The sequence below is a fragment of the Rhinolophus sinicus genome, chromosome 5 (assembly GCF_057876585.1).
Source record: "Rhinolophus sinicus isolate RSI-liver-muscle chromosome 5, RSI-T2T, whole genome shotgun sequence".
NCBI lineage: Eukaryota > Metazoa > Chordata > Mammalia > Chiroptera > Rhinolophidae > Rhinolophus > Rhinolophus sinicus.
The window spans coordinates 70,436,718-70,543,868 of record NC_142505.1 but is presented as its reverse complement, the minus strand read 5'-3'; the positions used below and the strand labels follow the sequence as shown (position 1 = coordinate 70,543,868).

The window sequence follows — 107,151 nt, the reverse complement described above, 5'->3', positions numbered from 1 at the left end:
GCCAGTTTGAATATAGCCCTAAACCAAACAGTCACGGAACCAAAACTTAAAACTGTCCTGATTTCCCCGAAATGCTGACTCTGACCTTAAACAAAACTTAAGATTTCTTCATGTCAGCATGACCTTACAGCATCCTAGGAAGTGCTTCCTTACTATATACAAGTGAGCTTGTGCAGTGCTTCTACCCCAAAAAGAATGTCAGTGCCTAGTAACCAATCACAGTAGACATCAATGTATTTCCTCTTTCATGCTTTGCAAACTGAGCTGAGCTGTGATTGCTGTAACTACTTTCAGTTTGAAGTCACCCTGTTCACAGTTTTTTCTCACTCAATAAAATACTCTCATCATGTAAAGCTGTCTGGATTTCCTTTTGACACCATTCTAGAATGTAAGCACAAAGAGACCAAGGATCCAAGGTTTTTTTGTTTTAATTATTATTTTGAGATAATTTAGATTCACACTCAGTTGTAAGAATACAGAGATCATTTTCCAGTTTCCCTTCAAAAATAACATCTTGCAAAACTATAATGCAATATAGTTGCATTATGAGATGTTGACATTTGTATACAAAAGACTTGTACAGATTTCCCCAGTTTTGTTTGTACGTGTGTGTATTTAGTTCTATGCAATTTTATCACATGTAGGATTATGTAATCAACACCACAGTCAAGATACAAAACAGTCAAGTTTGATTTTGCTCACTGTCACTTCCTCCAAAGCCTAGCACAATGTCTGTCACAAAGACAGTAAATACTTGTGAATGAATGAATGAATGAATGAATGAATGAATGAATTAGTGGTGTACCAGTTCGGATCCTAAGCTGCCATAAACCAGCAGTGTAAATGAGATACATGTAACAGTCCAGAGGCAGGACTGGCAGGACAGCTGTGCCATCTGCCTCTGGGCCAGGTGACCGCCGCAGTCCAGCTGTGTCCCCAGCTGATGGGCAGGAGGGAGGTAGGGCATACCCAATCCTTACCAGGGCAAGGCCTGACATTGTATGTATTGCTTCCCCTCACATCCCACTAGCCAGCACTTAGTTGCAAGGACACACCAAGCCACAAGGGAGGCTGAGGTCCATTGTGTTATTGGCCTGCAATTCTTCCTCCTCTCCCTGCCCTTGGCAAGGTTCACCAAGGTGGAGTGGATTCCCTCACCCCACTGACATTGGCCTTTGGCAAGTGGAATGTGGGCAGGAGTGGCCCATTATGTTTCCGCTTGCCCCACTCACACAGTGCCACCCTCACTGAGAAGAACCTGCCCAGGTAGCCATTGGGCCAGAGGATGACAGACAAGTGCAGTAAGCCAGTTAGTTCATAGCCTGAAGGAGAGCTTCCGCTGCTGGCCTGCAAGGAAAGCAAATGGCTTTTTTGAAGTTGAGTGTTATGCAGCTTTGATGCAGAAGAGGAGTTCTACTAAAGAGAGGAAGAACCAACACTGGTGTACTCGAGTATCTTGTGGGTATGAGAGGGACATCTCTGTGGAAGAAGCAGAGACAACCCTACCTGTAGGGGACCCCTGTAGGAGTCCAGAGCATTGCCAGGCCAGCGTTGTTAGCATGAATACACGTAATGCACCGCCCACTTTGCTGGAACTGTCATGAGTGGAGGCTCTGGCGACGGGCCAACCTGGGGCCAGCCAGCAGGGTGAGACTGGACCATAGCATGTGTCATGCAGGGTGTCATGTGGGGTCTCAGCTCCCGCTTCCCACATAAGAACGCAGGATATGGTGAGGCCAAAAAGGAACACCACCGGAGTCATAGATAGGGGAGTCATACCACTATATTCTCGCTGGAGGCTGGGTTGGAGACACAGGAAGTACGATCCACATGGTCCGCAATCTGCCGTCTGTTTCTCTGTCTGCCAATCTCACTTGCTAGCTGCAATCCAAGCCTCTCTGCAATTGCTATCCATAATCCATGCTTGCTAGCTTAGCCACAGCAGTTTTATTAGTGCCTAATGGCTAACCTGTAACAACTGACGACCAACTAGTCACAGCTGATGGCCATCTACTACCCGAGCCAGAACCTTCCCATATGAGGCCAAGAGCCTCGAAACTACTCTCTGGGACTCTGTCCCCACACTCCATCCCTACAGGGTCTCGCCTCACAATGTACAGGACAAGTGTCTTCCATGAAGGTCCCTGTGCCATATTAGGCTATACGCACTACGGTTGGGAAGAAACAGTAGTCTTAGGAACCAACAATGGCAAATCCTTTCCATCTGGGAGGATACATGCCAGCTTTTTGTCTTGGGAAAGGAGGGTCGCTGCCACTGGCACCTTTCCTGGTTTGTGGTACCAGACCTTTATGGCAGTGCTTGGGGTCCCTTGTGTAGTTTCAACATGTAACAGAAAAGGGGACCCCATAATAGGACATAGCGAGAGCACATAAGTTCCCTGCAAAATCATACGGCATCGGGACCTCCGTATACTACAGTGTCGTGCGGGAGACCCTGCTCACTGCGCCATTTGTCATGCGGGGCGGCCTGCAGGGTCTCTGGTCCTGCTCCCCACAGAAGAACGCAGGATATGGTGAGGCCAAAAAGGAACACCCACGGAGCCATAGGTAGGGGAGTCACACCACTATGGTCTCACTGGAGGCTGGGCCCACCGGACGCGCGACCTGCCGTCAGCCTTTCCACCAACTGACCGACGACTCTCCTCCTCTCTCCTTGACTCTGTTTCTCTACTCTCTTCCGCTCTCCTCAGCTCTCCTTGGCAATCCTCAGCTCTTCTCCGTAGCCGCAGCAGTTATACTAGCGGCCAATTGGCCAACCGGCCACAGCCGACGGCCAACCAGCCTCAGCTGACGGCCATCCACCACCGGAGCCAGCACCCTTCCACGTGAGGCCGAGAGCCTGTAAACTACTCTCTGGGGCTCTGTCCCCACACTCCACCCCTACAGGTCTCGCCTCACAATCTACGCAACAAGCGTCTTCCGCGAGGGTCCCTGTGCCGTATTAGCCTACTGACACCTACGGACGAAAAGAAACGGTAGTCTTAGGAACCAACAATGGCAAATCCCTTCCATCTGGGAGGATACATGCTAGCTTTTTGTCCTGGGAAAAGGAGGGTCACTGCCACTGGCACCTTTCCCGGTTTGTGGTACCAGACCTTTATGGCAGTGCTTGGGGTCCCTTGCATAGTTTCAACATGTAACAGAACAGGGGACCCCATAATAGGCCATAGTGAGAGCACATAGTTTCCTCGCAAAATCATCCCGGTATTGGGATCTCTGTATACTACAGTCACTTGCGGTGGCCACTCAGCCACCACCCCTGGCGTCACTTGCAAATCATGAGTCAAACCGGCCCCCCATGGGCTATCAGGCCCAACCATTGACAGTGGGGGCTTTTGACCTGCCAGGGCCAAGTCCGTTACATAGTGATATGTCCCCAGGCTGACAGTCAGACGATCCATTAAATCATCAATTGAAGGCACTGCAGCATGCAAGGGTGGCGTCACCTTATTTAACTCCCTATAGTCCACAGTCATTCGCCAGGTCCCATCTGGCTTCTTGACAGGCCATACTGGGGAGTTAAAGGGACTGTGCGTTGGCCTCACAATATGTGCCTTCTCCAATTCCAATATTGTACGACCAATCTCCTCCTGTCCTCCTGGCAGGCGGTACTGTCGCACTGTAACCACGCACCAGGGCTGTGGCAACGCTTGAGGAGGGTGGTGAGCATGCCCGCGTGTCACCACTTTCACCACCTGGATCCGGAGACGGAACTCTCCTACTGACGTCTGTAAGCTGAGGCCATGTAGCACGTCCATCCCTAGAATATACTCCGGAACCGGGGAGACATAAACCTTGTAGGTACGAGGAGGAAGCCTTCCTATACCTAGTGGTAAGGAAACGGCTTTCACAGTCACAGTTTTTCCCCCGTAGCCATCAATGCAGATTGCTGGTCCAGGGAACAGTTCTGAGTTCCCATAAACGAGACTGCAGTCGGCGCCAGTGTCAACTAGAGCCAAAACCCTCTGTACATTCGAAGGGGACCAATGTATGGACAGTTCCACGTGGGGCCTCAGGTCCCTGCTCGTCCTCTCTGACCGGATACTTTGGCCCCACCCCTAATCAAGCTGAAAGGAGTCAGCCTCAAGCGGCTGCATGAAGTCCTGGAGGGACACGGGTCGTGCTTTCCCAGACTCCTCCTTTATGCTTCTCCGGAATTGTTGTTCCGGACGCAACTGTTTCCAAAGTTCAAGCAGGAGTGCATTGGGTTGTCAGTCTATTTTCTTCCTATCGACCCCTGCTGCCACGAGATCACGCCACATCTGTGCCCGTGTTACTCTCTGAGGCCCGCGACCTCGCCCCTTTACCTTTGGTTTGGGCTTCCAGGTCTCAACTGTGCGGACCTCCTGTCTTAACTTCCTTTGCCTCCGGCTTTCAACATCCCCTAGGGTGGCCATGGCAGTTGTAACTTCATGGATCCGTCGCCCTACATACGGTGTAAGAATAGCAACCAAGGATCCAAAAGCACTCGCAGGTGCAGTATCCAAAAACAGATCTTTCATGCTGGCAGTAAAAAGCTCATCATCTGGGCCCTGCATGTTGAGGTTAAAAATAGCATGTCTCATACCCATTTCACGGATTATTTGCATAAGTTCTGTATATGACTGCCATTGACTCACAGTGTCTGGCAGCTCGCCAGCCTGTCCCCATACTGTGCGTACCGCAGCAGTGAGCCACTGCATTAGAGAATGGTTGCCCTGCTTGTTGGCCAATCTATGGCAGTTTTGTAACCTTTGTCGCAGGGACGGATGCGCTGTCATGAAGGCTAGCTTTTCCATCTCGCCTGGGGAGCAGAGAATGCTGTCTGCTCCCTCATCCCATAAACGTAATAGCCAAGCCGAGACTGGCTCTCCAGGGCGCTGTCTGTACCACCTCCCCAGCTCCTGCAGCTCAGTGGGAGTGTATGGGGTGTAGGTCATGATCTCAGTCACAGCTGTGTTGCCGGTAGCAACACCCCCGGGGCCCAAAGGTTGCTCACGTTTTACCCTTTGCTTCAAGATTGGCTGGGCTTGGGGGTTGGGAGCTACATTGTCTCCACTTGCTTCCTCCGCCTCTGCCTCAGAGTCTCCACCTTGGGGCCCCTGTTCTAATAGGCGGACCCGGGCTTCCAGCGCTTCCAACCGAGACACCTGGTTCGGCACCTGGGCCATTTCATTAAGCCCATTTTCCGTGTTGAGACTCAAGGCCATGAGGAACATCCAGCCCACGCGGCCGGCTGTAGCCTTCTCCTCCTCCGGCAACCGCTCAGCCAGAGCCTGCAGGGCCCTCTCCACAATGGCCAGAGAGCCATCCATGTCCTCCCACCTTTCCTTGGGGGTCCAACTCCTGAGAACAGTGGCCACCGGACACCATACACTGTGTGGGGGCCATACATCCTCCTGCCCAGAGTCAGACGCCATTCCTACCTGGTCGGAATCTTGCTCACCGTGCCAGGTGTCTGAGAGGGTGGAGACCTCCTTGTAAGATGTCCACCACCCTAGGAGCTTAAGGCCGCAGCAAATCAACAAAAGGAGGACAACACCTTCTATGGCCAAGAAGGTGGTGTGCCAGCTGGAGGCTTGAGTCTCCCAGGAAGACCGCGCCTCCCGTTCCCGGTGTCACTCGCTTCTCATGGGCCTCCTGAAGCTGGGCTCTCACATGCACAAACCGCTCCACCATGCTTCGGTAGGTTTTGGCCGGCACCGTACCCTGCTCGCTGCGCCATTTATCGTGCGGGGCGGCCTGTGGGGTCTCTGGTCCTGCTCCCCACAGAAGAACTCAGGATATGGTGAGGCCAAAAAGGAACACCCACGGAGCCATAGGTAGGGGAGTCATACCACTATGGTCTCACTGGAGGCTGGGCCCACCGGACGCGCGACCTGCCGTCAGCCTTTCCGCCAACCGACCGACGACTCTCCTCCTCTCTCCTTGACTCTGTTTCTCTACTCTCTTCCGCTCTCCTCGGCTCTCCTCGGCAATCCTCGGCTCTCCTCCGTAGCCGCAGCAGTTATACTAGCAGCCAATTAGCCAACCGGCCACAGCCGACGGCCAACCAGCCTCAGCTGACGGCCATCCACAACCGGAGCCAGCACCCTTCCACGTGAGGCCGAGAGCCTGTAAACTACTTTCTGGGGCTCTGTCCCCACATACAGTCACTTGCGGTGGCTACTCGGCCACCACCCCTTGGCATCGCTTGCAAATCATGAGTCAAACCAGCCCCCCATGTGGCTATCGGGCCCAACCACTGACAGTGGGGGTTTTTGACCCACCAGGGCCAAGTCCATTGCTGCCGTTCCCCTGCTTTCAAGCATGTGGGTGCTGGCAGCAAAATGTTTCCATTTCTGCCATAGCCTGGTTTTACCAGAGTCTCACTCGTGGTAACCCGTAACTGAATGGGAGCAGCCGTCTGATGTAGCAGAGCTTCTACTGGTGCGGGCCCTCCCTTCCATGATCTCTCATTCAGGATTCTCAACACGTTCCATAGACGCAAGGCCCAGTCGCGCATCGTGGGAGGGTGTTTTGACACCCGGAGGCCTTGCTTCAAAGACCGTTGTAGCGTTCAATCATGCCAGCTGCTTGTGAATTGTATGGGGTATGAAACAACCATTGTACATCCATCCTGGCAGCCCAGCACTGCACTTCTTGCCCCTTAAAATGGGTACCCCTGTCACTTTCAATGACTTGGGGCGCCCATAGAGGGCGCACAGTCATGTAAGAGCGACCACTATATGCCGCTGATCTGCAGCCAGACACGGCCAAGCAAACATCAACCCCGTAGCAGTGTCCACTGCTGTGAACATATACATCGCATGGCGGGCCTTAGGCAGGGGTCCAATGTAATCCACTTGCCAGCAAGTGAGGGGCACCCGCCCTCGCATAATCTGCTGTGTCTCCCAGGGAAGGCTCCGCCTTTGGGGCTGTCCAGGGCACAGACGGCACAGACATAGCAGGCATCTGCTATCTCCTGCCATTTCAAAGGCAGAACCCAGCATCTGCTCACCTGCCACATGGTTCGGCTTCCAGCTTGCTACAATTTCTTATGCAGCCAATGGGCCACATCAGTGGCAGGAGCCCGTTCTAACTATCGGACCCGTGCTAGGGCATCTGCTTCATCATTACCTGGGGACATTAAGAGGGAGTGATCTGTGACATGCATTAGGGTCACCTCCTTTCTCTGCACTAGGTCCCAGAGGTCTTGCCACAGGGCTTGACCCCACAGTGGATGGTGTCCTACCAACGAGTTCTGGTGTTTCCATGTAGGGAGCCACAACGTTAGGCCCTGAAACACCACCCACCTATCAGTACAAATAACTAGGGGCGCAGGCTCGTGGCTGACTATCATCCACACAGCCTGCAGCTCAGCCCACTGGCTACTCTGGCCCAGCCCAGTATCAAACCAAATGGTGTCTGTTTTGGGCTGCACACCAATAGCCGTCCAAACAGCTGCAGCCCCTCAGCTAGAACCATCAGTAAACCAGGCATCCTCAGGTACTGGGGACTGTCCTTCTTTGTAGGGCGAGGGCTCCAAGTCCTCCCCTCTAGGCAGAGTGCTTGGCTCAGCCTGGGCTACAAGCTCCTTAGGCCTCAGGACCTGCTGTAGCTCTGTGTTCAAAGGGCTTGAGCTAATGGTGCTACATTGCTCCAAGTAGGCACCCCACTTGGCAAGGGTGGTGGTCTGTGCCACCCCCGTTTTGGGTCCCCGGGTCCACGTATGGCCCCACCCCTGGACGTGATAGATTGTTCGAACCAACACCCATGCCATTCCTGTGATGGCTTCTGTTACCACTAGGGCTGCGTACACAGCAGCCAGCTGTTTCTCTATGAGGGAGTAGCAGACTTCTGCTCCTTTCCACAATTTGGACCAAAATCCCATTGGCGACTGGAGATGCTCCTGCCATTGCCAGAGGCCCCAACCGTACGTGAACATCAAGTTCAAACAGGCAACCAGGGTCCACTATTTGCAGAGCCTGTGCCTGCTTCACTGCCTGTTTCGTGGCAACAAAGGTTTGCTCTATAGCCTCTGTCCAATCCCACGAGGCCCCTTTTTTTATCATGTTAAACAAGGGCCTTGCCATTTGTGCTAAATGGGATACAAAGGCCCACCAATACCCCAGCAGACCCAAATACGTCTGCAATTGGGAGACTCTGGTCAGCCGGGGAAAGGCTTGTATTTTGTCAATAATCGCCTTAAGTATGACCTTTGTCTTACCCGACCACACAACACCCAAAAACTTGACGGATAAGCCAGGGCCCTGGAACTTTTCCTTGTTCACTGTCCAGCCACATGACTTCAGGTGGCGGAGAAGAGCGGAAGCTCCTTGCTCTAAATCTGAAAGAGAATCAGATGTTAGTAAAATATCATCAACATAATGAAACAAGGCCAGAGGACGGGTGATCCCACTGTGCCAAATCCTGGGCTATGAGCCCGTGGCAGATAGTGGGGCTGTGCAAGTATCGTTGCGGAAGAACTTGAAAAGTCCACTGACGCCCATCCCACGTAAAAGCAAACTGCTTTTGACACTCGGGTGCAATGTCAATGGAGAAAAAAACATTGGCCAAGTCCACTACATAGTGATATGTTCCCAGGCGGACAGTCAGACGATCCATCAAATCGTGTATTGAAGGTACTACTGTGTACAAAGGTGGTGTCACCTTATTTACCTCCCTATAGTCCACAGTCATTCGCCAGGTCCCATCTGGCTTCTTGACAGGCCATACTGGGGAGTTAAAGGGACTGTGCGTTGGCCTCACAATATGTGCCTTCTCCAATTCCAATATTGTACGACCGATCTCCTCCTGTCCTCCTGGCAGGCGATACTGTCGCACTGTAACCACGCGCCAGGGCTGTGGCAACGCTTGAGGAGGGTGGTGAGCATGCCCGCGTGTCACCGCTTTCACCACCCGGATCCGGAGACGGAACTCTCCTACTGACGTCTGTAAGCTGAGGCCATGTAGCACGTCCACCCCTAGAATATATTCCGGAATGGGGGAGACATACACCTTGTAGGTACGGGGGGAGGGGGAGTAGCCTTCCTATACCCAGTAGTAAGGAAACAGCTTTTACAGTCACAGTCTTTCCCCCATAGCCACCAATGCAGATTGCTGGTCCAGGGAACAGTTCTGGGTTCCCATACACAAGACTGCAGTCTGCGCCAGTGTCAACTAGAGCCAAAACCCTCTGCACATTAGAAGTGGACCAATGTATGGACAGTTCCACATGGGGCCTCTGGTCCCTGCTTGTCCCCTCTGACCGCGTACCTTGGCCCCACCCCAATTCAAGCTGAAAGGAGTCAACCTCAAGCAGCCACATGAAGTCCTGGAGGGACACGGGTCACACTATCCCAGACTCCTCCTTTAGGCTTCACCAGAATTGTTGTTCTGGACACAACTGTTTCCAGAGTTCCAGCAGGAGTGCATTGGGTTGTTGGTCTATTTTTTCCCCCATCAACCCCTGCTGCCATGAGATCACACCACATCTGCATGCGCGTTACTCTCTGAGGCCCGCGACCTCGCCCCCTTACTTTTGACTTGGGCTTCCAGGCCTTAACTTCTCAGACCTCCTATCTTAACTTCCTTTGCCGCTGGCTTTCAACATCCCCTAGGGTGGCCATGGCAATGGTAATTCATGGGTCCATCACCCCACATAGGGCATGAGAATGGCAACCAAGGATCCAAAAGCACTTGCAGGGGCAGTATGCAAAACCAGATCTCTCATGCTGGTTGTAAAACATTCATCATCCGGCCCCCGCATATTAGGGTTGAAGATACCATGTCTCATAACCCATTTCATGGATGATTTGAGTAAGTTCCATATATGACTGCCATTGACTCAGTGTCTGGCAGCTCACCAGCCTGTCCCCATACTGTGCGTACCGCAGCAGTGAGCCACTCCATTAGAGTGTGGTTGCCCTGGTCTTGGGCCAACCTATGGCAGTTCTGTAACCTTTGCCACAGGATGGATGCACTGTCACAAAGGCTAGCTTTTCCATCTCGCCTGGGGAGCAGAGAATGTTCTCTGCTCCCTCATCCCATAAACGTAGTAGCCAAGTCGAGACTGGCTCTCCAGGGCGCTGTCTGTACCACCTCCCTAGCTCCTGCAACTCAGTGGGAGTGTAAGGGGTGTAGATCCTGAACTCAGTCACAGCTGGGTTGCCGGCAGCAACGCCCCCAGGACCCAAAGGTTGCTCATGTGTTACCTTTTGCTTCAAGATGGGCCAGGCTTGGGGTTTGGGAGCTACATTGTCTCCACTCCCATCATTTGCCTCAGAGTCTCCACTGTGGGTCTCATCCCCTAACAGGGGGACCTGAGCTTCCAACGCCTCCCACTGCAACACCTGGTCCCGCACCTGGGCTATTCCAGCAAGTGCTTCCTCCAAGTTATGATGCACCGCAGTGAGACCCTCCTCCAACTGGCGGTCCTGAGCTTCCAGTGCCTCCGCCGGGGGCTGCTGATCTGGCACCTGAGCTATTTCGTTAAGCCCGCCCTCCTTATTACGACGCAAGGCAGTGAGGAACATCCAGCCCACAAGGTCGGTTGTACCCTTCGCCTACTCTGGTAACCGCTCAGCCAGAGCCTGTAGGGCCCTCTCCACGCTGGCCGGAGAGCCGTCCACGTCCTCCCACCCTCCTCAGGGGTCCAACTTCTGAGAACAGTGGCTACCGGGTACCACACACTGTGTGGGGGCCACACGTCCTCCTGCCCAGAGTCAGACTCCATTTCTACCTGGCCGGAATCTGCTCGCCGTGCCAGGTGTCCTGGTGGGTGGAGGCCTCAGTGTAAAATATCCACAACTCTAGGAAGCCCATGGCAGCAGCTGACCACCAAGAGGAAGACGAAGCTTGCTTTGGCCAACAGGGCAGCATGCCATCCAGAGGCTTCAGAGGCCCACCAATTCACCGAGGGGTCACATTTCTCCCAGACAGATTGTGTTTCCTGCTCCCGGCTTCGCTCACGGGCTTTCTGAGACTGAGCGTTCATATGCACAAACTGCTCCACCATCCTTCAGAAAGTTCTGGCCAGCACCATACCCTGCTCGTGAAACTGAGCTTTCATATGTATAAAGTGCTTCATTACCCCTTTGAAAATTCAGGCGGCACCATACCCTGCTTGCTGCACCATTTATCATGCAGGGTGTCATGTGGGGTCTCAGCTCCCGCTCTCCACATAAGAATGCAGGATATGGTGAGGCCAAAATGGAATACCAATGGAGCCATAGATAGGGGAGTCATACCAAAATTGCTTTGAAGAGTGGACTAGGCGTTGGTGTCAGTGCAGCACTATATTCTCGCTGGAGGCTGGGTTGGAGACACAGGAAGTAGGATCCACATGATCCACAATCCGCCGTCTGCTTCTCTGCCTGCCAACCTCATTTGCTAACTGCAATCCGCACCTCTCTGCAATCTGCTATCCGCAATCCATGCTTGCTAGTTTAGCCATGGCAGTTATATCAATGGCTAACGGCTAACCTGTAACAGCTGATGGCCAACTAGTCACAGCTGATGACCACCTACTACCCGAGCCAGCACCTTTCCATGAGGCCAAGAGCCTGGAAACTGCTCTCTGGGACTCTGTCCCCACAGCGTGGCTGCCTGGAGGCACCTTGGGAAGGGAGGGCAGGTCGGGAGTGGGAGGAATGGTGACGATGGAAAACTGTGTCAAAGCCAATAAAACTGTCATGTGAATAAAAAATTGGGAGGAGTTTTCCTGGTGAGTCAGGGATGGTACCGTGTTTCCCCGAAGATAAGACTGGGTTTTATATTAATTTTTGCTCCATTAGGGCTTATTTTCAGGGGATGTCTTATTTTTTTCATGTACAACAATCTACATTTATTCAAATACAATCATGTCATCATCTTCTGGAACATCGTCATAACGTACTAAATGCATCCGTCTGGCTGAGATCTTAACTGGGGCTTATTTTCGGGGTAGGTCTTATTTTTGGGGAAACATGGTATTAGCAGAAGCCTGAAAGAAGGGTGCATTTTACCATATTAAGTAGTTAATCAGTGTCTCCCTGTTGCTAGTACAGCTGTAAAAAATGATGCCATTCCAATCTGGAACCTATACAAGATGAGGAGTACATGGAAAAGACTAATGCCTCCACCAGATCTATCAAAATGGACCTCAAAAGGGTCATTTCCCACAGTGCCTCCCGGGCCTCAGCACCCCGTTTGTGCAATGAATGCAGCTTTGTACAGGGAGCAGCTCTCGGTACTATTTGCTGGTTATTCTGCCAACAAGAATTTGTGTGTGCAGAAATGACATCAAATTTTTTCCACCTGGGAAGTTGCTAGCACCATGCAAGAGGCTTTTGAAAGCATAGCAATTTGGGTGTGACTATCCAGTCTAAGGTGGATGAATTTGTCCCTGGTAAATTATTGGCTACCTACTTGAAACTGGTTGGGGAAAATAAAACATAGTTAAAATACAATATATTCTAAATTTTACCTAGGGTTTTTTTGTAGTTATTGCCTTACTTTTTATTGTGAAAATGTTAAAACACTTAAAAATGTTGAAAGAATAGAACCACAATGTTTTACCATATTTGCTCTCTCTTTTCTCTCTCTTACCCCCTTAGACACATACCAGTTTTCAAAATAAGTTGTCAATATGACATCATGATCCCTAAATACTTAGCATGAACCTCCTAAGGATGACAATCTTCTATATAACCACAATGCCACTATCACACCTATGAAAGTGAAGTCATTCTACAATCACAATTAATATCTAAGACATATTTAAATTTTCCCAGCTGTGCCCTAAAGAGTCCTATACAATTCCTCCCCCTTCCCCTGCAATCTCACCAAGGTTTGTGAGTTCTATCTAGAGGTTAATCTGGAAAATCTCCCCACCTTAATTTCTGCTTGGTTTTGATTTATGACATTGACTAGTGAAGAGTCCAGGCCAGGCAACTTACAATTTCATGTTCTTCATTTTCCTGATTGTTTCCCAATGGTGTCCTTTAACTTTTACTTTTAAACCTGTTTTCCTTAAAGTGGAGGTTAGATCTGGAGGCTTGATTGGGTGTGGGTTAAACATTTTTTTGCAAGAATACTTCAGCAGCACCTCATGAGGAGGTCAATACAAGGTCTGACAATTAAGTTCGCGAACTTGTTGCAATGATGTTGCTAACCTTTTTTGATATCAGAAGGGTTATTCATTATGAATTTGTACTAACTGGACAAACAGTTAACCAAGTTTACTATTTGTAAGTGCTGAAATGGCTGCGTGAAAAAGTTAAGACGACCTGAACTTTCGCCAACAATTCATGGCTCTTGCATCACGACCATGCACCAGCTAACAGGGCACTGTCTGTGAGAGAGTTTTTAGCCAGTAAACAAATAATGTATTGGAACACCCTCCCTACTCACCTGATCTGGCCCCCAATGACTTCTTTCTTTACCCAAAGATAAAGGAAATATTGAAAGGGAGACATTTTGATGATATTCAGGACATCAAGGGTCATACGATGACAGCTCTGATGGCCATTCCAGAAAGAGTTCCAAAATTGCTTTGAAGGGTGGACTAGGTGTTAACGTAAGTGCATAGCTTCCCAAGGGGAGTACTTCGAAGGTGACCATAGTGATATTCAGCAATGAGGTATGTAGCACTTTTTCTAGGATGAGTTTGCGAGCTTAATTATCTGACCTCGTACATTGGGTGTTCCCACTACTAGTGACGCTAAAGGGAGATTGATGATTTGGTTGAGAAAGTGGCTGGCATATCGTCATGAAGAAGAATCTATCTGGAAACAGAGACTGAGTCAAAGTTTACAGGCTAGTTATTTTATGATGAATACAATCCTATGAAAGCAGAAAAGGGGGGGGAAAGAATTCAGAGAGAAAGGGCAGGAAAGTGAATACAAGGGGGGTTCATTGCCAAGCTGTCCGTAGCTTCCTAAGCAGCTTGCTGGGCGCTTGGTCATGGGGGACATCTTCCAAGGCACTGAGTGACACCGTTGCATCCTGGAGGACCCCTTTCCCGGCATGTTAATACCCTTAGGCTTCTGGATTGTGGGTAGGCACTGGGAAAGCCAGGGTCTCCGTGGGTCCTGCTGCATTGGACCTGGGCGTGGGAACTGCCCCAGCTCCTGCCCTGATAGGTGTAAGGACACCCTTGCCAAAGGCAGAAAGTCTGTCATTGTAGAAGGTGAAGTGACACGATGGAAGCTGGAGCTTTCCAACCCAGGAATCAAGGCAAGTGGGTCCTGAGGGACAGGCCAGGCCAAACGCGTCTGCGGGGCTGGGCCTACATAGGGTCCAGTACAAAAAGGAACATCTCTCCCACTGAAAGTAGTAACAGTCTGTGGGAATAACCTGCTGCCCCACTGCCTGGCATATAATGGTGTTAGTACCCATTGCTACTGGGGGTTATTGCTTCTCAGCTCCCTCAGGGACACAACTCAGAGGTCATGTATATACAAAGCAGCAGAGTTCATATTGTTACTGGCATTAACATAACAGTGTTTTTCTTATTCTTTTCATATTTTATCTTTTTCCTTATATTAGAAATTCCTGGTTCCCAATAATACTAATGAATGTCTTGTCAGAGCAGTGTATTCAAGTTACCAAAATAACTTGCTCTTTCATTGTTGGTTCAGTAACCAATTTCACATAGTTGTGTCATTTGTTTCTTTTATGGTTCAATTTTAAGGCTTTTCCTTTATGATTTATTTCTGAGAATGTAAAATATATGGCTCAAAAATCAACATTGTCTAAACTCACACTCATACAGACCCTCTGTACCCTGTTCCAATCTACCCCTTATAGATTACCACTTTCATTAGTTTCTGGTTTATCCTTTCCTGTATTTCTTTTTGCAATAATAAGCAAATACATGTGGACATTTTAATTTCCCTTTCCCTGCTTTCTACACAAAATGTGGCACACTATGTAGTCTGTTCTGTAGCTTGCTTGCTTCTTTTCTCTTAATAATATATATCCATAGAATTGTTCCATACTGGTTCATAGTTATCTTAAATGCTAAGATTCATGAACCATTTACTATATACATATCAAGTATATTACTCAGGGTGGGCCGGGCAATGCAGTAACAAACCCGCAAATCTCAGTAGCTCTATAAATAAAGGGCGATTTCTTGCTCACATAAACCCCTATGTGGGCCGGGCAACCTACCTTTGTGTTGTAGCCACATGACCTGGAATGTGTGTCCTCCAACAGTAAACTGGTCATTGTCTGAAATCGCTCACAAATAGTTTAGAGCAGATTGTCCATGCCTCCTTGCTGTTCAGGCTGTTTCCTTAACTTAACGTTTGGTTAACAAGGATAAATGTCACCTTCTGGTCAAGGCTTCTCCAAGGCCCCCAGCAGCCTGGCCCTCGGGTCCGGGGCCTTGCAGGACCTCCGTCCACAGCCTGGGTTATGTCATGAGGCTGCTGATACGACTGTTTCTCCGTCTGGCTGTGAGCAGCACCAAGCCAGGGGCTCCATGTTTGTGAAATCAGCTGCTGCAGCTGGACAGAAAGGGGCAGTTTACAAAGTACAGGCTATGGTCCTTGCTGTCTCTCCCTTTTACTTTCATCAAACTTTTTCAGGAAACACCTTCCTGCTGACTGCCAAGACATACCAAAGACCTACTGCCCAGGCCACAATTCCTCCTGGGGCCTTCTCTTCCTTTGTTAATACTGATTTATCCAGACCTTTCTCCCAGGGCCATCTGGGTCTTCCAAAGTAGCATTAAAACATTAATCATTGCTAATGTGTAAATGGTTGCTGTTGGGATATATTTGAAACTTTGAGTTTGAAAAAACCCCAGCAGGTATTTATTAAGCTCTGCTATGTGTGGTGAACACTGTTAGGTCATATAAATTAAGACACAAGTTCCTGCATTCAAGAGTCATACTGGAAGACAAGATTTAAATACCTAAAAAGCCATTTAAGAAGGACCTGGAGACTAGCAGATAATAAAATGTGTTTGAAATGACTTGCAAAGGTGATAAATGACAGTTTCATCATCTGCAGAATCACACAGGATTTAATTAAGCTATCCCTAAAGTTTCCTTATTCATTTCAATTAAATTACCAACTAGATCTTTCTAATTGTATATAAAAACACGATATGGTACCCACTAGGCGCCAGGCCCCGTCTTCACAAGAATACCATGAGGTGGCCATTGTTCATGTCCCACTTGGCAGGTGGGGAAACTTAGAGGTTAAGAACTGCCCACAGGCGCAGAGCTTTGCGGAGCAGGGATTTGAACCCATGGCCCAGGATCTCGACGTGTGTAGCACGTGCCACTGCGTCCCTCTGTGCAGGCCTGAGCTCCTGCTTTCCCACACTTAATTTCAGATTGTACTGTCTTACTTTTTCAAATGGGAAAACAGTGTATCGTTCTTGGAATGCCTATTCTATTTTCCATTATCCCACGCAAGCACGTTTCTAACATTTTCTTGGCTGTATCTCTTCTCTAGGGGTATGGTTTACTGGAATCTATCAATTTCACTCAGATTTTAGCCCAAACTCCTGCCTCCATTGTTATCACAGTATTTTATTCGTTTTCTCAAAATTTACCAGGTTAAATCTTCAATATTTTACCTCTTTTCTACCTCTCTTTCCTAAATTTGATTTCACAGCCTGCCTGGGAGGATTTCTACCTAGTGCTTCACTAAAACTGGTTCCCTTCATGGCTGTTCGGTGCTCTGCAGCTGTTCACATTCCACTGGAGTTTCCAAGATCCCGCTGGGATGTGTGGGATTGAGGAATACGGAAAGGAGGAAGGCTAGGGACAGCAAATTCCCACTGTATCAGCAAATTCCAACACAAGGCGAAGAAGAATCAGCGCTGACAGCTACTGAGGTTTCCAGGAGGAAGTGGCATTTGAGCTGGTTATAAAAGACTTTGGAGGACTTTTGGGGTGGGGGAGAGGAAGAGGTGGAGCCCAGACTGAGGGAGGAGGGATGAATCTGGAGTCTCTGTGTTCCTCAGACCACCCATTCTGGAACAAACTGCCTGTGGTGTTCCAGGCATTGACAAAGCCCAGAAAAAAAGTAAATCAAAACTTTTTCTTGGAATATTCTCCTCACTCTGGGTTGCAGCTGAGTAATCTGATCCATTTCATACATCACACCCAGTTATCTGCTGAAATTCCAGTAGTTTTCCCCCCACTCAAGAAGGCATGTCAGAATGCAGGCAAGTAAGCTTGATATTCCTCCAGATATGACGACCTCAAATGGGTCTGATTTATTTAGAAGAGTCAATAATCTGAAAAGATCAGTCCCTTAACAGTTATTAGAAATGAATCAGTGTATGTCACAACACAGGTGATTGCCACAGAGCAGTGAGACAACTAGGAGGTAGCAGGCACAGGAAGGATAATTAACTTCCAAAGTTCAAATTGCCTTGAAGAGTTTCCAGACAATACCTGATGACTGTTCTCTGGGGGTGTTGGATTGCCTTTAACTTCCATTCTTCTGAAGGGGTATAGTGTTGGTTCTGAGAGGGTGGGAGAGGCATATATGGACTACAGCTTTGTTCCAAAATAAAGTGGAAAACTGAAAGTAGCAAAAGATCAGAGATGGCATTTTGAAAAATTAATGTATGTTTCCCTTTTTATGATTAATAAAGATTATTACTGACAACTATTTAAAATGTTTCTAACAATTAGAAATGGTTGTTCTTGCTTAATGCTTAAAACCCATTTCAAAAAAGATAAAGGAATTATGATAAAGTTATAATTGTGGTTTGGGAGTAACAGTTGTAATTGTTTTCCCCAAAGTACTTTTCAATTACTCCTACATGAGGAGCTGCTGTAGAGGATTTGGTTAGGGTATGTGAAAGCTGGTCACTGAAGGACCAGTATCCAAGCACCCGACACCAGACCCAGCAGAGAATACAGAGTACAGACTCCTATTGGAGTTTGGTTCTGCTTGAAGTACAGAACTTAAGCCCCAAACCAGGGGTTGATCTCTGTTTCCCTTCAGACCTTCCTGGTGTAAAAATTGACATAAGTGGAGCCATTTTAAAATAGAGCCAGGGCAGCCATTCCAGAGGAATTCCTTGTGTGTCTTGCTCCTTGAACCTTTGGACTGGGCCAAAGCAATGTTGTCTTACAAACTATTGTTTGTAAAACTCACAGGAAAGCAGACATCCTGACCACAAGAACTGTTGATTATGAACTCTCTTTCTAAAGATAGAATCAGTAACCAGCCATGAATAGCTAAAGAGCAGATCAGCTTGTCAGCACAATAGGAATTCTTCTATTCATGTAATTATTTCCCTTCCTAGTCTCATAAAAACCCCTTGGCTTCACCTCATAATCGGGACACAATTTGGGTTTCTCTGTGAATCTGTGCCCACGGATTGCAATCTGTGATCTCAAATGCTCATTGCCTCTCACTTTGTTTCTTTTTATTTTCAGGTTAACATTGGTGACCCACCTACCCCCAGGAGGTATTCCTAGTTAATTTTATTTCTCTCTAAAACACTTCTTTACACCAGCACTTCTGAATTGTCTTCAGTTTTTTACTTGTAAGTTTCTTTCTTTCTTGGGAATGAGTCTCCTCGTCCTGTCCCGTGACCTGGTATGTCCTGAAGGCAAAGGCACTTCTATTTTGGACTGTGCTCCCTTCACTGCTCCCTTCTCCCACTTTTACACTCTCCACCCCTCTCCCCACCCCCATCACTGGAGGCCCAGTATAGGAAAACCTCAGGCTCCTGGCACCAGGACCCAAGGTTTCAAATACTCACTAGGTAACTGGACAACCCCCACGGACTGGAGCTGGTCTAAGGAAATACTGAGCTGAGCAAATGCTCCTGGGTTAAATGCAAATTCATAGATTTAAAAACCAACCCAGTGAGAGTTACAACTTATAACAACTGTTACAGAAAGGTGCTTTAAAGCAGACTGGCTTTCTCTATGGCATTATCACACTTTGAGAGCTCTGAAAAAGGGAGAAGCCAGGTGAGACAGGAGTGGCTTTCTAAGGGAGGGGATGCTGAGGCCTGTTTGTTCTCAGATGGGGAGGCACTGAGTGACCACCTGAAAGCTCAATGCCACCCAGCACCCTGGATCTTTGATTGCTATCTGTAAACTTCTAAACACCGTATTTACATAGCTTTTTCCAGTTTTAAAAGGGTTCCCACACCTTTGGTTTAATTTGATTCTCAGGAATACCTGGCAGGGCGAAGGACAGCTTTCATTATCCTCACCTTGGCAGAGGAAACCGAATCTCCCAACTCCACGGGAATCAGAGGACGAGGAGCTGAGCCCACAGGTAAATGTTCACTGAATTGAACAAATGTAGAATGAGTGTTTTAAAAAATTAACAGGGTCTCTTCCCTTAGGAAGTTCATAATCTAGTTGGGGAGAAATGCCCCAAATTAAAATGATTAAAATAACAGTACAAAGATTAAATAATGGAAGACCAGACACTAGACCAAGGCATTGTGAAAGGAGGCAAGAAAGTGTTACAATTTTAAGTGTTCTTAAATAACTTCTATTCCATGACTGAACTGAAATTCCCAAGTGTTCACCACCCACCAGGCCACCTTCATTCCAAGTCTCTGCTTAATATTCTGGGTTTTACTCAGATTCCGTATGAAATCTATAAAAACTCTTCAGCTTTACACCTTAGCTGTGGTGATGTCTGGGCTTGTCACATCCTCTTCAGTCCTGTATTTGCAGTGTAACTCTAAGACAAAAAAAAAATTTTTAAGCCACAAGGAATATGAAAAGGGGGTAGGGATATTTGTCTTCAGTGTTCCAAAAGTCCACCCTCACCTCCTGGAATTGCTGGAGCAAGTAGATTTTAGAAAATGGTATGATGACTAAAGAACTGTTACTGAACTTGTGGGTTTTCAGTTCTCCCAAGAGGGAAATCGTGAGAGAAATAACAAAGTGAGAGGTCGTCAGAGAAGAAAGGAAAGATTTTTATTAGAGGAGGATAGCTTGATGCATCACGAGAGCCCCCACCGAGCGCTGGAGAGCATTCCCCTCTGGGTTTTGAGTCTGCCTTTCATAGCGTTTCCAGCCCCGTGCTCTTGCTTGTGCAGCCATAGCTTCTGGTTTCTGCCCCCTAGTTTCGCAAGCCTACTACTCTGCGCAAGTGCAGTTGCCCTATGTAGTCTAACAGAGCTTGATGCTTGCACGTTTCATTAGCATTAAAACTCTCCGCCCAGGGGTGTGTTTTTTCCTATGCTAAGGAACAGAGGTCAGAAAAAGGACGGAATTTAAGCTTACAGTGCCTGCGACTAAGTCAGGACTTCCCCGGCCTGTCAATTATTTTTCTTTGTGGTCTTCCAGGCTTCCTAACAGTTGTTCTTATTGGTTACAGTCTAACCTTGGCTTCCTGCCCTGTGAATAATCTCACGTGTTTTCCCAACATCCGCCCCTTACAGAATCACACATGAAGAGAGACACATAGGAGAAAGGCATTTCAGGAAAGCATACTGACCATGCCAAAGTGAGAGTGAGTGAGAAGATAAGGTGAAAGATCCGGTCCACGGCCGGGACTGTTTCCACCTGATAGAGAAGAAACATGGTATGATAATTATGTATATACTACTAAGGCTAACATATTATTTAACACTGGGATTTCCCAAAATCTTAGATGGCACTGGCCCCTACCCACTGCCTCCAGAAAACACAAATTCCCCTCAAATACCTTCTTCATCCGGGGTCTTGTAGCCTTTTATGTGGAGACTGTGCTCCCATCTCCTCATTCATTCCTTATATCACATCGGCAAAAACAGATGTACAGTGGAAGCAACTCAAGCATCCATCAATTGATGAATGAATAAACAAAATGTGGCCTATCCATACAATGGAATGTTATTCAGCCAAAAAAAGGAATGAGGTGTTGATACATGCTATGACATGGATGAACTTTCAAAACTATGCTAAGTGAAGGAAGCCAGATGCACAATGTATTATTGCATTCATATGAAGTGTCCAGAATAGGCCAATTGATAGAGACAGGAAGCCAGTTAGTGGTTGCCAGGGGACAGGGGAGGGAGGAATGGGGAGTAACTGCTAATGGGTATGCAGCTTCTTTCTGGGGAGATAAGGTTCCGGAATTGGTGGTGATGGTTGTACCACACTGTGAATATACTAAAAAAACAAAACAAAACAAAAAAAACCCCACCAAATTGTACACTTTAGAAGGGTGGAAAAACACACCTGTATAATGTTAGAGCTTTAGTTTAAATTTAAGGAAAACAGTGGGGGAATGGAATTGTTATTAGCTGATATTTCCCTGGAAACATCAGAAACAAGGACATAAAAATGAGGGACATAGAAGATAGTCAAATGAATACCAACATATTGGTATTCCTAAGGAAGAGAATAGAACAAATGAAGCAAAAGCAAAAGTCAAAAGAGTACTACACTGAAACTTTTCTGAATTAATCTTAAGAATAGTCACTGGCCTTTATCGAGCACTTACTGGGCAGTTTTAAGCATCTGACATGCATGATCTCATTTAATGCTCATAATAATTGAATAAGGTTAAATACTATTAGCATCCCTACTGTATGCATGAAAAAAAACTAAGGCACAGAGAGGTTTAGTAAATATCCAAAGGAAATACTGTAATAAGGGGCAGAACTAGAATAAAATAGAACTTGAATCTGCAGATTTAAAGGGTACAACATGTCCAGGAAAAGCTAATACAACTAAGCCATTCTGGTAATGTTTACGGAACTTCATAGATAACAGAAAACCTACGTATGCATCCAGAATGGAAAACCCAAGTTTCTTTCAAAGGAAAACACCAGCTTGGCTTCAGATTTCTCCTTAGCATCAGCTAATATCAAAAGGTCAGAAGGCTGAGCAAGCCCAACATATCTGGAGGAAGTGAGACTCAAGGCTTTTATGGTTGGCTCAGCTCTCCTATAAATAGAAAGGCTGAAACTACTGTCATTGGTGCTTGAGGTTTGCCACCTGAGAGAAACTTTCCCTGAATTCAGCAAATCCTGGGAAGAAGCTGGTTGGCCAGGCTTGGGTCTTATGCCCCCGAATTGCCATGACCTGGACAAGAATGCCATGCCTGGCCAGCTTGGGAAGAGACGGAGAGAAGAGCACAGAGTCACGAAATGACTGGGAGGTGAACTTCGTGGGGTATGTTGACTGACAGGATGTAGGAACTTTGTGGAAGACTTTTGGGTTTCTGGCACGAGCAATTGGTTGGATGATGGAGCCACTTGCCAAGAAGGGGAATGCGGGAGAGGAGCTGGGGGCATATTACGAATTCAACTTTGGACTCTTGAATTGGAGGTTATCTATCTGAGAGGGGAAGAGGAGAGGTCAAGCAGGCAGCTGGGCATATGTGCCTGGAGAACAGAGGAGAGAAGGGGCCTGGGGGGCTTATTGGGTGTCTTTGGCACAGAAATGACAATGGAGGACAGGTGACTTCTAGGGATTGCCTAGAAAGTTGGGTAGAGCAAAAGAGGGAGGAGGGAAAGCTAGATAGGAAGGTTGAGAAGCAGTGGTCAGAAAGGGAGGAGGATACCCAAGAGGTGGTGGCATGGGGTAAGTGGGCAAGAGCGCTGGAAAGAAAAGCGCACAGGCAACTGTGTCAGAAGTTGCTAAGAGGTACAATAAGATAAAGGGAGAAAATGGGTGGGCTGTTTCCTTATGGGTCAGGATTTTCAAACACATCCCAGGATAAAAGAGCACGTGACAAATGGCAAATTTAAAACTGCCTCTCGTACCTCTCAGACTTTGGACTAAAATCAGTACAAAGAATACTTGCCAGAGTAAGGAGAAGCCCAGTAAATTACAAAAGAGAGCCTAGTTTTTAAAACAAATTCAAAATAATTATCATTTGAAAAATATATTATCTGAAAAAATATATTATCTAAAAAATATATTTGTGAAAGTAGCCAAGAACACACTGAAAATCAAGGCAGTGAGGGAAGACTCTTACTACCAGGTGCCAGAACAGATAGCTGCTAAATCAGAAGGGAAAGAAAGCTCCAATTCTTTCTTTGGGGGGGGGGAGGGGGTACTGTTAGTTAGCTCCTTGGTCTCTGGCTACCTTCTTTCTAGTTGGAGAGGTTGGAAATCTACCTCCCATGCAATCAGATTTGGCCCTTAACCGAGGTTTAGAAGGCAGAAGAAAGACCATTTCCCTGTCACTCCTGATAGAAACCTGAGGCTTCCAGGGGAGGAAGGACCTACCTGGTGTAAACAGTCCCCTAGCCACACCCAATCCCAATTGACGGTCCAGGAGACTGCCTGCTAGTCCTCCAAGTGGAGTAACTCACACAAAAAGCTCTACTTATTTGAACTTTAATGGAAGGCAGAGCATGTACAGATCAGACTTCTGGCCTAGTGGCAGGGACTCCTGGAATGTCTAAAGAGCACAGACATAACTAAAAGGCAAGTAAGAAACTGGGAAAATATCTGCAACAGTGGTAACAATATTTTATTTTTTTATATTCTACAAAGAGTTCTTGCAAATAAATGACACAGTCTAAACGAGCATAAGATATGACGAATAGGGCTGGCTCAGTTGTTTAGAGCGCGAGCTCTGGGCAATGGGGCTGCCGGTTCGATTCCCACATGGGCCAGCGAGCTGCACCCTTCACAACTAGCATGAAGTCAATCAGCTCCAGGGTGGCCAGATGGCTCAGTTGGTTGGAGCGCCAGTTCTCAACCACAGGGTTGCCTGTTTGACTCCTCAACTCCCACAAGGGATGGTGGGCTGCGCCCCCTGCAACTAACAACGGCAACTGGACCTGGAGCTGAGCTGCGCCCTTCACAACTAAGATTGAAAGGACAAGTTGACTTGGAAAAAGTCCCGGAAGTACACACTGTTCCCCAATAAAGTCCTGTTCCCCTTCCCCAATAAAATCTTAAAAAAAAAAAAAAAAAAAAAAAAAAAAAAAAAAGATAAGAGTAGGCAACACAAAATGTTGCCTAAGAAGAGGTTAAACTTTACTAGTAATTAATGAAATGCAACTTAAACCAGCAATGCAAACAAAACCACTGTTCTATCGGATTAACAAAGATGACAAAGAATGATTAAGACAGTGCTGGCAGGGTGTGGATAAAAGGACCTTCCTGCTGCAGATGTCAAAGCAGTGCCATCTTTCTGCAGGTCTGCTGATAGCATGCATCAAAAGCCTTCAAAGGGGCAGCCGGATGGCTCAGTTGGTTAGAGTGCAAGCTCTTAACAGTAAAGTTGCTGGTTCAGTACCCGCATGGGATGGTGGGCTGTGCCCTCTGCAACTAAAGATTGAAAAACAGTGACTGGACTTTGGAGCTGAGCTGCGCCCTCCACAACTAGACTGAGGGACAACTTGGAGCTGATGAGTCCTGGAGAAACACACTGTTCCCCAATATTCCCCAATAAAATTAAAATTAAAAAGAAAGCCTTCAATGATGAGTGCACCTTTGAATATCAGTTCCAGAATTTTATTGTGAGGAAATAATTAGGGATGGGCACAGAGAATTAGCTACAAGTGATTCTGCAAAAGTGAAAAGTTGGAAACAACCCAAATATACAAAAACAAGGACAATAATTATGGTACTTTTGCATAATGGGATACCACACAGTCATTAAAAATGCTGTAGAAGTATATTTTGTAACATGGAAAAATGTTTGCAATATATTAAGCAATAAAAGCTAGTTAAAATATGATCCCCAAAATATATACGAACAGAATAAATCTGGAAGCCTTGATTATTTCTAGCTGCTGGGTTTACAGATGGTTTTTATTTTTTCATTTCCCTTATTTATGGTTTAATATTTTCCTATAATGAATGTCCATTTCTTTTATAAGTAATTATGTGAAGGTGAAAGGAAAAAAGAAAGGGCATTGGTAAATTCTGAATTCACTGGAATTAAACTATATATGATAATAAAGAAGCAAATTGTAAGTGCTACAATTTACCTTGAATTAACTTGATTTAGTTTTTGTCATCAGAGGGAATGAGGCCTAAAATAGAAACTGACTTGAGTTATAGAAAATAAAGTTACAATTCAGGCATACCTGTCTTGAGCTGTGAAATTTGTACCTGTAATATATGTATATGTGTGTATATAGAAAATATTTGGAGGGATACGTATCCACTAAATTTAAAAGTATTATAGCTTCCTTCAGCAGGGTGGGATTAGAGGAGGAGAGAAGATAGCTTTTTCTTTACACAATGCTGTATTGTTGGATTTGTTATAACAAGCATGCAAAAACCTAAGTACATTTAAAAAGCAAAAAAGGTTATAACTATGAAAATAATTAGAAACATGGACAGTATCCATAGTATGATGATAAAAATCATACTGCAAAACAAGTACACTATGCTCATAACTATGTTCATGCATCCGCACATGAGGGAGGCCTTGCTGGGAACATTTTATCATCAAAATAGTTGTTCAAGTTCATTCATTCATTCATTTATTCCACAGATGTTTGTTGAACACCTACTATGGGCCACGAACATGGCCCTGTTCTAGGCACTTGGGAGTCAGCAAGGTATCAAACAGCCAAATACACCTCTGCTCGTGGAACTCACACTCCAGCAGGGGGAGATAGATAGTAGGTAGTAAACGTAATAAATGTGTTAGGAGTTGATAAGTGAGTGGAAAAAATGGAGCAGGGTAAGGGAGACAGGCAGTGCTGTGGATGAGGGCAGGGTTAAATAGGTTGCTCCAGGAAAGCCTCACTGAGAAGGTGACATTTGAGAAAAGATGTGAGGGAGTGAGTTATGTAAATATCTGGATGAGCTATATAATGAGAGGGAACAGCCAGTGCAAAAGCCCCAAGGTGGGTTCGAGAAACAGCAGTGGAGGCAGCATGGCTAAGGCAGCGTAAGCAACAGGAGAGCAAGTCAGAGGTAAGCAGGCTAGTTAATCAGTGTTGGGCTCTGTAGACTACTGTAAGAACTTTGGCTTTTTATTCCAAGTGAAGTGGGGAGCTCCTATGGGGTTCTGAGCTCAGAAATGCCAGGATTCCTCTGCTGTGTGGAGACTAGGCTATTCGGTGGGGCAGGCAGAGAGATCTAGTTGTCCAGAAGTGGCTGTGGGCATGATGAGGTGTAGGATCCTAGACATAGTTTGAAAGTAGAGCCAACAGGATTTCCAGGCAGATTAGGTAGAGGATGGGAGAAAGGAGCACGAGGATGGCTCTTGGGGTTTGGGCCTGAGTAAGTGAAGCAGAGTTGCTATTAATTAGGATGAGAAAGACAGCAAGGTGGAGTGGGTTTGGGGTTGGGGAAGGATCAGGAATTTACTTGTGGCCCTGTTATGTTTCAATGTAGTAGCAATAGAAACTTTGTTTGCAGAATGTTTTGAGGAAAGAGTGAAGATAGGGAATACATAAAATGGAATCACTTTAATCAAGCTGCTAAAATTATTAACAGTATGAATTGAAGGTTGAGGCATGAAGAAAGACTCTATTCTTGTTTTAAGTAGCCTGGGAACTTAAAACTTTTTGAGGGCCAGCCCGGTGGCTCAGGCAGTTAGAGCTCCATGCTCCTAACTCTGAAGGCTGCCGGTTCGATTCCCACATGGGCCAGTGGGCTCTCAACCATAAGGTTGCCGGTTCAATTCCTCGAGTTCCGCAAGAGATGGTGGGCTCCGCCCCCTGCAACTATGATTAAACACAGCACCTTGAGCTGAGCTGCCTCCTGGATGGCTCAGTTGGTTGGAGCGCATCCTCTCAACCACAAGGTTGCTGGTTGGACTCCCACAAGGGATGGTGGGCTGTGCCCCCTGCAACTAGCAATGGCAACTGGACCTGGAGCTGAGCTGCGCCCTCCACAACTAAGACTGAAAGGACAACAACTTGAAGCTGAACGGCACCCTCCACAACTAAGATTGAAAGGACAACAACTTGACTTGGAAAAAAGTACTGGAACACACTGTTCCCCAATATAGTCCTGTTCCCCTTCCCCAATAAAATCTTAAAAAAACAAAACAAAAACTTTTTGAACTTTCCAGGCCTGTGTCAATGCCTGGATATACCTCTGGACATACACCAGACTCCCAGATAACCTTCTATTATCCCCAGAAGAACTCACATATCCAGGCCACTTGACACCCATTATCGAGGCCACCAGATGTGACCAGACCTCCTGGCACCCATCCTCTAAATCACCTGACATCCATCATCCAGACAGCCTGACATCTGACTGATAACCCGCCTGGACCAACTTAAAACTTTTTTAAGAACGCAGGGCGGATTATTCTCAGGAATGCATGTTTTACTGTAAGAACTCTTTTCTTTCTTCTTCAGAACACTTCTGGGTTTTGGCCTAGTTGTGTTTTCTGTGTGCAAACTCTAAGACCCTTGAATAAATCTATCATTTATTTTTTAGCCAAAGGCTCCAAACTCTAAGTTTGTTCGACAGTTTCTAACGATGACGTCTTTCTCAATAAAAATATAATTTCAAGACTTCTGACGCAACAACTATTACATTCCCAGTACTGAAAATATGCAAGTTAGTCATTGCTAGTAATCTAGAGAAATCACGGGGATAGAAGATACACCAGAAGATTGGAGCCTAAGCTCCAGTTTCCTAAAGGTGTGTGTGTGTGTGTGTGTGTGTGTGTGTCAGTGGGAAAGAAGCTGCAAATCCATTCACAGTCCTGGCAAAACTCCACGTCATTAAACGGATGACATATGAACTCCAGAAATTAGTAGGAGCTCCTCTTGGATTCAACTTGAAGTCAAGAACAAGTCAGATCAATATATTTACTAGGGAAACCCAGTCTTTCCTCCCTTACTCCTCCTACAGAATACTTCACTTTTGACATCAAATATGTGGGTTTTCCCCCCACCAATCAATTCTCTGTGACACCATCTGGATGTCCTACAATTTAACTCAATTCTGACACCATCTACTTGGAGACAGCGTCAGATCCCACAGGGTAAGAGTTCAGTCCCAAGAGACTACCCCCCTTCAGAAGCCAATCGCAAGATAGTAGATTCCAGGTTACCCATAACCTCTGTCTAACTTGGATACAAATCCGAGGTTCCCATGACCCCTTCCTCCTTGGATTTGCTAGAACAGCTCACAGAACTCAGGGAAACACTTACTTATATCATCAGTTTATCAAAGGATAAAAGATACAGATGAACAGCCAAATGAAGAGGTACATAAGGGCGAGGTCTAGGAGGGTCCTGAGCACAGGAAGATCCTACCCAGTGGAGTTGGGGTGCATCACCCTCCTAGTAAGTGGATGTGTTCACTGACCTGGAAGCTCTCCAAACCCCACACTATCAGGATTTTAACAGAGGCTGCATCACCAGGCATGATTGATTGGACTCCATTTTCTGCCCTTCTCCCTTCTCAAGAGAAAGGGGGGGAGGGCAGGGCTGAAAAATACAAGCTTCTCATCATGGCTTCGTCTTTCTGGTGACCAGCCCTCATCCAGGAGCCATCCAGGAGCCCACTCAATTACCTCATTACAACAAAAGACACTCCTATCACCTAGAAATTATAAGGGTTTCAGGAGCCCTGTGTCAGGAACAACAGTTAAGACCAAATATTAGAACTAAAACTGCTCCTAGGGCTCTTAACACTTAGGAAATTCCAAGGGTAATTTCATGAGCTCTGTGCCAGAAAGTAGAAGGGGGCGGGGGAACGACCAAATATATATTTATTATAAATCACAACATCACAGAAGATATGCCAGAAGAGTGGAGTCTAGGTTCCAGTTTTCAAAAGGGGGGAAAAAACAGTCTGTAAATCCATCCATAGTCCTCGCATGATTCTAGAACATTTCATTAAATAGATGACATCTGAACTCCAAAAATTAGTAGTAATTCCTTTAAGATTCGACGTGAAGTCAAGAGCAAGTCAGCACAATATATTTAGAAAAAAGCAACCAGGGTAATTTTGGAATTTGCAAGTCCAGTGTTTGAGGGACAGCAAACGTTTCTTTGGAGGAGACAAGTCTCAGGTGGCATGCAATGGTGGCACTATTGGCTAGTGTTTCAGACGTAATCACCAACCCCGATTGGGAGGTTCCCGTCCACCCCCTCTCACTTTCTGGCCACTTAACTGCGGGCACACCTCTCTGCTGCTCAAGGGATGGTAACTGTGCTCCCCAACGTGCTTCGCACAGTGCGTGCACAACGAAGGGCTGTCCTGGGGCGAGGGAGGGGCATTCATTTTGAGTATTCTCACCCTCTTTTTACACCCGAGGAAGGTCCTGCCACAGCGAGAAAAAGCGATGAACAGAAGAAAACAACTTTCTCTGGCACTGCCACAGAGCTCTCAACACAAGAAGAGTGAACACAGGCCTTAGTGCTTTTTGAATTGTTTTTCGGTGGGAGAACGCCGTGGGCAAAGGCGAACAGCCACGGCCATTTCCAGAACCCACAGCAAGCGGACGGTTGCTAGGCAACCATAGGAAGGAGGGAAAGGGAACAGGCAGCCCCGCCCATGCTCCGCCCCCATTTCAGCAATCCTCGCCCCACCCTCTCCCCGCCCAAGTCCCGCGGGGCTAGGCAGTCCAAGCATCAACGCCCGCGACAGGCCAAGAAACCGTGACGCATGCGCACTCCTTCCCGCGCGGTTCGACGTGACGCGCGCTCCCGCTCTCGACCACATTCTCTGCCCCTCCCCTTCTTGCCTGGCAGCAAGTGTGGCCCCCAGGTCAGCTTTCACCCAGATCCGGCCCTGCCCACACCTGCTCTTCAGTCCTGTGGACAGTGACTGTAGAACAACGTCAAGTCTGCGGACCCACATCCCGTGCTCCCTTGGTGGCGGTGGTGATGGGCCCCCCGTGTGGGGTAGAATAAGGCGGGATGAGAGGAGGCGGTAGCAGTCGCGCGCTCACTTCCGGAGGACGGGCGGAAGTGGCTGCTGTGGATGGTGGGGGGAAGGAGCGCGAGGGGAGGGCCGGGCCGCCGGGGGTCGAGGGGGTGGGGCCTAAGCCAGCAGTGGGGACCCGGCCTGGGGCCTGGACTCCGGCCGGGGGCGCGCGGCGACTCCCATCCGAGACTGGGCGAGCGGAACCCAGGTAAATACCCGGGCAGATTGGGCGAGGGTTGTCCGGGCGGCGGAGGAGTGGGAGTCAGAGTCTAGGAAGAGTCGCTGTCACCCCCTTCCCCGGTGAACACAGATGACTGCATTTCCGAGAAAGGTGGGAGGAGTTAAATTCTTGGCGGGGGGTGGAAGGGGTGTCATGCGGACGCCACGCCCCTACAGGAAGTGTGTGTGTGTGTGTGTGTGTGTGTGTGTGTGTGTGTGTGTGTGTGTGTGTGTGTGTTGAGTAATAAAGTTAGAAGCGGGGGTGACAGGGCTGGACTCCCGGACTGAGGGACTGGAACACTGTGGGGCTACTGCAGGCAGGACTCGGGCCTCAGACATTCCAGGAGCGTGTTCTCGGGAGTGGCCCCGGGGAAGGAGTTTGACAACGATTAGGAATTACATCTCTGGCACAGTTTTGGAAGCTGAGGGGGAGGTGAAAGGAATGGAGCAAAGAATGCATGTGGAAGGTGCCAACATCTAGGTTTGGAATGGGTTTAGCTCCGTTGGGGAGAGGTAGACGATTATAACATTGCCCACCCTAAGAAGCTTGGGAGACGTAGGGCGATTAGTGTGTGGCACTAACAAGACAAGAGGACCGGAGGAGGATGTTCTTTTCCACATTTCTTAGAAGACAGTCTTCACACACCGTCAGTGCTTTTGGTTACTTTTCTGTTGTGGGAATAGATGCAATCATTCCTTTATCCTGACCCATGTATGTATATACATATTGATGAGGTGGCTGTGTTTTGGGAGGGCAGTATATGAGTGAAACAGGTACTTTGTATAACTTTGTGGAGTTGTTTAAGGAAGGATTTTGCATGATAGAGCATAGTAAAGGGGTCTAATTTAGATAGGGGGTCTTAGGAATCCATTTGAGTATATAATAGAGAGTGCCATAATGTTGAAATATTCCACAGGTTAACACAGAAATCAGCCTCCTGGGCCATGCGGGTTCTCAGGCCTGTTTCTTCTCATGAGCCCCGCAGAAGACAACAGAGCCAGTCCTCACAGTGGATGACTTCCCCTTCCTGAGCAAGAGATGGGATAGTACCTGGGACCCACCCAACACCAGACTCTGGGCTTAATAAGCCAGCTGAATGAAGGGATGTAACAGACCCCTGGGGGGGACACTGAAGCCTGCAGTGGGGGGGGAGGGGCCTGGACATACCCCTTCCCCCCCAGACTCCTCCCCCTCAGAGTCCACTCAACCATGGACTTTGGACCTGGATAAGAGGAAAGAAGCTGCACTTTGTTTGGTGTCTCTGATTTGGGATTCTCAATTTTGGAAATGGTGTACTGGATGGGGGTTTGATGATCTCAGGGGAGCAGCTGAGAGAAGAGAAGAAAGGTAAGGTTCCTGTCTCATTTCCCACTTGGTGTCTTGCTGCTCCTATGCAGAAAGTGTTGAGTGGGGCAAGTGTGGGGATACTGCCGTTCAGGAGTACCCCGATGAGAACCCTTACCCTGGTGGGTACACAGGAAGCTTCATCAATCCTTCACCTTCTCCTTGTGCAGACTTGTTCCTAGCTACTCCTCACCCAGGAAGGGGGACCTGGTAGCGAGCAGTGGCAGTTTGTGAGGTTAGGCCAAGGAGAACATGAAAAGAATTCAGCCCTCTGAAAAGAGGTTGGATTAGATTGCCTTAAGGGCCTTTCTAACAGTGAGGTAATAGGATTCCAAGTCAGTGGAGCTAAACTAAGACACTGGAATGGATAACCCCAGCCAGAGGCAGGCTGTTGTGTTTTGAGGAGCTGAGTAGAACTGCCTTGAGGAGGGTGGTCTAGATAACCTCCTAAGTTGCCTCTCCTCCTAAAAGGAAGCTTAGACCATGAGACCTCATGGGAAGAGCAGAGGAGTAGAAAACAGAATTGGGCATTAGTAGGATTTATGTTCTAACTCTTACTTTCTTAGTATACATTGGTTAATCTCTGCCATGTTCTCTTCTCCTGTAACATGGGGATAACTAGCTTTCCAGGTCCTTCACAGGTTATCACAAAGGGCAAAGGAAATGATAGATTTCGAAAAGTGTCCAGGGTTGTGTATGTATAAAACAGTAACACTGACATTGCTTGATGTGCTCATATAATTGTTACATAGAGAAAAGCTCTGTTTTTTCATTGAATTACTGTGCTGGCAAAACCTTGAATGGCCTTAATTAAAGCCTGCCCTGCATTTGTCTCATCCTGATGCAATTAAACAGTACCTGGGATCAAGTTGTGGAAAGGTATATGGGTCTAAAGAGGACTTAGACTGAGGGATTCTCGCTCTTAGGGCTCTCCAGTCAGCGTGGCAAGAGTCTTCCAGAGTGTGGAGGAAAATAAAAGGCTCAAAGGCTCAAGGGTCGAGTGTCTGGTTAGGAGATGAAGCTCCATTTTTTGGAGTGAGTGCTGGAGCTTTCCTTCCTGTGCTATATCCTAGTCTCCTCTTTTGCTCTTTAAGATGACAGTTTTTTCAGACTACCATCTCTTAGCCCTTTATATTTTCATAGACTCTGTTCCCCCTTAAAGAAGACCTGTTGCTCAGAGTTACCTTCCTACCTCCTGCCCATTCCTTCCTGGAACTCCAGTTTACCTGTGCCCAGATGCCTGCTTTTCTCAGTGACAACACAGGAGAAGGTGTTGGGAGAAAGGAGAGGTGTTGGAAATTTTGATAGACAGTGGGGTATGTGACCTGGGTGAGGAGCAGGACGCTTGGCTTCTGGCATCTCTTTGCCTTTCACTAGCTGGGTAAACATCTGGGCCTCACATTCATTGGGGGCTGGCAGCAATAACTAAGGTCATTTGCAAGCTGAAAATCATGTATTTAGGACTCAGTTTCTCCCCCCCCCCTTTTCTTCTTTGTCATAGGAATCCCTGAGTCCCCCCAGTGGCCTGAAGGTTGGGCAGGCAGGTTTGGGTAGAGTCACAGGTCCTGAGCTGTTCCTTCTCCTTTGGTCTGATGGGTGGGGGCAGTGCCCTTGAGGCCAGGCTTTTACTTTAGAAGTTCCAGATTTCAGGAAGGGCATGTCACCTCTCCCAGCTTCGCCCAGTAATTCCTGGTGCCAGTTGTTGCTTAGGCACCGGGATCACAGCAGTCCTTCAGGTATGTGTGGTCCCAGGATGACACTGCAGCCCTCATCCTACCTGGGAGACCTGTGAGTGCTTCAAAACACTTTTAAGTACCACGGAGTTGTGCTATATTTGTATAGTGCTTATATTATGTGAAGTGTCCAGGCTGTTGTGTTGTCAGTTTTTGTCACCACATTATTCTGAGGAGGAGCGAGAGGGATTATTTCCCCAGTTTGATAGGTGAGGGGAAGCTACAGAAGCCCTTAGCAGGAAGGGCTGGCTTGAGTGTGGACGGTCAGGCCTATGATTGCCTGCTCAGTGCTATGCTGCTTCTATAGCTTCGGACCTGCTGCCGTCTCGATTCTGCTGCAAATCTCCAGGGAGGGGAACTCAGTGCCCTGTCAGACAGCCTCTGGTAAGACATTTCCTACTTGGAGTGAGCCAGAATTCCTCTCCCCTGCCATTTCACCAGAAGCGCTAGTCCTGCCCTCCGCCTGACCCTTCCACAAGACAGTCCTCTCAAGAGAGCCATCAGCCCTGTCACATGGACACCTTCGCACAGGGTCACCAGGATGCTCAGGCGACTTAGCCAGGACAGGCTTGACCAAATGTTGTGTGTGTTTCAACTAAACTTACTTACACCCCTCTCTCTTCCAAAAGGAATTGTAGGTGGCTAACCAAAAGTTCCACTTCACACACATTGCTCAGTAATTATTGTGTTAATCTTTTCTCCTTTCTTTGATCTTGTTGAGCTGAGTTTCTAGGTCTCCATGGGGAATGGGGACGTTGGGAGGAGGGAAGGGGGAAAATAGACACAACATTGATTTAAAATATTGCTTTTACTTCTCATGGTTTCAATCCAAGGTCTGTCTTATGTTCAGAGCATGAACTCTTTCTAAATTGTAAAAAAAATTCAAGTTATCTTGGGCGTGGTATATGGGAGGGCAGTTTCCTGCAACAATTTTCACTTCCTTCTCCTTATCTCTCTGGTCTTCTTCTGGAAGTGATGGGGGGTAGGCAGGATACAGTATTGCCCCTTCTGTTCTCTCTATCCTGTAATCAGATCTTCCTGTTTCTTCCATATTCACACAGTCCAATCTGAGTTGCATCCAGAATCAGGCTCCTTGTTTCTTTGGCCCTTCTTCCCCCATAACCTCTCCCCACGAAACCTCCATCCAGAGATTATAGGGCCTCTTTTTTTCCCAGGTCAATTTGGCACTTATCACCCTGGCTTCTTGCCTCTCAGACCAAATGTTTTCTCTTGCTTCCATCCAAAAATTCAGCCCATCCCAATTCTCTAACCAGACCTTTTCTTCTTGGGATAGTCCTCTTGTAGTTGGTGAATTTGTACTTGTCGGTCTGACTGTGAGCCTTGGAATTTAAACAAAGGACTGTCATAATGAGATATGAGTTATGGTGGACAGACAGTCCTCCATCTTGTTCCACATTGAACTGCCTTAGATGGAGAAGAATTATTGTTAGAGGTGGGAATCTGACACCCTCATGGGCTGGTTGGTCTCCCCACTTTTCAGCATCCCACTGTCCTTTGTCCGGAAAAGTGATTTTAGCTTCTGATATCGTGGATCTACAAATGATTGTTTCCCAACTTTTTACACTTTTAGGAACTTTATCATTTTCCCTCTAGTCTTGACATGGAATGTGAGTATGTAGGCCTTCCACATCCCCTACATGAGGAAAAGCTTAGAGGGCAAAGGTGCAGGCACTGGCCACTGGCTGGCACGTGAGCGTGGGCTCGCATTTCCTGCCAGTCCACGCAATCAGCTAAGCTACAGACCTTGGACAGACAAAGACACAGTCCAGCCTCCCTGATGTGTCAGCTCTTCTCTCACTCTACTTCTTCAGGGCTGAGCTCCATCTGCTTCTACCAAGATTCCCTTGCTGCCCCACTCTGCACCTGTCGTGCTGGACACACAGACATCTCAGAGGGCCCCTGCATTCCAGGGTGCATGAGGGGAGGGGGTTAACACTAGCTTTGGAGGCAAGAGTGCCTGGATCTAAAACCGGGCTGTACTCTCCGCTAGGTCTTGTGACCTTCAGCAGTTGGCACTTACCCTTAGTCTCAAACTCCTCATCTGTAGACCAGGATGACAGTGCATACTCTGCAGACCTGCTAGGAGGGTTAAAGGAGAGGCTGAGGGTGGGGTCTGGCTTGTGGAGGCTCCTGTGCAATTGTTTTAGCACTCACATCCAGGCAGGGGCCTTAGGGCATACCCTACCTTTTGTTTCTTTAGTACCCTGTGTAACTGCTGGTTTCTTATAGAAACAAGTGAGCGAAGTCAGTAACCACACATCACAAAGTTCTGACCTGTGCTGCTCTGCAACACTGGGGAGGGAGGAGCGTGGCCAAGGGTCTGGTGCCAGTAGAGTGTCCTGAGCACATGTAGGGTTGGCCCTGGACTCAGTCCTTCTGTGGAAAGTCATTTGCAGAGCAGCCAGTAGTCCTCAGCTCCCAACCCCCACTTCTCAGGGTTAGATCAGACTTTTCCAGATTCTGTCCCCATCCCCTTTCATAGAGCTGCCACAAAAGCCTGTGATTGAGTTTTTCTCCTGAGGTACAGTGGTTCTACTCTGGGGACAGGTCTTTCACTCAGAGTTAACAGCTCTCGTTCCTCACCCCCAAAGGAAAAAAAGAAGAAACCACAGCTGCCTTTCTGCTGCTTTTGGCAGCAGGTGTTTCCCCCAGCTTCCCTTTTGGCGTCTTGGTTCCTGTTCTCACATCTCTGCACCAGCAGAGAAGTCTGGGCTCAAGGGGTTGAGGGGTGGGTGGGGTCGGGTGTCGACCCGAGCAGTGCAACTGGAAGCAGGAAAGGGCCCAATAGTAACAGCTGCCTCCATAGCATCTCCCAAAGTTGGAGACCCGGGAAAACTTGGGCTGTCGGGACGGCGGGTGATTGTGAAGTCTGGGCGAGGAGGCGGGGCCTGGAGGGAGGGGCCCAGGGCCAGTAGGGGCGGCCGGCCCCGCCCCTGCCGGCCCCGCCCTCCTGGGGAGGGCCACGTTGCCCGCCTGGCGGCCCGGCCTCTGCCAGGCGGAAGGCGCCGGTAGCCGCACGAGCGCCAGGGACTCGCGGAGGCTCCAGGCTCGCTCTTCGCGCCTCGGCGCCTGGCAAGTTCAGAGCCGGGAAGTTGGGAGGATCTGGTGAGTAGAGGCCCGGGGACGCTGGCGTCCGTCACCTAGGGTACTTGTCCCCGGGAGGCGACGGAGGTTGGACTAAGGGAGGCTCTTGCGGGAGTGAAGAGGGCGCTCCAGGGCTCGGGTCCCGTCTTTAGCAGCTGCCCCTTTCCGAGCCCTTCGTGCCCCCACGATAGCCCCAGCCAGAGGGGCCTGGCCCGGGTCCCGGCCGCCGCCCCCTACCGAGCCGGGAAGTCGCGTTCTGCGTTCCGCTTTGGGAATCCCGGGCCTCCAGCCCTTGGAAGAAGGGCGGGCTCCGCGGGGAGGGGAGGCGAGGCAGTTGTGAAACTCGGCCTCAGGGCGTCTGTGGGTGCGGGCCGGAGGAGGTGGGGTCGATGGAGAGGAGAGGGCTGGGGAGCCGGAATGGGAGGTGGCCTTTCCCCAAACCCCACCCCGGCGTCTTTTCCGCGAGTTACTAAGGGTTCTTTCTATTCAGCCGTAAGGAAGAATTGATTCAATGTAGAAATATGTAAATCAGCAAGAAAACTTTTCTACCTGTTTGCTGACATATGTATTGTAGGGAGCCCTGAGACTTGCAAGGGCCCCATCTTGTAAACCCTGGAGCAGAGGGACAGTGGCGGGCTGGTTTGTCTCCAAGGCACAGTGAGCCCCGGGGTGAGGCTCCACCTCGGTTAACCCTTGCCCCTTGGGCGTGTTTAATTAGTCTTTGCTTCAGAACATCGCTGCCAGAGGTGTTATCCAACATTGTTTTTTGTCGTTTATAATGCTTTTCAGAACATGTAGCCTTTTCTCTTAGATACTCATCACATCCTCCGGGATCTGCCTCCCACCGAGAATTACCCCATTACTGGAGAGAGCATGGAGCTCTCCTGGATCCCGGCTTCTGTGTTGGGTCAGACAGCATTGTAGTGTATCTCATCTCAGTGACGTATGTGACAGGTTAAATTTGTTTCCTGTTTGGGACAATGGAGACATTATCACTATCCTTTTCATCATCAGAGATGAAGATGATCCAAATGAGCCCTCTCCCTGTTCAAATGAGGGAACTAAGGCTTAAGCGGGTCAGGTGACTTGCCCCAAGGTTACCTGGTTTGCTGGTGCTGGATTGCCTGAATCCCAGGCTTTCATGCTTTTGCTGCGCTAGCATCATACTTGCCTTTTCTTTTCCAGGATGAATAACCTGCACCCCTTCCCTCCTAGGTCTTATTCTCTAAGCACTTCAATTATTTAGTGTATCTTCTCTGACACCCTTTCAGTTCTTCCATCCTCCTGAAATTATGGAGCCCGGTACATGATACAAGAGTCTAGCCGAGGTCTAACTAATGAATGAGAAAGTAATTCAGTTAAGTCTCCATTATCTGTGTCGTGTTCTATACTTTGTGGGTATGTTAGGCAATGCTTTTTAACATACTAAGCAAGGCAGATATATAGAAGGGAAAGTCTGTCAATATTCCTTTAATTCCCATACTTTTTAAAAAGCTAAATATGAATTATCCATTATTGCTCACCATAGGAAGTTGACTGTCTGGTGTTCTGTTGTTGTTTAGGAAACATTTTTTCCAGAGAGAGGGGACTGGCTGGAGAATACCATGGAATCAGAGTGTTAGAAAGGATCTCACAGCTCCTGGGCTTCAGATGAAGAAACAGACCCATTGGGGTTGGTGGGACCTGACCAGAGCCTCCTGGGTTTTGGCTGAGGGTTACATATACTAAAAAGGCTCCCACCACGGGGCAGGTGTCTTTGTACTTGATGTTGTAGACCAGCTGTGTGTCACTTCCCTAAAGAAGTCGTGAAAACTCTAGCAAATCAAAACCAGTTTTGAGTCTGTGCCTTGCAGACAAATGTCATTAATAACGGAACATCAGGACTCAGGTCAGGGTTGGGGACTATTGATCTGTATTAGGAAAGGAAGGTGTGGCAGGTTGTGTTTTCCCAAAACGGGCATGCCCATAAATACCCATTCCACATGTTTTTACAAGTGGACATTGTCCTCCTCCCACCCGTGGCTAGGTTTGTGATTTTCTCCCCTTGAAGGTGGGCAGGGACTTGGGATACCCCTGACCTGTGAGTAAGGCAGAAGAGATCCAAGACTGGATCATCAAAAGGATACAGCTTCACCTGGCTTGCTCTCTTTCTTGGGACACGCACCTTTGGAACCCAGCCATCATGTTCAGAGGAAGCCCAGGTCACATGGAGAGGTCATGTGGAAGGTGTTCCAGCCAGCACTCCAGGTAACGTCTCAGCCAGCACCAACGTCAGCCTTCAGACGGTGAGAGAATGAGCCTTTAGGGGAGTCCATCCCCCAGCTTTCGAGTCTTCCAGCTGAGGTCTCAGATGTGGAGCAGAGGCAGTTCTTCTCTCTGTGCTCCACTGTCCAAATTCCTGACCCATGGAACTGAGAAGGATACATGATTGCTATTGTCTTAAGCCGTTGAGTGTTTCATTATTCAGCAATAGATACCTCATAAGGACTAGGACGTGAGTAGACACTGGCCCTCAGAGTTTGGACGTGGGGCCTGAGCACAGAGGGCAGGACGAACTCTGGCCTGCTTGTCAAGCCTGCTTACATTCGTTTTACTCATTGTTTAGGATACTTATTGCTGCATAACAAATCACCCCAAAACTTAGTGGCTTAAAACAACAGAACCATTTCATTCCTACCTCAGCTATGTGGTTCTTGCTCCTTCCTGGTCTTTTGTGTGGTTGCAGTCAGATGTAGCGGGTTGGGATCATCTAGAAGGTGGCCTCTATGTGTAATGGTTGATGCTGGCTATCAGCTGGGACTGTGGCTGGCCTTGTCAGCTGGAATACCTGTAGGTGTCCTGCCTGGGTGACCTGGGCTTCCTCTTACCTTGGTGGCTGGGTTCCAAGAGCAACTGTCCCTGGAGCACCAGATGGAAACTGTATTGCCTTTCATGCAGGAGAGGGAACACAGATCCCACCTCCCCCACTTCTGGAGGGAGGACTGCCATTGTCACTTTGTAAGATGAGCATGGGGACGCTATATGTAGAGGGCGTCTTTGGAAGAGGTCTTGTGTCACCCTGATTTAGTCAATAATGCAAGCAGTCCTCCCTTGACCACTTGAATCTCATACATGTACCAAGCACTGTGGTGGGCTTCACGGTCATAGATCCTTTTTCCTGAGGAGTAAGGTGAGAGGCAGGTAAGGCACAGCCACAGAGTCTGTTACAGCACGGAGAGGAAAGATGACGTATGGAGAGAGCGTAGTCATGGGAAGGCCTGGCTCTGCCTGTGATGTCACAGGACTAGCCTGAACTGGGCTCTAAAGGATGTGTGAGTGCTTGCACATGGGGCTGTGGATGATATTTCAGGATAAGGGACCAGCCAGAGCAAAGATACAACAGCATACAAGTGTACTTATGAGGGAAATAAGTCAGTAGCCTGCTGAGGCCGGAGTGTGGGGTCCAGGGGGTGGTGGTTGGAGGTGAGGTTGAAAATGGACGTTTGAGTCAGTGTGTTGTGAAGGCAGAGTAATGAGTTTGAGTTTTATTCTGTGGGCAGAGGCTGCCTTGCAGTTTGTAAGGTACGTTATGTTGTGACCAGGCTTGCACTATAAGAAGGGTGCTCTGTTGCTCTTAGAAAGGTTGCTTAGAGGGAAGCAAGATGAGTGACTGGTAGGCAGCGGAGAGGCTCTGTCAACACGTCAGGCTTAAAATAATATTTTCTAATAAGGGAAGAGAGTTCAGGTGGAAGGGTTTCAGGGCTTGAAATGGGACGATGGCTGTGAGTGAGGAACTGTCGCTTTCATTTTCATAATTTTGAAATTCCTAGAGCTGCATGTTTCAGAATTTACAATTTTTTGGATTTTAAAAAGCTGATCTGGTACATTTATGATGTAGTGTAAGGTCTAGAGCAGCACACCATAATCCAACATACTCATTTCTGTAGCAAAATGTGTGAATAGTCGTACTAAGTGGGTTACATAAAGATTATAAATAAGCTCACGTTAGATCGGATTTCACCAAATGAGGTTGTCAGGTTTTACTGCCTAACTAGTGTAGAAAACTTCTGTTGGTCAGCGCTTTTTGGACTTGGGAATTGCAGTTAAGGGCCTGTGGATGTTTAGTACCCACACTGAAGCCAGCTTTTAGGTCACAGGCAAATCTCTTGAATCTTGAGGATTCCAGCACAGCAGCTCGGCTCACTGGGGGAGCTGGTCCCCATCCTCAAGTAACTTGTGTCCGAGAGGAGATCTGACAGATGTTGAGCTGGTGCTGATGGTTGTGAAGGGGAATGGACCTCACTTGGTCGGTCCTAAGACATCAGGGAGCTGTCCTGGTGGACACATGAGTCAGAGCGTACCAGGTAAAGACGACCGGGAAGAGCTGGTCTGGCATACAGGTACATGCAAAGGCCCTGAGGTGGGCTCGGGTGTTTGGGACCTGGAAGGAAGCTAGCAGAGAGGGGACAAACGAGTGACTGGCTAGCATTTATGTTGTCATGTGCGGGCCACTGTTCTAAACACCTGATGTGGATTACCTCACCCAATCCTCACAGCAACCCAACAAGGTATTCTGTTAGGGTTTCCACCTTAGAGGTAAGAAAAATTGAGTCAAATGTGAAGACCCATGCTAAGCATTGCCCCAGGCCGTCCAGCTTGCCTGTTACTCCTGTATCCTCCTGATGGGAGGCCTCAGAGCAGTGCCTCCTGGAGGACTGTGTGGTCTCCGCTGGCCAAAAGGCTGACCTGCTGGGCTTGCTCACCCCTCGGGGCATAGCCAGCTGCTGGAGAGTGTGTGTGCACTCGTGTGTGCATACAACACAACTTCCAGACAGAGTGGGGGAGCTTGCTCTGGAGAATACATGGACCAGCAGTAGGAAACTGGGACTGGGACTCTGGAGGAGTCTAGATGGAGAAGCTGGGGGCCCCCGGGAATAGGCATGGGCATGTTGTGTTCTTTTATGGAAGGAGGAACAAGTTCTGTTTATGAAGTTAAAGAAGAGGGTCATGGGCTGGAGAAGAAGGACGGAGGTGGAGGCCTGGCCGGACTGGGGCAGCTGTTTCCTGTGGGCCATCCGGCTGCTTTCATGTTTGCAGACTTGCTGAAAATCCAGTCTGCTGAGGGGCCTTCAGAAGATTGCTCCGATCTGCATGGCTTAGAAGGGTGGAGGGGAGGTCTTTCCTTTGGTAGTGGGTGTGGGCCACCTAATTTTAATATCTGCAGAAAAGTGAAGGCTCTCACCAGTCATCTGCAAGGATGTGATCCCTTGGGTTTTGCCAGCAGCCTTTGACAGCTTGCTGGTCTAAGGTGGCTCACTGACAAGTCAGGCAGGCCTGCTCCTCCAGCCTTGAGGTCAGCCCTTCCGCTAATGGAGTTTAGGCTCTGGGGTCTTTCCCCCATCCCTTTATCTGAAGACTCTTTCCTGCCCAGTCAGTTAGGAGGCAGGAAGTTGGGGATAGGGAATCCTGGCGAGGAGATTGGAGGGAATGTTCCAATCTTGACCACATGCCAAGGGGGTGTAAGGAAGTAATTGGAAATCTGTGTGTCTACCCCTTCTAAGAAACCCTGATTGGTTTACAATTGCTGATACAATGGGAAGTTAACGGCACAGTAAAACCGAAGCAGACTTGAGGTTTCTGAGAAAACTGGTGCTGTGGAGTTGTGGGGAGATGGCTTCCGGTAGGACAGCCGGTGGTGGTTGTGCTGGCAGGCACTGGGGGAGTCTCCGCAGGAGGTAGACAGAATCCAGGTCCCTGTAGAGGCCCTTCAGAGTCAGCCCCTTTGATACTGTATCTGTCTGCCTGAGAGCCCAGGGGCGCAGAGATGACATCTAGGACCAAGGTTTTGGCTGGGATTAGAGAACTGGGCTGTGTAAGACAGAGGGCAGCTGGCAGAGCAGCTGGCACAGGAGGGCATATACCTGCAGTTTTGGGGTATGAAGGGCTGAGACCAGAGGCAGGAAGGGCAGGGGGAGAGTCATGTGGTCAGGAATGACAGCTGTCTAGGAATTGGAGGGTGTCTGTCGTAGGTCTGGCAGAGTGAGGGGATTGGTGGGACCATGCTTTTTTCTTGTTGGGCATGTGTCTCAAGTCCCTTCTCAGAACCTGGCAGGCAGCAGGTGTATCATGCATGTCATTGAGTAGTTGAAGAATTCAGGACAACAGGATTGTCCCATTGCCCTTAACTGATCTGCCCAGCTGGGGCCATATTGATGGACAAAGCTAGTGGGCCATTCCCTATATTTGATTTTTAAGAAACTTCATTTGGAAATAATTTCACACTTACAAAAAAATTGCAAGAATCAAAATGGTATAAGGACACACATATTCCCTTTATTCACTTATTGTTAATATTTTGCTCCATTCTCTCTTTCTCTCTCTCTCTCTCTCTCTCTCTCTATATATATATATATATATATATATGATATTTTTGTTCTGAACCATTTTGAGGATTTTTGGCCTTTTTCCCCCTTAGTTTTTAGGAAGTGCTTTGTCTACTAAGGTATTGGCTCTTTATTTGTGACGTACACATATGTTGCAAATATTCTCTCCCAGTTTCATTTGTCTTTTTACCTGGCTTATGGTGTTTTTAGCCATGCAAAAGTACTTTATTTATTATTGCATCAGGATTTTGAATTATACTCTGAAAGCCTTTTCTTATATCCAGGTTATAGAGGAATTGACCCATGTTTTCTTCTAGTACTTGTATAGATTTTTATATTTAGATCTCTGATCCACTTGGAAATTATTCTTGGCATACACATCTAAGTTTATTTATTCCAAATAGCTATATAATTGTTAACAATACTATTAGTAAGACCACATTTTGCCCCAGGATTTCTAAATATCACCTTTATCATACCTAAGATTTCTATGTGTAGTTGGGGCTATTTCTGGAGTTTAAACTTTAATCCATTGCGTGATCTGTTTACATATCGGCACCATATAGTTTTAATTATAGAGGCTTTGTAATATATAGAATTTAAAATCTGGTAAAATCTCTTCTCAGCTTTTCATTATTTTCCTAGATGTTTTTGCATGTTTGGTTTCATGTCTGTTGTTTCATGACACTATGTTTTCAACTTTAGTGTCAATTTGTGTAGCTCCATAAAAAAGTATTTTTATTGAGATTTTTGATGATACTGAGATGTCCTAAGCAAGAACAAGGGATTTAAGTCTTTTGTGTCTTTCAGGAATTATAGTTTTGTTTATATAGAGGTTTTGAATATTTCTTCCTGTATAGTTTATTCCTATATAGTTTATCATTTTCATGGCTTCTGAAAATAGGGTTTTTTCATCCATTATTTTTTTAATGAGTTATTATTTGTGGGTATGATGGGTATTTTTGCATGTTAATTTTTATATCTGGTACCTTGCTCAGTTTTTTGATTGGGTTGGTTTTATCATTGATTCTCTTAGTTTTCCTTAGTATTCTCACAGCATCAGCAAATAGAGGTAGTTTGTTTCTTTTCCACTTCTTGTGCCTTTAATTGTGTTCTGTATTCCAATTGCCCGGGCTGATCCTTCAACAGAATGTTAACCGTGTAGCTGGGCGGCTTGGCTTTGCTCCTGACTGTTGTGGGAATGCCTCTGGTGCTTCCTTATTGGGTAAGCTGCTGGCTTTAGCCCTGAGGTACGATATTTGACTTTTTAGATCAGTAATCTTTGGGCAATTTGCTTTGAGGAATGGGAGGCAGATGGTCTCATCCTAAGCTCTAGGTAGAAGATAGGAAATTAAATATGTCAGGTAGGGAGGGGAAGGTGGGGTTCCTTTGCTCTTTCTCTTCCACCAACATCACTCTACTTCCCCTTCAAACACATGAACTCATGAACTCATTTTGGAGTCGGGGAGCATGTCCTATTCTCCCACTCAGATCGACGTTCCGGGGACAGGCAGCTCTTTTCTAAAAGAGCCCTGGAGTTACCTCCTGGCCTTCAGCACTTTTCACCTATTTCTGGAATCCCTCTCCCCACCCCAACTCCTACCCCCACCCCAGGGTGCCCCATTTTTTTGTGATCGCTGCTTTTCTTCTCTCCTCTCTTCAGGTGCATGGCTGCTTCCTAATTCCAAAGCCCAGAGGACAGCTCCCTAGAACTGTGGGGAGTGAACCCAGCTAGTGAGGGCAACTTGGAGCCCCATTGTGCCTCCCCCGTGGGGGCCAGGATGCTGAAGAAGCAGTCTGCAGGGCTTGTGCTGTGGGGCGCCATCCTGTTTGTGGCCTGGAACGTCCTGCTGCTCCTCTTCTTCTGGACGCGCCCTGCGCCCGGCAGGCTGCCCTCAGACAGTGCTCTGGATGATGACCCTGCAGGGCTCACCCGTGAGGTGATCCGCTTGGCCCAGGATGCCGAGGTGGAGCTGGAGCGGCAGCGGGGGCTCTTGGAGCAGATCAAGGAGCATCATGCGAGGTGGAGCCAGGGGCGGAGGACGCCCACTGCGGTTCCGCCGGCGCCGCCACATGGGCCTGCGACGTTGTCGCCGGCTGTGATCCCCATCCTGGTCATCGCCTGTGACCGCAGCACTGTCCGGCGTTGCCTAGACAAGCTGCTGCACTATCGGCCCTCGGCTGAGCGCTTCCCCATCATCGTCAGCCAGGACTGCGGGCACGAGGAGACGGCTCAGGTCATCACCTCCTATGGCAGCGCCGTTACACACATCCGGCAGCCCGACCTGAGCACCATCGCAGTGCCGCCCGACCACCGCAAGTTCCAGGGCTACTACAAGATCGCGCGCCACTACCGCTGGGCGCTGGGCCAGGTCTTCCACAGGTTCAAGTTCCCCGCGGCCGTGGTGGTGGAGGACGACCTGGAGGTGGCCCCGGACTTCTTTGAGTACTTCCAGGCCACGTACCCGCTGCTGAGGGCTGACCCCTCCCTCTGGTGCGTGTCTGCCTGGAATGACAACGGCAAGGAGCAGATGGTGGACTCGAGCAAGCCTGAGCTGCTCTACCGCACCGACTTTTTCCCCGGCCTGGGCTGGCTGCTTTTGGCCGAGCTGTGGGCCGAGCTGGAGCCCAAGTGGCCCAAGGCCTTCTGGGACGACTGGATGCGGCGGCCAGAGCAAAGGCAGGGCCGGGCCTGCCTGCGGCCCGAGATCTCCAGAACGATGACCTTTGGCCGCAAGGGTGTGAGCCACGGGCAGTTCTTTGACCAGCACCTCAAGTTCATCAAGCTGAACCAGCACTTCGTGCCCTTCACCCAGCTGGACCTGTCCTACCTGCGGCGGGAGGCCTACGACAGGGACTTCCTTGCCCGCGTCTACAGCGCCCCCCTGCTGCAGGTGGAGAAAGTGAGGACCAGTGAGCGGAACGATCTGGGGGAGGTGCGGGTGCAGTACACGAGCAGGGACAGCTTCAAAGCCTTCGCCAAGGCCCTGGGAGTCATGGACGACCTCAAGTCGGGAGTCCCCAGGGCTGGCTACAGGGGCATCGTCAGCTTCCTGTTCCGGGGCCGCCGCGTCCACCTGGCGCCCCCGCAGACCTGGGACGGCTATGATCCTAGCTGGAATTAGCAGCACCGGCCTGCCCCTCTTGGGCTCCGTATTTGCCATGTCCGCGGCTGAGACTGACCGCAGGTCCTGGGCTCCATCATCCTTTCTTTCTTGGGTCCATTTATCTTTTTTTGTTGTCTTCCTTTTTTGAGTGGCATTCGAGTGCAAGGTGAAGATTATTCTCCCATTCTCAAGGGAGGGTCAAATCAGGTGAACCTTTCTGGGGTATGTTGGGGACGTGTTAAGCAGGAAACCACTGTGTGGTAAGGGAAGACTTGGGCTTGTTGGAGCCATGAACTTCCATGTGCCAGGTTTTCTCCTAGGGCACTTGCAAAGAGGTTGGCAACTTCGGTTCTCTTGACCAGGCCTCTTTTCCCTGTTCTGGCTCTTCCAGCCAGGGTGTGAGCCCTTCCCTGCTTTCCCCCAGTTGGAAGGAAAGCTGGGCTATGTGAGAAAGGGACGTATTTGTGGCCAAAATGAGACTAACCAAAGGGGTTTTATCTTCAGGGTCTGGGTGGACCTGTTAGGTTGTCAGGGTTTATGCCTCCCGCCCATTTCTCCTCTTTCCCTCTCTCCCTATCCCTTACCTCCTCACAGTTCTTTTCTCCCTGCAGCCTAGCAATTCATGACTCTAAGATGAAAAGTTGAAGGAGAAAAGCAAGACCTCTCCTCAGCTCATCCCTGGCAATGGGGGGAATGATGGGGTGGGGAAGCCTCAGTGTGCTGGGCATCCCCTCCCTCGTCCTGCCTCAAAGAAACAGACTCTGCCCCTGATCCTGTTTTCTAAAAACTGATCCCTTCTCTGTCACTCTTGGAGGGCTCTGTGCTGGCCTGGTGGAAGAGAGATTAACTCCTGTGCTCCTTTTCACCTGGGGTTTGGTGCACAGGCTCCGCCCTGAGGCTGTGGCTTCTGGAGGCCCTCTCAGTGTAAGCTAGAGCAGCCAGGACAGGAGGGCTGGACTGCCTCCGCTCTTCCCCAGATACCCGGTGTCGGCTCAGATTAGGGTGCAGATGGCGGGTTGGAGAGCAGTGTGTGTTTTTGTTTCTTGCCTGACCTCAGTTCATGGAAGAAAGTTGAAACTACAGAATTATTTTCAAAAATAAAAGGCTGAATTGTCTGAAAAATACTGTGTGTATGTATGTGTCCTGGAAGAGAGGAAGGGGGTAGAAAAGGAGGGGGGGGGGCGGAGGAAGAAAGGAACAGAGAGAAAAGGGCCACCGGAAGGGGCTGGATACGCAAGAGGAAGTGGATCAGTTGAAGGAAGGAAAGCAGATGACCAGAAGAGGAAGGGGAGGGGACAGGCACAGGAGAGCTGAGGGGCCTGGGGTCAAGTAAAGGCCAGGCTTGATGGTGGACAGGTCCAAGACGACATTCCACTACTGCCAGTATTTGGAGGTAGGCTGTGGAGCCCCAGTGGGCTTGGGCTTGCAGAGCCCAGAGAGCAGGGTCAGTCCCTCAGAGTGGGTGTGATGTGGGGCGCCCTCTGCTGGCGCAGACAGCATTTGTGGGTCTCCTCCAGGATGTACTCCTGAGCTCTAGGATGCAGAGCTCATACCCCGGTAAGCTCTGGCAGTACGGCTTAGTGTCCTGGCCATGACCCCAGTGAGAATGCCATTTACACTGCCACTCAGAACACACACAAACTGGCAAACGTTTCCTGAAACTATTTACCCATATCATGTATAATGTATTCTATGTTTCTATTTGCCACCATTTTTTTTTTTCAATGCTGCTTGTGACCTACCAACTTGATTTTATTAGTGGGTTTGAAAACCCCAGACTAGGTGACTTTGTTGACAGAAACCATTCCGGAGCTTCACACCAGGTGGGTCAGCTGTCCAGGGGGCTGGGATCACCTGGTCACAGGGAACAGCTCCGGCATCCAGGGCTCAAGAATTCCCAGTGTGCTAAGGCAACCAGCCTCAGGCACTCATTGTAACCTTTTATTTTTCTGTAGAGCTAGTTTTGTCTTACCATGTGCTCCTAGGTGGATTATTTAACCCTATTTTGGGATAGGGAGGTGGTCATTATCCATGATTTTTGGATAGGGAATGAGGCCCAGTGAGGCGCTGGGTGCCGCCTGACACAATCAGGCCAGCAGTACAGCTGCCAAGCTCCATGTTCTTCGCAGGTCTCAGTTTATTTAACAGCTGCTTACCAAGCGCATCGTTCTGGGTGCTCCATGATCAATATTAACTCACTTACTCCTCAAAGCAATTGTGGGTAGTAAGTATTGCTCTTGTTTTACAGGTGAGGACGAGGACATGGACATGGAGGTTCCCTTACCCAAGGTCACACACCTGGTTGGGTTGGAGCAGGGATTTGAATGCAAACAACTACCTTATGCTGGACTGTTCCTTTCTATCCATTACAGCCTCCTTCATACTCTGGTCTCCCCTCCCTCAGGCCTCAGGGTGGTGGGTAGGGCTGAACTTCCAGACCAAGTGGCAGGTGGTCTGCCAGGGGTGGTGGGCTGGGCAGGAGGCAGCCCTCCTAAAGTGATTGCAGAGGGGGGACCACTCTAGAAGATACACCTATTTTCTCAACGTTTCTCCTGAAGGGTGGAGCCCTTTCAGGGGCCTCTGTGTCCTGTTTCCCTTCCTTTTGATGTACATCCCCAGAGAGGCCACGCTCACCATGTCAGAGCATCCTCACGTGTGGTTCATGTGCACATGGCTGCTGCCCCTTAAGAACCATGATCCTCCTGTGGACACAAAGCAAATGGAAAATACCAAGTGGAAAAGCATTGTGATGTTAAATACAGCAGAATTCTGTTAACCTAGAGTTCGGAGATTCAGAGGCAATTCCAAAGAGCTCACCCAGCTCATGCAGCCCCCAGGCTGGATGGGTCCTGACTGAAACACTGCTCACTGACTGTCACGGCCTGTGCAGGTTGAAAGTCCCCATAGGTGGAGGGTCTGTGTGGCGTGTGGGGTCTCAGCTGCTTGCAGGAGGTCTTTCGGAGACTCACTGTGTTTGTGGGCTCAGCAACAGCTCAGGTCAGTCTACCACTCCTTCACCTCACCCTTGGCGCTTCTGCCTTTGCCCAGACCCACCGTCCTTCCTCATCTACTTCCTGCCATTCTCTTGCTCCTGGTTCCTGAAAACTACTGTTCCCATCTTCCATCCACTCCATAAGTCTCTCAGCCTTTGCCCTCCTTTCTTATCACAGTCATTCTGGTGGGATCTCATTTGTGGGGTGAGTCACCCCCTGTGTGGACAAATTTATGGGTAGAGTTTCAGGCCAAGCCCCCTTGAGCCTTCAGTTCCAAGTCTCATATCTTCCTCTACTGAAAATATACATCCTATTTTTCAATACAGTCATTTTGCTTTATCTTTAGTATTTTCTAGTGGTTTTGTAAAAACCATAGATGTTTTACAAATTAATTTTGGTAAGGGAACTTACACAGCAGTTTATATTTTTAAAAGGCCATATTTTTTTTCTCTAGTTTCTGTGGGCAATGTTTTGGGTGTTTACATTTCAAAGACATAAGATTTACAATTTTCAGAGACAGAGACTAAATTATTTTTGCATTTATATTAGTAACATAACTACATAAATAAAATCAAAGGTTTAGCATAATTTATTTGACAGTGCTTCCCATGTAATTTAGCATACCAAATAAGCCTAATTAGTTTAATTTCCCCCTTTTATAGAGAGAAATTTATCTAAAGTGTTTCAGGAATCCTGAAAAACTCCAATGATCTTAAAAATTTCAAAGGTCAAGAAAAAGACTTTAAAGTTCAAATCTTGAAAAGCATGTCAAACATCAAAAGTTTTAAAATAAAAGTCAAATAAAATCAGGTCATTGTGGAACAATACTTAAGTTAATCATTTAATCACGGTGTCAGTGAAAGACTAGGCAAATACAGAAAGTCAAATAGTTGTAAGAAAAATTTAGCTCAATATTAAGACTTGTTTACTTAAACAATTAAAGACCTGATGATAAAGAGCACAGGAAGTTATTTAAATAAAATCTTTGTTTTTCCTTTATAATCTCTTACTAAGAGCATACCAATAGTACAGGAAAATCTGTCCTTTTAACAGAAATAACATTAAATTTTAACTTTACATAAGACATTGATATTAAAGCTTAATTTTAGAAAAACTTAATTAACTTTAGTCAGCTTAAGAGGTACAATTCTCTTTTCCACTCTGAAATAATCAGGGCAAAATTATTTTCTTTTTCCTTAATGAAAACATATCTCCATATCTTATACCATTTTTTATTGAAAACATATCAGTTTCTTCCACAAGATTTAGAATTTTTAACCCTGAGAAAATCTTAATTTTAGTGACAACCAAAAGTAAGTAATCAGCATTCTTTAGATTGGTAAATTTATAAATACATTTTATAACCTCGAGAAATGTAAGTTCTTTGACAAATATATTTTATAATTTTTAAAAACATACATTTTCTTAACATAGCATAAGACATTTTTATTAACAGACCCAAATACCTTTAATTTTTTCTGTATGAAGAAGCCAAAAGTAGGTAAACTTACATTAATTTAGCAATTAATGTTTCAGTATTTCATCTTATTTGGAAATGATTTAGATATTCAATCATTTTTAATATAACTTATTAAAACTCTAAGGTTTCAAGTTACCAAAATACTTTGGGAAACTATTTTTAAGTACCTATACCATAAAACAATTATTGCTGAAAAGTTTTATCAAAAAACCTTTTATTTTACTTACATCTACTTAATTTATTAATTCTCAATAATTTTACTTAGATTATTCATGAAAATTTTATGAGACTTTAGACAGTTAATTATTATCCTAAGCTATTTTCCTGTTGACAAATCCTGTAACAGATAACATGAACTTATTTTTTGTAAACCAAGATAAAATAAAAATATTATATTAAATATTGCTAACTTTAAAGACATATCTGTTTTAATTAAGTATACAAACTTAAATTAGCTTTACTATTAAATAATTTCCTAGATCATGTGATCCTGAAAAGCATTTGGGTTAGTTTATCTTATATTTGTTAATTTTTATAAGCACTTAATTTAAGCCCTTTAAACAGAGCTCTTATAATAATTTCCTCCAGAGGTAAACATATATATATATACACACACACACATACACATATACAGACAGACACAACCAGAGACTTGGTAATTTCATAAAAAAAAAAAAAAAGAATTGTTTTAGCCATGAGATAGTTACAATAAGGTAAAACCTATTAATTTATAACAGTTGGAATAGTTTATCCCTTCAGATGGCTAAGGCTTTAAGATTTTTATTTGTCTTTGATAAATAATTTTTAAGGAGATTGGGGATTGGTTGCTTAGGCAAGGGAGACTTTTCAGCTGCTTGTGCCTTTAAAAAAGCTTTATTTTTCCACTTTTTTCCTTTGGTTTGTTTAGTCGAAGGCAGTTGTGAGCTGTGTTTACATTTCTGGTTACCTGTAAGACCTCGAAGGTTACTGAGAGGACTTAAAATCCTACTAGACTTCTAATTTTGCCAAATTTCAGATCATACAGTTACTAAATCTTTTGAAATAGCTTGTCAGGTTTTAGGCAGAACAAAGTAAGAAATTTTAAAGTACCTACTCAGATGGCCAAAGTTTATTTTAGGATTCATTTAGAAGTTATTTTGTCTTTTAGCAACTTCTACTTATTAACCAAAGAATGTGTTCCATTGTCCCAGAGAGGTTTGGATTCCTCTCCTTTTATGAAATGTTTTTATTATGACAAACAACATAACAGACAAGAAAAAGAAACAAAGGAACACAATTAAATGAGTAATTAACCATTGGGAAATGGCACCCTTTCACTCCTGAGGCATCACACTGCATGCCAGCACTTGGAGCAATCACCCCTCACTCCCCAAGGGGAACAAAACCCTACCTTAAAGGAAAATCCCCTCCTGATCTCAAATAAAGGTATCTGACCTTTACCAAACAAGGAAGGAGGTCCCTAAGAGGGCTTCACAGTCAGGGAGATGGTAGTATATGAGAGCAGTTAGCCGAAAGAGGCTCTGTAGGTACATACCTGGTTCCAGGGGATGCTGGACCATGAAAGAGATGCCACTTTAGCTCTCTTCATAGTTACCAGATATAATCTAAAAATAAAGGCCTTTCAAAGAGAGAGGCAATAAATATATTTAAGATTAATAAGAATAGCTATTCTGGAGGCACTGATTCAGGAAGAAACCCAAATAGTGTTCTGATTAGGAGACAAAGGCAATGGGTATCTATGAGAAAGAGAAGGAGAACAATTCCATCAATAGAAGGAGGGCATTTCTATTGATGCAGGTAACAACATAATGATGTTAATTCTAAATTATGTTTTTAATTTTCAGTCTGGTGTCATCAATCTGGTAGTCATAATAACTGCTTTCTTGTTATCTTTACAAACAGTTTTTTGGAACACAGTGTTGCTTTAGGCTCAATCCAAAGGTTGTTTTCACCTGTTTTAACATTCCAAAGGTTTCAGACATCAGGCAGGCAAGGCAGTTCCTGAGGGATGGCAGGTCCCGCTCCATTTTAAAGTGGCTCCATTTATTTATTTATTTATTTATCTATCTATCTATCTATCTATCATCTATCTATCTATCTATCTATTTATTTATTTATACAAATGAAAGGTATAATTTACTTTTTTTCTTATTACAAAACCAATACATGTTCATTTTAGAAAATCAGAAAGCAGATAATGTAACAATAAAGACATTTACACTTCTACATTCATCTCTGTTCACACCTACCAGGCTTCTTATGTATATAAATAAATAGACAAAACATTTCTTTATTAATAAAACCTACAAAGTTACATAAATATTTATTAAGCATTACTTAAGTTAAACATTTATATATACACTATAGAATATTGTTTTATAACCATATCAAATATTCACCCTTATCATAATTTTAATCATTTATTCTCTTTCTTAAATATCTTGAACACACAGGATTCCAGGCTTCCTGATGGGATTTCCATAGAGGTCAGTGGTTTGCCTCCAGCGGAGCCCTTAAAAATCCATCTCTTCTCCCACCAAGCCTAACCTGGGCAAGTCACAGAGAGTTTATACTTGGAACAGAGGTCAGGGTCCTTGCTGGTGAGGGACACATCTCCTGTCCCGAGTCACAGAGACCAGGACCAGTGGCGAAAGGTCCTATGGTGTGGTGGACCTGAGCTGGACTGCACATCTGACTCTGGACCAGCCATTTGTCTGGTCAGCCTCTTCCTGTGAGACGGGGACAATAATGCCTCCCTCTGGAGAGGTTGTGAAGATGAACCAATATGTGTGAAAGCGGCAGTTCAAGTCTAGAGAAATCTGTCCGGTGCTGTCCTTTTCCTAGTTTCACCTTTGATCCACCTTCTGCTCCTCTCCGCATGTGTCTGGAGGGAGCAAAACATGTGCAGACATAGATGTTGAGAGAAAGGGGCTGGGAAGTCCAAAGGCGATTCCTCTTCCCCACTGCCTCCCTTGGCTTACCTGAAATATGGCTCTTTATAACTAAAGTGATAAGACAATGTGTCGGATTAGAGTCAGGTGTATACAGAAGAAATCCCAAATCACAGTACCTACGCATGAGAGCTAGGTGCTATGGGGCTGGCACGGTGGTTCCTGCTGTCACCAAGGCCTCAGATGCTTTCCTTCTGTCTCAGCCTCCTCAGCATGAGGCTTTCATCCTAGATGTCACTCCTTGGCTGTGGGAGCTCTGGTCATGATGCCCACATTTTAGGCAGGAAGAAAGAAAAAGAAAGCGTAAAAGGTGGATGCTGCTTACCAGAGCTCCTTTCTTGGAAGCCCACAAACTGCCTGATCACAGCTCCTTAGCCAGAATGGGGTCACATGACACACAGATCTTCAGAGAGGTTGGAAAAAGTAATTGTTTAGTGGAATCAAATTAGTAAGGAAGAAAGCAGTGATTGTGTAAGAAACCATGGGCACCTCTGCCGCATACTGGGCCTGAAGGATGACCTGTGATAATGGAAGGGACGATTTGGAGATTTTGGAGGATGATGGGGCGGTTTTGAGGAGCCTGGACCTGGAGAGGAGCAGAGTTTCAGCCTCCTGGGCTCTAACCCTCGTGGATGGTGTGAGATGCACATCCCACTGTGCTGAGAAGAACTAGGCTTTCTCAGAGTTACACATGACAACGGAAACCCTTAAAGGCCGCACAGCCCCAGAAATGCTGATTGACAAAGGAGCAGATTATTTTTCCTTCTTAAATATTTTCAGGAGTATATACCCCACATCTTTCCTGGACCTTTTGCCTAATGGTTCCAGTGTTGTGGGAGACCCTCCAGGACAGGTCAGGGTGCCTCATCCAGAGTTATTATTCCTATTGCTCTTTGTTTCAAAGGGAAAACAAGAGAGTTACTTTCTTTTGACCATTGCTTAAGCCATGTACCCAAGATTATACGTGTCCTTTCCCAGGAGATGCGATTGTTGACCTCAAGAATGAATGTACCTGTTGAGAATGGCTCCTGGTGGCTAACTGAACTCAAATTTAGAAAGAGAGCCTAGCAGCCATTTCTAAACAGGGACCTGTCACACAAGCCATGATTCAGGGAGAAGCCTGCACTGAACTGCCTGCTGCTTTCACTAAACTACCTGCACTGGGCTCCTGCCGACTGAGCCAACCCTTATAAAGGAGTTCCTGGAATCAAATTTTAACCAATAAGACTGAGACTTTCCCAATCCAATCACAGCTGTATCCTCCCTTTAGCATCTTCATTGACCAGTCAGAGTGGCTCCACTCCAGCTAATCAGGACAGTGCACTTTGGACCAATCAAACTGCAAGGATTTGGAGTCCTCATTTGCATGAGGGTAGATCAATCAGGGACAGGGGCAGGGACTTCTCTGAGAGGGCACTTTCCCTTTACCACCAAAGACTGCAGACTGCAGTTCCCCAGCTGGAGCTAAAACATCAGAGATTTCTCAGTGGACCGAGTCTTGGCCAACTGGAGTGGAGCCAAACAAAATGGAGCAGAGCAGGGCTGTGGAAAAGGGCCTCACGCACAGGGTGGCCTCACAGCCATGCTGTATCATAACTGAGCTGTAACAATATTGAGCTGTCTCACAGCCCTGCTGTTTTGCAGCTGTGCTGTACCAATTTCCCTCCTGACTATACCCCTAAATGGGAATTTCTGTTGGTGTTGAATTGGCACCAACAACCATTGGTTTTCATGCTGTACACCACAATATTAAAAACAGAGGACCTTTATCTGATAGGGTATCAGTCTGGCAACTGGAACAGAGAGACCTAACATGATTGTGGCCAAAATAAGATGGTTTATTTCTCATTCACTCAAAAGTCCTAGTGGGTGGTATTTGGGGGCTGCTACAGCACACCCACACCCAACAGGGACTCAGTCTTCTATTTTGTTTTTCTACCATCCTCAACACATGGCTCCCAGCTCACAGTTGAAGATGGTGCCCTGGCTGCAGTAAGGAAGGAGGAGAAGAGAAGGGAAGGGCAAGCCTCTTTCTTTTTAGAATGAAACCAAGAATTTGTGCATATCGCCTTCTCTCACCTCCCGCTTACCAGAACTCGATCTTGTTCTACATGCAGGGCAGACTGGGAAATAGAGTGGCAGCCACACGTTCAGTGAAAACTTACCACCAAGAAGGGGAAAGAAAGAAAGAAGGAAAGCAGGAAAGAAGGAAGGAAAGGAAAGCAGCAAAGGGAGGGAGGGAGGGAGGGAGGGAGGGAGGGAGGGAGGGAGGGAGGGAGGGAGGGAGGGAGGGAGGGAGGGAGGGAGGGAGGGAGGGAGGGAAAAAATTCATCCTAAACCCCACTGCCCAGATAAACTGTCTTGATTTTTGGTCAGGGCACAAGTTTCTCCTCGAAATTTGGTTTTCAGTGGGCAGGGCTGCCCTCTACTGTCAAATGGGTGAATTGTAAGGTAGTGGGATTCTCATTTATACAGTCTCTTGAGGGTTTTGGTTGAATGGAGTCCTCAGACTCCTTATTTATGGGTAAATCAAGAAAGCTGTGTTTCTGAAACCGCAGAACAGAGTCCCATGGCCCCATACCTGGGGATTTATCAAAGTCTTGGGTGAGACCTCACCTGAAACAGTCTGACTTACCTGTCCTTACTATACTGCTCCCTTTAATTGGGGCCCAAAGTGGTGGACTCCCGGCTCCAATCCACGTGCTGGCGGCTCTCCACCCAATTACATGGTACAAACATGTGGTTCCAATACCTTTCTTCCCAAACTGAAGCAATGACCCTGACTTTTCCTAGATTCTTTTTTTTCCCTTCAGTTCATCTTTCCCTTTTTTTCCCATTCACATCTTGTCTGTTTACAGTTTCCACCTTCTAGGGTCACTTGTGTAAATTCACTTCACTTTTGTTCTTTTTTCAATCTACCAACTTATGCCTCATTGCAAATTAATCTATTCAAGTATTTGTGTTCATATAACAAAGCCTCTATAAAATTTATAAATTTCTCTCTTTCTCTCTCTCAGAAGTCACACTCTCCCTACAAACAATATTCTGCTTCTTAGGAGTTCCAAACAGCCCTCGCATTCAGCTCATGTTGAGTCAGCTTATTGTCGGCCTCCATTCCACAGTAGACAGGAACTGAAGTGATTTGAAAGTTAAGATAAATCAATAAAGTGACGTAAAGATTCCAGGGTTTACTGTCATACCCCTTCCATCAGGGAAAATTCCAGGGAAATAGTTTGGCTTCGTTGTAAGAGTGTGGGGAGTGGAGTGAAGGAGAGAGTGAGACATTTGAAGGTTTCATACACTGGCAGCATCAAACTAGAGTGGGCTAAAGTGCAATAAAGAGATAGGACTGGTCACTCTCAGCTTTTTGGCCAACAGTCTTGTCTCATTGCCTCATTTTGCCTATGTCAGACAGCTCCTTCTCAGTGGGCTCCAGATCCTCATGCTGTGGAATGTGAAACAGTCTGAAATTGTCGGCTTGCTTGGCACATGCAGAGAACCACGATGTGACAGCTAGAACGAAGATGTGACTACTAGGACCATGACGTGACAGCTACAGGAGATGCATCTATCACAGTGCTCTCCACTTAAGCTAACCTGGACCTGTTCTCACCTTACCTTCACTAGCAGGTGAGAAGCTTTCTTAAATACCTGACCTCTGCCACCACCATGTCAGACCCAGTTTTCAGTGAGTCCCAGACAACTGCCCTGCCCCAGGCCACACAGAGTTCTTTGGGCTCCAAATGTGTGGAAATAAATAAGCTCTACCCAGAAAGGTCTCAGATCTCTGGTCTTGTTTTACAAAACACTCTCCTTCTATCTGATCTATCTGATGTTTGGCAGCGATATACATAAGGAATTCTGTTGCCTTACAGCTGCAGAACCGTTTGTTCCCGTGCCTTTCCCAGGATTTCACAAGGGAGTGCCTTGGCAAACTGAGACTCCATGGAAAGTTATTGATAAAGCGCCCTTGAGGGGATGTCTCAGTAGACTGAGACCTGATGGAATAATATTGGCCCCTCCCCTTTCATTCCCTGGGGTTATGTGTGTGTGAAGGCACAGTACATGCTGCAGCACAATCTCACAGATCTTGAGATTAACAAGCTTTATCTCCTCAATTGTTAACTAATAAAAGCTCTGGTTGGCGCCATTCCCATTCAGGCCTCGAGGCTTGAGTCCCTTGGCCCCGCTTGCACTCTACTCTTGGCTACTGTCTTTCTTAACCCTGCCGCCCTTCTTGCTTCCCACTGCTCTTGTCATGCAGGACGCAACAGAATTCTATATTTGACACTGACTAAGTGGTCATATCTACCTTGGGATTTGTATCAGCTCAGTAAATCATGATTTTCACTGAGCATCTTCAGGATGTCTGGCTCTGACCGGATGCTGAGGATACATCAGCGAAGCCACCAGCCTAGCCCCCACTTTATGGCAATCACAGTCACCCACTCCATCCAGCCAGGCCCCAGGCACTGTGTCACGCACCTGAGAGGAGCCAGATGAGGTCACCAACCTTCAAAGGGCAGCCTCCTGACCCAGGGTTCTCATCAGTAAAGTGCTCTGGCATCAAAGGAAATGAGGTGACGCGGCCTGAGAAGACTCTGGAAAGCTCTGCACTGAGGAAGTAATGGCACTAACTCCACAGCCTTTCCTGAGCCTCTCCTGAGCGCCAAGCACGCCAACTGCTGCACAGGGCTATCACTCTCCCCCATAACAGCCGTGAGGTGGGCACTGTTATTATTCTGAAAAGACTGGGGGAAGGGCACACAGACTAGGGACTAGACAATATTGAGGAATTGTTGGATGTGATAATGGCACCACAGCCCCATTTTAAAAAAAGACCTTACCTAGTGGAGAGGCGTGCTCATGTGCACATGAAACGATCCGATACCTGGGATTTGGTTCAAGTACTCCAGTGGGAGAACAGGCAGTTGAGGGGCTGGCGAAAACAAAAGCAGCAGGTTGGTCATCACTGAGGCTGGACGAGAGGCTCATAAGGGCTCATTATACTGTTCTTGCCAGGTTCATGGGTATTTGAACATTTTTCATAAGAAGTCATTTTTAAATGATGAAATAACTCCACTCCTCCCCCAAAAGAGGGTAAGTAAAAAGAGAAAAATACTTCCTTTCTGAGTTTTAAGGAGGGAAAATTAAAAATACTGGGTGGTCTGGTTCCCACCTTCTGTTGAAGTCTGTAGTAGTCAAATATCACAAAGAGGCTAAGACCGAGGACCAGAAAAGGCGGTTTATTTTTATCAGGATTAAATGCACAAGGCAACTTGAAAAATATAGCTCCTTTTAAAAAATTATATTAACATTTTGAAAAAAAAAAAAAAGGGACGCAGCTAGCTCCAAATCCTGGTTCCACCTGATCCTAGCCATGTTATGTTGTCATATAGGGAGAGTGTCTTTATCTTGCTAATAGATAAACCACTTCCTTCTCTGCAAAATAAGTTTTTGATTCATAACTTGAGATTTCACTGAGATGGCAGTGATTGCGAGCCCAATGCCTGGCTCAGGCACTGTTAGTTTTTCTTTCACAATGCTGGCAGCCTGGGAATGCAGCCGCCTGGACAGAATGTGAGAAGGGTTGGGGCATCATTTCCTGAGAAGGCCCTTGCCCTTGGAATGACCTTGTTTCTGGAGGATCAGCTAGTACACAAGAAGCCACGGAATAACAAAGGCAATCCACCTGCTGTTTGGATACTGCAGGACCACAAAAGGTAAGTGGCACACACCTGAGACTGATTGCCAGGGTCCTCCCTCCCAACTAGCCATCTGTCTGGGAGGGCAGGAGCCTGGAAAGGCTGGCCTGGGGAACAGAAAGGATTGTGAGCCTCAGGACTGTATCTGGGTTTCCAGACTCCTGGTAGGACGCCTCTAAGTCCTAGCTTGGGGGTGGTGTCATGCAGGGTCTCTGGTCCCACTCCCTGTACAAGAACACAGGATATGGTGAGGCCCAAAAGGAACACCCAAGGAGCCATGGATGGGGGAGTCATACCACTATATTCTCGCTGGCGGCTGGGTTGGAGATACAGGAAGCGGGAGCCACATGATCCGCAATCCGCCATTTGCTTCTCTGCCAACCAACCAACCTGCCAGTGTAGCTACAGCAGTTATATTAGTGGCTAATGGCTAACCACTAACAACTGATGGCCATCTAGTCACAGCGGATGGCCATCTACTATCCGAGCCAGCACCTTTCCACGTGAGGCTGAGAGCTTGGAAACTGCTCTCTGGGACTCTGTCCCCACAGGTGGAGATAGACCTACACCCGAAGGAAAGAGCCCTTTGCAGCTTCTAGGAGAGAACTGGGACTGAGCGTTGGAACACAGCCTTCCCTGAAGGGCTACAGACAGTGGAAGTACCCTCTCTGTGTTTCCAGGACCTCAAGGTTGACTATTAATAATACGAGTTAATACTCACTGAGTACAGGCTGTTCTGTCACCGTGCAAGTTTTGCCTCACTCAGGCATCACAGCCACCCTATTCACCATCTTCATTTTACAGATGAAGAAACCAAAGCACCGTAAGAGTAAATATCTAACTCAAGGTATTTTGGCCAGAAAAATGGTTTAGCCTGGGCTTTGAACTCTGGCTGTGGAAGGCCAGGCACTTAACCAGACAGCCTGGCTGTAAGGGGTGTAATGATACTCAAAGGGTGTCCTCAAGTGAGGCTGGGGGTTTGGATGCAACAAGATTGGCCATAAGTTGGTAAGTGTGGGATCTGGGCAATGGGTTCATGAGGGTACCGTGTACCATTTTCTCTACTTTAGGGAATATTTGAGTTTTTCCCATAATATAAAGTTAAAAATAAAAATCCCAATGCCTGGACACCACCAATGCCTGAGTTAATGAATTAGGTGTCAGCTAACAGCCACCAGGAGCTTTGATAAGAGGCCTGGACCCAGAAGCCTGCAACTTAGCTCTCCAGGCACCACCTGCCACCCTATAGTCCTAACCCTGAGAGCAGCCAGCTAAGAGCCCCTGCCCAAAGGAGAACCAGACAAACCAAACTGGCCACACAGACTTTCAACTGTGGACCCTGAGAAAAAAGATAACCTACCCAAAAGGACTCCTGGTAGCTAACTGGGCTCAATTTTTTTGTTGTTGTTTTGTTTTGTTTTAAAGCAGATCCTCAGCAGCCATTTCTAAACAGGAACCTCTCACGCAAGCCAAGCTTCAGGGAGAAGCTTGCACTGAACTGCCAGCCTGAATTATGTTCCTGTCGCCTGAGCCAGCCATTATAAAGGAGTTCCTGGAACTGCATTTCAACCAATAGGACTAAGGCTTTCCCTGTCCAATTGGAGCCGCGCAGCGGTGTCTCCCATTAGCATCTTTACTGACCAAGCAGAGTGGCTCCATTCTGACCATGAGGACTGTGCTTTATGGATCAATGTGTAAGAATTTGGAGTCCTCACTTGCATGAGGACAGAACAACCAGGAACCAGGGGCAGGGACTTCCCTCTCTCTATAAGTCAGCTCCCCTCTGCCTCAGAGAGCCTTACCCTTTTCACTGAAGATTGCAGTTCTGGAAGACAGCTCCCCCAGGCAGGGTGGAGTGGAGCCAAGGGGATCACAGCAGAGTTGTCTAGCCAGAGAGGGGCCTCGCAGCAGGGCCACCTCACCCCAGGGCCACCTCACAGCTAGTGCTGTTCCACACCTGTGTGGTTCCATAATTGAGTTGTTTCACAGCCATGCTGTTCCTCAGCTGTGCTGTATCACAGTTGAGCTGTTTGCACTGAACAGTTTCCTTCTTCACCACACCCCAGATTGGGGATTTCTATGGGCACTGAATTGGTGCCAATGACCATCAATTGACACAACCAAACCCAAAGACGTTTGAACTAAGCCAAGATCCATGACCGTAAACAAATCCTGGGACATCAGAGCCTGTAGAAAGATAACCTTACCCTGACTACCCAAAACCCAAGTGACAAATGGACCTACTGCACCACCACCATCTATCCCCACCTGGGAATGTTTAGCAGTTTCTTCTAAACCAAACCATGTCCCAGCCTCTAAATCTGGGCATGGAGGATCCATGGCCTAAACAGCACCCATTCTCCACCATCTGGAGATGCTTGCTTGCTTGTCCCAGGCCCAGCCAGCCTCTGCCAAATATACCTCAACTCACTTTCAGGTCAGAGTCGTCGTCCCCCGCCACCACCCACCCCAGGGCTCACCCCTCCCTTCCGGTAAGAATTCAGGGGATCTCGGGGCCAAGGTGTGCCCCCTCCCTACAACCGGGGTATGTTTGCTTCTAAACCTAGACTGTGTCCACCTTGCAGAAAACCTAGGGACTTCCCACTTAAGCCCCACACACCACAAGAAGAGAGAGCTAGAGCCATGCAGCCTCCACCACCACCACCATGGTCCAGAACAGTCCCACACTGCCCCCCAAAAAGGAAAATTGGGGATCACGGTAGTACTGGGGCCCCTGCCCAGGCCTAAGGCGTGTCCCACAACCCCAGAATTCGCTGCCCAGTCACGCCACTCTGTAATTAATCCCTCTAGTTCACTCCATGAGACCCGAGCTGTATCCCCCAATAACAATCGTGATCGCTACCCTAAGCCTTGCCGGCAACCCCCATCCCAGCGTCTCCGACCCTGGGTCGCACTGACCTCACTCACACAGAGTGGCTGAAGGACCCGGTGGGTCCAGCACCGCTGCTGCGGTGTCGGCCACAAGGACCGCAGTCCCCAGATCCTTCCAGCTTTGTCCCTGCAGTCTCCGTGGCCCACCGCGGGCGCCGTGAGAGGGAGAGGCCTTGCAACCTGAGCCACAGTCACTTTGCTCTTTTCTCAAAACGTGGTTAAGGGTAGGCTTCACCAGCCTGACCTCTTCGGACCCCTCCGCCTCAAGAGGACACTCCCCATAGGGCCGTGAGGTCACTTCCGTCTGCTGGGCCCTTCCTGCGTGCGTGTCCAGTTAGCTGCTTCTTGGTTGTAAATTCCCACTGTCTAGTGCTATACTCAGAGTTGAGTCCATTCTCCCTCCCCAACTGCAAGACCCCATTACACTCGTCCCTACGCCTGTTGCCATGGCCCCTCTTGAATAAAGTCTGCCTCACTGTCTTCAACAAATGTCACGAATATTTTTTCTTTAACACCCTTCCACCCACCCTTTCCAACTTAGGACCAACCAGAAAAGGCCAAGTATGCTTCCAAACCAATCACAGAGGATGTCCCACTGCTAGTTATCCCACCTCCAGCTCCCCTATGTCAATAGCCTCTAATCAGGGCACACCTGAAGCCTCCCTGTTTTCCACTCTAAAGCTTTCCCACTCCTTTGCCTGAGTTTGAGTTTCTTTGCTTTTCTCATTTGAGTGTTCTTCATTTATTTCCAATTTACAAAGTTAAACACAGACTTGCCATACAACCCGGCAACCATATTCCTGGGTATTTATTTAAGTGAAATGAAAACACATGTCTACAAAAATCCCTGTACATGAATACTTACCATAATTGCCAAAAAGTGAAAACAACCCATATGTTCATCAATTGGTGAATAAATTGTGAAGGAGGAATAAAGCCTTTCTCAGGTAAACGAGAATTGAGAGAATTTGTCAGCAGTAGACCTGCCTTGCCAGAAATCTTAAAAGAAATTCTTCAGAGAGATGGAAAACAATAGAGGTTGGAAACTTGGATCTACATAAAGGAAGAATGTTAGAGAAAGAATAAATAAAGGTAGAATAAACTCTTTTACTTGTCATATTCTTAGTTGATCTAACAGATGGAGTTTGTTCAAAATAATAAGATCAACAATGTATTTGGTGATTATAGCTTATGGATAAGTGAAATGAATAACAACAATGTGATTAGGGATGGAAAGGAGGAATTGGAAATACTCTGTTATAAGGTATTTGCACTACGCATGAAGCAGTATATTGTTATTCTAAAGCTGACTTTGATTAGTTATAAATGTATACTGCAAACTCAAGGTCAACTACTAAAACCATTTTTTTAAAAAGTCATATGATAGACATGCTAAGAGAAAATGCAATCATATTGAATGCTTAATTAAAATCAGAGAAGGCAGGAAAATAGTGGAAGACAAAAAAAGAAACAAAGAACAAAAGCATCAAATAGAAAACAGTACCAAATATGGTAAATATTAGTCCAATTATATCAATAAGTGTTTTTAAATGTCAGTGGTCTAAATACACCAATTAAAAGAAACTGTCAGAGTGAATAAAAAAAGACCCAACTATATGTTGTCTACAAGAAATCCACTTTAAATATAAAGACACAGATAGATTAAAAGTAAAGATGGAGAAAGATAAGCCATGCTAGCACTAATCAATGAAAGTCAAAATAGCTACATTATTTTCAAACAAAGTCAACTTCAGAGCAAGGAAAATTATCAGGAATAAAGAGGTTCATTATATAATGACAAAGGGGCCAATTATCCAAGAAGACATAAAAACCCTTAATGTATTTGGGCCTAACAAGAGTCTCAAAATACATGAGACAAAAACCAATAGAACCATAAGAAACAGATGAATGCATGTTACAGTTGGAAACTTCAATACCCTCCTATTGAATCCAGCAGGCAGAAAATCAGTAAGGACATAGTTCAACTGAACAGTACCATCAGTCATCTGGATCTAATTGACATCTATAGACTACTGAATCCAGCAACAGCAGAATACACATTCTTCTCAATCTCACATGTGTCATTCAACAAGATAGACCACATTCTGGCCCATAAAACACACCTCAACAAAATTTAAAAAATAAAAGTCACACAAAGTATGCTCTCAGACAACAATGGAATTAAACTAGAAATAAACAACAGAAAAGGAGCTGGAAAATCCCAAAGTATTTGGAGATTAAACAACATACTTCTAAATAACATATGGGTCAAAGAAGTCTCAAGAGAAATTCACAAATATTGAACTAAATGAACATAATTTTGTGAAATGTGTGAGATGCAGTGAAAGCAGTGCTTAGAAGGAAATTTATAGTATTGAATGCATACATCAGAAAAGAAGAAAGATCAAAAATATAAGCCTCCACCTTAGGGAACTAGAAAAAGAAGAGGAAATAAAAGCTAAAGTAAGCAGAAGAAACACTAAAGATTAGAGATTAAATCACTACAATTGAAAACAGGAAATAAATAGAGAAAATCAACAAAACCAAAAACTAAATTGATGTATTGAAAAGAATAATAAACTTGATAAAACTCTAGCCAGGCTAAATAAGAAAAAAAGAGAGAAGACATAAATTGCTGATATCAGAAATGAAACAGGGGCCATCACTACTGAGCCCATGAACATTAAAGGATAATCAAGAAGTATTATGAACTCTATTGCTCACAAATATGATAACCTAGATGAAGTGGCCCAAGTCCTTGAAAGATATAATCTACTTCAATTCATATAGGAAGAAATAGACAATCTGAATAGGTCTGTATCTATTAAATAAATTGAAATAATAACTAATAACTCCCCACGGCCCAAATGTGTTTGCAGATGAAGTCTGCCAAATATTTAAGGGGAAAATAATAATTCTTACAATCTCGTCAAGAAAATAGAAGCAGAAGGAATACTTCCTAACTCAGTCTATGGGGCCATCCATTATTCTAACACCAAAAGCCGACAAAGGCATTACAAGAAAGGAAAACTATAGACCAATATCTTTCATGAATGTAGATGCAAAATTATCCAGCAAAATGTTAACAAATCAAATCCAACACACTGGAGAACATGGCTGCTGTCAGCCACATCTAGAGAAGGGACAGCATCCCTAAGGAAGCCCGGTGTTTGGAGGGGTGAGGGGCAAGGAGCAGGCTGCTGCTGTGATCCAGCCCCCAGGGGCCTGGCCTGGCCCCTGCACAAGAGCTGCCTGACTTGGGTGGCCCCCAGGGGCTCTGGCTCATAACTCTGGGCCACCATCATAGACTGGGGGCCTGCGTGGAGCGGTCGCAGGGGACAGCAGAAGCCCGGGCATTTCTTTTGGCTGTGGGTGGCTCCCCTCCTCCTGGCAATGCAGTAATCAGTTGGGCAGGAATCCATGGAACAAGAATTAATGCTCACCCCTTAGCGAGGCCCCTATAAGGTACCTGCCAGCTGCGCTCTTTTGTTCCTGGGAGGTTAGTCCAGAGAGAAAGCGGAAGGCGGGAAGAGACCTGGGGTGAGCCGGGTCCTCATATACATGCCTGTCTTTAGGGACCAGGACAGGCCCAGACCACAGCCAGAGTCCTGAAAGCGGGCATCCCGTTCCAGATCGGTCTGTCCCACTGAGTAGCACTCCAGCAGGACTTAGGAGGGGCAGCCCTTGTTCCCCAGGCAGCCACAGGCCCCACTAGCCTTGAGTACCATCCCACCAGGGCGTGTCCTGGAATCCCAGCCCCATGTAGCTAGCTCACCCCCAGGGTGTGCTGTCACTAGACAAAACCTTCACCCCAACTCCCCAGCCAGTTCCACCTCAACCCCAGGCCCCAAGCAGAAGACCTCTTGAATGCTTCAAATAAAGGGATCCACGGACTTCTCAGAAAGGTTGTCTGTGGAGCCGGCATTCATGCCCATGCAGCCTGGCTCCAGGTTCCAAGGCCTCCTGCCTCAGCTTCCCCATGCATATATAAAGAGGGTTCTCAGGGCAGCGTCCCCTGACCTGAGCCTGTTGGGCCCATTAGGGACACCAACCAGTGGCACCGTGGAGGTCTCAGGCACACAATAAGAATTGGGTGTCGGTGCCCTGCCCCTCCCTGGTGGCACCTGGAGACACCCCTCTCTCTGTCCTGTGATGGGCCAACAACTTGTCCTGGTCTTATGCCCTCTTTCCAGGGGGGCAACCCACAGGGACCCTCTGAGAGTTATCTTCCCCAGTCTCCTTCTTCTCTGCGGATTTGGATCTTGCGAGGGGTTTCGGGAGAATGAGTGGTGGCATCCTGTCCCTCTGCTTGCCTCCCCTGATCAATGGTCAACTTCCAATGGAGAGAAATTCTAGGTGATAAATCCTGTTTCTGGTAGTGATGCAAGAAATTGGTCTTCTCACACGTCGCAGAAGGAAACAGCTTTTCATCTTTTTTGGAAAACAATTTGGAAACGTCCAAAAGCATTAAAATGTATCTACCTCTAGACCCAATTATCTCATTCCTGGATATCCATTGCGAGGGGACAATCACTAAGAAAAGACTACATACAGGGGTGTTAGTGCCAAAATTTTCCTGGTGCTCCCCAGTAGTGAGGGGCCCAGTACAATGCAGTTTATGTCGACATGGATTAGGGCCTGTGTCAGTGTTAGGGTTTGTGGGATTAGCATGGGGAATAGGGTTCAGGTGAGTACCCCACTGTTAGGGTTGGGGTAAGGCCTCATGGTTAGGGCCTTAGATTTAAGATCTGAGGGTTAGGATTTAGCTTAAGGTGACTGTCAAGATTAGGGTCATAAAAGGAATATGCTAGGTCCCTATTGGCTGATTCACATACATCTCTCAGATATGTTAAGAAAAGTAAGATGCAGAGAAATGCATTATTCTACATATATTCTGTATATATTCTAATAAGTAATTCTATTAAAATTTTGGTAAAACAAATGGTGACCAACTTTTTGTGTGTGCCATTTCTGTGTATGCATATACACTCGTATGAGAATGTCATTGACACTGGATAAAAGGAAGGGAGAGGAGGGGGGGGAAGGTTTTTTTTTCAAATTTGTGTTTTAAAAGTAGGGGCACTCACCTCTTTTGACCCCACTGGCCTCACAGAGGAACAACCACTGGTCCCCAACCTTCCCTCTTCTGACTCCTGTCCACATTCCCGTATCTAGTCACCTGTCCGTGGACACCTTGATTTACAAGGTGAATAGGGTACAATACAAAATGCAACATCTCAGATCATACACCTAAGGCCTCTGGAAGGGTCTCACCTGTAGAAGCCATGGTGTCCTGTTTGTGCAGGAGACCGTTCGGAGGTGGCAGCAGTGGGGGACACTGCCCCAGGTCAGCACTAGCCTCACCCAGAGGCTGCCGCCCCAGGAGCCCAGAGCTGGACACCCCCTTGCAGTTAGGCCTCGTGGAATGTGCCGTGTATCCTGAGTCACCTGTCATATTGTGAGTGCCCAGGTGCTGCCATCCCCTGCTGCTCAGCATCTACTGTAGGGAACAAATACCAGGCCCCAACCCTAAGCAGCAAGGGTCATATTGCTGCTCTGGTCTCTGTCACTCCACAGTGAGTGACTGTAGCCCAAGACAGGCTGCTACGGGCCCTCCTCCTCCTCCAGACCCGTGAAGGAGCACCTGGGGGGTGACTTAGGGTGCAAGTGTTTTTCTGGGGACCTAATGCTAGGTTCTCCTCTCACCAGACCTGTCCCTCCCTCCAACTAGTCTCACAGAGCCCCCTGCTGGTGGCACATCTGGCCTCAGCCTTCCACTCCTCTTTCAGGACTCATCTCTGCTTCAGGTCTCAGACCCGCTGTTCTCTTTTTTCTTTAACTGCTGTAGTTCTGCTCTGGGGTTCTCACTACCATAGAAAAAGAAACTCAATTGGATTTGATAAAGCTGGCAATAGAGTAGATGAGTGACTGGAAGTGGGACAGTGTGATGGGAAGACAGGAGAAATTTGGGGGAACAGAGGCAGGAGAGGAGGAAGAGGGTGTATGCAGTCCTCTTCAGTGGACTGGCATCTATCCTCCACCCGGTCCTATATACCTGACTTGAGCACCTATGTAGAAAGGGAACCCAAGGTTGAAGCTGATGATGCCACTGAAGAGGGTTTTTATGATGCTCTGGACACAAATACAGATGCTTCAGTGGCATGAGGAGGAGAGTGGTTCTCGGAGGAGGATGGGGCGCTTCCCCTAGGCTCTGCGTGGAAACCAGCACCGCTGTGGCGCCATGAAGAAGGAAGGGTTGAGGAGCGTCTGCTCAGCTCATGCGTGAGCATCTCATGATGGCCAAGGGAAGTGGGAGGAGTCTCTAAGAGGCTGTGTGGGCCACTGATGTGGCCGGCAGAGCGGAGAGGAAGTCGTAGTAAGAGATAATGCATACAAACACTTAAGTATAAGTCAGACACTACAGTTAGCACATTAGATGATTATCTTTTTTTAAATATCAAAATGACCCTACATGGAAAGTGACATTGCATTGCAAGGACAGAGTACAGCCTCAGGCTTGAGGGTCAGCTCATATGTGAATGAGTTACGATGTCACTGTCCTCACGTTATTTAATTGCTCTGGGTCTTAGCTCCATCATCTGTAAAAGACAAAAATAATAACAACTATGTAATGAGGAATAAAAGGAGTAATACATGCAAAGAGCGTGACATCATGGAGGACTTATGTCAACACTGTGTAACTCTCACCCATTGTGATCAGCCCCATTTTATCTGTAAGTCAACAGAGGATCAGTAACTTACCCAAGACACATACCAAGATGTACAAGCATCCACGTTTGAATGACTGACCCTGACACTAGGACATAAAATTTTATCCACGAAAGTACCCAAGAGACTCAAAACTTATAGTGTCTTCAGATGACTGCACACTACTATCAAGGTGGTAAGGGGATATATGTATCAACCCCCAAACTTTAAATCTATTAATATTATCTTTAAAAGTTGAGGGCTAAAAAGAGTCACTGAAGATATAAAATGATTAAGACAGCTTACTTCCATACAGTCTCACTAAAAGAGCTATTCAAAAATTATTACAGCAAGAACAAAGATGGACCTAGAGAACATACCAGGAATACATAGAAAATGATCCCAGAAATGTATAATTATATACGGTAATCAATTTCTTTACCCATTTTAAAAACACGGATGTCTAAATAACAATAAGAAATTAACGGGACTAGTTGATGAGTATTTGGACTGTGCTATGACCCTTGAGAGGAGAATACAAATGTGGAATAAATGTAACTTTTGTTAGAAAATTTATAATTAAATTGATTTTAGGATGAGACTTCCAGAATGGCAGAGTGAGGAGGTCAGCAAACCCTCACCTCAAAAAGCCATATTAGAGACACCAGCTCCATAACAAGATCCTGTAGACTGACTTTTATGTGCTTCTCTCTTCTAAGTACCCCGGGAATAATTACACAGACAACAATTAAAGGACTTTGAAGGTTGGAAAGAAGAAAGCAGACTGACTAGGGACCTCAGGACTTGAGGGATGACATGTAGTGAGTTCCTTGTAGGTTTGTTTTTTAATCTCTCATATACCCAAGACTTGGGGTTAAGGAAGTCTGAAACCTGGAACCACCTACAGGCATTTACAAAGAAAAAGAAAAACAACTCAACAACAGTAGAAGCTTGCTGTCTTTGGCCAAAGGACAGGAAAGAAGAAGCCCAACAGAGACCGACTGAGTCACCAGCAAGTAGCCCCAGCTGCCCACAGCAAGGTTCCCTGCCTTCCACCAGCAACATAGGAGACCCAGAAGCAACAGCTTCTGTCCGCCCCCCTGTTCAGCAGAAGGTGGCCCAGGGACACCAGGGAACACTTCCTGTCCCCATAGACAGCACCGCAGGGACTGAGCAGGAGCCCCATGAGCCCCAGAAGAATGAGGCAGACCCGAATAGTATTGCAGGGCTCTGAAAGCTAACCTGTCAAACACAAAAAATAGATCAGAATATATGGGTAAATCTGAACAGCAAAACTGCCTGCTAAATAGAAGATTGAAACAAGATCAAGAGTCTCTTAACATAATAACCAAAACGTTCAGGATGTAACCAAAAATCATTCCTCATGCTAAGAACCAGAGAAACCACAATTCGAATGAGAAAAGACAACTGACCAACACCAATACAAGATGAAAAAGGTGTTGGAATTGTCAAACAAGGATTTTAAAGCAGTTATCATAAATATGCCTCAGTAAACACAATTCTCTTGAAACAGATGAAAAAATTAAAAATTTAAGCAATGAAATAGAAGTTATAAAGAAGGAGCAAATGGAAATCATATAACTGAAAAATACAATTACTAAAATTTTAAAACTTGCTAAACAGACTCCATAGTAAATGAAGATGACAGAGGTTAGAATCAATGAATTTGAAAACAAATCAATAGAATTACCCAATCTGAACAGAGAGCACTAGACAAAAAAACAAAATAAACAAACAAAAAAGACAGACCCTCAGGGACTTGAGGGACTATAACAAAGAATCTAGTATTTATATCATCAGAATCCTAGAAGGAGAGGACAAAGAGTGGCACTCAACAAGTATCAGAAAAAATAATGGCTGAAAACATCCTAAATTTGGCAAAAGATATAAACGTACAGATTCAAGAAGCTGAGCAAATCCCAAGACACATACCAAGGTATATTACTTTTAACTTTTTATTTTGGAATTATACATTCACAAGTAGTTGAAAAAAGAAAAAGTACAGAGAGTTCCCTTGTACCATTTACCCAGTTTCCCTCAATGATAACATCTTGAATAACTATGGTGCAATATAAAAGCAATGAAAATTACATTCGTGAAATCTACAAAGTTTATTTAGATTTCACTATTTTACATGCATTATGTGTGCGTGTACAGTTCTATGCAATCCTATTACATGTAGATTTATGAAACCACCACCACAATCTAGATTTAGAACTAATCCATCACCAAAAGTCTCCCTTGTGAAATCTCTTTATAGCCACTCACATCCATTCCTCCTCCCATCCCTAACCTCTGTCAATCACCAATCTGTTCTCCATTTCTATACTTTTCTCATTTCAGGAATATTACATAAATGGGATCATAAGCTATGTAACCTTTTGGGATTAGCTTTATTCACTCATCATAATTCTCTTGAGGTAGACCTAAAATGTGTGTATTAATAGTTTGTTTCTTTTTATTACTAATAGTAGTATTTCATGGTATGGATATACATGGTTGTTTAACTGTTCATCCATCGAAGAACTTTGGGGTAGTTTACAGTTTGGGGCTATTAGGAATAAAGCTGCTATGAACATTTGTGACCAAGTTTCTTCATGAAAATAAATTTTCATTTCTCTGTGATAAATGTCTAAGAGTACAGTTGTTGAGTCATATGGTAAATCCCCTTTTGGTTTTCAAAGCAACTGCCAAACTGTTTTCTGGAGTGGCTGTATCATTTTGCATTTCAACTAACAACATATGAATTATCTAGTTTCTCTGCATCCTCACCAGAATTCCATATTATCCCTACTTATTTTAGGCATTCGATAGGGTGTAGTGACAGCCCATTGTGGTTTTCATTTTCCTATTAGCTAATGATGTTAAACATCTTTCCATGTGTTTGCCATCTGAATGTCCTGAGGTAGATTTTTGAAAATTTAAGATCCATATTGTAATTCTTAGAGCAACCACTAAGAAAATAACTCAAAAAAATAATAGAAATAAGGAGAGGATTAAAATGATACACTAAAAAAATATATTTAACACAAACAAAGGTAGTAATGGAGATACAGAGAAGCAAAGAACAAAACAAAACAAACAAAAAACAAAAAAAAAATTAGATAAATAGAAAATAAATATCAAAGTGGATAAAGTGAATAGATTAAAACAGTCCAATAAAAAAGGCAGAGACTGGATTTTAAAAAGTAGTACCCATTATATTCTGACTATAAGAGACACACCTTAGATTCAAATATACAAATAGGTTGAAATTAAAAGACTGGAAAAATATATTTTCCCATAAGAGAGCTGGAATAACTGTCACAATATTTTAGAAAGCTGATTTTAAAGCTAAAAATATTACTAGAGAGAAAGAGGGACATTCCATAATGATAAAAGGACCAATAATCAGGAATATATGTAACAATTTAAAATGAACATGCAGCTAGCAACAAAGCCCCAAAATCCACACAGCCATAACTGAAAAAAATTGAAATGTGAAATAGACGATAAGACAATTATAGTTGAGTATTTTAAGATTCTATTCTCAATACCTGATAGAAAAATTAGACAGGAAATTTGTAAGGATAAGAAGACTTGAACACCATCCAACAACTTGACATGACATTTTTAGAACAGTCTGCCCCAACACAGAACACACCTTCTTTTCAATGACATGTGGAACATCTTCCAAAATAGAGCATGTGGTTGGCCATAAAAATGTCCCAATAAATTTAAAAGGATTGAAATAATTAAATGTAGGTTTAAAGCCACAATTGAATAAAGTTACAAATCAAAACCAGAAAGAAATGTGGGAAAATCTTCAAATATTTGGAAATTAAAGAACACATTATTTTAATCTTATGGGTCAAAGAAAAATCACAAGGTAAATTTGAACATATATTGAACTGAATATAATCCAAATATCACATATGTATCAATATTTTTTGGAATGTGAATAAAGCAGTGCTTAGAGTGAAATTTATAGCCTTAAACACCGATATTATAAAAGAAAGCAGTTTCAAATCCATAACCTAATCTTCCATCTTAAGAAACTAGTACAAGAAGGACAAACTAAACCGAAAGGAAGCAGAAAGAATAAAATAATAGACTAGAGCCTAAATTAAGGAAACAGAAAACAGCGAAGCAATAGAGAAAATAAAACCCCCAAAACTCATTCCTTTAAAAAAATGAACACAATTGACAAGCGTTTAGCCACACTGACCAAAAGGAGAGCAAGAGTGAGAATGAGAGAGACAAAGAGAAAAGATATTAAAATCAGTAATTGAAGAGTAATTAATAATCATTGAATTAGTAATCATTGTCTACCTTACAGATACTAGGATTATAATACTATGAATAATTTTATGCCAACAAATTAGACAATTTAGATGCAATAGGAAGATTCTTAGAAAGATGCTATGAACCCCGAGGAGAAATATGTCTGCCCAAATGGACCTCTCGTGGTTTACTGGGCCCAAATTCATAACCTGAGTCTCGTGGCTGTTGCTGAAGAGGCCTCTCACGCACTCTGCATTTCAGGAAAAGCCACAGACTGAGCTTTCAACCTGCTGTACTACTATGTCCCTGCTTGTTTATACCGCCTCCAACCTCCACAAGGAACCTCCACAAGGAACTTCCTGGTTTCATCTTTCCACCAATGGACTGAGACATACCCCATCCAACCAGAAACTCAAAAATTGTATCCTCCCTTGCATATATAACCTCATTTACATCTATATCAACCAATCAGAACTGCACAATTTGGACCAGCAGGATGCATAAAATGGACCAAATTAAAAACTGGGGTGGGAACTTTCTCTAAAAGATAGCCTCCCCCTATTTCTGTGCAGCACACTTTCAGTTTCCACCTGAGGATGCACCTCCCTGTTTTGCAAACTGATCACCTGAAAAAGTTTCACCTTTCTGGGAATTTTTGCTGAAAATGCCAATTACTGAAAGTGACTCAAGAAGAAGTGGAAAACCTTAGTAGACCTACAACAAGTAAAAAGTAATTTAAAATCTTCCCATAAATAGCATACCAGGCCCAGATGGCTTCATTGGTAAATCCTTCCAAACATTTAAAGAAGAAATTACACCAATCCTTCTACAAATTCTTCCAGAAATAGAGGAGGGAACCCTTCCCAAGTCATTCTACACGGGCAGTATTACCCTGATACCAAAACCAGACAAGGGTATCATAAGAAAAGAAAATTTTAGACCAACATCTCTCATGAATACAGATACAAAAAATATTGAACAAAATACAAGCAAACTGTACACTACAAGCAGTGAGTTTTACTATTTACAAATTCAAATCAACCAGGTTGTTGGAGGAACCCCAAGAGGAGGAGGGCAGGCATGTTAAAAGGACTCAGGAGCTAACCTGAAAGAAATCACAATCATTAAGTCTGGAACAATTTCAGCAACAAAATTAATAGTGATAAGATTAGATTATATTCCAAAGAATAAAATAAATATTGATGAGTCCATATAGTTTTAATGATTGACTAAATAGAGAGAACTCTTCCTTAGAGAGAAATTCTAATAAAATATAGAAGAAATAAAGAAAATAGAAAATCATTAGAACACCACAAAAATCGTTGCTGCACACAAGATCCATTGATGATACTAAAATTAGTAGTGAAAATTTAAGGTTAAACAGGATTTTGTGTAACATCAAAGTCTCACCCCCAAATATTTATTACACAGGAAAAAATAGTAACTATGCAGCAGAGAGCCCTGGTGATCAAGGTTAACATTTCCCCTAAGAAGACACATGGAAATTATTAGGTTGGTGCAAAAGTAATTGCTGTTTCGGACCGGGAATTTTAAATCATTACAACTAGGCTCAAACACATCTTTATTAATCAAAATAGAAACTATTACAATCAACACATTTTTGCCAATGAGAAATAAGTTTGGTTATTCCTGTAGCATAAAAATCTGGGGTTCGGGATTTGATGAGCTCTTGGAAAGCATTTTCTGCATCCTGCTGGTTGTGGAAGCGTTTTTCCTGCAAAAAGTTGTCGAGATGCTTGAAGAAGTGGTAGTCGGTTGGCGAGAGGTCAGGTGAATATGGTGGACGAGGCAAAAATTCATAGCCCAAATCATTCAACTTTTGAAGCATTGGTTGTGCAACATGGGGTCGGGCATTATCGTGAAGAAGAGTTGGGCCCTTTCTGTTGTCCAGTGAATGGCAGCTGCAGGCATTGCAGTTTTTGGTGCATCTCATCAATTTGCTGAGCATACTTCTCAGATGTAATGGTTTCACTGGGATTCAGAAAGCTATCTATAGTGGATCAGACCTGCAGCAGACCACCAAACAGTGACTATGACCTTTTTTTTGGTACAAGTTTGGCTTTGGGAAGTGCTTTGGAGCTTCTTGGTCCAACCACTGAGCTGGTCATCGCCTCCACTTTTCATCGCATGCCACAATCCAACCGACAAATGGTTCATTGCTGTTGTGTAGAATAAAAGAAGATTTTTTTTATTTGCAGTCAGCTCATGAGACTCCCACTTATTGAGCTTTTTCACCTTTCCAATTTGCTTCAAATGCCGAACAACTGTAGAATGGTCCATGTTGAGTTCTTCGGCAACTTCTCATGTAGTTTTAAGACAATCAGCTGTGATGATGGCTCTCAATTGGTCGTTGTCAACTTCTGATGGCCACTATGCTCCTCATCTTCAAGGCTCTCCTCTCCTTTGCAAAACTTCTTAAACCACCACTGTACTTGTACGTTCGTTAGCAGTTCCTGGGCCAAATGCGTTGTTGATGTTGCGAATTGTCTCTGTTGCTTTACGACCCATTTTGAACTTGAATAAGAAAATCACTCCAATTTGCTTTTTGTCTAACATAATTTCCATAGTCTAAAATAGACATAAAATAAACATCAAGTAATAAGTCATTAGCAAAAAAATATAAAGCAAGAAATGCGCATTAAAATGATGTATAACATAATCACATTTATTTAAGAATGTGTTCCAATATCAAATGGCAAATTTCAACAATGCACGTTTGCACCAACCTAATACATAGCCCTGAAATGATGTGCTGAGAAGGATATATTGTCTCTGAGGGATTCTTCTTAAAAATCCGTAACTTCAATGTACTTATGAGAAAACAGCAGTCAAATCCAAATTGAGGGAAACTCTACAAAATATCTAACTGGTACTCTTCAGATGTATCAATTTCACACAAGATATTAAGATGGAGAAATGGTCACAGTTTGGAGGAGACTAAGAAGACATGACAACTAATGAAATGTGGGATTCTGGAATGATACTGGGTCAGAGGGAAAACTTTACTGGAAAAACTGGGGAAATCCAATTAAATTCTGAAGTTTAGCTAATAACATTGTATCAGTGTTAATTTCCTGGTTTTGATAATTGTTTTGTAAGGTGTTAACATAAGAAGAAGCTTGGTGAGGACTAGATGGGGATTCTCTGTACTATCTTTGCAACTGTCCTGTAAGTTTCAAATTATATCAAATTCAAAAATTTTTTTAAAGACTAAAGTCACAAGTCATTTCCTAACATATACTAGGCATGATCTAGCCCACAGTGAGGTCAGGTGTGCAAGTGAGAGGAAGAGGGAAAAAGCAAGTACGTACATGGGTTGTCATTCCATCCACTCAAACACAGAAACCAAAAGTCAGCATCTACAGGCATAAAGTGATGCTACTTTCGCATTAGCTGGGCCTCAGAAAACAGGACACAGCTAAGTCTGATCTTAAGTCAATTTTCCCTCTCCAGGGGATTCAAAGAGCAAAGACCCAGGAACATTTGGTAAATTAACAAAAAGTCATATATGAATTGTTATATGTAATATCATACATATTACATAATGTATACATATTATACATGTTATATATCTACATATATTATATGTACATATATGTAACATTCATTGTTATATGTATTACACATGGACCATATGTGTGCAACATATATATTATATGCATATGTTGTATATTAATTATATACTATATATACACATATATCATACATATGCACATAATATACGTGTGAGGCCGAGGGGCACAACAGTCTGAGAGGACCTGTCTTACCCTTCCAAGACCTTGTAGATCCACTGGAGCGCAGCTCTCTTCTCTAAGTCAAGGACGTCAGTAGTGACTCGATAGCCTGGCTGAGGGCCTGGGGGCAGGATCAGTGGGTCATTTCGCCTCCAAGGCAGCAGCAGAGGAATCTTGCGCTTCCGGGGCCTGGAATTGTTGGTTGGGGGTGAATAACTCCTCAAGTTTTGTTTCTGCCCTGAAGAGACATCCTCAACCTTTTCCTGCATGGTCTTCTTTTGTGGTTCCGCTGAGGCTGAGGAGCTAGCTGTACGGCTTTCCTTACTGGCTTTCTTTGCGGGCACGTGAGGACGGGATGAGACTGTGCTGCGCAGCCCAGCTGTACCTGGACGGCTCCTTCGCAGCGGTGGGAACCATCGGGTGGAGCTGTAGGAACTGGTGATGGCGTTTCGTTTTCTGCATGCGCTCAAAAAGTTGGCCGGGCACCTCTTAATCAGGCTGTCTTCGGAGCTCTTGGAACAGGAGATTCTCCGCAGAGGCCCAGGCCTGGGCACGAAGGAAGAGAGGACTCCGTTGACCATAAGGCGCCTAAACGCGGACTGAGCAGCCCCGCTGCCGTCAGAGCCCCTTCTCTGACTGTCCTGCCTCTCAGGGACTAGTTGCCCTTCCTCTTGCCGCACTAGGCCTGTCCCACTGTCCACCAGGGCGGTCTCTTCCTTGACTCTCAGTTGACAGCTCTGCTCCAGGGCGCTCACCCGGGCCTCCTTTCTACCAGGGTTAGGGAGGTGACCCGACAGTGAAGACCACATATAGATGACTGTCTGCTTCAGAGCCAAAAGGAGCATCAGTTTGCCCTTAGCAGATGCTATCTTCAAGATCACTGAGGTGCAGAACATTTTGGAGCTGCAGGCAGACAGCACTGGCTTCCGAGGGCTACTCCTGGGCATTGAGGAAAAGACCCCTAGGAGCCAACACCGGGCCTGCTGGATTGGATATTGCCACCGATGGACTATGACAAACCGCCGATGGTGCCCAAGACGATGGGGCGAAGTCAGGTGCAAGGTCGGGGCCCCTGAGTGAACCCGGCAAGCGGGGGGAACATGACCGGCGGGGGATGCGGGCCTGAGGCGCTCTGGTCTCTCCAGAGGGTCCCCACCCAGCGGAGCGTGGCACGGTGGCCGGGGGTGAGGCCGGCTCAGGTAACTGCCCATGAGGAAGTTCTGCACGGTCGGGTCCTTCTAATGGAGTACGTGGCTTAGAGAGTTTGCCGTTGGCTCCCGAATGGGCCCCAAGCAAAGCGCGCACTGGTGGGTGTGCCGCCTGTGACGCGTGGTCGGAACGCGTGAGCGAAGAAAGGAGCGCGCGAGGCCGCGCGAGGAATGGCGCGCGCACCCTGGGTGCTTCTCGGCCCTGCTTCGTGCCCAGGGGTTGGCCTGAGGGAGGCGGACCAGGCCCCAGCTCCTTACCCGGCCGATGAAGTACCACGGTCGCTGAGTCTGAGAAAGGCTCCGGGCTCAGCAGCGCCCACTGGAGGCAGGAGCTTCGGGGTCAGCCCCGTGCGTCCGCCCGTACTTGCCCTTCCCACCCCCCTTACCCGAGGGAAGTGCTGCTGAGAACCCGAGCGCACTCGCGCCGCTCACATCCTGCGGGGACTCACAGCCACCCTGGCGTCCAGGGGTCCAGAAGACCCCAGGAGGGAACCCGCAAGGCGCAACCCCCGACCTCTTCCCATCCCAGAGAATCTTGGTTCCTTCTCCTCTTTCCTGGGAAGCAAGGATCCCAGACACAGTTTATACTGACCAGAAGTCAGAACTTACCGTAGAAGTAGCAAATTGATATCTTTAGAGGCTGCTCAGACAGCCAGGAACCGTATTATCTGGTACCTACAACTTGAATTCCTGTTTTGAAGGTCATGCTTCCATCACCCTAATCTTTGTTTTCTGCTCCTCAACATATCCTGCAGGCTTTTCAGTGAGTCTACTGAAAAGTGTCGACGGGTGGGAGAGGTGACTTGGCAATTCAAGCTGGAACTCAGAATTTGGCTCCCTATAAACATTCAGATTAAAGTTAAATGGTGACTGTATTAGAATATTCAGAGTATTTAAACAATTTTGCTGTTCTAGTAATTACCTCGACTTCTCTGTTTTAATCTTTTTGCTTTCTTTTATACTGTCATCTCTTAGTGAATGCCTTGTGTCATTTTACTAGGCCAGCTAGTTTTTCAAGGGAGTTATACATATGTAACATATATAGATGCAATATATACATATAGTAAATGTGTATGCTGTTAGAAACTTTCTCTACAGTTCTCTTTTCTTCCTGAACTCTTATAAGAATCATCTTTAATGTCCATGTGTAGTCTCCTCGAGGAAATCCAGGCTTTCCTAACATGCACTCTTCCAGCCTCTACCCATTACCCAGTTCTAAAGCCACTTTCACATTCTTAGATGTTTGTTACAGCAGTATCCTGCTTCCCGGTATCAAAATCTGTTTTGTTAGGGCTTCCAAAACAAAGGGCCACAGACTGAGGGCTTAAACAACAGAAATTTATGTTCACAGAATTCTGGAGGCTGTCAGTCTAAGATCAAGGTGTTAGGATTGATTTCTCTCAAGGCTGCTCTCCTTGGCCTGCAAATGGCTGTCTTCTCCCTGTGTCTTCACATGGTCTTTCTTTTGTCTTCATTACTTTTCACGGCTGAAAAATATTCCATTGCATAGATAGACCACATTTGTTAATCCATTCTCCAGTCAATGGACATGTGAGTTGTTTCCACTTTTTGACTATTTTAAACAATGCTGCTCTGAACATTTATGCACAAGTCTTTGTGGGGACACATTTTTGGGAGAGGATTGTTAGGTGGTACAGGAAACCCATGTTTAACATGTGAAGCAACACGAGCTGTTGTTCCACAGTGGTTACTGCACTTTATATTCCCACGAGCAGTGTATGAGAATTTCTATTTCTCTATGTCCTCACCAGCAGTTGTTATTGTCTGTCTCCATCTGCAGCCACATCAGTAGGTGAGAACTGGTATTTCATTGTGGTTTTAATTTGCATTTCCCTAATAATTAATGACATTAAGCATGTTTTCATGAGATGGCTGGCCATTCAAATTCCTTCTTTGATGACATGTCTATTCAATTATTTTGCCCATTTTTAATTGGATCATTTTCCTAATTACTGAGTTTGAGTTCTCCATGTATTCTGGATACAAGTCCCTTATCAGATAAGTAAGTTGCAAATATTTTCTCCCAATCTGCTTATCTTTTTACTTTAATGATGTGTCTTTTGAAACACAAAAGTTTTTAATTTTGATGGAGTTCAGTTTATCATTTTTTCTATCATTTCTTATATCTAAGCAATCTTTGCCTAACTCAAGGTATGATATTGTGATTTATAATAAGAAATATATGTTTGGTCTTTGTCCCTGTTGCTGACACAGGGCTTTTAAACCCTTGTAAATTCCTAAGTAATAAGAGCACTAGCAGCATCTTTTGTTCCAATAAGGTGACTGGGTGGGTTCTGAATGGCTCCTGGGTAGGTGCTGGTCACCAGAAAGACCAAGCCATGATTAGAAGTTTGGAATTTTCAGCTCCACATCCAAAACCCCCCTCCCCATTCTCCAGAGGTGGGAGAGGAGCTAGAAATTGAGTTAATAATTGATCATGCCTATGTGAAGACACCTCCATAAAATCCCAATAGTATGGGGTTTGGAGAGCTCCCAGGTTGGTGAACATGTACCAGGAGAGTGACACACCCCATCTCCATGGGGATAGAGCTCCTGCACTCAGGATCCTTCCAGACCTCACCTGATACATCTCTTCATCTGAACGTTCATCTGTATTATTTATCATATCCTTTATTATAGAATAATCTGTAAACATAAATGTTTCCCTGAGTTCTGTGAGCTGTTCTAGCAAATAATTAAATCTAAGGGGTAAGAGGGCATGGGAACCTCTGATTTGTAACCAAGTAAAACAGAAGGTGTGGGTAACCTGGAAACCTACTACTGGTGATTGACACCTGAGGTGGGGCAGTCATCTGTCTAGTGTTACTCACTTTCAGACTGAAAAAAAGCTGCTTTAGTATTTCTTGTAATTCAGGTCTGCTAGCAATGAATTTTCTCTATTTTTGTTTATTTGGGAATACCTTTATTTCACCTTTATTTTTGAAACAGTGTTTTGCTATATGAAGGATTCTTAGTTGGGAGTGTTTTTCTTTCATCACAATGAATATACTGTCACACATGTGTGTTCTCCATTGTTTCTGATGAGAAGTCAGCTATTGTTCTTATTGTTGTTATCCTGTACATGATGAGTCAATTTTATGAGTATATCATTGCTTCCAAAACTTTCTCGCTACCTTCAGTTTTCAACAGTTTTACTATGATAGACATAAATGTAGATGGCTTTTAATATACCGAACTTGTAGCTCATTGAGTTTCTTGGATGTATGGATTGTGTTTTTGTTTTTTGTTTTTGTCAATTTGGGGAAATTTTGAGAACATTCCTTCAAATATTTTTTCTGCCCTTCAATCCTGCTCTTTTTCTGGTACTCCCATTATTTTTGTCTCACAAAACTCTGAGGCTCTGTTCATTTTTCTTCATTGTTTTTTCTTTCTGTTTTTCAGATTGGATAATCTTGCTCTATCTTCAAGTTCACAGATTCTTTTCCCTGCTAGTTCAAATCCGATGTTGAGTCTCCCTGGAAAGTTTTCATATCTGTTATTTTATTTTTCATATCTATTATTTTATTTTTCAACTCCAGAATTTCCATTTGGTCTTTTAAAATTTTTTAAAAAAATAAATTCTACCTCCTTATTGATAGTCTCCATTTGGTGAATCATTGTCATCTTAATTATTTAAACATTGTTTTCTTTGGTTGTTTGAACATATTTATACTAGCTGCTTTGAAGGATCTAAGATAGCCAAACAACACTGAAAAAAAAGAACAAAGTTCTTTTTGACCTGTTTGACCTTCTTCACTGCCTTTCCAGAGCTGGAGCAGCTTCCTGGGTGACATGTGTCAAAAGCAATTAAAGGCAAATATATTTGCTGCAGATGCTGGAACAAGGGATAACAGTCTGGGCAAGCAATAGAACAAAACACCTAGGAAGAAGATAGTTGGGAGAATAAAGGCTTTGAAAAGCTCCCACTTATACTGCAGAATCTGGAAGATGATATGCACGCCCAGGACTTGATGTGTGCTCAGGAAAGACCTGAGAAGACCCTAAACTTTAACCACTCACTGACCTTTAGGCTGTGTACAAATAGGAAAGGGGGCGGTTTATGGCAGAATTGTAAATGGCATGGCTAAACATTGAAGGAGTGGGGGAACTCCAATAGCAAATCAATCTGAAAAGAGTGGGAGATTTTTTTTGGCTTAAGCCACTTAAAGAAATTTCTGTCAAATAATGAGCAGACTGTTAGTCTAACAATACAGAGACTTGAATGGCCACATACAACAATGAATACAAACTTTACCAAAATTGTTTAAAAAGTCACTAAACAAACAACAGTCAAAAACAAGTAACAACTGTTTTCCATAGTGGCTGCACCAATCTGCATTCCCACCAACAGTGCACCAGCGTTCCCTTTTCTCCGCATCCACGCCAGCACTTGTTGTTTGTTGATTTATTGATGATAGCCATCCTGACTGGGGTGAGGTGGTATCTCATTGTGGTTTTTATTTGCATTTCTCTAATGGTTAGTGAGGTTGAACATTTCTTCATATGTCTGTTTGCCATCTGTGTGTCCTTTTTAGAAAAATGTCTCTTCATGTCCTCTGCCCATTTTTTAATTGGGTTGTTTGTTTTTTTGGAGTTGAGTTGAGTGAGTTTTTTATAAATTTGTGATATTAACCCCTTATCAGATATATCATTGGCAAATATCTTTTCCCAATCAGTAGGATCCCTTTTTGTTTTATTGATGGTTTCCTTTGCTGTGAAAAAGCTTTTTAGTTTGATGTAATCCCACATGTTTATTTTTTCTCTTACTTCTCTTGCGCGAGGGGATATATCAGTAATAATCTTACTCCGGGTAATGTCTGTGAAGTTTCTTCCTATATTTTCTTCTAGGAATTTTATGGTTTCAGATCTTACATTTAAATCTTTAAGCCATTTTGAATTTATTTTTGTATGTGGTGTAAGGAGGTGATCCAGCTTCATCTTTTTGCATGTGTCTGTCCAAGTTTCCCAGCACCATTTATTGAATAGACTGTCTTTCAAAAATCTGAAAATGGAACTACCTTATGATCCAGCAATCCCACTCCTAGGTATCTATCCGGAGAAATCCAAAACTCCAATTCAAAAATCTTTATGCACTCCTATGTTTATTGCAGCACTATACACAATAGCCAAGACCTGGAAACAACCGAAATGCCCATCAGTAGATGACTGGATTAAGAAACTGTGGTACATTTATACAATGGAGTATTACGCAGCCATAAAGAAGAAAGAAATCTTACCATTTGCAACAACATGGATGGACCTAGAGAACATTATGTTAAGTGAAATAAGTCAGAAAGAGAAAGACAAATACCATATGATCTCACTTATATGCGGAATCTAAAGAAAAGAATAAGTGAATGAACTAATCAGAAACAGTTTTGGAAACATGGAGGAAAAACAGAGGGTTGCTAGAGGGGCGGGGGGGTGGGGATAAGGGGAAGGTGAGAGGTTTTGGGAACGTACAGAGGGATAGTGGATGGGGGGAGGGGGGTTCACACAGTGTGAGGGATATAAATGATAAATGTCTAAGTTTTGCTTTGTCTTGTGCACCTGAAACTAATTAAAAAATAAATAAATAAATAAATAAATAAATAAATAAATAAATAAATAAAAATAAAAAAACAAGTAACAACAAATCCTGGGAAGAAAGGAGAATTTGACTTTCAGAGTTGCCACATTATAATATTCAAAATGTTTAGTTTTCAACAAAAAGAAACATTATGAGCCATGCAAAGACACAAAGTATGTCTGGGGGGCAGGAGACATTTAAGAGAAATCATTCCTGAGAAAGCCCAGTCATTTGACTTATTAGACAAGGACTTCAAATTTACTGTCTTAACTGTACCCAAAGAAATAAAGGAGGCCATGGAGAAAGAAAGAAAGAAAGAAAGAAAGAAAGAAAGAGAGAAAGAGAGAAAGAGAGAAAGAGAGAAAGAGAGAAAGAGAGAAAGAGAGAAAGAGAGAAAGAGAGAAAGAGAGAAAGAGAGAAAGAGAGAAAGAGAGAAAGAGAGAAAGAGAGAAAGAGAGAAAGAGAGAAAGAGAGAAAGAGAGAAAGAGAGAAAGAGAGAAAGAGAGAAAGAGAGGAAAGAGAGGAAAGAGAGGAAAGAGAGGAAAGAGAGGAAAGAGAGGAAGGAAGGAAGGAAGGAAGGAAGGAAGGAAGGAAGGAAGGAAGGAAGGAAAGAAAGGAACAATGTCTGAACAAACAGACAATATCAGTAAAAATAGAGAAATTATAAAAAGGAGCCAAATAAAAATTCTGTTCCTGAAAAGTACAATAACTGCAGTGAAAAATTTACTAGATAGTTTCAACAGCATATTTGAACAATCAGCAAACTTGAAAATAGGTTAACTAATATTATTCAGTCTGAAGAGTAGAAAGAAAAGTGAATGAAGAAAAATAAACAGATCCTTGCAGAACCATGGGACACCATCAGCATACCAACATATATGCACAATGGGAGTCCAAGAATGGGAAAAGAGAAAGAAAAGGAAGAAAGAATATTTGAATAAGTAATGTCCACGAGTTTCCAAGACTTCATGAATCACATGGATCTACACATCCAAGAGCTCCACAAACCCCAAGTGTGATGAAATCAGAGATCCATACAAAGACATATAATCAAATAGTCAAATGCAAAAAGCAACGAGAAAATCCTGGAAGCAGCAAGAGAAGTAACTCAACACACACAAAAGACCCGCAATAAGATTAACTACTAATTTCTCATCAGAAATATGTAGGTCAGAAGTCAGTGGGATAACATAATTAAAATGCTGAAAAAAGTAAAACTGTCAACCAAGAAACCTATATCTGTTATAACTATCCTTCATAAAAGAAGGAGAAATTTAGACATTCTCAGATGAGCAAACCTGAGGGAGTTCATTGCTAGTAGGCCTGCACTGCAAGAAATATGAAAAGGTGTCCTTTAGGCTAAAACTAAAAACTTTAGACATAACTCAAAGCTGTATGAATAAGTAAGATGCTAGTAAATGTAAACCACATAGATAAATATAAAAGTCAGTACCATTAACTTTTTAACAACTCAGGAGTTAGGGATGCTGACCCCCTGTGTAGTTGAAAATCCACATACAACTTCAGTTGGCCCTCCACATGCTGATTCCCAACCGTGGATCAAAACTACAGTTGACCCTTGAACAACACAGGTTTGAATTGCATGAGTCCACTAAAAATCTGCATGTAAGTGGTCCTATGCAGTGCAAGCCTGTGTTGTCCAAGGGTCAACTGTATTATTATATTTCTAGGTTGCAATTCCTCTTTGTTTCCTATATGATTTAACAAACAAATGCATAGAACAATAATTATAAATTTATGTCAATGGCCCACAATATATAAAGATGTAATTCATGACAATAACAACATAAGGGGAAGTGTTATGCTGTGTAGGAAGAGAGGTTTGTATACTACTAAAACTAAGTTCAAGCTAGATTGTTATAAATTTAAGATGTTAATTTAAATTTCCAGTGTAACCACGGAAAAAGGACTAAAACTATACAGAAAAGGAAATGGCAAGGGACTCAAAATGGTAAACTAGAAAAAATGAATTAATTACAAAAGAAGGTAGTAATGGAGTAATTGAGGGGAAAAAAAGATATAGGATACATGGAAAACAAATACCTAAATAACAGAAATAAGCTCTTCTTTATGGATAATTACTTTAAATTATAATAAATGGATTAAATGCTCTAGTTAAAAGCCAGGGATTGGCAGAATGAATATTTTAAAATCTAAATATACACTGTCTAAAAGAAACAAACTTTAAGTCCAAGACACAAATAGATTGAAATTGAAAAGATGAAAAAAGATATTCCATACAAATAAGTATCTAAAAGGAAGCTTGTGCAGCTATACTAATATCAGACAACTTCTAAGTAAAAATATTTTATGAGATAAAAAAGACATTAGATATTGGCAAAAGGTTAAATCCATCACAATTATATAATAATTACAAATGTATGCATCTAACAACAAACTCTAAAATATATGAGGCAAAAATTCACAGAATTGAAGGGAGAAATAGATAGTTTTATAATAATAGTTGTTGATTTTACTACCCCAATGTCAATAATAGATATAACATTCAGATAGAAGATCAATAAGGAATTAGAGGACTTCACCGGCAGGATCTAACAGATATATACAGATCACTCCAACCCAAACAACAGAATACACATTCTTCTCAAGTGCACATAGAGCATTCTCCAAGATACACCATATGTGAGGCCATAAAACAAGTCTCAGTAAATTTAAGAAAATTGAAATGATACAAAGTATTTTCTCTAACCAGAATGGCATGAATTTAGAAATCAATAACTAAAGAAAGACTGGGAAATTCACAAATATGTGTAAATGGAACAAATGAAAATAAAAACCCACATACCCAAACTTATGGAATGACTGAAAGCAATGCCCAGAGGGAAATTTATAGCTGTAAAAACCTACATTAATAAAAAGAAAGATCTCAAATCAGTTACTTAACTTAACATCTTAAAGAACTAGAAAAAAAAGAGCAAATTAAATCCAAAGCCATCAGAAAGGAGAAAAAAAAAGATTAGAGCAGCTATAAATATAAAAGAGAATAGAAAACAATTGAAAGACTCGACAAAATTAAAATTTGGTTCTTTTAAAAGGTCAGCAAAATTGACAAACCTTGGAGTACAATGATGAAGAAAAATGATAACTCAAATTACTGCAATCATAAATGAAAGTGGGAACATTCCAACTAATAAAAAAGAAGGGTTTTTTACAAAAATAAAAAGGATTAAAAGGTAATGATATGAACAATCGTATGCCAACAAATTAAGTGTGTAGATGAAATGGACAAATTTCTAGAAACAGAAAAACTACATAAATTTACTGAAGAAAAATAGAAAATCTGAACAGACCTGTAACAAGAGTTTGAAACAGTAATAAAAAACATTTCAATAAAAAAAGCCCAAGACCAGATGTTTTCAATGGTTAATAATACCAAACATTTAAAGAAAAATTAACACCAGTTATTCTCAAAGTCTTCCAAAAAATAAAAGAATCGGAACACTTCCTAACTCATTCTATGAGGCCAGCATTAACCTGATAACAAAAAAGGATAAAGACGCTACAAGAAAACTACAGAGCAGTATGAATTATAGACACAAAATCCTCTATAAAATATTAGCAAATCATATCCAGAAGCATATTAAAAGATATATTGTGACTAAATGGGATTTATCCCAGGAATTCAAGAGTGGTTCAATATTCAAAAAGCAATATAATGCACCACATGACAAAAACAAATTAGGAATAGAAGGAAACTTTCTTAACATGATAAAGGGCAACCTACAAAACTCCCACAGCTAATATCAAATTTAATGATGAAAAACTGAAAGCTTAGCCCCCTAGGATGAGGAACGTGGTAATGATGCACTCTCGCCACTAGTATGCAACGTGGTGCTGGAGGGTGTAGCCAGAGCAATTAGGCCAGGAAAAAAAAAAGAATTCAAATTGGAAAGGAAGAACTAAAATTATCTCTATTTTCAAGTGACATTATAGAAAATCCTAGGATCCTAGGGAATCCACACAAACACAGAAAAAGGCTATTGGAGCTAGTAAATGAATTCAGCAAAGTTGTAGGCAACAAGATCAAGACACAGAAATCAGTTTCATTTCTATACAGTAGCAATGAACAATCCAAAAAGGAAATTTAGCAAACAATTCAATTTACAATAGCATCAAAAAGAATACATAGTGAAAAGTTTAACTAAGGAGGTGTAAGACTTGTACACTGAAAACCAAAAAGCACGCTAAAGAAATTAAAGACTTGAATAAATAAAAAGACATCTTATGTTTATGAACTGGAAGACTTAATATTGTTAATATGTCAGAACTTTCCAAAGCAATCTACAGAGCCTGTGAAATCACTATCAAAATCCCATGGCAGTTTTAAAAAATTATTTATTTTTAGTTATAACTGACATAAACATAGTGCTTCAACATTTATATACCTTACAAAGTGATCACCACAGTAAGTTTAGTAACCATCTGTCACAGTATGTAGTTATTACAATGTTGTTGGCTCTATGCCCTATGTTATACATTACATCCCCATGATTCATTTTATAAGTAGAAGTTTGTACCCTCCCCTACCTCCCTCCCTTCTAGGGACCATCAATTTATTCTGTTTATCTATGATTTTATTTCTGTTTTGTTTTGTTTGTTTGTTTTGCTTTTTCAGATTCCACATATAAGTGAAATCATATGGTATTTGTCATTCTCTGCCTGACTTATTTCATTTAACATAATACTGTCTAGGGCCTTTCATATTGTTGCAAATGGCAAGATGTCATTCCTTTTTATGGCTGAGTATATATGTACATTCTTTATCCATTCATCTATCAAAGGACATCTAAGTTATTTTCATGTCTTGGTTATTGTAAACTGTTACAATGAACATAGGGGTGCATATATCTTTTCAAATTATTGTTTTTATTTCTTTGGATAAATACCAAGAAATAGAATTACCAGGTTGTATGGTAGTTCTATTTTTAATGTTTTGAGGAATCTCTATATTGTTTTTCACCACAGTTACACTAATTTACAATCCCACTAACAGTGCACAAGGGTTCCCATTTATCATTAATCTTGCCAACACTTGTTATTTGTTATCTTTTTTATAATAGCCATTCAGACAGGTGTGAGGTGATAGCTCACTGTGGTTTTGATTTGCATTTCCCTGATGATTACTGATGTTGAGCATCTTTTCATGTGTTTGTTGGTTGTCTGTATGTGTCTTTGGAGAAATGTCTACTCAGGTCCTTTGTCCATTTTTTAATTCAATTACTTTTTAATGCTGAGTTGTATGAGTTCTTTATATATTTTGGATATTAATCCCTTATCTTATATATCATCTGCAAATATCTTCTCCCATTCAACAGGTTGCCTTTTTATGTAGTTGATTATTTCCTTCACTGTGAAAAATCTTTTTAGTTTGATATAGTCCCATTTGTTTATTTTTGCTTTTGTTGTCATTGCCCAAGGAAACATCCAGAAAGATATTGCTAAGACCAATGTCAAAGTGTTCACTGCCTATGTTTTTTCTAGGAGTTTTATGGTTTCAGGTCGTATATTTAAGTCTTTAGTTCATTTTGAATTTAATTTTTCATATCATGTAAGGAAATGAAGTCTGACTTCATTTTTTTTTTTTTTTGCATGTATCTGTCCAGTTTTCCCGATACAATTTATAAAAAAAACTGTCTTTTTCCCCATTGCATATCCCTGCATCCTTTTTCATAGATTACTTAACCATATAAACATGGGTTTATTTCTGGGCTCTGTATTCTGTTCCATTTATGTGTCTGTTTTTGAGTCTGTTTTTGTGCCAGTACCATAGATTACTATAACTTTGTAGTGTAGTTTGAAACCAGGTAGTGTGATACCAACTTTGTTCTTTCTCAAGATTTCTTTGGTTGTTCAGGGTCTTTTGTGGTTTCGTGTAAAATTTAAGCTTATTTGTTCTTGCTTTGTGAAAAATGACATTGTTTTTTTTTTATATATATATATAGGGATTGCATTGAATCTGTAGATAGCTTTGGGTAGTATAGCCATTTCAACTATATTAATTCTTCCAGTCCATAAGCAGGGTATATCCTTCCATTTATTTGTGTCCTCTTCAATTTCTTTCATCAATGTCATAGTTTTAAGGTCTTTTACCTCTTTAGCTAAATTTATTCCTAAGTATTTTATTCTTTTTGGTGCAATTATAAATGGGATTGTTTTCTTAATTTTTATTTCTGTTATTTTGCTATTTGTATATAGAAACGTAACAGATTTCTGAGTATTAGTTTTGTACCCTGCAACTTTATAGAATTCATTTATTAGTTCTAATCATTTTTTTTGGTGGAATCATTATCATTAGGTTTTCTATATATAGTATCATGTAATCTGCAAATAGTGACAATTTTACTTCTTCCTTTCCAGTTTGGATGCCTTTTTTTTCCTTGTCTGATTGCTGTGGCTAAGACTTCAAATACTGTGTTAAATAAAGGTGGTGAAGTGGGAATCCTTGTCTTGTTCCTGATCTTAGAGAAAAAGCTTTTAGCTTTTCACTACGGAGTAGGAGGTTAGCTGTGGGCTTGTCATATATGGTCTTTATAAGGTTGAGGTAAGTTCCTTCTATACTCACTTTGTTGAGAGTTTTTGTCATAAATGAATGTTGAATTTTGTCAAATGATTTTTAAGCATCTATTGAGATGATCATATAATTTTTATCCTTTATTTTGTTAAAGTGGTGCATCATATTGATTGATTTGTGGAGTTTTGAACCATCTTGCATTCCTGGATTAAATCCCACTTGGTCATGGTGTATGATTTTTTAATGCATTGCTGAATTCAGTTTGCTATGATTTTGTTGAGGATTTGTGCATCTTGCTCATCAGGGATGTTGGCCTGTAATTTTCTTTTTTTGTAGTGTCTTTGGTTTTGGTATCAGAGTAATACTGACCTTGTAGAATGAGTTTGGACCATGGCAATTTTTTAAAGAAATGGAAAAGCCAATTCTAAAGTCATATGGAATTGCGAGGGAACGTAAATGGACAAATAATCTTGAAGCAAAAAAAAAGTTGGAAGAGTCACACTTTCTGATTTCAAAACTTACTACAAAACAGCAGTAATCAAGACAGTGTGGTACTGACAGAAGGATAGATATAGAGATCAGTGAAATAGAATTTAGAGTCCAGAAAGGAACTCATGAACCTACGGTTCATTGATTTTCAACCTGGGTACCCAAGATAATTCAGTGGCAAAAAAAAAAAAAAAATAGTCTCTTCAACAAATGGTATTGAGACAACTAGATATCCAACATGTGAAAGAATTACATTGGATCCCACTGTCACACAATAAATAAAAATGAATTCAAAATGGATCAAAGACCTAAATGTAAGAGCTAAAACTAAAACTCAGAATAAAAGATATTGGTAAACCTTTGTGACTTTGGATTTAACTATGGCTTCTTAGATATGACATCTAAAGTATAAGAAACAAAGAAAAAATAAACTGGACTTAATCAAAATTAAAATTTTTTGTATTTCAAAGTATACTATCAAGAAAGTGAAAAGACAAGCCACAGAATGGGAAAAAATATTTGTAAATTATATATTTGATAAAGTTCTAGTATCCAGAATATATATTATAACTCCTACAAATCAATAACAAAAAGACAAACTACTCAATTAAAAAATGGGCAAGGGACATGAATAGACATTTTTCGAAAGAAGATACACAAATGGCCAACCAGCACATAAAAAGATGTTCAATGCGATTAATCATTTGGGAGATGCAAATCAAAACCACAATGAGAGTGACGTCATAGGAATGGCGGCAACGGGGCGCACTTTTTGAGTTCTCCGTCCGATCTTATCAGAAACGGGAAGCTTATAACCCATCAAAGGACTCTCTGCTCATCACGTAGAACAGCGAAGAGACTCGCGCAGGGATTACTTGCAGGGCCCAGCTTAAGAGGCACAAGATTCAACATACCCAGAGGCCAACTCCAGACCAAACCAGAGTACTACCGGGTTTGACCTACAAGTGACACACCCAGAGGGGATTCTTTACAGGCACATAGAGGCCAAACCACATCTAAGCAGTCAACCCTCACGTAGCAGAACACCCTGTGTGGGCAGAGCCAAGTCTCACAACTAGTCAGCCTAGGAGTTAACCCCACCTACTCACAAGCGAAAAGCAATTAAAGATCTTCTTTAACAGGACAATATACGCAACACAAGAGTCACTTTTGGAGCACACGCAGGGGAGAAGAACGAAGTAGTGCAAGTGAAATATAAAGGACATTTATTACATACTAATCCAGCAAGAACTAAGAACTCCAGGGCATCTACCTAATACATCGAAGCAAACACAGAGAGTCAGCCAGAACGAGGAAACAAAGAAACATATCCCAAATAAAAGAACAGAAGAAACCTCCAGAAATGGAACTAAATGAAGCAGAGGTAACCAAACTATCAGAGACAAAGTTCAGAATACTGATGATAAGAATGTTTAAGGAGCTTAGAGAGGACATCAAGAAGGATGTAGAAATCATAACGAACAACCAGTTAGAATTAAAGAACACAATTACCGAAATAAAGAACTCACTTGAAGGAATTAACAGCAGGTTAGATGAAGCAGAGGATCGAATCAGCGACTTAGAAGACAAGTTAGCAGAGATCACCCAAACAGAACAACAGAAAGAAAAAAGAATAAAAAGCAATGAAGATGGTTTAAGAGACCTATGGGATAACATCAAGCGCAACAACATGCGCATCATAGGAATACCAGAAGGTGAAGAGAAGAAACAAGGGATTGAGAACATATTTGAAGTAATAATGTCTAAAATTTCCCTAACCTGATGAAGGAAACCAACATACAAGCCCAGGAAGTGCAGAGAGTTCCAACCAGGATAAACCCAAACAGGACCACTCCAAGACACATTATAGTTAAAATGGCAAATATTAAAGACAAAGAGAGAATCCTAAAAGCAGCAAGAAAAAGACAGAGGGTTACATAAAAGGGAACTCCCATAAGACTATCAAATGACTTTTCTGCAGAAACATTGAAGGCCAGGAGGGAGTAGCAGGAGATACTCAAAGTGATGGAAAACAAAGGCCTACAATCTAGGTTGCTTTATCCAGTAAGGCTATCATTTAAAATTGACGGAGAGATAAAGAGCTTCCCAGAAAAGAATAAGCTAAAGGAATTCATTACCACCAGGCCAGCATTGCAAGAAATACTAAAAGGACTCCTGTAAATAGAAGAAAGATGAAAACAATCTAATCACAAATTTAAAAATGGCAATAACTATGTACTTATCAATAATCACTTTAAATGTAAATGGTTTAAATGCTCCAATCAAGAGACATAGGGTGGCTGAGTGGATAAGAAAGCAAGACCCTTGTATATGCTGTATACAAGAGACTCACCTCAGATCAAAAGACACACACAGGCTAAAAGTGAAGGGTTGGAGTAAGATATTCCATGCAAATGGAAATGAGAAAAAAGCTGGAGTTGCAATACTTATCTCTGACAAAATAGACTTTAAAATGAAGAAAATATTAAAAGACAAAGATGGACACTATATAATAATAAAGGGATCAATTCGACAAGAGGACATAACCCTAGTAAACATTTATGCACCCAACATAGGAGCACCTAAATATATAAAACAGATATTGACCGACATAAAGACAGAGATCAACAGTAACACTATCATAGTAGGAGACTTCAACACACCTCTGACAACAAGGGACAGGTCTTCCAGACAGAAAATCAATACGGAAACAACAGTCTTAAATGACACATTGGACTACTTGGATTTAATCGATATTTTCAGAGCACTCCACCCCAATGCTGCAGAATACACGTTCTTCTCAAGTGCACATGGAACATTCTCCAAGATAGACCATATGTTAGGCCACAAAGCAAGTCTGGATAAATTTAAGAAAATTGAAATCATACCAATTGTCTTCTCTGACCACAGTGCTATGAAATTAGAAATGAACTACAGGAAAAAAACTGGAAGACACACCAATTCATGGAGGCTGAATAATGTTACTAAATAATGAATGGGTCAAGCAGGAGATCAAGGAAGAAATCAAAAGATATCTCGAGACAAACGAAAATGAAAATACAACGACCCAAAACCTATGGGATGCCGTGAAAGCAGTCCTAAGAGGGAAGTTCATAGCACTGCAGGCCTACCTAAAGAAACAAGAAACATCACTAATCAACAGTTTATCTTCACACTTAAGGGATCTGGAAAAAGATCAACAAAATAAGCCCAAAGGGAGTACAAGGAAGGAGATAATAAAGATCAGAGCGGAAATAAATGAAATAGAAACCAGAAAAACAATACAAAAGATCAATGAATCCAAGAGTTGGTTCTTAGAGAAGATAAACAAAATTGACAAACCTTTAGCCAGACTCATTAAAAAAAAAGAGAGCAAGGACCCAAATTAATAAAATCAGTAATGAAAGAGGAGAAGTGACAACAGACACCGCAGAGATACAAAAAATTTTAAGAAATTACTATGAGCAACTGTATGCCAACAAATTTGACAACCTGGAAGAAATAGACAATTTCCTAGATGCATACAACCTTCCAAGGCTAACTCAAGAAGAGACAGAAAATCTGAATAGACTGATTACCACCAAGGAAATTGAGTCAGTAATCAACAATCTCCCAACAAACAAAAGCCCTGGAGCAGATGGCTTTACAGGTTAATTTTACAGAACGTTCAAAAAAGAATTGTCACCTATTCTCCTCAAACTCTTCCAAAAAATCCAGAAGGAGGGAAGGCTCCCAAACACTTTTTACGAAGCCACTATCACCCTGATCCCAAAATCAGACAAGGACACCACAAAAAAAGAAAACTACAGGCCGATATCGCTAATGAACATAGATGCAAAAATCCTCAACAAAATACTAGCGAACAGAATTCAGCAATACATTAAAAAGATCATACACCATGATCAAGTGGGATTCATCCCTGGTATGCAAGGGTGGTTCAACATCCACAAATCAATTAATGTGATACACCACATTAACAAAATGAAAAATAAAAATCATATGATCATATCAATAGACGCAGAAAAAGCATTTGATAAAATTCAGCAGCCATTCATGATAAAAACACTTAAGAAAGTGGGAATAGAGGGATCATATCTCACCATAATAAAGGCCATATATGATAAACCCACAGCTAACATCATACTCAATGAGGAAAAGCTAAAACCATTCCCCTTAAAATCAGGAACAAGGCAAGGTTGCCCACTTTCTTCACTTCTATTCAACATAGTGCTGGAAGTTCTAGCCACAGCAATCAGACAAGAAAAAGAAATAAAAGGCATCCAAATTGGTAAGGAGGATGTAAAACTGTCATTATATGCAGATGATATGATACTATATTTAGAGAACCCTAAAGACTCCACCAAGAAACTATTAGATCTGATAGATGAATTTAGTAAAGTAGCAGGATACAAAATTAATATTCAGAAATCAGTTGCATTTGTATACACCAATAATAAAACATCAGAAGGAGAAATTAAAAAAGCAATTCCATTTACAATTGCTCCAAAGACTATAAAATACCTGGGAATAAATTTAACCAAAGAAGTAAAAGATCTGTACTCAGAAAATTATAAGACACTGAAGAAAGAAATGAAAGAAGATACAAATAGATGGAAATACATACCATGTTCATGGATAGGAATAATTAATATAGTTAAAATGTCCATACTGCCTAAGGCAATATACATATTCAACGCAATTCCTATCAAACTACCAATGACATTTTTCACAGAAATAGAACATATAATCCTAAAATTTATATGGGACAACAAAAGACCCCGGATATCCTCAGCAATCTTGAGAAATAAGAACAAAGTGGAAGGTATAACAATACCTGACTTCAAATTATACTACAAGGCTACAGTAATCAAAACAGCATGGTACTGGCATAGAAACAGACCCATAGATCAATGGAACAGAATAGAGAGTCCAGAAATAAATCCATGCCTATATGGCCATTTAATCTATGACAATGGAAGCAAGAATGTACGGTGGGGTAAAGACAGTCTATTCAATAAATGGTGCTGGGAAACCTGGACAGACACATGCAAAAAGATGAAGCTGGATCACCTCCTTACACCACATACAAAAATAAATTCAAAATGGCTTAAAGATTTAAATGTAAGATCTGAAACCATAAAATTCCTAGAAGAAAATATAGGAAGAAACTTCACAGACATTACCCGGAGTAAGATTATTACTGATATATCCCCTCGCGCAAGAGAAGTAAGAGAAAAAATAAACATGTGGGATTACATCAAACTAAAAAGCTTTTTCACAGCAAAGGAAACCATCAGTAAAACAAAAAGGGATCCTACTGAATGGGAAAAGATATTTGCCCATGATATATCTGATAAGGGGTTAATATCACAAATTTATAAAAAACTCACTCAACTCAACTCCAAAACAACAAACAACCCAATTAAAAAATGGGCAGAGGACATGAAGAGACATTTTTCTAAAAAGGACATACAGATGGCAAACAGACATATGAAGAAATGTTCAACCTCACTAACCATCAGAGAAATGCAAATAAAAACCACAATGAGATACCACCTCACCCCAGTCAAGATGGCTATCATCAATAAATCAACAAACAACAAGTGCTGGCGTGGATGTGGAGAAAAGGGAACGCTGGTGCACTGTTGGTGGGAATGCAGATTGGTGCAGCCACTATGGAAAACAGTTTGGAGGTATCTCAAAAATCTGAAAATGGAACTACCTTATGATCCAGCAATCCCACTCCTAGGTATCTATCCGGAGAAATCCAAAACTCCAATTCAAAAATCTTTATGCACTCCTATGTTTATTGCAGCACTATACACAATAGCCAAGACCTGGAAACAACCGAAATGCCCATCGGTAGATGACTGGATTAAGAAACTGTGGTACATTTATATAATGGAGTATTACGCAGCCATAAAGAAGAAAGAAATCTTACCATTTGCAACAACATGGATGGACCTAGAGAACATTATGTTAAGTGAAATAAGTCAGAAAGAGAAAGACAAATACCATATGATCTCACTTATATGCGGAATCTAAAGAAAAGAATAAGTGAATGAACTAATCAGAGACAGTTTTGGAAACATGGAGGAAAAACAGGGTTGCTAGAGGGGCGGGGGGGTGGGGATAAGGGGAAGGTGAGAGGTTTAGAAAATAGTCGGTAACCACAAGATGGTTGTGGGGTTTTGAAAATTAATTTGGGGAACGTACAGAGGGATAGTGGATGGGGGGAGGGGGGTTCACACAGTGTGAGGGATATAAATGATAAACGTCTAAGTTTTGCTTTGTCTGGTGCACCTGAAACTAAAAAAAAAAGAAAAAAAAAAAAAGAGAAAAACCACAATGAGATTCCACTTCACATCCACTAGGATGGCCATGGCCATAATCAACAAAACAAAAAATAAAAACTGTTGTCCAAGACATGGGGATTTTGGAGCTCCCGTTCATTGCAGGTAGGAATGTAAAATGGTGCAGTTGCTATGGAAAACAGTTTGGCAGTTCCTCAACAAATTAAGTTAGAATTACCATATGACACAGCAATTCCACTACTAAGTATGTATCATAAAAACTGAAAACAGGTACTAAACACATACCTGTACACACATGTTCATAGAAGCACTATTCACAACAGCCAGAAGGTGGAGACACCATAAACGTCCATCAACCAATGAATGGATAAGAAATATGTGGTCTGTTCACACAATGCAATATTATCCAGTCAAAAAAAGGAGTAGAGTGTTGACACAGGCTACACCATGGATCAACCTCAAAAACATCATGCTAAGTAAAAGAAGCCAGACACAAGAGCACATATTGTATGGTTTTATCTATACAAATGATATAGGTGAATTACAGAGACCAAAAGCAGATCTGTGGTTGCCAGGGGATAAAGAGGGGGGGAATGGGCTTGCCTGCATTATAAGTAAAGCATCTCCTTTTGGGAAGAAGAAAATGTTCTGAAACTAAATAGTGATAATGGTTGCACAACATTATAGAGTCCTAAATCCCACTAAACAGTATACTTTAAAACAGAATAGTAAACTTTGTTATGTGAATTCTACCTCAATAGAAAGGAACTAATTATTGTTACAATAATTTAGATGAATCTCAAAAGCATTGTGCTAAGTAAAAGAAGTCACTCCGAAAGGCAACCCACCTACTGCATGATTATATTTATACGATGTTCTGTAAAGGGCAAATCAGACTAGTTGTTGCCAGGGGTTGGGGCTGGGGGACAGCGTGAAGGAATTTTGGGGAGTGATGGAATTATTGTGTATCTTGATTATGGATTATGGTAGTTGATTCACCCATCTATGCATTTGACGAAAATTATGAAACTGTGAAACAGATTATTTTATTATAAGTAAATTTAAAATACATTTTTAAGTGGATACAGTATTAATCATGTCTTTCATTTTCTGGATTCTGACACTGTGACATCTGGGGCCTCGCTGACTCTGGAGGGACTGCCCTTGCCAGGGTCAGCCAATTCCTGGAGATAATAACCAACTAACCTGAGAGCGTGCCTTTCACGCAAACCACCCAATCCAGAGCCCCACCCCAACCACCTCCTTTACAGACTCTCACACTCCGGGCCTGTGCCCCTAATCACCCAGACACAGGTGCCAGAGGACTAGGGCAGCCCCTTTGCCCCAGAGCCCACTTGTCATGTCCAGCGCAACACGGGCAGTGAGGGTGCGAGAAGGGGCAGCGTTGGGTTAGGTTTTAAGAAAGAAACAGAGATTTAATGCAGTTAAATCTCAGAAGGCCAGGGGATCTCACAGTCATCAGAGACTGGAGCCTCGAATCGGGCCAACTGGTGGCTTTTATTGATAATCATGCAAGGAAGTAGCATTATCTTTTCCACAGTCTGTGAATCTCATATATCATATCACAAAACTGAATCAAACCAATTATCTTTGTCCCCAAGCAGCTGGAGCAGAAAGTCCTATGATGACTTAGGTGAGGTATGCACCTCCCTGGGGGGCAAGTCTCTCATGTTGGAACAGTTCCGTTGAGATAAGCGGAGAGAGCTGATCTTTATCGCTCTCATGACTTGTCTCACAATCGGTGAGAGAGGAAAGCCAGAGTCAGCAATGGCTTTTCCCAGGCAGGGGGAAGGGGAGGCAAGGCCCCTTCCCAGATCTTCCAAGGCAGCTCATTGGGGGTCCCCACTCAGTTCCGCCTGGCTTAGGTTGTATCTCACGTGAGATCGCTTACCCATCTTTGGCTGCAAACCATCTTTTGGGGACCAAACAGAGAGACATAAGGTGTAAAACATTGAGATAAGCAAAGCCCCAAAAAGGCACAGTCTCACAGACTTTTCTTTCCTCAAGGGAAGACATAGGGGGACAGTCGGCTAGGCTGCTGTGTGACAACACCCACTGAAATCATTCTCACCGGCCAGTCCTAAGCCAGCTTACCCAGCCTCACCTGCTTCTTCCTGCAGAAACCACAGTAAAGGCTCTTGCCCACGGTTCCCCCTCTCCGTCTGCCTCTTGCCTGACCCTCATGCTTACCTGTATAACCCCTATAGTGGGGTAGCATTTTCCCTCCTCCTGGAATCTTTTCAATGGTAGTTGTCTCATCACCTGTTGGCCTAGCCATACCTAATAATAATAAAGCCTATAATAAAACAGACACGAAATTTACTTGGAATCACCAAGACATTTCCAAAAGAGAAAAATACAGAGGTGTGATTTGTTATACTAGGTATCAGGATTTATTCTGAAGCTGTAATAATTACGATAGTGTGGTACTGGCACAGAGGTAGATGAATAGACAAATGGAATAGAGCAGAGAACTCAGAAACAAACCTAGTTCAAATGCAACTCTAAAATATGTTGTAGGTGACAGAGCTTGACAGTTTCGAGGATCTGGGGGGCTACTCAATATATATGTTTTAAGTACTTGATACTTTTGGCAAAGAAATACCTTACTTAATTTCATGAGTGGATAAAATATTAATTGAAAATGAAGATACACTTTGTGAGACTCCTCTCTTTTCTTCCAATATAAAGGGAAGCTTGGCTTGTTTCACCAGCTGCTTTACAAGGGCTGAGCTCCCTGTTACCGGCCGAAGCAGAGGCCTCCTGAGGAGGGTGCTGTGCTAGGCTGGAGGGAAAGCTGGATCTCCTCTCAAGGCCCTTCCAGCTTAGTTTCCTCTCGGTAGCCCTAATGGGTTGGGCATATGTGTCTCCATGAGCTCCTTGCTTATACAGGACTCGTGTGTTCCTGCTGAGTGGGTGCATGCAAGGAACATCCTCAGATGATGGACGGATGCAGGTATCTCTAGCACGCCAGGAAGCGCTCCTAAATCTGCGGCCTTTCCTGCCCACATGATGCATCCCCCAAGAGATGGCTTCTACTGGGGACCACGGATGGCAGAGGCATCTCCAAATTATTGACCCAAGTCATACCATGTGGCAAGTTGGTTCACCGCTCCATGACTCAGTTTCCCAATATGAAAAGGGAGGACGGACATGGTACCTACCTCACAGGGTTGTGGTGAGGCCTTTAGATTATATAGGAGCAATAGCGCCTGCTCTTTCACTCTATATCCTGAGTGCCTGCCACGTGGTAGGAGTGCAAGAAATAACTGTTGAATGATTAAGTAAATAATTAAGTAAACGTATGGAGTGCTCAGCACAGAGGCTGGTCACAGTCAGTACCAGGTAAATATAACGACTATTACTATATCTGTCACTCGCTCTAAAGAGAGGTTTTCTTCTCTGGGCACAAGCCCCCCAGCACAAGAGAAAAGAGGAAAGACAGACCCTTTTGACTTACATTGTCTAAACAGCTCTTCCTCACAGTAGTTCAGCTCAAGTCTCTCCTGATATGTGAACTGGAAATTGCGTGCGAAAAATCATTCATAAAACTTCACCTTGTGCACAATTTTTGAAGATAATGTGAATCCCTCTAAATTAAAAAAATTAGGTGGGGCAGCAGATTTTAAAGATGATCGGTAGCACACCATGGCCACACGGTGGCGCCATTTAGGTAGTAACCAAATTGTTGCTGTGGTTGCCGGGTATCTTGTAACGGAGGCTGCACTCATCTCACCTGCAAGTGGTTTCTGTGACTGTGCTCTTTTAAAATTCTTGTCACAATGCAAACTTGTTATCCTTTAGGTGGCAGTATTAGTGCTAGAGCTGAGAAACACAAACAAGTATCCGAGCTTGAAATTACACGTGGTGAAACGTTAGGAAACAGACAAACTTCCAGCACCGTAAGCCATGCTGCAATCCAGGAGTGTCTGTGGGGTGGGAGGGACGACGTGGAGAAGAGGAAAGACACTGTATGTGTGGAAATGCACGACAGTAGCCACAGAGTGATGGGCCAAGAAATACACAGGTCAAAGGGGGAAATTAGTCTTCATAAATGTACGTTTTCAATTATGCACGGTCTTCAGAAGCACATTACTTCAAACAAAATGGAACCACTTGAAAATTTGACTGTGTTCCTAAACCTGTCCCCCAGAGAAAGACAGAAGGAATCAAATCCTGTTCCCACAATAGCCATTACATATTTGAGGACAGGGACTGTCGCCATGTGGGCCAGTCTTGAGGAAATGAAGTCGCAGTCATACCGTGCGCACTGGGAGGGAATGAGGACGAACAGGTCAGGTGGCCTGTGAGGGTGGGGTCAGCGCTGCTGGTGGTGGGCAGAGGCTTTGCCTGAGGGGTCTGGCTTATCCTCCGTTCAGATGGGCCCTGAGGCCTAGAGCAACAGAGCCTGAGTAAGACGCAGGGCCCAGCCGCAGGTCCCTTGACCTATTCCCCCTGTGTGCCTGTGTCCCGTCCTGCATTCCTTTCTTTTCACCTAACAATATCTTATGGGCATCTCTCCACATCAGTGCTTAAAAAGCAATCACTCCTTTTTAAAAACATATTTTAATTTTTCAATTACAGTTGACATTCAACATTATATTGGTTTCAGGTATACAGAGCAGTGGTTAGACATTTATATAATTTATGCAATCAGTGATCCCCCTGATTAGTCTAGTACCCACCTGACACCATACATAGTTTTTATGGTATTATTGACTATATTTCCCAAAGTGTGCTTTACATCCCCATGACTATTTTGTAATTGCCAATTTGTACTTCTTAACCCCTTCACCTTTTCCACCCAATCCCCCAACACCCCTCCCGTCAGTTTGTTCTCTGAATCTATGAGTTTGTTTCTGTTTTGTTTGTTGGTACTTTGTTTTTCAGATTCCACATACAAATGAAATTGTGTGGTATTTGTCTTCCTCTGTCCTACTGATTTCACTTAGCATAATATCTTCTATATAGGTCCATCCATGTTGTCACAAATGGTAAGATTTCATTCTTTTTTATGGCTGAGTAATATTCATTGTATATATGTACCACTTCTTTATCCATCTTTTGATTGGAGCATGTAATCTATTTACATTTAAAATAATTATGGGTAGGTATGTAGTCATTGATTTTTATTAATTGTTTTCTGATTGTTTTTGTAGTTCTTCTCTGTTCCTTTCTTATTCTCTTGCTCTCTTCTCTTGTATGTTGATGGCTTTCCATAGTGCTGTGTTTGGATCCCTTTCTCTTTATTTCTTTGTATATCTCTTATAGATTTTTGGTTTGTGGGTACCATGTGCTTCCTACATACCAAGCTATGGTTATGTCTATTTTACGTTGGTGGTTGCTTAAGTTCCAACACATTCTAAAATCATTACTATTTTTATTCACCCCCTCCACATTTATGTTTTTGTCATTATTTTTTACTTCTTTTGTGTGTATTTGTGTGTATCCCTTAATTTGCTGTAGTAATTACACATAATCGTCCTACTTTTGCTTTTTAGACTTTGTACTAGCTTTAGCATTGATTGATTCATTGCTTTTATTATGTGTTTGCCTTTTTTTCTTTGCAATAGTCTCTTATTCATAATTTTAAATTTTTTCCTCTTCTTGAAGAAGTCCCTCTAAGATTCCTTATAATTCTGCTTTGGCGGTGAACTCCTTTAACTTTTTCTTGTTTAGGAAGCTCTTTATCTGTTCTTTGATTCTAAAGGATAGCTTTGCTGTGTAGAGTAGTCTTTGTTGTAGTTCATTGCTTTTCATTACTTTGAATATTTCCTGTCAATCCCTTCTGGTCTGCAAAGTTTCTATTGAGAAATCAGTTGACAATCTTATGGGAGTTCTCTTGTAGGTAACTAACTGATTTTCTCTTGCTGCTCTTAAGACTCTTTGTCTTTAACCTTTGGCATTTTAATTATGATGTGTCTTGGTATGGCCCTCTTTGGGTTCATCTTGTTTGGGACTCTGCTTTTCCTGGTCTTGAATATCCATTTCCTTCGCCACATTAGGGAAGGAAATGGATATTCATTAGGGAAGTTTTCAGTCATTATTTCTTCAAATAGGCCTTCAGTCCTTTGCTCTCTCTCATCTCCTTCAGGCACCCCAATGATGCAAATATTGTTACACTTGATGTTGTCCTAGAGGCCCCTTAAACTATCCTCATTTTTTAACTTATTTTTTCTTTTTGCTGTTCCAATTGGATGTTTTCCACTACTTGTCTTCCAAACTGCTGATTGGATCCTCTGCTTTATCTAATCTGCTGTTGATTCCCTCTAATATGTTCTTCATTTCATTTATTGTATTCTTCATTTCTGACTGTTTTAATGTTTTCTCTTTCCTTTTTATGTTCTCTCTTTGTTGAAGTTCCCCTGAGATCATTGAGCATCCTTATAACCAGTGTTTTGAATTCTCCATCTGGTAGATTGCTTGTTTCTATTTTGTTTAGGTCTTTTTCTGGAGTTTTGTTCTGTTTTTTTGGGGGACATGTTTCTTTGTCTCCTCATTTCGGCTGCCTCCCTGTGTTTGTTTCTATGTATTAGGTAGATCTGCTATGTCTTCCAGTCTTGGCAGAGTGGACTTATAGTAGGGGTCCTATGGGACCCACTGGCACAGCCTTCCTGGTCACCTGAGCCGGGTACTCCATGTGTGTCCCTTGGTGGGTTGTGCGTACCCTCCTGTTGTAGTTGAGCTTTGATTTCTGTTGGCATATCAGTGGGTAGGATCGGCCCTCAGGATGATTTGTTGTGAGGCTTGACCGTGACTTCAGCAAAAAAGCTTTTGTGTGAGGGCTGATCCCATGGAGCAGGATTCGCTTTAGTGGGGCTATGGAGCCTGCATAGTCTACCCTTTGTATATATAATTTGTGATGCTAATTGGGTGGTGCTCTGGTATAGTCTGAAGCCAGCCACCAGGAGTTAGAGGGGCTCTGATTCAGGCCAAGTTCAGCTGCTGCCTATGCCCCACCTGAGGCCACCTGGTAGGAGATACAAAGTGATCTAAAGTTAGTTGCTGCCTGGGCCAGGAGGCACCTGGGAAAGGCTATGCTGGAACCAGTTGCCACTAGTTCTGGGCCTGGAGCTGCTTGGCAAGAAGTACAGGGCAGGCCAGAGTCTAGCCGCTGCTTGTTTAGGGTGGACCGTTGAGAGTTTTTAGGAAAAGTCTGCAGCCCAGGCCCAGGCCAGCCACTTGTGTGGATTAGCCTCTGAAAGAGGTTTGGCCCAGGCATATGAATTGGGATCTCAGAAAATCACCAGGGTGTGGCAAGCACAGAATCATTCTTTTAATGGCTGTCTGGGATTACACGCTGTGTAGCCACATCAATTTATTTAATCAAATCCCTTCTTGGGACTTTTCTCTCTCACACAAATGTGGAAGTTTTGACATACACACATTGTAACACAAAGGCACAGAAATAAATGTTCCTGAATCCAAAACTGAATGAAATTACTCTCAGGCACCATCCCCCAGTTCCATACGTGGTGTAAACAAAGAAACTTATGTCTACATATTTGTTTCACCTTTTCTAGATTGAATCTCAGATCCTCCCAAGCTAACTCAGGCTCCTTTGCGTAAACACTTGGTCTGTCATGGTTGCCCCCACTCTCCATGGTCTCTCTTCCTTCCTAAGGGTGACGTAATTTTGGATGTCTCCGAGGCTCCCCAAAGTTCACTCTCTACCCTCAACAGCTCCAGGCAGGGCTAGGATCTCTGTTGTCTTGAACCAGTGGTGTGTGGCTGGCTGACCTGGTGCAATGGCCCTGCTATGACCTCCCATGTGACTGTGGTTCCTCCAGGTCATACCTGCAGGGTGTGTGTTGTGGGAACCAGTTCTGGAACCTCTCTTCAGCCTTCCTGGTATGCACTTGTGCAGGGCCCTCTCTCGGAGGGTGCCTTGGCCTGTCACTCTGGCAACTCCCTCAGCCCTTGCTTGCTTATTTTCCACAGGCCAGGGGGCTCCACCACAGTGCTGGAAAGGGGCTTCTCTGTGGTGCCCAGGTTATTCCTGGGAACCCCCTAAGCAAACAAGGCACTGAGGTATCCCCCAACCGTCATCACAAGATCCCCTTCCCTGGCCAAGGAAGACACCAAGTCCCTCTGACGGACTACTCGTGTCCCTACTCTTCTTCCTGTCTACCTATGACACACATGTTGTCGCCAGGGGAAATGGGTCTTGTATTATGGTTACTTCCCTAATTTATGGCTTAATTTTATAAACTGAGTGATCTGAGTCCATCACACTTAGCCTTTTCTGGAGTTCAACCCAAAATCTCTTTCTATCACTTGCGAATAAAAAGCCCTCTAGGGGGCCGGCCCGGTGGCTCAGGGGGTTAGAGTTCCATGCTCCTAACTCTGAAGGCTGCCGATTCGATTCCCACATGGGCCAGTGGGATCCCAACCACAAGGTTGCCAGTTCAATTCCTCGACAACTGCAAGGGATGGTGGGCAGTGCCCCTTGCAACTAAGATTGAACACGGCACCTTGAGCTGAGCTGCCGCTGAGCTGCCGCTGAGCTGCCGAGTGGCTCAGTTGGTTGGAGCGCATCCTCTCAACCACAAGGTTGCCAGTTCTATTCCTCAACTCCCGCAAGGGATGGTGGGTTGTGCCCCTTGCAACTAGCAACGGCAACTGGACCTGGAGCTGAGCTGCGCCCTCCACAACTAAGACTAAAAGGACAACAACTTGAAGCTGAATGGTACCCTCCACAACTAAGATTGAAAGGACAACAACTTGACTTGGAAAACAGTCCTGGAAGTACACACTGTTCCCCAATAAAGTCCTGTTCCCCTTCCCCAATAAAAAAAGAAAAAAAAAGCCCTCTACTTTTCAGACTGTTTTCTCTGCTCTGTGCATTAAAACATTTAATCTGAAAGTCTAAATAGAGTCATTACTTGTTGGTGATCCCTCTGCTTCCTGTCCTCCAGGAAGTTGCTCTGGGCATGTACCTGTTGTAGTGACAAGAGTGCAAAGGAACAAGGTCTTCACACTGTCACTTTTGCCAATTCTCTTGGCTAAAGGAACACAATAAATTATCTCATAATGAAGGGAAGAAGAAATCAACTTCAACTCTTGATAGGAGAAGGTGCAAAGTCATTTTATGTAAATGCATGGACATGGGGACAAGTAAGGGATGGTGGCCATCTTTGCAGTCTACTACATTAATAAAAGAGGAAAAAATGTAATAATAAAAAATGCTTAATCCAACTTGAGCTGTAGCTTCAATACAATCCAAATCAAACTTCCAGCAAATCATCTGTGGATATGGACAAACTGATTCTAAACTTTCAAGTGGAGAGGCAAAAGACTCAGACTAGCCAACCCAATACGGAAGGAAAAGAACAAAGTCAGAGGTCTGACACTACCTGTCTTCAAGACTTACTATAAAGACACAGTAATCAAGACAGGGTGGTATTGGCAAAAATAACAGACAAATAAGTCAATGGAACACAATAAAGAGCCCAGAAATAGGCTCACACAAATATAGTCAACTGATCTTTGACAAAATGTAAAAAGTGGAAAAAATCTTTTCAATAAACAGTGCTGGAATAATTGACATCCATATGCACATATAAATAAATCCAGACACAGACCTTACACCTTCACAAAAATTGACTCAAAATGGATTATAGACCTGAATGTAAAATGCAAAAGTATAAAACTCCTAGAAGATAACATAGAAGTAAACGTAGATGACTTTGGTTACCACAATGGCTTTTTAGATACAGCACCAAAGGCATGATCCATAAAAGAAATAACCAGACTTCATTAAAATTAAAAACTTCTGCTCTATGAAAGACAGTGTCAAAAGAACAATAAGACAAGCCATAGACTGGGAGACAATATTTGCAAAAGACACAAATGATAAATGACTGTTACCCAAAATACACAAAGAACACTTAAAACTCAACAATCAGAAAACAGCCCAATTTATAAATGGGCAAAAGACCTTAACAGAAAACTGACCCAAATTGATATGCAGATAGTAAATAAGCACATGAAAAGATGCTCTTAATCATATGTCATCAGGTAAATGCAAGTTAAAATGACATACCACTACACACCAATTAGAATGGCCCAAATCTGGAACACTGATACAGGAGATGATATGGAGCAACAGGAACTCTCATTCCTGCTGGCAAGTCACTTTAGAAGACAATTTGGTGGTTTCTTATAAACTAAACATACACTTGCCATCTGATCCAGCAAGGAGTTGAAAATTTATGTCCTCACAAAAACCTACACACGGATGTTTACAGCAGCTTTATTCATAATTGCCAAAACTTGGGAGTGACCAAGATGCTCCTCAGTAGGTGAATGAATAAACTGTGGGCCATCCAGACAATGGAATATCCTTTAGCACTAAAAATAAATTAGCTATTAAGCTATGAAAAGACATGGAGAAAACTTAAATGCATATTACTAAGTAAAAGAAGTCAATATGAAAAGGCTACATACTGTATGATTCCAGCTGTATGACTTTTTGGAAAAGGTAAAACTATGGAGACAGTAAAAGATCAGGCATGCAGAGAGAGGGAAGGAGGAATAAGTTGACCAAGCATAGAGGATTTTCAGAGCAGTGAAAATACGCTATATGATACTGTAAAGGTAGGTATGTGT

The 107,151-nt window shown here is 43.9% G+C and overlaps 3 protein-coding genes across 23 annotated transcripts; 1 reads left to right on the top strand and 2 right to left on the bottom strand.

Moving 5' to 3' along the window:
• Positions 1 to 454: 454 nt before the first annotated feature.
• On the bottom strand, positions 455 to 29,738 carry LOC109437629 (uncharacterized). The gene is made up of 5 exons (XM_088798560.1): positions 29,602 to 29,738; positions 20,416 to 20,483; positions 19,592 to 19,653; positions 19,172 to 19,247; positions 455 to 17,514 (listed from the first exon to the last, which is right to left on the bottom strand). Exon 5 carries the CDS (start codon positions 5,418 to 5,420, stop codon positions 4,233 to 4,235), a length of 1,188 nt encoding a protein of 395 aa, XP_088654686.1. The 5' UTR covers positions 5,421 to 17,514; positions 19,172 to 19,247; positions 19,592 to 19,653; positions 20,416 to 20,483; positions 29,602 to 29,738; the 3' UTR covers positions 455 to 4,232.
• Positions 29,574 to 62,777, top strand: MGAT1 (alpha-1,3-mannosyl-glycoprotein 2-beta-N-acetylglucosaminyltransferase). Of its 21 annotated transcripts, XR_016021324.1 has the most exons (6): positions 29,781 to 29,934; positions 30,863 to 31,293; positions 56,433 to 56,651; positions 57,286 to 57,745; positions 58,044 to 58,121; positions 58,574 to 60,141. XR_016021324.1 is itself a non-coding variant. In XM_019716964.3 (4 exons), the coding sequence occupies exon 4, from the start codon at positions 44,272 to 44,274 to the stop codon at positions 45,613 to 45,615; it is 1,344 nt and encodes a 447-aa protein (XP_019572523.1). In that variant the 5' UTR covers positions 29,805 to 29,934; positions 30,863 to 31,293; positions 38,179 to 38,375; positions 44,154 to 44,271; the 3' UTR covers positions 45,616 to 46,719. The 21 variants fall into 21 exon arrangements, 9 of the variants coding, with proteins under 9 accessions (XP_019572523.1, XP_019572524.1, XP_019572519.1 ...); XR_016021326.1 differs by having other exon boundaries at positions 29,574 to 29,934; positions 57,286 to 58,744; positions 59,407 to 60,141; XR_016021328.1 differs by adding an exon at positions 60,155 to 62,748 and having other exon boundaries at positions 29,575 to 29,934; positions 57,286 to 58,744.
• A 13,617-nt stretch (positions 62,778 to 76,394) lies between these two features.
• LOC148758264 (nuclear envelope pore membrane protein POM 121-like) lies at positions 76,395 to 77,576 on the bottom strand. Its single transcript, XM_088798898.1, has one exon. It carries the CDS (start codon positions 77,574 to 77,576, stop codon positions 76,395 to 76,397), a length of 1,182 nt encoding a protein of 393 aa, XP_088655024.1.
• Positions 77,577 to 107,151: the final 29,575 nt, after the last annotated feature.

Coding starts and splice junctions, on each gene's coding strand:
- MGAT1 (XM_019716960.3), top strand. CDS start 44,272: ATGCTGAAGAAGCAGTCTGCAGGGCTTGTGCTGTGGGGCGCCATCCTG.
- LOC148758264 (XM_088798898.1), bottom strand. CDS start 77,576: ATGGGCAGTTACCTGAGCCGGCCTCACCCCCGGCCACCGTGCCACGCT.
- LOC109437629 (XM_088798560.1), bottom strand. CDS start 5,420: ATGGCGTCTGACTCTGGGCAGGAGGATGTATGGCCCCCACACAGTGTA.